Raw genomic sequence first — 137,529 nt, forward strand, 5'->3', positions numbered from 1 at the left:
GAGTACAGTCTTTATAGTCCATATTTTGAACATAATTGTTGTGGTAGGCTGAAAAATGGCCACCAGAAAGATATCTTCATCCTAATCCCTGGAACCTGTGAATGTTTCCTTCTATGGCAAAACAAAAAAGGAAAGGGTTCTTTAGATATAATTAAGGATCTTCAGATGGGGAGATTATCCTCGATTGTGTGGACCCTAAATGCAGTTATGTATCCTGATGAAAGGGAGACAGAGGCAGGTTTTAAAGAGGAGGCAGTGTGACCATCAAGTCAAAAATTGACATCAGGGACTTCCCTGGTGGCACAGTGGTTAAGAATCTGCCTGCCAATGCAGGGGACACGGGTTCGAGCCCTGGTCCAGGAAGATCCCACATGCGGCAGAGCAACTAACCCCGTGCGCCACAACTGCTGAGCCTGCGCTCTAGAGCCCGTGAGCCACAGCTACTGAGCCCACGTGCCACAACTACTGGAGCCCGCATGCCTAGAGCCTGCGCTCCGCAACAAGAGAAGCCACCGCAATGAGAAGCCCACGCACCGCATCAAAGAGTAGCCCCTGCTCACCGCAACTAGAGAAAGCCCGCGTGCAGCCATGAAGACCCAGCGCATCCCAAAAACAAAAAAGAAAGAAATTGACATCATGTGGCCACAAGCAAGAAAATGCTGGCAGCCAGCCACCAGAAGCTAGACAAAGCAAGGAACAGATTCTCCCCTCCTTCCTCTAGAGGAGTGCAGCCCTGCCAACATTTTGAGTTTGGCCTAGTGATATTGATTTTGTTCTTCTTGCCTCCAAAATTGTAGGAGTTATAATTAAATGATGGTGAGAGGGGCTTCCCTGGTGGTGCAGTGGTTAAGAATGCGCCTGCCAGTGCAGGGGACACGGGTTCGAGCCCTGGTCCGGGAAGATCCTACATGCTGCGGAGCATGTAAGCCTGTGCTCCACAACAAGAGAAGCCCTCAGTGAGAAGCCCGCTCACCTCAATGAAGAGTAGCCCCCGCTCGCCGCAACTAGAGAAAGGCCGCACACAGCAACGAAGACCCAATGCAGCCAAAACTAAAGTAGAATTTAAAAAAAGAAAATGATGGTGAGAAAGAACAACTCATCTCCCCTTGAGATGAGTCTTCCTCAGAAGATGAGGTGGTCATATGAGAGTAGGATGAGGAAGGAAATTAAAGAGGTTCTGAATCAATTTTATATGAAGGGGAATTTCTCACCTTGGAAATAGGAGTGCTACAAGTTTCAAAGCAAAAGGAAGGAGGTTTTTGCTTTTTAAAAAAATGTTTGTTCAGGGAGAAGGGCATGATTGGAATAGGGCATAGCTGGCTGCTAAAATGCTTCTTCAAACTGCACTTACTAAGGGGACTAGTAACTGCCTTTTTGCTGAATCAAATGTGCACTTCTTGGTCTTTTTCTTACTCTATTTCTCAGCACCATTCTATGTGATAGAACATGTATATGTTTTGAAACAATTTTTTTCTCCTGCCTGTTGGACACTACACCCATGTGGTTTTCTTTCCAGATTCCAGAGCTGCTCCTTTTTTTTTTTTTTTTCCCCTTGTGGTGGCCTTCTTTCTCCACCCTTAGTCTTCATGTTCTCTAGAGCTTGGTCCCAGGCTCTCCTTTCACTCTGCACTCTTTCTCCACATGGTGTTCCTTGCTCTTAAGGCTTTGAATATCACCTGTATACTACCAACTACTCCCAAATTTATATCTCCAGGCCGTATCACTTTTCTGAACTAAAGTTCAATATCTCTTGATCTTTCCCTGAAACCTGCTGCTCCTCCAGAGTTCCTTTTATCAATAAATGCCGCTAGCATCCATCCAAATGCCAGAGCCAGAAACCTCAAGCTTCCCTCCCCTTCAGCTTCCAGTCCATTGCCAAGTCCTGATTGTCTGCCTCCCAAATATCTCTCAATTCTTTCCACTTCCTCTAGTAGCTCTCTCAACCCACTGAAATCACACGCCTGTACTACTGCAAGAGCCTCCTGATTGGTCTGGCTTCTAATCTTGCCCCCTGCCATCCATTCTCCACTCAGTAGCCAAATATTCTTTTAAGGAACTCAAATCTGATACCATCATTTTTTCATACTCAATGTTTCCCGTTGCAGATCCTTGTTATGGCTCCTGCCTGCCTCTCAGCTTCCTCTCTCCACTCCTCCCCTGGCTCACGACACTCTAGCCACAATTAGACTTTTTTCACTTCTTTTTTCCTACCTCTGGGCTTTTTTTTTTTTTTGCGGTACGCGGGCCTGTCACTGTTGTGGCCTCTACCGTTGCGGAGCACAGGCTCCGGACGCGCAGGCTCAGTGGCCATGGCTCACGGGCCCAGCCGCTCCGCGGCATGTGGGATCTTCCCGGACCGGGGCACGAACCCGTGTCCCCTGCATCGGCAGGCGGACTCTCAACCACTGCACCACCAGGGAAGCCCTCTGGGCTTTTTCCTGTATTGTTCCCTTTGTCTAGAATGCCCCTCCCTTCCCCAGTGCATGTCTAACTCCTACTCCTATCCTTTACTTCTCAGCATGAAAGTAACTGTTTTAGAGAAGTTTTCCTGACCCCCCTCAATCTAAATGCAGTTTCCTATGTTAATCTATCATTTAATCTCTAATAGTCTTACATGACACTTACAAATTTTTTTTGGGGGGGGGTTTTGCGGTACGCAGGCCTCTCACCTCTGTGGCCTCTCCCGTTACGGAGCACAGGCTCCGGACGCGCAAGCTCAGCGGCCATGGCTCACGGGCCCAGCCGCTCCGCAGCATGTGGGATCCTCCCGGACCGGGGCACGAACCCGTGTCCCCTGCATCGGCAGGCGGACTCCCAACCACTGCACCACCAGGGAAGCCCGACACTTACAATTTTTGCTGTATATTTTCTAATGTTTATTTAATGTTTATCTCACCACAAGATCATAGGCTTTTTAAAGTCAGGAGCTATGTTTGTTTTGTTTTTATGATTATAGATCTAGCACTTAACATAATAGGTTCATGGTTGACAATAAATAATCAGTTGACTTAATGATTGTGTAATGGATAAGCAGAGCAGAAGATTAAAGAGCAGAATAGGAAGATATGAAGTTGTTAGAAATAGAGGCCCATGGGGGCTACGGTAAGAGGAAGCCTACACTTCAGAAAAGGAGAGGGATCTAGCTAATAGCATCTAATTTTTAGAAAGATAAAATCATATTTAGATTTTTAGAAGCTGCTTCTGTTAGATTTATCCAATTTCAAGGCTATAAAAAGAACAGATTTTCACTTGAAAATCTCAGATTTTCAAGTGAGATTGAAACCCGTCTAATTAATGATTGTATATTCTTAGCTTTGCATAGTCAGAATAAAGAAACTGAGGCTTAGATTAGGTAATTTATTCAATTTCACACGTAAGTGGGAGAAGCAGGACTCCACTAGGTCTGTTTGATCGAAATCCATGTTCTTAATCACTTTCCCTGAACACATACTGTAGGTGCCCTACTCATAGGCTCTTGGCATTCAACATTCTGGTATATGCCATGGTTGGCAACCTGCAAATATCTGTAACCCCACCTGAGGGTGTTATCATGATCCATGCTGGATGTAGGCTGGAAGTGACAGGAAGTTAACATCCCTGGGAATAGCTGCCAACCAGACAGAAGTAGGAGTCAGTGAATAATACCCCAGCTCCCTTGCCCCTTGGGTGGACAACTCTGAGGTGTGTTCTACACTTTGTCTCTAAGTTCTCCATGGAGGTTGAGCCCTAGGTCTCAGAGCAATAACCTGCTTGAAACTGGCTCTGTTAGCTTTCTTCCCTTCTCTGTCTCACTTCACTCCCCTGCCTGTACTTCTTGGCATCACCTCCCAAATAACCACTTACCCACAGCCTTTACTCCAAGTCTGCTTTAGGAAGAATCCAACATAAGACACTCGCTCCATTTATAAAGTAAAGGAGAAAAATGTGAAATGCCCCAACAATAGCTATAAAATTTTTTTAGTCTTCTCAACTATTATTGAACCTCACAAACCAACATTAATTTCCTCAATATTTATTGTGATAGCCTAAACAATTTTATTTTCAAATTCCTTCCCATTTTAAAGATTATCTTAGTTATCTTGTAGCAATGTTAAATTATGTTTTTACTCTGTTTTTAAGAGGAAAAATCTGGAAGCTTCATGTTTAGGCTATGTAATTTTAGTATGCAAAGGTTGGAATTGAAATCACTATATTTGAGCAATCAACCCTGCCAACATCCGAGCTCTGGCTGAGAGTCAGAGAATAGCACTTAACATGCAGTGAGAGGACTCTTGGAATACTACTACCTTCAGAGCACATGCCAAATCAAAATGATTTAAACGTCCAAAAGATATGGGACTAAAACATTTAATGGATCAAAAAGTGCCAAACATGGGTACCCTGGACATGCAGACATTGTGAGCTATAAGTACCATTGTGAAACTTCAACTGGCTTAAAGATTGACTTGGGGAGAGGGCGGGTGTTGCTCATTGCAATAGATAATGTATTCATGAAATAATTTGGAAACTGATTACGTGTGATGAATCCTAATTATAGCTATTTACTGTGGTGAATATTTAGGAAAATCAGGGTCTTAAAAAAAGACACTAGCATCTGCTTTAATTATTTAGGAAGAAAAATAAGTTACCCCCCAATCTTATGCTCTGTAATTATTTTTTACATTCAGTTTACGTGTTTTATATTTAGGACCACAGCATATGTCCCTTTTCTGTTTCTTCCTTAAATTTTCCTTAAGACTCCTTCCCCAACCCATCAAGGAGAAAATGTAAATTACCACCATCACTCAAATAAATTCCCTGGTTTCTTCTGAACCTTCACCTCACAGCTGTTGCATGAAGTATAATCACTAAAGTACTAGCTAAATGAAATTGTCTATCCAAAATGACAGTTTTCTAATATTCTTATACCAAATAACTTTGCAGGAGAAGAAACAGATAACTAAACACATTTTTTTTCCACCTAAAAATAGCTGATCTGGAAATACAACAAAATGCTAATAGTGGTTAGGAAGGGAGAAGCATGAATGAATTCTTATCTTTCTTAAGTTTCTGTGAAGTGATTATTTTATATTGTCCCGCTACTGTCTTTGGGCAAATAGTTCTCAAAAAAGTTGTTCAAAGTCTGCAGATCTTATCTGTGTGATCAGAAAGGAGGTATTCAACCTTTGGGTACATGCATAATATAAGCATAGCATTATATCACCTTGCTGGCTGCAAACTGTATACCTCTCACCCAGCTATGAAACAGGAGGGAAATGTGAAAGGAGGAAGTAAATTACAAAATACCTGAGCTACAAAGTAACTGAAAAGTTAACAATGAGAAATCCAAGCTAATTGGCCTACATTTTCAATTTATAACGTTCATAATTAAAATGAGATAATGATAGTTAAACTACATTACAAATGACAAGACACAAAATGAAGATGTTATTAGGATATTTTAATTGTCATGAGGGCAGGGACTATGTGTCTTGTCCAATTAATATTTGCTGAATTTATATATTTATGTATGTATCCTAATACCTATAAGGCATTAGGGAGATTTTTTTAAAAAGAATGAGATATGGTCCCTGCCCCCTAAGGAATGTGTAATATGGTAAAATTACATGTTAACACACCCAAATTGCCTCATACCTCACTAAAGGATATGGGTTTGCCTTTACTTTATCATCCATGGCACAGGACAGACTGTAGGCTTCACTGTGCAGTGGAGAAGCAGAGCCTGTGGAGTGAAACATGGGCTGCAATCTTCTTGAAAGATGTTCTCCAAAAAAGAAGTCTTTTGTTACAGTAACATGGCAGAGACATTTACCGCTCAGCAAAATGTCCTTGAGCTCTAAGCAGAAGTGCCATGTGTCACTTCTAAACCAAAGCATTTAATAGCTGGTGGAAATCTCTCTTCCCTCTCCCTCGGCAACCTAGAAGACGGGTATTCCAAATGATATAGCCAAAGAGAGGAAGCAGCCTGGATCCCTGAGTCACTTTTTGGTAGGCGTTGCCCTGGAGAGTCACTAAGAGCTATAAGAAACCTTGATGAATAATGAATAAATCATTATATGTTAAACAGAGGGTATTTGGGTTTGTTACAGCAGCATTGCCTAATCTGTTCTGATAAATAGAGATAATACATTCACTTGATGATTGGTGAGCCCGTGATGGAAGAATCAGTATGAAGGCAAGACTATGAGATCTGCTTTTTAAAAGTAGCCAAGGGATTCCCTGGTGGCGCAGTAGTTAAGAATCCGCCTGCCAGTGCAGGGGACATGGGTTTGAGCCCTGGTCCGGGAAGATCCCATATGCTGCGGAGCAACTAAGCCCATGTGCCACAACTACTGAGCCTGCGCTCTAGAGCCCACGAGCCACAACTACTTTAGCCCGCACGCCTAGAGCCCGTGCTCCGCAACAAGAGAAACCACTGCAATGAGAAGCCCGCGCACTGCAACGAAGAGCAGTCCCCACTCAACTGCAACTAGAGAAAGCCCACAACTAGAGAAAGCCCACACGCAACAACAAAGACCCAACACAGCCAAAAGTAAATATATAAATTTGTTAAAAAAATTAAAAGTAGCCAAAAATTGATGTGTCTTTCTGTGCTGATTCACTTCACAAACAGTGAAAGAGTACTGACCAACCTCCAGACCTAGACAGGCCCCTGCTACCCAATATTTAAACCCAAATAAACTTTTGCCTCCACAACTTTTGGGATTTGATCAAAGCAAACAAAGACCCAACGCAGCCATAAATGATAGGTAGATAGGTAGGTAGATAGATGGATGGATAAAATCATTAGTGTAGTTTTGTTTTTGTTTTTGGTTTTTTTTAGTTATTTATTTGGCTGTACCAGGCCTTAGTTGCAGCATGCGGGATCTTCCTTGCAGCGTGCGGAATCTTTAGTTGTGACATGTGGGATCTAGTTCCCTGACCGGGGATGGAACCTGGCCCCCCTGCATTGGGAGCACGGTGCCTTAGCCACTGGACCACCAGGGAAGTCCCTGCGAAGCTTTTTTTTTTTTTTTTTAGAACACTGGACATATGCGTGTCTTTTTTTTTTTAAACAAATTTATTTTATTTATTTATTTTTGCCTGCGTTGGGTCTTCATTGCTGTGCACAGGCTTTCTCTAATTGCATCAAGCGGGGGCTACTCTTCATTACAGTGCACAGGCTTCTCATTGCAGTGGCTTCTCTTGTTGCAGAACACGGGCTTTAGGCACGCGGGCTTCAGTAGTTGTGGAGCGCGGGCTCAGTAGTTGTGGCTTGCAGGCTCTAGAGAGCAGGTTCAGTAGTTGTGGTGCACGGGCTTAGTTGCTCCATGGCATGTGGGATCTTCCCGGACCAGGACTCGAAACCATGTCCCCTGCATTGCCAGACAGATTCTTAACCACTGCACCACCAGGGAAGCCCTGGGAAGCTCTTTTTTAAAAAAAATTAATACCTGTATCCCACCCTAAAACAAATAATCAGAATCTGTGGAGGTGAGGCTGAGGCAGATGTTTTTTAAAAGCACCACGTGATTCTGTTGTCCAACCAGGGTTGAGAACTATTGCCTTAGGCAATGTGTAGGCAAAATATTTGATTACACATAATTTAAAATAAAGCCTTCATCATCATCATCATCATATTAGAAAAAAAACTTCAAACAATACACAGGATGGCCACTTTTTCACAGACTTGGAGCTTTAAAAAAGGCTTATTTATAAATGACAGACACAGAGTCAATAAGTAGTTACTAGATGCTCTCGGGACTGAAGGACATTCTGATAAGCCCATCGATGTTGCAATGGAAAGAACAGGCTCGAGATACCATTTATGTTGTTTATAGTGATGGCTGTTTTTCTTTTGTTATGGGCTGAATTATCTCTCTCTGAATTCATATGTTGAAGTCCTAACCCTAATACCTCCTAATTTGTATCTGGAGGTAGAGTCTTTGCAGAGGAATTAAATTAAAATGAGGTCATTAGGGTGGGCCCTAATCCTATATGATTGGTGTCCTTATAAGAGGAACTTGAACACAGACACGTACAGATGGAAGATGATATGAAGACACTGGGAGAAGATAGCCACCTGCAGTCAAGGAGAGAGACCTGGGACAAATCCTTCCCTTACAGCCCTCTGAAGGAACCACCCCTAACAACGCCTTGATCTCGGACTTACAGCCTCTGTGCTGGACCAATCAGATTCTCTCTTTAGATTTTGGAATTGCACACTGAGAACCAGACCATTTAGCTCTAATGAACAGAGTTGAACAGTCATATTAGACTCCCTGGCCAAGGCCGCTTGGCTGGGCCATATTCTAGAAAAGTCTTAAAAGGTGAGTCGAGGGAGGAGAGGGTAAAGTAGACATGCAGGGACAAACAGTAGATTTGACTTCTTCTTTTTTTTTTTTTTTTGGTACGCGGGCCTCTCACTGCTGTGGCCTCTCCCGTTGCGGAGCACAGGCTCCGGGCCATGGCTCACGGGCCCAGCCGCTCCGCGGCACGTGGGATCTTCCCGGACCGGGGCACGAACCCGTATCCCCTGCATCGGCAGGCGGACTCTCAACCACTGCGCCACCAGGGAAGCCCCAGATTTGACTTCTTTAGTGGAGCTAGCTTGAATGGATTTCTGTACCACAAACAGAAGAGTGTTAACTGGAACATCATGAAATCAAGAGTGAGAACCTTGAGGCCAAAGCCCTGCCCTGAGGGGCCACCAAAACATCAGCCTAATGTCTCTTCTGTGCAGATACAGAAGACTTTCAGGCTGGAAAACCCTAGAGGACAGCGTCAGCAGCATCATGGCTACTATTTTCTGAGAAATGAAGATACGCCAGGCCCTTTGCATGAACTCTCAGCGTTTGAGCTAGGGCATGGCAACAGATGAGTAAACACAGAGAGGTTAAGAAACCTGCCCTTAGTTGTACAGTTATTGTGGTAAATTGATTACAGATATGGCCACAACTACTTGCCCTTCCTGTGTCCTCCCCCTTTGCAATGTGACTTTATAGCTGCTGTCATCAAGAGGAAGAATCTGGGCTGGCCCTGTGACTTGCTCTGGGCCAGTAGAATGTGGCATAAATGACATTGTCAGTTCTGAGGCTAGGCTTAAGAGGTCTTAATGCTGCTTCTTGATTTCTTAGAACCCTGTACATGTGAAGGAGTCCAGGCTACTCTAATGAAAGATGAGACACATGTGGTCCAGTAACGCCTGTGATCAATAGCCAGCCAACCACTGGAGGTGCGACTGAGGCCATCCTAGATGAGTCAGCCCCTAGACGATCCCCTGACACTCAGCCAACTAACAGATATATGAATGAGGCCAGGCAGCTCTGGGACAACCCACCTGCTGACCATGGATGCATGAGTGAGTCCAGTGAAGATCAGCTGAGCCACCCAGCCAACTTCACAGAGTTATGAGCTAAATAATTACCTTAGGCTTTTAAGCCACTAAGCTTTGGTGGGTTTCTTATGCAGCAACAACTGCTGGTGCTGAGGGTCTGGGACCTGAACAGAAGAGCATCTGACTTCCACACCAGTGTATGCTCTCAAATCCTGTGCACACTGTAGCCTGGCCAATGCATTACCTTCCTTCTGAGAAGCCCTATATGTAGCATCTTCATTACATTGCAGGATTGGTCTGAGTGAGTTCAAAACCCACTTTACTTTGCAGGTTACTGGGCAACTGTCTGGGCAGATTAACTTGTCCAAACCTTGGCTTCCTCATTTTGTTAACTGCAAACAATACCAACTACCTCACAGAGACACAGGTAAGGTAAAATGAGATAGTACATCTAAAGTGTCCAGAGTTTAGCAGGCCATGAGGTGTCCTGGAAGATGGAAGTTTGCAATGGGGGTGGGAGCATCCAAAATTTCTTAATAGCTGAAGTAGAATTTCACTTTCAGTGTTGATGTTCAACCAACTGACAGTTTTAGGAATGGAAATCTCTTCTGAGATACTGACTCTTGCGGGGGGAGCTTTCCTGGCAGTCCAGTGGTTAAGAATCCATGCTTCCACTGGTTTGATCCCTGGTTGGGGAACTAAGATCGCACGTGCCGTGTGGTGAGTCCAAAAAACACAAAAAACAACTGACAGATACTGACTTTGATATAGCTTGTAACCCTTAATTCTAAAAGAATGCAGTAAGTTTTTTCCCCAGTTTTAAGCTTTTTTCTAGCTCAGCATTTCTCAAAGTAAAATCTACAGGTCACTCACGTAAGAGTCACTAGCTGCCTGTCAAATGCAGATTTACAGCCTCATCCCAGACCTACTGAATGAGACACTCCTGGGAGCAGGGTCTGAGAATCTACATTTTAAACAAAGTGCCCCGATAAATTTCATGCACATTGAAGTTCCTCTGCTAAGACTTTAAAAACAGGGACGCAATGCAAACATATATATGGAATCTAAAAAAAAAAAAAAAAAAAAAAAAACCAGTACTGATGAACCTAGTGGCAGGGCAGGAATAAAGACGTAGACATAGAGAATGGACTTGAGGACACGGGGGGGCGGGGTGGGGAAGCTGGGGTGAAGTGAGAGTGGCATCGACATATATACACTACTGAATTAAAATAGATGGCTAGTGGGAAGCAGCCGCATAGCACAGGGAGATCAGCTCGGTGCTTTGTGACCACCTAGAGGGGTGGGATAGGGAGGGTGGGAGGGAGGCTCAAGAGGGAGGGGACATATGTATGCATATGGCTGATTCACTTTGTTGTACAACAGTAACTAACACAGTATTATGAAGCAATTATAATCCAATAAAGATCTATTTTTTTTTAAAAGTTACATTGGAAAAAACAAAAACAAAAACAGACGCATTGCATGTTCTCACTCTAGTATTGCTTTCTAGTTGGGTGTTCCCCTAGTGTTATTTGTGTCCTAAGATTTTAGGTCAAAAACTAATACACTTCACCTTTCTTGCAGTGTTGACATAGCCACTAGCTTTTTGGTGGAAATAGAGTACACACCAATGAATGACCCAACCCAGATGACACCATGATTTTTTTTTTTTTTTTTTTTTCCGGCACGCAGGCCTCTCACCGTTGTGGTCTCTCCCGTTGCGGAGCGCAGGCTCCGGACGCACAGGCTCAGCGGCCATGGCTCACGGGCCCAGCCGCTCCGCGGCACGTGGGATCTTCCCGGACCGGGGCACGAACCCGTGTCCCCTGCATCGGCAGGCGAACTCTCAACCACTGCGCCACCAGAGAAGCCCCGACACCATGATTTTTTTAAGTGTATCAACATATTACTCTCTGAATAAATACTGGGAAATCAGTTTTTCCTGTTTTTCTTGTTTTACATCTATAATCTTTATATATGGACTTATGCTAGTTACAGAAATAGGGGAGGAGAAGAGTGGGGAGGGCATTTACCAAAATACTAACTTGTTAACAAAATTAACTTATTTTTACTGTTCTTATCAATTACATTATTATTTTCACAAAACAAGCAGTAAGAGGAATAAGAAATGACCCTAAATTGACTTTGAAAGTTTGTGCAGTCTGAAGTAGCATTAAGCAGGAATGTTTTTGTTCACCTTCTGAATGTAGCCATTAGAGGAACTTCCCTGGAGGCGCAGCGGGTAAGAATCCACCTGCCAATGCAGGGGACACGGGTTCGACCCCTGAACCGGGAAAATCCCACATGCTGCGGAGCAACTAAGCCCGTGCGCCACAACTACTGAGCCCACGCACCACGTCTACTGAAGCCCGCGTGCTCTAGAGCCCGTGCTCCGCAACAAGAGAAGCCACCACAATGAGAAGCCTGCGCACCACAACGAAGAGTAGCCCCCCAATCGGCACAACTAGAGAAAGCCCGCACGCAGCAACAAAGACCCAAAGCAGCCAAAAAATAAAAATTAAAAAATAAAAATCGTTTGAAAGTAGCCATTAGAGAGAATAGTGGGAGTATTTGACTAGGGCTAAATTTTCTGGTTCACCTAGCTCTAGTTAAAAGTGTCTCAGGGCCTCCCTGGTGGCGCAGTGGTTGAGAGTCCGCCTGCCGATGCAGGGGATACGGGTTTGTGCCCCGGTCCGGGAGGATCCCATATGCCGCGGAGCGGCTGGGCCCGTGAGCCATGGCCGCTGGGCCTGCGCGTCCGGAGCCTGTGCTCCGCAACGGGAGAGGCCACAGCAGTGAGAGGCCCGCATACCGCAAAAAGAAAAAAAAAAAAAAAAAAAAAAAAAGTGTCTCAGTTTGATGTCTTTTTGGCTGATCTGTTTCATGGTATCATGTTTTTTAGAAGACCTTTTCACCAAAAGTAGAAAAAGGAAAAATAATAACAGAAGGAAACAACTTCAAAAAGTAGTGGTGGAAGTCTATTCCTCTTCAGATGACACCAGTGCTTAGAACTTTTGATTCAGAGCTTTTCATTTCCTACAAATATTTTTTTCCACTGTTCCAAAGGTAGAAGTGGCTCTGAATAGCAAAAATTCTGTGCTTTTTAAAACCTGCTGGAACAACTTCTCATCTCTAAGAGTACTGAAGTTTTGCCACACCAGACTGTGTATGACAAGTCACAAAACATATGCATAAAGAAATCTAAACTCTTCTAATTGTGCAGATCCGTGGGTAAAAAACTTACTTCTGGAGCCACACAGCTGTTGAAATCAGTCATATTTACAATTTTTACAAATGAGTTTATTTTAATAAAAACAAGTTACTCTGTGAACATGATCTCTAAACAGATTTATGTGGGCTGGCACAATCTGCTATGCTAAACATATATTCATATCGCTTAGGTCTGCAACCAGTTTTTTGGTTTTGGGGTTTTTGGATTTTTTTGTTTTTTTGCTTTTTTGAGTGGTGATGATAACAGTCTTGCTTTGTACAAGGATACAAATAATTGGCAGCAATTCAGCTAAGGACACTGTTCTCAGCACTGAGCTGTTGAAATTGTTTTCCTGGACAGAACTGCCCTCTGGGCATGGCCCTAAATTGGGAGGACTCTGGGCTGCTGGCACTGGGCAGTGAACCAGGCAGACAGCTTATAGAGAGAAGAAGGTGACTATAAACTGATGCTAAATAAGAGGAGGGGGAGGGGGGAGGGGGAGGAGGAGGATGGGTCGGAGGAAAGGAAGAAAGGAAAAAAGGGAGGGAGAGGGAGAGAGAGGAAGAGAGGTGAGATTTATATTCATTAACCCATACCCTTAAAGGGGTCTCTATGTATTTCTCCTTGATCTTTCTGACTGCCCACCTTGCTTGAGGTTTTTATGCTCATGTTTTTTGCTTGGTTGTTAGACTGTAATCTCCTTGAAGACAGAAATATTGCCTGACTCAGCTTTGCATCTTCCACAGTGCCTGGCATACACGGGTGCTCAAAAAACTAGCTGTTAAATGCATGAACAAAAGAATAAATTTCCATATCTAAAGCCTTTCCTTTCCTTAGAGATAAATCCTAAGCATTTCTCAGTGGGCACAGCAGTGCCCCTAGGGGGCATATTGAAATTTTGTTGGGGCAGTTTTTGTACTGTAGTTCTCGTATTGGTGCCAGTTTTTCCACAGTGAAAAACATGTTATTATTTTTATTGATATTAGTATAGTTTTTTAAATAAATTTATTTATTTTTATTTATTTATTATTTTGGCTGTGTTGGGTCTTCGTTGCTGCTTGCAGGCTTTCACTAGTTGCGGCGAGCGGGGGTTACTCTTGGTTGCGGTGCGAGGGCTTCTCTTGTTGCCAAGCACAGGTTCTAGAGTGCGCAGGCTTCAGTAGATGTGGTGCGTGGGCTCAGTAGTTGTGGCTCGTGGGCTCTAGAGCGCAGGCTCAGTAGTTGTGGTGCACGGACTTAGTTGCTCCACGGCATGTGGGATCTTCCCGGACCAGGGCTCCAACCCGTGTCCCCCTGCATTGGTAGGCAGATTCTTAACCACTATGCCACCAGGGAAGCCCAATATTAATACAGTATTTTAAAAGACATTACTTTCGCTTATTTCACCTTTGTATTATTAGAATATTACAGTGTTTTCTTGCAGATAGTTTACATTCTCAATAAATTTAATTCCAGGAGAGTAAAGTGGTGTTAACTTTTTGTTGTGTTGAGTAATATACAGGGTGTTGAGTATGGCAGGATTGAATACCTACGTTTACAAGATTAAGCTTTGCTTGCTTCTGCTTCCACACGTTCTAGGATTCTAGGACGACACATGCAAGTAAAAGGAAGCTGGTGTACATTGATTTCAACCAACAGGCTTTCACTTTAAGCAACTGCATGTTTTAGGATTCATGTGGCTCAGTGGAGCGCTGTTGTCAAAGCACAGAGGGTCCATGACTGGGATGGGGGCGGGGAATGAACATCAGGGCACCAGAGAGTTCTCACACGTCCTGGCCCGTGAATCTATGCAGAGTAGCTTGAAGGGTGAGACGTTTCTCTTTGCTTTGGTCTGTACTTTTCTCCAGTTTAAAAATGATGGGGGTGGGGGCTGCAGAGGGAAGGAGAGTGGTGGGAAGGGGCCATTTTCCCCAAAGCCTGGGTCCTTCGCTGGCCTCTGCGGGGCTGGTTCACATTGACGCTATCTGGATTTGAGGACCACAGGTTGAAGAGAAAACCCTCCAGAAGAGTGACCCGTAAGGGGGGGGAAGGAGGGTTTTCGGGGAGCAGAGGGCGGCTCCGTCTTGCACCGCGGTTCGAAGTGAGGTTGAACCGAACTTTTGCTGTCAGCGAGTGGAGCGGCTGCTTTTGCTGGAGTAGGAGGCGAGAGGAGGCGGGACGGCAGTTGACAGGAGGTGGGGCTTCGGGGTAGAATCGAGAAGGGTCTCAGGAAGGCGGGGCTTCTGTTGACAGTGGGGGCGGTCTCCCGCCTAAAGGAGCGCGGCTTAAATCGTACTGCCGCCAAATGGGGCTTATGATGACAAGGGGCGTTTCTCACGATCTGGCGGTGACATTAGAAAGGAGGAGCGCCCAGAGGGCAGGGCCACAACTAACAGAGGGCCGGGTGCCTTCTGGATTGACCTGAATGAAGACCAGGCTTCTGCCAGTAGCGGGCGGAGCTATCACCGGCAAGGGGCGGGGCCCCTTCGAGACCTGGAGAAGGCGGGGCTTCTGTTGACAGAAGGCGGAGCTTCCGTAGACCGGGGCGGGGCTTCTGTTGACAGAGGGGCGGGACGGTTCCCTACCTCCCGCCGCGAGGCAGAGGCCCGCAGAGGACCGGGTCGAACCCCAGGGGAGCAGGAGGATCCGGGAGTGGAGAGCCAGGCGCGGAGCGGGGTGGGGGCGCGCGCGCGCACGTGGGAGGGCGCCGCCTGGGCCGGCTCTTCCCCTCCCCCCGCTCCCGCCCCCGGTCGGCTGCTGGGGCGCGCGCCTCGCCTCGCACCCCCACCCCCGACTCCCTAAGCTCCGCGGAGTTCGCAGAGCTTCCGAAGCCGTGAGCCGACCCGCCAAGCGGTTCCGGGTGTAGGGTTCACAGGTCAGAGTTGACTCCCTGAAGAGTGCAGCCGGTTTGAAATGCAAGATGGCGGCGGCGGGGCTCTGAGAGGCACGGCGGCCCCTGCAGGTAGCTGCGCGAGCGGGCTCCGCGACCAGCGGCCCAGGGCGTCCGGGGCTACGGGTGGGAACCGGCGGCGCAGAGCCCGCGGCCGGCGCGGCGGGCCGGACGCGGGAGGGCGGCCCCGGGGCAGAGACCCCGGAGAGCTAAGCGCGCTCGGCGCGGCGGTTGGCCGGGCGGACGGGCGCGGGGCGTCCGAGGGCCAGGGACCCGGCCTGCCTGGGCCGGGATCGCCGCCAGGGGACAGACCCTGAGCCTCCTTTGCGCTCTCGGGGTCTCTCCGGCCGCGGAAGGAGCTGGGGTGGGCTGTGTAAGGGGAAATTTTAGCCCCCCTGCCTACGAGAGGGCTGAGCAACTTGGGATTGTTGAAGGAAGTGAGGACTGGGTCTCCCTAGAAGGGGGGCAGGCGCCGCAGGGATGGAATACCCTAGCAATGTTGAGGGTCCTGGGGGAGGTCGGGAGCCCTGCCCTGCGGGGGTGTGTGGCCTCGTGGGGACTTAGTCTCCCTGAGAGTCAGGAGAGATTCTCTTGCTGGAGCTGAGCGCACTGGTACTGGGGTTGGAGCCCGGAGAGATCCTTCGGGGAAGGCTGGGCACCCATTTCGGGGCAAGACTCAGAGCTGAGTCCTTAAGAACTATATTAGCTTTTGAGGGAGCCCTGGGACTTAGGGAGAAGTTGATTAGAGAGAATGGAAATGTTATCCGTCCCTTTCAGGAGGGAAAGAGGGAGGCTGACCATGGACCGCTCCAAGCCTTAGGGCCTGAAGGGAACAACCTCCCGGTCTTTGCAGGGAATGAAGGGCTAGGAAGGAGCTGTGAGAGGAAGGGGGTCTAATGGCAGCAAAGAAGAGCCCTGGCGGATGCTCTTTCCCTGTGTATTTACACCAAAGTTCTAGGAAACAGGACTTGAAATTCTTTGTTTCAATACGTCCCTCCCCACCTCTCTGTGGGTAACAGTAAAGGGAAAAGCAAAACCCCGGAGAAGAAGAAGGAAAACAAAAAAGATAAATTAAAAAAAATACAAGAAAGAAAGAAAAAAATAAAATAAAGAGAAGAAAAAGGTTCCGTTGGATATCCTTAACTTATGTTAGTGCAGGATCCAGCTCTCTGGCAGGTTTCAGTGAGAGACTCGGGTAGGAGAATTAGGAAGCGGGAGAGGGGATGGATAGAGGAGGCATATGGGGAAGAGATTGAGCAGAGCGGGAATTCCACAGGGCTTTTCTGTCATCTCACCCCAGCTCTAAAGAAAAACATGAGAAGAGGCTAATCTTTGTGGGGAGAAAAAAATGTCAGGAAAACTAACTGATAGAGAATTTGTAATGTGTTTATGTTGGGATTGCATGTAACTTGAAAGGAAGAAGCAGTTCTCTCGGAGAGTGAGAGGATAGCAAAAAAGGGAAAATCACAGGATTGGGAAATAGAGTAGTCCCCAGTTAGGGAGGAAGAAGCAGCTTTATCCCAGGAATAGTGACTACTTGTTGGGTTGGAGTATATGTTTGTGCATAACCTACATGAGTGCACCTTAAGATTTGTCGGTATTGGTCACTGTTTCTCAGTCTTTGTCTGAAAGCTTTAACTTGTGTTATATGGTGCTACGTGAATTATCCTTGCTTCTGAAAAATTATCCTGAAAAAGTCGTTTGTTTTTATGCCAGTGGTGAGGATGAACAGGATTTGGTGTTAACAGAGATACTGACCCTAGCATATCTCATTGATTTTTAAAAAAATTAAGTAGCAATTCTGACTCTTGATTTTAAGCAAAAGAAATGTGAGTGCTGCCAAAAACAATAATGCTGTAACAGGATATAAAAGAAAAAGGGCTTTCATGAATATTTTTTCCTCTTAGTTTTTCCCTTCTTACTCTAAGCATTTTAGGGCTAAGCAGACTAATTTTGTGCAAAATAAGTTGTCAAACCTTGGGTCCTTTCAATATAGAACTGATAGCATTTCATTTATCAAGGACTCTTTTTGTAGAAGAATCTCTTCAAATACTTTATTTAGTGATCAGGATTAAAATGAGAAAAAAAGAATTAAAGTAAGACTTGGGTAACTGATGACAGCTCTGATTCATACAGATTTCTTGAACCATTCTAGTATTTTTTTAAAAGAGCTTTAACGTCTTCAATAGAAATGTTTTTAAAAACACATTTCAAGTATAAACTAGTTTAGAGCTGCACGTTTGGAACATTGTTATTCATGTGTGCTGTTCTTTGGTTTCCCCAAAGTGCACATAGGTCTAGTTTTATATTCAATTCTGACCAGATTAGGCTGGGTGAACCAGAAAGACACTGCTGCCAGATGGTTTGAAAATATGCTAAGGCTGAAAACATAAATGTGCCTGTGCTGGTGAGTGCTCATTAGTAGATGTCTCTCCCTTATAGTGAGCTGATTATTTCACTGGATTGGAGGACAGTTCATGAATGATGCAGCAATTATTTCACCTTTAATGATACTTGTGTTATAAGTTCTTTTTTTCAATAAATGTGAAAAAAAGTTTTACAATTATTTTATTAATGAACTTGATAGCATAGGTGAGGTGGCTCATTTTGGAGATTTTCTCCCTTTTGTTATTATAGTTCACATTGAGACTGAAAGGTGATGTTATGATATGCTATACATTTTCCTTCTTGTAATGCTAAATAGGCACAAAAATGTGATATTTGGGACTTACTTAAATGGAAGTACTCTTTTTTTTTTTTTCTGGTACGCGGGCGGGCCTCTCACTGTTGTGGCCTCTCCCGTTGCGGAGCACAGACTCAGGACGCGCAGGCTCAGCGGCCATGGCTCACGGGCCCAGCCGCTCTGCGGCACGTGGGATCCTCCCGGACCGGGGCACGAACCCGTCTCCCCTGCACTGGCAGGCGGACTCTCAACCACTGCGCCACCAGGGAAGCCCTGGAAGTACTCTTAAAATTACTAAAATGATTACAAGTGTAGCTGAGGAAATAACCTTTTTATGTACGTTGCAGCATTGTGGATTTGGGCTCAAAAGACTCTATTTATTTGAATATTAACAATGTTGAAATTTCAGTGCCTAAGCTAGTTTTGTTTTTGTTTTTTTTGGGTTTTTTTTTGCGGTACGCAGGCCTCTCACCGCTATGGCCTCTCCCGTTGCGGAGCGCAGGCTCCGGATGCGCAGGCTCAGCGGCCATGGCTCACGGGGCCCCCAGCTGCTCCGCGGCACGTGGGACCCTCCCGGACCGGGGCACGAACCCGCGTCCCCTGCATCGGCAGGCGGACTCTCAACCACTGCGCCACCAGGGAAGCCCCCTAAGCTAGTTTTTTATCTAATATCATATTCAGTCAATTCAAGGAGGTGTCCAGAAATATCTATTGCACTGTTTGTGGTAATAGCCAGTATAGCACATTTACTTTTTTTTTTTTTTTTTTTTTTTTCTTGCGGTACGCAGGCCTCTCACCGTTGTGGCCTCTCCCGTTGCGGAGCGCAGGCTCCGGATGCGCAGGCTCAGCGGCCATGGCTCACGGGCCCAGCCGCTCCGCGGCATGTGGGATCTTCCCGGACCAGGGCACGAACCCGCGTCCCCTGCATCGGCAGGCGGACTCTCAACCACTGCGCCACCAGGGAGGCCCGCACATTTACTTTTTTTTTTTTTTTTTTTTTTTTTTTTTTTCTTTTTGCGGTATGCGGGCCTCTCACTGTTGTGGCCTCTCCCGTTGCGGAGCACAGGCTCCGGACGCGCAGGCCCAGCGGCCATGGCTCACGGGCCCAGCCGCTCCGCGGCATATGGGATCCTCCCAGACCGGGGCACGAACCCGTATCCCCTGCATCGGCAGGCGGACTCTCAACCACTGCGCCACCAGGGAGGCCCACATTTACTTTTATGTCTAAATTTTTTCGAACTTAAAATCCTCTTAAATCATCCTATGTAATTTCAAAAGTAATTTAAATTACATTTATTTGAAGGGAAAAAAAACTATGGCACTAGCCTTTGAATAATAGCCAGTGTTTCCCTAATATGATTGTATCCTGTTGCTCTGATATATTAATAGTTGTAGTCCGTGAGTAACCAGATTTGCATGACTCAGCTGCTGAGTAAATTACTAATCAGGATATACATTTGCATTTACATCTTGGAGATCTGTATTTTATACAGTTAATTTTTTTTAATATAGATTTTATTTATTTATTTATTTATTGGCTGCGTTGGGTCTTCCATGGCTGTGTGCGGGCTTTCTCTAGTTGCTGAGGGCTTCTCATTGCGGTGACTTCTCTTGTTGCAGAGCACAGGCTCCAGGCAGACTTCAGTAGTTGTGGCACACGGGCTTCAGTAGTTGTGGCTCGTGGGCTCTAGAGCACAGGCTCAGTAGTTGTGGCACCCGGGCTTAGTTGCTCTGCGGCATGTGGAATCTTCCCGGACCAGAGTTCAAACCCGTGTCTCCTGCATTGGCAGGCGGATTCTTAACCACTGTGCCACCAGTGAAGTCCTATATAGTTAATTTTTATTTTATTTTATTTTTATTTTATTTTATTTTTTGCGGTACGTGGGGCCTCTCACTGTTGTGGCCTCTCCCGTTGCGGAGCACAGGCTCCGGACGCGCAGGCTCAGCGGCCACGGCTCACGGGCCCAGCCGCTACACGGCATGTAGGGATCTTCCCAGACCGGGGCACGAACCCCTGTCCCCTGCATCAGCAGCCGGATTCTCAACCACTGCGCCACCAGGGAAGCCCTATACATTTAAATTTTAAAGTAAATATTTATGTAAATTTTTATGTAGGTTGCCAGGTTTTGGTCTTAAAGGGTACTTAATCTTTTCAGTTTATATAATCAGTATCCCATAATGTATTTGAAAGGTATAAAGATGGTCTTATGTACCTTTGGTCTAAACAAATACGATGATATACTTTGGAAAACAAGTATATATGAGCAGTTTAAGAGTGATGTTTTTTCAAGGGAGTAAAAACTGAGTAAACCACTTTTTATACAGGATTTTTGTTTTCAGTTTTAAATTTAGATTTTTAAAAAATCATATTATCAAAGCTTATCTAAAAAATTAAACCATTAGAGTGGTAGACATATCACATACATATTTATCATTTAAAATAAAATAACTTTGTCATTAAATTTTAGTGATTTAATATTTCCCTTAGGACTTCTGACTCCCTTTTTCCCCTTCCTAAAGGTCTTTCTCTTTTTTTGATTGTTGTGAGGAATGAAAGGACATAGGAATATTCTGATATTTCTAAGCACTTCACTCATAATTATGTTTTTCTTCTTTACTAAGTTTATTCCCTTTTACCTTCCGATATTGTGAAAAAGAAGTTTCTTAAAATTTGTCTGGGGGCTTCTCTGGTGGCACAGTGGTTAAGAATCCGCCTGCCAATTCAGGGGACACCGGTTCGAGCCCTGGTCCGGGAAGATCCCACATGCCGCGGAGCAGCTAAGCCTGTGAGCCACAACTACTGAGCCCGCGAGCCACAACTACTGAAGCCCACGGACCTAGAGCCCGTGCTTCGCAACAAAAGAAGCCACCGCAATGAGAAGCCCTCACACCACAACGAAGAGTAGCCCCCGCTCTCCGCAAGCGGAGAAGAGCCCAGGCGCAGCAACGAAGACCCAACGCAGCCAAAATAAATAAATAAATAAATAAATAAAATAATAATTAAAAAAACTTGGCTGGGCTTGGACTCTACTTGGGAGTGGGGGCTGGGAAAAAGAACACTCACTGTATTACTATGATAAGATTTATATCAGAGGTTTGTGAGTTCTATGAAACACCCCTTAAAACGTGTCATATATTAGTGATTGATTTTGAAGCTAAGGTCAGAGAAACTATGTGCATGTTGGGGTGGGGGGTATAAATTATGATTGATTAATGTCTACCTGCTAAAGCCAGCCTATTCTAGCATTGCTTAATATGCTCAGAGGTATGAAATGGAAAATAAAATGGATTGTTTTGTGGACTTTTAAAATATTTTATAATTTTTCAACATTTAGCAAATTGTATGTGTGTATGATAAGAACTCCTAGGATTTAGTCTTTTGACAACTTTTGTATATAACATAGAACAGTGTTAATTATATTTATCATGCTGTACAGTACATCCTTAGTACTTATTTATCTTATAACTGCAAGTTTGTAACTTTTGACCACCTTCATCCAATCCCCCCTCCCCCAAGTCCTGCATCCTGCCTCAGTAACCACAAATCTCATCTCTTTTTCTATGAGTTTGTTTGTTTTTTGAAGTATAACTGACCCAGAACACTATGCTAGTTCTCAACATTTAGCAAAATTTAAACAAAGACTTTCTTTGTTGTATAACTTAGTTAATACCTTAAATAAGAGTCAGAAAAATCTAATTGCGGACTTACCATGGGCCAGGAAATAGTCCAAGCACTTTACATGTGTTACTTCTTTCAATACTTACAGCAACCCTATTAAATAGGTACTGTCATTATCCCCATTTTACAGATGACGGGGCTATGGCACAGTCAGGCTAAGTGGCTTATCCGGGACCACACAGCTAGTAAGTGACAGAGCTGGGACTTGAACCCATGCACTCTGGTTCCAAAACCCAAATTCTTCATCTTTATTTCCAGTCCGTCCTCTACTGCCAAAATAACTGATCTGTTTTATTACATAATGTATATGGTTGAGATGACTTATTTAATTTTCGAAGTTCACTCTATTCCTAAATTTTAAAAAGATACTTTGAATTTGAGAGGTGTCCTAAAGTACTCCCAGTATCAGGAACTGAACTAACATCAAGCAAGTATGCTTTTCATCTAGAAATACTGAGGAACTCATTCGTTGCTCCTCTAGTTGCCTTGTGCCTTTGCATGTCTTGGCAGCTCTTCTCAGAGACCCTGGTTCGGGAAAACATCTTGCAGTTACTGTGTGATTTAAGAATGGATTCAAATAGGTTACCAATTTCATATAATATTAATAATTCATTTTGGAAAATAACCTCCCCACTTTGGCAGCTGTTTCCTATCCTCTCTTCTAGTCCACATCTTGTAGATGGATGGCTAAGGAGTGTCCAAACAAGGAGATACCAGGAAATGAAATTGTAGAATCCCCGGTTGCAGACAGAACAGGATGCTCCACTGGGTCTACCAAGAAAATGCTCTTTTGCTTTTCATGAAAATAGTGTAATTATTCAGCCTAAGCTTTGACTTACCCTACAAGTATTTTACTAAAGGACTGGTATATTTACATTTCTCAATTTAAGTGGGCTCTTCATAAGCAGTGCTGGAATAGGCTGGCTCTAGAAGGTAGACATTAATCAACATGCACCCCAACACCCATCCCAACATGCACATAGTTTCTCTGACCTTAGCTTCAAGATGAATTACTAATATATGACACGTTTTAAGGGGTGCTTCATAGAACTCACAAACTTCTGATATAAATAATCTTATCATAGTAATACAGTGAGATTGTTCTTTTTTCACCAGCTCCCACTCCCAAGTAGAGTCCAAGCCCAGCCAAGTTTTTTGTTTTTTTAACTTTTGGCTGCGTTGGGTCTTCGTTGCTGTGCGCGGTCTTTCTTTAGTTGGCGGCGAGCCGGGGCTACTCTTTGTTGCGGTGCGCGGGCTTCTCATTGCGGTGGCTTCTCTTGTTGCGGAGCACGGGCTCTAGGCGCGCGGGCTTCGGTAGTTGCAGCACGTGGGCTCAGTAGTTGTGGCTCGCAGGCTCTAGAGCACAGGCTCAGTAGTTTTGGCGCACGGGCTTAGTTGCTCCACGGCATGTGGGATCCTGCCGGACCAGGGATCAAGCCCGTGTCCCCTGCATTGGCAGGCGGATTCTTAACCACTGCGCCACCAGGGAAGTTCCCAGCCAAGTTTTAACAAACTTCTTCCTAAAGTTGTATGTAATAATAGCAGGAATCAAAGGATAAGGTACTGAGGGAAATCATCTTCCTTAATATTCATTCACTATGGTTTTCAGAGTTTCAGTGCTTAAAGAACAATAATAAAAATGCTTCAACCCTTCAAAAGCATTATTTACTTTTATTTAATAAGACAAACAATTATAGTTTTTACTTAATTTTCCTGACTTGTTTAACAACTGTGAGTAATATACCACAACATTTTTAGACACAAATCTGAGTTTTCAGAGAATTTTCAGTTTGCTTGATTTTGTACTATCTAATGCTTCACAATGCACTGATTGAAAAACCATTTAGTAGTAGCTTTCTTGCAAAAATGAAATAACCACCAGTCATTCTATTAGATATACCATATGTTTAGGGGTAGAATACCACTAATTTATTTAAGTAGTATTGGCATGTCCCCAGCATTAATGATCCACTTCGTTCCAATTAATACATAGTAAATTAGGGTACAAATATCACTAGGCTTACATGTAAACATACAAACACACACCTCCTCCCAACTTTTAGTTTAACTAAGTTGTCTGTCGTAACTTTTGTATACTAATTTTTTACAATCCCCAGTTTCTTCATCTCATCTTTCATATTATAGACTGCATATATTCACCTTTTGAAAACTTTTATTGAAAATAGTACAATAATGACTTGGTTGTTTTATAAAATATAAAGATATTTTGAAGTGTAGTTTTCAGTTTTGAATTTCTTACTAAGATTGAGTTTGGCATTTCGATGATTCTTTTAAAAGTTCTGTGAGGAAATGAAATTTTTTAAAAATTACATTTATTTTTAAAAAGCCAAGGCATAAGCTTAAAGTTTCCGAATAAGACTGAATCGTATCTAGAATAATAAAGTGATATTACTTTTTTTGTAGGAGATGGCAGATAGGTACTTTGGACCTGTTGGTAATGATGGCCTGAGCTAAACATCTCCTAATTTGAGGGGACACCCTTCTGTGTCAAAGAACAGAATGCGGAGGAAGCTATGGCAAGTATGTGTTTGATCATTTTGGTAAAAACTCAGATACTGAATGTGCTCACTTAATATAGTGATACTATATTTGGCTAAAGTTTTAAAAGCTTTTCTTAAAAAAGCAGCAGATATATTCTTAACTCTTTTTTTAGAAATGTACTTTCAAACTTGAAAAAATATAGAAGTATTGTCTGCTTTAATTTCAAAGGAAACAGCATCACACTTCATAATAAATCTATGTGGTATACTTAGAATTTATTTTTCAATCTATTCGATACATTTGCTGACATCCACTGTGTATCAGGCACTGTACCAGGTGCTGTGGTAATAGTGGTGAACCAGGCAAATGAAGGTCATGAGGGTAGAGACCTTTTCTGTGGGGAAATTGATCTAGAAATTTTACTCTTCTTTTGCCTATATCCAGAAAAATGCTTCAAGACTTACAAGAACAACTTCTGAAAATATGTTTTCAGTATACAGTCCTCTAATAATAGTTAATTACAATTATAAAATTTAAGATGTTAATAATTAAATACTTTGATTTAGGTTAAGCATACCACTATTTAAATATTTGAATATATTTGTACTTAATTACTTTTATATTTTATTTACCTGATGTAAGTTGGCTTTTATAAGAAGCATTAGATTACATACTATACTGTTGGAAATATTTATTTAGTCCAATTGTTATTGTATATGATTCCAGAAAGTACTAGGAAAGATTCCATAATCATTAATGTGGTGGTTCACTTTCATTTTTTGTGTTCTTACAAGTTGACATTACCAATACTAATTACTATTATCCTTCAAAGCATTTTTTAAATTAATTAATTAATTTTATTTATTTATTTTTGGCTGCTTTGGGTCTCGGTTGCTCCGCGTGGGCTTTCTCTAGTTGCGGCGAGCAGGGGCTACTCTTCATTGCTCTGCGCGGGCTTCTCATTGCAGTGGCTTCTCTTGTTGCAGAGCACAGGCTCTAGGCGCGCGGGCTTCAGTAGTTGTAGCACGCAGGCTCAGTAGTTGTGGCTTGCGGGCTCTAGAGCGCAGGCTCAGTAGTTGTTGTGCACGGGCTTAGTTGCTCCGCGGCATGTGAGATCTTCCTGGACCAGGGCTCGAACCCGTGTCCCCTGCATTGGCAGGCGGATTCTTAACTACTGCGCCACCAGGGAAGCCCCCTTCAAAGTATTTTTAAAAATTGAATGATTATATCCTGAGTGAAATAGGTAACATTTACTTTATTTTATAAATGGGGAAGATAATGGACAGATGAATGGCTTTTCAGCCTTTCAATGATAATCTCACTTAGAATCAAGAATAGCATTCCTGTGTTAGATTGTCTGTGAAAGATTTAATACACTTCCTTGAGAAAAGTAGGGGAAAATTATTTTCAGCCGAAAATTACTTTTGGATCCTATTCACAAACTTGAATAATAAAGACAGGAGATTTCATTATAGGGCTAGTTTGTATATCACTACATACCAACCTACATGCCAGCAGAAGGTAGAACACCAGGATGTTAGTGTCCTAGAGACCATTCAAAAAGACATTTCACTCCTCAAATCTGGGGTCAGAGCTTACCAGGAGAAATCTGTCCAGCTTAGCTTCTTCTTTTAATCTTTAGCAGCGTTAAAGTTGGCTTTCTCCGATAGAAAAAAAACAGGTAGAGAGGATAGAGTTTCTAACCCTTTAAGCCTTAATTAGCATTAGCAAAGGGATCTTCTGAAATTAGACAATCTTTGGCCACAGTTTCTTAGATGCTATTACTTGGATCACATTCACTCCCGTCTGTATTCACCTTGATACTTGAATTTTTATTATCTTGAGACCATTTTGGCAATTTTCTTGAGATTTATCTCTTAGGTACTAATTCTAGGTTACAGTAATTTTTACAAACGTTTGTTGTGGGTACAAATTTGGGTTGACAAATTGCTCATTTAATTTTTTTTTGAGAACTTGACTCTTGTTTCTAAATATTTTTATATTTTAGCTTTGAAAAACGCCTCAAGTGTGTAAAGACCAAAGAAAAATTTTGTAATTAAAAAAGTATCCTCTTGGCCACCTTTTTTTTAAAAACCATGGTGGATGCCTTTGTTTTCATTTGAGTCCATTATTCCTTGTTCCTACTATGATTTCAGGCATTCTGTGATTTTGGTGGATTTGTAACTTTTAGTTTGAATACAAACATGTAAAAATAAGTATTTTCAGCTGGCTAAACAGAACTCTGACTCAGAGAGGGAGAAGTGAAACTAAATAGAATACAGAGTCCTAAGAGTTCTCAGTATAGGTATAAATACACATTTCAAAGGATTCTTAGTTTGTATATTTTAGTTGTCCTAAGAACAGTTTTACTTAGTTGGTACTCGGTCAAAACTAACACAGTACTTAAAAATCATAGTTATCTTCTAAATGTTCTTATTTGACCCAGAATTGGCCTAAAAACAAAGTTTTTTTTTATTCGCATAACATCTTACCAAAATCACATGCCTTTGTGGCTAACTAGGCCAATAAACTGTTAATCATTTAATTTAAAGTACAAGACAGCCAGAAAAATAGAGGCTTGGAAATTCCGTGTAGCTATGGACCTACTTAGTTATAAAACTTTTTAGACTTTTTTTTTAGCGCTAAGCATAGAATTTGAAACAATCCACTAACTCTTTATAGTATATTACATTGAGAACCTGTTTTTAAATCTCTTTAAAAATATAGAATATCATTAAAATATAGTTTTCTCTTATAGAGAAATAATGATTCTAAGTTCAAATTTGTATTTGCTATCTTTATAAGAACTGTGCCTTTTCTTCTGAATTCTACTGCAGGACTAATTCTTTGAATGAATTTATCATCCTTGTTTCATTTTTATATAGTCTACAAATTTAGATATACACTATTCACACATAAAACTGATTTGTTTTGGTAGAATTATAGATATTGGTAAATATTTGTTGAATATCCATTGCTATGTTTTAATAAATAAAGTGTTTTATATTTGAGCATGTTTTCATATTCTAGTGACTAAGGTAATTTTATTAGTAAGGGTTTTACCAGTGAAAGTACTGTAAAGCGAGCACAGGTGTTCTTTACAGCGCCTCTATAAATGAGTGCTTAATGAAGTAGAATGTACGTTATAATACACAATACACATATATTTTAAAGCTTTTTTTTTCCCCAGCAAGTATTATTGGGGCCTTAATAGGCACTGTATTTGGCCCTGGGAATATAGTGGAGAGCTAAACAGACATTCTCTCTGACCATGTAAGAAGAACTACGTTTAGAACTGCTCCAGATTTTTATTCTGTGATGAAATAAATTTTGCTTTCACTAAATGCTTTTCTGCAGAGAAAATTTCATGTAATTATTTTCATGAGCTAAGAATCATGAATTGGTTAAGGAGCACCCTCCCCTCAGGAGAAGAACCAGTGCGCAGATAGAACCATGGAAATTGGCTTGGCCTAGATCTACACCCTGGAGATTATGTGTGGTCTTGCGGGCTCTTAGAACCAGTCTAACTTCTCTACCGTGGAGCAGCAGTCCCCAAAGATGTCTGGAATACCCCTGAATGCTGTACATACTCAGATTCTTCTTCCTCCTGAAAAAACCTTTATGTAGCACATGTTTTTGCTTTAAAAATAGAAAGTAAACTTTGTTTCCAGCTTGAGACAAATGACCATAGGAATATTTTAGTCTATTTGCAGTTTTAAGGCCTTGAAACTATTGTTTGTTGTATTTACAGTAAAGCAATGTCATAACAATATTAAAGAAAACTTGTAAATACCACACATAAAAAAATTTCACCCATAATCTCATGTGAAAATTTCATTTTTTATGTTCTCATCTAGCCTTTGTCCACATGCATACATATTTCCCATAGTTATTTTATAATCAATATACAAATTTTGTTCTGATTTTTAAAAATTTAACAGTAAATGGATACTTTACCATATTCCTTAATGACTTTTTTGAATATCACTTTTAATGGCAGTGTAATGGATTTGATCATTTATTTTTTTAACGTATTTATCTACTGAAAGATTAACTGAAAATAGCATTCAAACATAATTATATTTATAGTGCTGGATGCATTTATAGCATAATGTTTTCTTTTATTGGCAGACTTCACTTTAATTATGTTTTAACTGCAAAGCCACCTAGCTCCTCAGTTGTGCAACTAAACTGTAACCCTCTTTTATAGGTAAATAGTGCAAGCTTCCACAAATTGATTTTAAGCTTCTTTGAGTTGACTTTCAAAGGGAGGATGAGATGCCTGTCAGCTAATAGCAATTTCTATATGGCAGTTTTCCTGTCTCAGCTCCACTGCACTGTAATGACGAAAGGAGATGAATTGAAACCACACCATGGAAATTCTTATTCTGTATTTTTAACCCCTTTTGCTTTTGCGTTCAACTTGTGTGCCTTGTCAGCTGATTATGTTGCTTGAGAGATAGAAAGAAAGAGAATAATAGTAAATAAATGGTATTTATTCATTCCCAAAAGAATTTTTCAGGGACTGGGAAAAAAGCATTAATTAGGCACCTACTGTATATCAGAGTGTGTGAAGCATTTTTATTTGATCAGCCTCTGAGGTAGGATACCAGTATTCTTATTTTCTCCAGGGCAGCCTTCTCTGCTTCTTTTCTAGAAGCCTCCTGTAATGTGCTTATATAGTTCCCGATACTTCCTCTCTCATTACATTGATCATAGTTAGTCTAAGTAATTGTTTACTGCCTGTTTTCCTTGCTCAACTGCTAGAACCTGGCAGACCAGAGATGATTTGTCCTGGTCACTGCTGTAATCCAAGTGCCCAACACAGTGCCTGGCACGTGGTTGACCTTCAACAAATAGTTGTTCAGTGGATTTGTTGAACTGAAGAATTTTGGTTTTATAGGTGAGAAAACTGAGGTTGATATGAGGTTGATATTGGGTAACTTTTCCAGTCACCTAACTACTAAGTGACAGAGGAGACTCTAAAACCTGTGGTTTTACCCTATACCACAAAGCCTCTGTGAACTTATCCCCCTGGGCCTGGGTTTCTTCTTCCATAAAAAATGGGACGATTGTACTGAGGTCCCTGCTTCTCCCCCAGATCATGACTTTATAATAAGGACCACGAGGATGCCCTTGTTTGTGCTTTGATTTATTTTTAGGTTATATCATAATAATAGAATTGAGCCATTGGACCAAATCTTGAGGCTCTTTTGGGAACTCTTAGTCTCCCTTTGGAAATATGTTAAATAATATATTGACTCTGGTTTTGTTAGCAAAATGTGAGCAAACAGTTTTAGAAGTGAAGAGGAAAGAGTATTTCTCAGGTCTATGTAGTTGAGTATAGAAGTAATCCAGGTTGAGGCAACCTAGGCTACTGAAAATAATCAGATTTTTAGTCTTTTGCATTACTGAAGATTTTTTTTAAGCCTTTTTTTTTTTTTTTTTTTTTGCGGTACGCAGGCCTCTCACTGCTGTGGCCTCCCCCGTTGCGGAGCACAGGCTCTGGACACGCAGGCTCAGCAGCCATGGCTCACGGGCCCAGCCGCTCCGTGGTATGTGGGATCTTCCTGGACCGGGGCACGAACCCGTGTCCCCTGCATCGGCAGGCGGACTCCCAACCACTGCGCCACCAGGGAAGCCCTTAAGCCTTTCTTTTAAGTAGCTTATTTAAATTTAATTATAATTTTAAAATTATACATTTAATTTAAAATATTTAATTTAAATAAATTTAATTTATAATTTTAAATTTTCAAATTCCTTTCAAAGACCAGTGCTTTCAAAGGAAAAAGCACAATTGTGTGTATATATCATTAGATAATAATACATGAATTTTTGTAATTTTCATGACTTTAGCAAAAAATATTTAAGCTTTTAAATTTTTATATCTGTTTCAGTTCTTACAAACTGACCATCCTGAGCTAGTGAACTATAAGGAAAAGTAATAATTTCATAGCATATTACTATTTTTATGCTAGATAGGATAAAAAGAAAGAAGTTTAACCCAAGAGCTAGAGAACCAGAATAATAAAGGGATCTGAGCTCCTCAAGTTTCTCTTCCGTATCTTTTTATTAGTATGGGTTACTCTGTTCTACTCTTGGGCGCTCCAGGCCTGCCTTTTAGAGTGAAACAACCTGAAAGTACACATTAAATTCACTTTAGCGTTCACATTTCACTTAGCACTGGCAAGCTGAGGATTTTTGATGAAAGTATTTACGTTTTTAGGACAAAGGCTTCAGACGCATCTCAGAACCCATCAGAGGTGGAAGTAGGGATTGTGGGGGTCCATGGGATGGGGTCAGGAAGTAGTTTAGCTTCTATACTTCTCCGACCAGTGGCTATATTCTTTAATCAGTTTTGCACTTGGGCTTCTCATAGAATTTTGTTTGAAGAAAGGGCTCTCCTGCTTACAACAAAAAGTTTGAAAACCACCATTTTCAGGAAATGTAGTTTCAAGAAAAACCCCTCTATCTTTGACTTCTGGCTGTTAATATACCCTAACTAAATATAATCTAAGATTCTATGAGAATAACAGTCACAAAATAGCTTACTCCCCTGCCTTTCAGCAATTCTCCTTCACTGTCAAAAATGTGGGTGCTGCTCATTGGTTACTCTTCTGCTTAAAGTCTTATTTGAGAAATTCCCTGTTTCTAATGAGGAAAAAATGATCAAAACAGTGGTGTTCCCTATTGAATTGAGTAGGAGAGATGGTATTATCTTAGTTTATAACATTTAGTTAAGAAATCATTTAAAATTTCAGTGATTTCTTTATGTTCCCTTAGAAATCAAAGATTTTTTATAGAAAAAAAACACTGACACTTTTGAGAGTGGGGTTTGGACTGTTGATACCATTATTATTACTAAGCTGATGCTCTTTATTTTGTAATATGGGAAATCAGGACATTTAGTCTGACTTTCGGTCCCACTTCCCACCTGTTGCTTGGATCCATCAAATGGATATGTAGTATATATTTGAATAATCCCAGTGAGGAGGATCTTACCACCTTCAAAGGCAGGACATTCTCCCTTTGGACAGCTCTGTTTCCTAAAAATGTTTCTCCCTCTACTGAGTCGTGGAGACCTAGTTTTGCTATAATCTTTGAAATAAACTTTTTCTCCTCAGTTCAGCTAGGACAAGGATTACGCTGGTAAATAAAAATAGTTCCAATTTGTGGTACAAAATAAGTGATACCACTTATTGTATTCATTTTCATTTGGTTTAGAATTTAGAAGCACACCAACTTTGATTTAGCATCAAAATTGTATTTTAACTATTTTGGGTGCAAAAGTATTAAAATGTATTTGTATGAACATAATTCACTTTTTCTTGATGATTCAAGGTCATTCTTGTGAATTTCAGCTACGTTTTCCATGGTGATGCCCTTAGGGCATTTTGAATTTTACAGGACTCTTTTTTTTTTTTTTTTTGGCGGTACGCGGGCCTCTCACTGTTGTGGTCTCTCCCGTTGCGGAGCACAGGCTCCGGATGCGCAGGCTCAGCGGCCATGGCTCACGGGCCCAGCCGCTCCGCGGCATGTGGGATCTTCCCGGACCGGGGCACGAACTCGTGTCCCCTGCATCGGCAGGCGGACTGTCAACCACTGCGCCACCAGGGAAGCCCCGTTTTTCTTTTTTTTTTTTTAATTAGTTTCTGCTTTATAACAAAGTGAATCAGTCATACATATACATCTGTTCCCACATCCCTTCCCTCATGCATCTCCCTCCCTCCCACCCTCCCCATCCCACCCCTCCAGGTGGTCACAAAGCACCGAGCTGATCTCCCTGTGTTTTTCTATTCATTCTAGTTCGGGTTGGAAGTAGTTTTGTGTGTGTGGTGGGGGGTGGATCTTAGTTCCCCCACCAGGGATTGAACCCCAGGGCACAACAGTGAAAGCGCTGAATCCTAACCACTAGACCACCAGGGAACTCCCTAGTTCAGGTTCATAAGCATTTAGTGAGTCTCTACTTCCAGGCTTCTGTATGCAAAAGGAGATATAGAAATGTGTGAGAAGTCAGCCAAGATAGCTCAGCTGGGAGAGCTTAGATTGAAGACATAAAGGAAATTGCCTCCATCCAGACTTTCAGGAGCTTTGCTATATCTCACAAAAGCTATTACTTTAAAAAAGAAGGAAAAAATGAATAAGGAAACTGGAGGTTTCGGGACAGAAGTGTAACATTCCTCTGGTACAATATGGTAAGTGCTAGACTAGAAATAAACCGGGGAGGAGGTTGGGCCCAGCTAAGGGGAGAAGGTGATCTATCAGGCAGATCTATAGAGAGCTCATCACACCCAGCGCACAAACAAGTGTCCTGGCACAAGGAGTGGCCTGCACTGAGAGTCCCTAGAATAGCAATCGTTTTCGCTCTGTGCCTAAAACATACAGAAATAGGAGTCAGGAGGGAGATGGTAGGAAATTAAGGTTGCAGCCAGGATGTGAAGGGAACTACCTGTGGCTTAAGGAGTTTGAACTTCATTCTTTAAGCACTGGGGACCCATCATAAGCTTTAAGTGAGGAGACTGATATGATTAGATATGTTTTACCAATTTTGATAGCATTGTGGAGAATGATTAAGATAATGTTTCTGAAACTTTGATCATTTATATTCTGCCTTTGTTGCTTTTGCCATACTTGGGCATGCTTTTGGGATAAGACAGACCAGGAGGAAGAAGCAGCCATAACTGATGGATTGAATTTCTTATACACTTAGTGGTCATAGTCTTGAGTATCTGTGGCTGCTTTTATAGTTTTAAAGTTCCTCCCCTGTTAACAGGTGATCATTTCACATTGATATTAGTATGCCTGCCGAAGCAGACTCTTTTTCCCCCTTCCCTTCCAATATATAGCTGGCTAGCTGAAAAATCCAAATAAACAAGCCCGTGGGCTGACCCATGAGGTACAGTACATGACCTTCAGTGAGTTGGCTTGGAGACATCTATTTTGACCCTTAGAGGACTTTTTTCCTGGTCTGGTCTTATTCTACATCTTTATAACTGAGCTCTCCAACAACTTCATGTAAGTGAAATATAACTGTAATTTGCTTAATAGATCTAATCACTCATTTAAAAACATTTTTTAATTTATCTTAATGTAGGTGATTGGAGTTGTGCTTCAAAAATTTCAGCAGTTCAGCAGTATTTTATTTGCCAACCATAAGCTCTTTACTTGATAGCACCATGAAAAAGCTGCTAATGAGACTTGTTGAGCACAAAGACAGACTTGAAGAACCAAAAGCCATTGTTTTCAAATGAAGAATACTGAACAGTTTTAAGCCCCAATGCTTTTTAATCACCACTGAGATTTCCCCCATAACATCAGAATGGCAAGCAGGCGAAAATCCACAACACCCTGCATGGTCCTTGCCAGTGAACAGGATCCAGACCTCGAGTTGATATCAGATTTGGATGAAGGTCCTCCTGTACTTACACCTGTAGAAAACACCAGAGCAGAGAGTATCTCAAGTGATGAAGAAGTTCATGAATCCGTGGACTCTGACAATCAGCAAAATAAAAAAGTTGAAGGTGGCTATGAATGTAAATATTGTACTTTTCAAACTCCAGATCTAAATATGTTTACTTTTCATGTGGATTCAGAACATCCCAATGTAGTGCTAAACTCATCCTATGTTTGTGTCGAATGCAATTTTCTTACCAAAAGGTATGATGCACTTTCTGAGCATAATCTGAAATATCACCCAGGAGAAGAAAATTTCAAGTTGACGATGGTGAAACGAAATAACCAGACAATCTTTGAACAAACAATAAATGATCTGACTTTTGATGGTAGTTTTGTTAAAGAGGAGAATTCAGAGCAAGCTGAATCGACAGAAGTTTCTTCTTTGGGAATATCTATCAGTAAAACTCCTATCATGAAAATGATGAAGAATAAAGTGGAGAACAAACGGATTACAGTTCATCATAATTCAGTTGAGGACGTTCCGGAAGAGAAAGAGAATGAAATCAAACCAGACCGTGAAGGAACTGTGGAAAATCCAAGTTCTTCAGCTTCTGAATCAAATACGAGTACTTCCATTGTAAACAGAATACATCCAAATACTGCCAGCACAGTTGTGACCCCGGCAGCAGTTCTTCCTGGGTTAGCACAGGTTATCACTGCTGTATCAGCTCAGCAGAATTCCAATTTGATCCCCAAAGTCCTCATCCCTGTTAATAGCATTCCTACTTACAATGCTGCATTGGATAACAACCCCCTTTTGCTTAACACCTACAACAAATTCCCTTATCCAACAATGTCAGAAATTACTGTTCTTTCTGCCCAAGCAAAATATACAGAGGAACAGATCAAGATATGGTTTTCAGCCCAACGTCTAAAACATGGTGTCAGCTGGACTCCCGAGGAAGTAGAGGACGCGAGGAGAAAACAATCCAACGGAACAGTGCACACTGTGCCTCAGACCATAACTGTCATCCCCGCCCACATTTCCACAGGGAGTAATGGTTTACCATCCATCTTACAGACATGCCAAATAGTTGGCCAGCCGGGTCTGGTCCTTACCCAAGTGGCTGGCACGAATACCTTGCCAGTAGCAGCACCTATAGCCTTGACAGTGGCAGGGGTTCCAAATCAAACAAACGCACAGAAAAGTCAGCTCCCGGCCGCTCAGCCTACTGCAGAGACCAAGCCAGCAGCAGCAGGAGCCCCATCCTCTCAGCTTGTAAAAAATGAGACTGCAGTGGCGAACCCTGATGCGTTTGGCGTTCGGGCAAAAAAGACTAAAGAGCAACTGGCAGAATTAAAAGTTAGTTACCTAAAGAATCAGTTTCCCCACGATTCCGAAATTATCAGACTTATGAAAATCACAGGGCTGACAAAAGGAGAGATTAAAAAATGGTTTAGTGACACAAGGTACAACCAGAGAAATTCGAAGAGTAATCAGTGCTTACATCTCAACAATGATTCCTCCGCCACTATTATCATAGACTCCAGTGATGAAACCACGGAATCCCCAAGTGTTGTCACTTCACAGCAGAAACAATCCTGGAATCCTTTTCCAGACTTTACTCCCCAAAAGTTTAAAGAGAAGACGGCAGAGCAGCTTCGTGCCCTACAGGCGAGTTTTCTCAACAGCTCCGTACTTACAGAAGAAGAATTAAATAGGTTAAGAGCGCAAACCAAACTTACCAGAAGGGAAATTGATGCTTGGTTTACAGAGAGGAAGAAATCAAAAGCTTTAAAGGAAGAGAAAGGAGAAATAGAGGAAAGCAATGCAGGTAGTTCCAAAGAAGAAACTGGAGAAACTTCTCCTGGAGATGAGTCTAGTGCACCTAAGTCAGGGAGTACGGGCAAAATATGTAAAAAAACACCCGAGCAGTTGCACATGCTTAAAAGCGCGTTTGTCCGAACACAGTGGCCGTCGCCAGAAGAGTATGACAAGTTGGCTGAAGAAAGCGGGCTTGCTAGAACAGACATAGTTAGTTGGTTTGGGGACACCCGTTATGCTTGGAAAAATGGAAACTTAAAATGGTACTACTACTATCAAAGCGCCAATTCAAGCAGTATGAACGGTCTGTCTTCTCTTAGGAAACGGGGGAGAGGGAGACCCAAAGGAAGGGGAAGAGGAAGACCTCGCGGGCGGCCCAGAGGAAGCAAGAGAATGAACAACTGGGACAGGGGGCCGTCCCTCATCAAATTCAAAACTGGAACTGCAATACTGAAGGACTATTACCTGAAGCACAAATTTCTTAACGAGCAGGACCTCGATGAACTTGTTAACAAATCACATATGGGCTACGAGCAGGTCAGAGAATGGTTTGCTGAAAGACAGAGAAGATCAGAGTTAGGTATAGAATTATTTGAGGAGAATGAGGAGGAAGATGAAGTTATTGATGATCAGGAAGAAGATGAAGAAGAAACAGATGACAGTGACACTTGGGAACCCCCACGACATGTGAAGCGGAAGCTTTCTAAATCAGATGACTGAAATGTAAGTTGTTAAGCTGCGTGTGCATTCACCAACCACATACATTTAGCACAGTCACCTCGTATTTGTCATCGTCACTTTTGACGGATTTTTTTCTAAAATAGTTTCTCTTACGCCTCATAAGAGGACTAGGTGCCATGAGTATAGCCAAGAGATACGATTATCATGTGCAGTCTGATTCTTGTGATGGTTATGTTTATTATGTAGAGTTTAATGTTGCCTTAATTATTTTTTATGTGAAATGTTCTTTACTTTGTTTTAAGGGAAAGTTACCCATTCTCTAAGAAGGAAGACTGGTGGGCGGGTTGGGGATTCACACATACTAAAGATAACTAAAATGTATTTCTTGCAACCCTCCTTCACTAAAGCTTCATTTTTTGCCTGTTTAAGGAAAGAATTCAAAAACGAAAATAAAAAGAAGGGGAAAAGTATACCGAAGGAAAGACTTACCACAGGGGTGAAGATTGCTCAGTTTTAGGAAACTAGGTGAAAATGGCTCTCTCTCTTTCTTTATTCATTGTATTGCCCCCCAAACTATTAGATTTTTAACTAGAGTTTAAAATGCTTTAAGTATTAAAATTATTCAAATTTTTTTCTATTAAAAGCCAAAGGTCTGTTTTAAGTGATATATAAATTCATGTTTGCTTAGGTGGCATCTGCCTTTGAAAGCTGTGATATAAATTATTTCTGTTTTAGGGATCAGTGGTAAATAACAGATTTTATATTAAATTAACTCAATTGCCTAAAATGTCTTTTCCTTATTTGATATAAAACAAACCTGCTACCAGCAGAAACACATTATTAAGTTAAAAATCTCTCTCTGTAGGCATTAAACTGCAAGTATATATGCTTTAAATTTGAAAGGTTTGGCATGTTCCTTAACTCTTAATTCTTTTATAGATTGGATTAATTAAAATTTCACTGTAGTTGCAAATCCAGATACCTGATTTGGAGTTAGAACTTGAATTCTTAATACTTTTGGAATTCAGTAGCATAGTTTGCTTCTTTTCTACTCTCTGTTTTGGAGTGTTCTAGGATAAGACTGTACTTTTTTTAAAAACAGTGCAGTTGTCATGAAGTGTTTGTATCTGTCCATCAGTAGTCCAAAAGCACCTTGTTGTCAGAAATCACTGCAGTGTTCTGAAACAGCAGGGGAGGAAAAGAGGCTTAGACCCTCATCATGTGAGCATACTTATTATACTTACTTCCATAGCTTTTTGCATCCCTATCCCATCTGCTACTTTTATGCTCTCTTATTCTGCACAGAATTTCTTTAATTCCCCCATGCCTTCCTCCCTGGTTTTATTTATTTTGTTTTAACAATTATTTATAGAGAGCTTAATATGTACCAGGCACCATTCTTATTGCTTGGCAGTAAGCAAGATATTCTTTTTTTCCAGATATTCTTTTCATTAACAGGTTTTTTATTTTTCAGGCAGAAAAACAGATGAGACTAAAAATACACCTATTTTAGAATGAATCTCACTCCAGGTTATAGAGCATAATGTATCCTTGTGAGTCACAAGAAGTTAAACAGTCTTGTGCGGCTTTATCCTGAAATGCAGCCCTCCATTTCCTTATGTCAGAAATCTTCAGGACAGGCTTTCTTCCGACCCAGATGCAGAAAATATTTTTTACCAGCTTTTTTTGTTGTTGTTACTAAACACAAGAATGTGCACTCGGCCAAGACTGAATCAACAAATTTGTTGCTGCAGTGACTTGTTGTCGTTGTTGTAGTAACCTCTGCAGTGATTTTGGAGAAAGTTGTAATCTCATTCTAAAAATAATGTGAACTTTGTTGTACAGCTTAGTTTGACCTTACTTTAAGTTTGTGTGGGTAATTCGTAAGTTATATATCAATACACTAATGGACACTAGGGTCAGAAGATTCACACAAAGCCATGCATGGTTTTTAAAAAATTGTATCGTATATGTTATACATGTACTTTTGTGGTACCTATATTGGCATGCTCTAATTTTAAAATATGCAAAAGTCTAAAATTGTGATACCCATTAATTAGCAAGTTAACAAAATAATTTTTCATCTTATAAAGGGATTCACCGTGAATTTCCTCTAAACAGTTACTTCTTCATTTAGATATGGTTTAATTTACCAAAAAAAAGTAACCAAAACCTTTCCAAAATAGTTACTGCAAAAAAGTGATAAACACATATGTCTTTTGCACAAGCTAGCCCCGTATATAAATAGAAAAAAATACAAGTCTTTAGATTTCATAGTCTATTATGAATACAATTAAATATATACTTCCTACTAATATTTTTTTATAAATTATTACATGTAGGTAAAAAATGTCTATAAGCAAATCTGGTATATGCAGAACATATACACTGGAGTTGCACACAAAATCTGCATTACACAAGATACATATGGCAAGTGATCTCAGGATTAATAAGAGAATACAGAGGATGTATTTTAATCGTTTTTGTTTCTAAAAGTGGTAAGTGTTAAAATATGGTTATCTTTAAAATTTTAGTTTTTTATTATGTTTTTCTTTTATAGCTGCCTAAAACGTTGGAGGAGAATCAATTCTTCAACTCCAGATGTCTGGTTTACTGTGAATGGGCTCAATCTTTGATGACACTGAAAACGTTTGGGGGCATACACAATCTCAAAAAATAGGATCCAATACCCAAAAACAGTGGGACTCAATGTTGTGTCAATGTTAAACTGCTGCAGATGGCAGAAGTCTTGCAGCGCCCACAGGACACTAATTAAAACAAGTTGTAAGAAGTCACATTTCAATGCAGTGCATTTTTATTCTGATATGATGGAGACATTCTGATTCTTAGACTTTCTGAGGGGGTTTAATGACCACTAGAACTTGTCCTCATATTCTGTTCAGCTTAATACTGTATGTCTCATAAGATGGGCCTTATTGCCTGTATTCTTTGATATATGATTAATTAAGATTATAGCTTTGAGTGACCAAACATTTTACAGAGTAAAACTTGTTTGAAGCAGGAAAAAGAAAAATCTGATTTATTTCTATGTCTCATTTCTCAGGCCCTGCACTAAGATTAAGGAATTGTGCATGGGTTTATGTAATTTCAACGTAAGTGAAAAACAGGCTGTGGACATATTGGAGCAAGAAGGTTTTGTGGTACCGTTGGCGCTTAACGATTGAATCTTTCATTGAACACATTCATGGATACCACTATTATTACTTGTAATACTCTGTTACTTTTTTTCATTAGAAACTGAATTAGCTTTTTCTTAAACCGAACATAATCAGTACTGAAGAAGGGAAAGAAACTGGCATAAGAATTTGGATAGGGTGAAACTCTGAAATAAATATTGTACCAAAAATGTGAAAAGGAACCATGTAGTAAATATTAACTTAGTGTTTTCTTACAATCGTATAGAAATCAGAAATTTTGTACAGGTGTCAGATCAGAATTATCAAGAATTATCTTTTGGTGAAATTCTACTTTGTGTAACAACTTCAATGAATAAAGAAAAAAATTCTGAACTGATCAGAATGAGTTAAAACTTAGCTTTTCACTTATGAACATGGCAGTGTTCACTGTTAACTGTTGCCATTTCAGGAGACTGAAAGTTCCTCCTAACTCAAACTTTGTAAAGACCGGTGCTGTTCATTCGTGTTGAGAAGGACCCTTTCCTTTGTGACTACAGGACCATTTTTCAAAATGTGCTTTCTTCATAGAAGAAATGTTCAGTTTCATTAGCTTTGGATTTTAAAATGTTTTTCTGAATGACCAGATGTAGTGGGCTTGGCCAGTTTATTTTATCTAATTTAATGAATAATAAGTATTAAGCTCTTGTTTTTACCTAAATGTTTGTCATCTAATGAAAATGTTATGAAAAAGCCTTGACTATGCATGCTGCTTTCATTTTTATAAACTTTTCATTTTTTAACTATAGCTTTATTAGTAATTCCAAAATGCTGCAATTTAGCTTATTTCTTCATTCAAACAGCTGGCTTTGTGGGTGGCTTTTTCATACTACTGTTAACTTTTTTTAAGAGAAGCAATGTAAAGACAGTAACGATTTAATGCACTAAACTGTTCTTTCTTTTACACGTTTAAAAACTTCTTAAAGCACTCTGTATTATAATGATTAAATTGCTCCCTTTTTTAAATCATTGCTAATGTGGTCTGAGTTTTGTTTGACAATAATTTTAATGTTTTCAAAATTTGAAATGTCAAGTATTGGAAATGAAACCTTTGAATATATTTATATTATGTTTCCCTTGCAATATGTTAACTTTGTATAGCTGTAAATAACTATTAGTAATTTTCCCCCAGTCTCTTAAGACTTGACACTTAAATCTGCTCTGATGTTTGCTAGCTTTTAAATATATTTATTTGACAGAGCAAAGAACCCTCTTCTCCTGGTTAACTGTGTCCTTGAATACAAAATAAAAGTTAGCAGTGATTCGTAGTTTTCAGTGATTTTTTTTCATTTTATTAACTGAATTTTCAAAAAATCATGGTAAAATATAACAAAATTTGCCATTATATCCATTTTTAAGTGTACAGTTCAATGGCATTAATTATATATACAGTGTTGGGCAACAGTATCCACTATTTCCAAAACTTTTCATCATCCCAAACAGAACTCTGTAACTGTTAAGCAATAACTCTCCATTGCCCCCTCCCTACAACCCCTGGTAACCTTTCATCTACTTTCTGTTTCTATGAATTTGCCTATTCTTGATATTTCAAATAAGTGGAATCATACAATCCTTGTCCTTTTATGTCTGAATTGTTTCATTTAGCATAGTGTTTTCAAAGTTCATTCATACGGTGGCATATATCAGAATTTCATTCTTTTTTTTATAAATTTATTTACTTTTATTTTGGGGGGGCTGTGTTGGGTCTTCGTTGCTGCGTGCGGGCTTTCTCTAGTTGCGGCGAGTGGGGGCTGCTCTTCGTTGCGGTGCGTGGGCTTCTCATTGTGGTGGGTTCTCTTGTTGCAGAGTATGGGCTGTAGGTGTTTGGGCTTCAGTCGTTGCGGCATGTAGGCTGAGTAGTCGTGGCTTGCGGGCTCTAGAGCACAGGCTTAGTAGTTGTGGTGCTCGGGCTTCATTGCTCCACGGCATGTGGGATCTTCCCGGACCGGGGCTCGAACCCGTATCCCCTGCATTGGCAGGCGGATTCTTTTTTTTTTTTTTTTTTTTTTTGCGTTATGTGGGCCTCTCACTGTTGTGGCCTCTCCCATTGCGGAGCACAGGCTCCGGACGCGCAGGCTCAGCGGCCATGGCTCACGGGCCCAGCCGCTCTGCGGCATGTGGGATCTTCCCGGACCGGGACACGAACCCGTGTCCCCTGCATCGGCAGGTGGACTCTCAACCACTGCGCCACCAGGGAATCCCAGCAGGCGGATTCTTAACCACTGAGCTACCAGGGAAGCCCTCATTCTTTTTATGGCTGAATAATATTGCAGTGGGTATGCCCACATGTGTGTGTGTTCATCTGTTTATGGATGGACACTTGGGTTGTTGTCACCTGTTGGCTAGAAAAATGCTGCAGTGAGCATCAGCATACAACTCACAATGTGAGTCCCTACTTTCAGTTCTTTTGGGTATGTATCTAGGAGTGGAATTGCCGAATCTTACGGCAATTCTGTGTTTAACTTTTTGACAAACCATCAAACTGTTTTCCACAATTGTCTGTAGCCATTTTACATTCCACCAGCAATGTACAAGGGTTCTAATTTCTCAGCATCCTCACCAACACCTTTTATTTTCAGTTTTTAAAATTATTGTTATCACCATCCTAGTAGGTGTGAAGTGATATCTCACTGTGGCTTTGATTTGCATTTCTCTAATGGCTAATGATGTTGAGCATCTTTTATGTAGTTAACGACCATTTGTATATCATCTTTGGAAAAGTGTCTGTCCGAGTCCTTTGCTAAGTTTTTAATTGGGTTGCCTTTTTGTTGTTGAGTTTTAGGAGTTTTTCATATATTCTGGATATTACACTCTTATGAGATACACGATTCGCAAATACAGTCAATCCTCATTTACAGACTCTATATATGCAAATTTTACTCATTAAAACTTAACTGTAACCCCCAAATCAATATTCTTGGCACTTTAGTGCTCATTCATGTGCTTGTGCTTAGGGGCAAAAATATTTGAGTTGCCCAGTGTGTACATTCCCAGCTGAGGTCAAAAAAGGTGACGTTTTGCCTCTCATTTCAGCTCTCAGACTGTAAAGAAGCATCCTTTTTGTAATGTTTAGTGCCACTTTTAAAATATTTTTGTGTTTTTTGTTGGTGATTTCACTGTTTAAAATGACCCCCCAAGTGTAGTACCAAAGTGTTGTCTAGCATTCCTAAATGCAAGAAGGCTGTGGGGTGCCTTGTGGAGAAAATGTGTGTTAGATAATCTTCATTCAGACATGAGGAATAGTGCTCTTGGCCGTGAATTCAAAGTTAATGAGTAAACAGTATATATCAATATAAAATAAGGTGTCTTTAAGCAAAAACACATAAAGCAAGGTTATGTATTGACTGATTGATGAAACTTATGACCAGAAGATCCCAGGGTCTTTTTAAATTAATTAATTAGTTAGTTAATTAATTTATTTATTTATTAATTTATGGCTGCGTTGGGTCTTCGTTGCTGCTGGACTTTCTCTAGTTGCGGGGGGCTACTCTTGGTAGTGGTGCGTGGGCTTCTCATTGTGGCGGCTTCTCTTGTTGCGGAGCACAGGCTCTAGGCACATGGGCTTCAGAAGCTGTGGCATGCGGGTTCAGTAGTTGTGGTTCATGGGTTCTAGAGCGCAGGCTCAGTAGTTGTGGCGCACAGGCTTAAGTTGCCCCACGGCATGTGGGATCTTCTCCGACCAGGGCTTGAACCCATATCCCCTGCGTTGGCAGGTGGATTCTTAACCACTGCACTACCAGGGAAGTCCAGATCCCAGGATCCTTAACCCTAGGAGCATCTGTTCAGTATTCGTGGTGACTTTATAGAACATAACTACTGTAAGTAATGAGAATTGACTGTACTTTATCCCCTTCTGTGGGTTGTCTTTTTCACTTTATTGATAGTGCACACAAAAAAATTGATGCACACACAGTTTTAATTTTGGTGAAGTCCAGTTTATTTTTCTTTGTTGTTGCTCATGCTTTTGATGTCATATCTAAGAATCCATTGCCAAATCCAAGGTCATGAAGATTGACCCCTATATTTTCTTCTAAGATTTTATGGTTGTAGCTCTAATATTTAGGTTAATCCAGTTTGAGTAAATTTTTGTATATGCTGTGAGGTAGGGGTCCAACTTCATTCTTTAGTATGTGGCAATCCAGTTATCCCAGCACCATCTGTTGAGGCACCTATCTTTTCCCCTTTGAATGGACCTGGCGCCCTTGTCAAAAACCAATTGGCCATATATGTAAAGGTTTATTTCTGGGCTCTCAGTTCCACTCCATTGGTCCATATGTCTAGCCTTATGCCAGTAGCACACTGTTTTGACTATTTTAGGTTTGTAGTGCATTTTCAAATCAGGAGTACGAGTCCTTCAGCTTTCTTGTTTTTCAAGACTGTTTTGTCTATTTGGGGTCCCTAGCAATTCCATATGAATTTGAGGGTTGGTTTTTACATTTATGCAAAAAAAGTTGTTGGAAGTTTGAATTATGAATTATGGAAGGAATTATGTTGAATCTTTAGATTGCTTTGGGTAGTACTAACATCTTGACAGTATTAAGTATTCCTATATATGAACACAAGATGTTTTTCCATTTATTTAGGTCTTATTTAATTTCTTTCAGCAATGTTTTGTAGTTTTCAGTATACAAGTCTTTCTTTCACCTCCTTGGTTACATTTATTCATAGGTATTTTATTCTTTTAGGATGTTATTGTTAATTGGAGTTGCTTTCTTAATTTCCTTTTCAGATTGTTCATTGCTGGTGTATAGAAACACAACAAATTTTTGTTTGTTGATCTTGTAACCTGCAACTTCTCTGAACTTGTTTATCAGCCTTAGTAGATTTCTTGTGGATTCTTTAGAATTTTCTATATATAGGATCATGTCATCCATAAATAGATGTTGTTTTACTCCTTTCCAATTTGGATGCCTATTATTCTTTTTCTTGTCTAATGGTTCTGGCTAGAACTTCTAGTACTGTGTTGAATAGCAATAGTGAAAGAGGGCATCCTTGTCTTGTTCTTGATCATAAAAGAAAGCTTTCAGTTTCACCATCAAATATGATGTTCTCTGTGGGTTTTTATTAAATGCTGTTTATCATGTTGAGGAAGTTCTACTCCTAGTTTTCTAAGAGGTTTTTTTTTTAATTTATTTATTTTATTTATTTATTTTTTGGCTGTGCTGGGTCTTCGTTGCTGCACGCGGCCTTTCTCTAGTTGCGGCGAGCAGGGGCTACTCTTTGTTGCAGTGCGTGGGCTTCTCATTGTGGTGGCTTCTCTTGTTGCAGAGCACGGGCTCTAGACGCACGGGCTTCAGTAGTTGTGGCTCGTAGGCTCTAGAGCGCAGGCTCAGTAGTTGTGGCGCACAGGCTTAGTAGCTCGGTGGCATGTGGCATCTTCCTGGACCAGGGCTCGAACCCATGTCTCCTGCATTGGCAGGCGGCGCCACCAGGGAAGCCCAGCAGGCAGATTCTTAACCACCGCACCACCAGGGAAGCCCTCTAAGAGGTTTTATCATGAAAGAGTTTTGGCTTTTGTCAAATGCCTTTTCTGCATCGATTGAAATGAGCTTACTTTTTAAAAAAAAATTAAATTTATTCATTTATTTTTGGCTGCATTGGGTCTTAGTTGCTGCACGCGGGCTTTCTCTAGCTGTGATGAGTGGGGGCTACTCTTTGTTGCAGTGCGCGGGCTTCTCACTGCGGTGGCTTCTCTTGTTGTGGAGCACAGGCTCTAGGCATGCAGGCTTAAGTAGTTGTGGCACGTGGGCTCAGTAGTTGTGGCTTGCGGGCTCTAGAGCACAGGCTCAGTAGTTGTGGCACACAGGCTTAGTTGCTCTGCAGCATGTGGGATCTTCCTGGACCAGGGATCGAACCCGTGTCCCCTGCATTGGCAGGTGGATTCTTAACTGCTGCACCACCAGGGAAGCCCTGAGCTTACTTTTTTTCCCCTTCGTTCTGTTAACATGATGTAGTACATTGATTCATTTTCTTTTGCTGAGTCACTCATATTCCTAGGATAAATCCCACTTGGTTATGGTGTGCCATACTTTTGATATGCTGTTGTATTATGTATGCTAGTATTTTGTTGAGGATTTTCACACTTATATTCATAAGGGATATTGGTCTATACGTATCTCTTCTTGTAATGTCTTTATGACATATGGTAGAAGTATGTTTAGTTTTGTAAGAGACTGCCAAACTATCCTCCAAAGTGGTTATACCATTTTGCATTCCCACCAGCAATGAATGAGAGTTCTGTAGCTCCACATTCTCATCAGCATTTGGTGTTGTCAACATCCTGGATTTGGGCCATTCTAATAGGTATGTAGCGGTATCTCACTGTTGTTTTAATTTACATTTCCTTGATGACATATGGTGTTGAGCATCTTTTCATGTGCTTAGTTGCCATCTGTATATCTTCCTAGGTGAGATTTCTGTTAAGGTCTTTGCCCTGCTTTTTAATCAGATTGTTTGTTTTCTTACTGAGTTTTAGGAGTTCTTCCTATATGTTGGATAACTGTCCTTTTTTAAAAAAAATTCTGTTTATTTTTTGGCTGCATTGGGTCTTCCTTGCTGCATGCAGGCTTTCTCTAGTTGCGGCGAGCGGGGGCTACTCTTCAGTGTGGTGCACAGGCTTCTTGTTGCAGTGGCTTCTCTTGTTGCAGAGCACGGGCTCTAGTTTTGTGGGCTCGGTAGTTGTGGCTTGCACGCTCTAGAGCGCAGGCTCAGTAGTTGTGGCACATGGGCTTAGTTGCTCCGCAGCATACGGGATCTTCCCAGACCAGGAATCGAACCCGTGCCCCCCCTGCATTAGCTGGTGGATTCTCAACCACTGTGCCACCGGGGAAGTCCCTGGATAACAGTCCTTTATCAGATTTGCCTTTCGCAAATATTTTCACCCAGGTTATGCCTTGTCTTCTCATCCTTTTGAAACTGTCTTTCACAGAGCAGAAGTTTTTAATTTTAATGGAGTCCAGTTTATCAATTATTTCTTTCATGGATCATGCTTTTGGTGTTGTATCTAAAAAGCCATTGCCATACTGAAGGTCATCTTGGTTTTCCCCATGTTATTTTCTAGGAGTTTAATAGTTTTGCATTTTACATTTAGATCTATGATCCATTTTGTGTTACTTTTTGTGAAGGGTGTAAGATGTATGTCTAGATTCTTTTTTTTTTTTTTTTGCCTGTGGATGTCCAGTTATTCCAGCACCATTTGTTGAAGACTATCTTGAAATACAAAGTACCTTAGTGGAATTAAGCTCTCTTTCTCCTAGACTTCCTTTGCACTTTATATTTCTCTTAAGGGATTCATTACTTTCGATCTTGTATTATATTCAGGCCCTTGTTCATTAACTGTTTTTTACACAGGTACACAGCTGCTTTGACTGAAATAATACATTTATGCTATTCCTTCTGTCTGGCTTGTTCTTCTGACGTCACCACCACAGTTGCTGTCCCCTTGAGGCCTCCCTCATTCCCTTCCTGCTCTAGTCAATACTGACTGCTCCCCCCACATCTACCCAGCAGGTCCTGGTTGACTCTGTATGTACATCTATTTCACTAGCTTATAGCACTTTGAAGGCAGAAACCACATTTAAAAAAATTTTTTTAAGCTAACATTTATTGAACACTGTGTGTCAAGCACTGGATTGAGAGTTACATGATTTACTTCAATCCCCATGGATGATCCATGAGGTAGATATTATTATTACCCCCACGGTATAGATAAGGAAAGCAAGCCTCAGAAAGGTTCAAATTCACATACCTAGTAAGTGTTGGAGGCATCAAACCTGAACTGTCTCCAGAGCTCTCACCCTTAACCACTGCCTCTAGTGCCTAGCCTTGTCTTCACAAAATTGTTGCTCAGTAAATGTTCATCAAATTGCACTGAAGATTGCAAGTTTGGGAGCCAGGAGAGAAAAAAGCAATGCCGGCTGGTTGTGCACATAGCTGGTGTTGGCAGGCAGTGTTTGTCTTTGGGGCAACAGCCTGTGATACTGGAATGAAATGATCTCAGCAAGAGACAGTACACTCCACACAAGTCCTGAGAAAATTTCATTTGGCTCAAGAGTTGCTGACCTGAATAAAAGGGCATGAAATTGAGTTTTGTAGAGGGAAAGAGGAAAGAGGCCAAAATTCAGCTACAGAGTCAGATCATATGACAACCGAGGGAATGATGGGAAAATAATGCGACATCATGGGCACCAGACACGGTAAATACAATAAAATACAGCCAAGAAGCTTACTGGTGCTGGCCACTTGCCAGATTCTTCTCCCCCAGACCACTGTCTCCCGAAAAGGAGTGTCATCTGGGACCTACCAGGCTGCACTGAACCGATCTGGTTGTGCCTTACACACACACACACACACATAATGATTGATTGCTTAGAATGAGTTCCTCTAGGATTACCTTTTTTTCTCTAAATTAGTTTTCTCTTTAAATTTAACCTTCAGTTTTGAGTCACTTAGTTGGCTGCTGCATCAAATGATTCTTCAGTTTTATAGGTTGTCTCCCAGTGATGCCAGATGGGATCAGCACAGCCCCAGGTGCTAGTTGCTAATGCCTATAAAATACCACCCACCCCCAAAAAGGAGAATCATTTAACAGTTCTTTGGACTTCATCTTCAAAAGTAACCAAAGAATTCAAGTGACAGGTTATCCCAGAAAATCTTTTGCAATTAGTGAACTTATGGTATAACTAAGAACATTCAGAATACTACACAGTTTAGATGATCTTGGTATAGTGGTAGGACAGCAGTGATTATAAAATGAAAGTAACATGTACATGCTCTGTTGGGGGAGACTAAAGGGAAAGAGGTGTTCAGCCTAGAAAAACATTTCTCAGTGGATTTCCTATGAAGTCAATGTGTCTTGGGTTTAACTTTGAAACAAATTTAAAAATTTTAAAACTGAAAAAAAAAATACAGCCAAGAAGCTAGTAAGATGCAGTACTTGAAGTCTGGGATCATTAGATCATTCGTTCTTTCAATAAACACGTGTTGTGCACACGATTTGCTCCCTGCCTGGCTACCCACTCTCCTGTCTCAGGCCACACAGCAAGCTCTCCTGCACGCTCACCTGGCCTTGGCACCGTGGCTCACGTCCCACTCCTCATTCTTGCTTTGCGGTTTTTCAGATACTCTTGCTCCAGATGTCCTCTTGGCCAGCTCCTTCTCTTCACTCCAGGCTCAGCTCTTCAGAGGCACCATCCCTGGCCATGCTACATGAAGGAGTCCCTTATACATCGTCCCTCAAATTTCCTTTGTAGCGCTTAACATGGTCTAAAACTACGTTGTTCGTTTACTTCCTTGTTTATTATTTGCCCACTACAACTGAAGTTCCATGAGAGCAAGGATCTCATCTGTCTTATTTATCACTGTATCCTCCACTCTTAAAACAGTCCTTGCTTATAGCAGGTCCTCAATAAATTTTAGTTGACTCAATGAATGTACCTACTATAAAAATTTACAGAATATGGGAAATAAATGAGCAAGCTTAATACGGTAATATAAATTAATAAATACTTGAGAATTAGTGGGCTGGAATTCATAACAGTAATGGAAGGGTATGCTTTGCTCAAAAGAAACCAAAAGAGATGGAAAAGGAGGAAAAGCAATATTTACAAATATCCATAGAAACTGAGAAAGGGAGGTCAGGGGTAAACTGCTTGGGTAAGAAAAGGAGAGGAAGAGATGTGATTTCATCATGGAAGATGTTTTACACCTGCTAAGCCCTGTTATTCTCTATCCTAGCACTTTGCCACAACCTGTGATTAAATAATTTGCTTGCTTACATGTTTATCACCTGTCTTCCCCACTTTAATTTAGGTTCTTTGAGAGCAGGGACCATGGGAGGTATCCTCAGCCCCTGGCACAGAGCAGGCCCTCAACAATATATTGGGTGGCGCACAGAATGCAGAAGTGAATACTGTGGACCAAGTGTTTCCCTAGAGGACGAGGGGACAGTGTACAGGGGAGAGAATTCTGTGCAAACAGCTAATGATTAATCCATTCAACAAACATGGAGTGAGGGCCTACTGGGTGCCAGACACTGCTCGGTGCTACACAGAGAGAGAATGACCCAGTCCCTGCGTAGAACGAGCTCACGGTCTCCTGCAGGTGATGGACAAGTGAGCAAGGGCCAAAAAGCGAGCTTGGACAAGAGGTATCCGGGATGAGAAGTGCCCTGTTAGAGGAAAGCATGTGGCGCTACGTGAACCCAGATAGGGGCCATGTAGCCCAGACTAGGGGATCAGAAAAGGCTTCCAGGGAGTCAGCCAGATGGAGGGCGCTGGGAAGGGCTTTCCTGACAAAGGAAATGGTGAGCCGGAACCTGGTAAGCAGGGAGGGTTGCAGGATGAGGGAAAGACTCAGGGAGAAGAATCTGGGAGGTGGAATCTGGGTAGGACCAGCCTGGGTGTAGAGCAAGGATTCAGTTAAGCGGATGGGGAAGAGGCGGGCGGGGATAAATTTTCAGGGATGATCCACGTGTTCATCACCTTGACTTTGGGAAGGTTTCACAGGTGTATACTTATATAAACTCGTCACTTTCAATGTGTGAAGTTTATTGTTCCTCAATTATACCTCAATAAAGTTGTAAAAACTAAAACACTAAAATAATAATAATGAAACAGTATTGGTTAGGTTGGCAACAGGTTGTAGATGGCTTTGATTGCCTAGCTAAGGGGTGCGTAGTTTGAAAGGTGTCAGGCTTTTTCAAAGCACCTCCAACATCTGCTCTGGGCCAGGGAGGAAAGTGCTAACCTCAGACACCCATCCTTGAAGGCTGGATAAGAACTTCCTCTGGCTCCCTCTTGCCTCACAGAAGGTCTGTATTTCTGGGCAATTCCCGAAATGCTCTGAAGACAACCAGTCTTCCCACCTTTGATTAAAGTCAAAGATGATATTTTGGTGTTCTGCAGGGGAGTGCCTTTGAGAGGCAGAAGTGGAAATTGAGAGGGGCGTGGAGGACTGCAATTGCTAAGTACAGTGAGAACAGTCCTATCCCTGGAAGCACCCCTAAGAGTGATGTGCTCAGGGCCTCCCAGCCAAGGCCAAGGCAAAGACCCCAGTGGTTGTAAAGCCTGTAGACTACGCATCTATGTCTATTTGGCTTCCCTGTCACCTCCCAGCCCCACAGGCTCTTCTGAGCAACCAGCAAAGCACCAGAGCCTTCAGCTCTTTGAATGGAAATAATAACGTCTAATTCAGAGAGAGAGAGAGATTGTGAGGATTAATTAAAATAAAGCTAATAGGTTGCCCATAGCACAACCTAGTTCATCATAGATGCTCAATAAATGTTCTCCCCTCCCCCACTCAGAGAGAGGACATGAACACGTGACTTACAACTGAGAAGTGCTCCTGTCTGCTCCTTCTGCCATTTCTATCCATGCAACAGGCATTGATTGAGCTGCTCTGGGCCAAGCCCTGTCTGGGGGCTGAGTTTACAAGAGTGAAAAAGGCACAGTCTCCAATCTCCAACAGTCCACGGTGTGATTAATGCCACAGTGGATAGAAGCATGGGGAAATTACAGGAAAGAGGAAGGCGGGCTGCCTCGAGGAGGTGATAGCTACCTTGCCTGGGGGAACTCAATCACACCCCTCTACCTAAATTCAGATTTTTATAGATACAAATCTATAGAAATCAACTTTTATCACTTTTATCACCATCCATGCCATTTTAGACGCTTACAGAATTTCCGTTTACTCCCTAACACCTGGCATTTCCTAGGTCTGTAAGATGTATTTAACAGTTACAGAGCGCTCTTCTCTTTTATCAGTTTACTCTTCTCTTTTAAAAAAAAGTATTCCAGGGGGCTTCCCTGGTGGCGCAGTGGTTGAGAGTCCGCCTGCCGATGCAGGGGACGCGGGCTCGTGCCCCGGTCCGGGAAGATCCCACATGCCGCGGAGCGGCTGAGCCCGTGAGCCATGGCCGCTGAGCCTGCGCGTCCGGAGCCTGTGCTCCGCAACGGGAGAGGCCACAACAGTGAGAGGCCCGCGTACCGCAAAAAAAAAAAAAAAAGTATTCCAGAGCCTATCAATTGAAGTGGTGGTTTACAACCTGGGGCCCCAGACCCCGGGTCCTCAATGGTGATAGGGGTCTTTGAGCTGTTTTCATTATTGCCAAAGACCCAATGTCAATCACGTTTAACCTTTCCTCAGGCTTCCCAGGGTCCTTTGGCAGTTACTTCTTTGCTTTCATAGAATCCTAACACACAGCGAGGCAATGCTGATAGGCTCAGGCTGGGCAGAAGCTTGGATTGGCTGTTATACAGGATTTGGATTCAATTATTTTTGTAAAGGAAAATGAAGCAAGCATTGGTTAATAAATGCAGTTTTATTGCATACACAAATCCTCCACTACTCTGGGGGAAAATAACTAAAAGGGTTCTTAGTGGTAAAAAAGCTGGAAACCCCTTAGCTCAGGAAGCCTGAGTTCAAAGGGCAAAGAACTCTCTTTTACCCGTAAACTGCCTTTCCGTGACTTCCTGACCATTTCAGCAAAATATCTACCTCAGTTAGTTGTTGGGCCAGGAGGAGGTCAGACCTGGGGGCACCTCAGAACAAGAGAGGGTGGAAGTTCCAAAACCAAGGAGCCTTCAAAAAGAGAAAGCTGAAAAAAATCTCCCTGCCTGCCTTTGCTTTGCTCTTTGCACTTGGAACAGGAATTTTGAATGAACATGTATTACTCACTCGCTATCTGACAGGCACCTTACATGCATTATTTTAATCAATGCCCACTTCACGGATCAGGCCACACAGTTGGCGAATAACTGAACCAGGACCATGAATCCAGACAAATCTGGTGCTTGAGGCCCTTTGACACTATGCTGTATTGCCTTTTGTTAGGACAAGGGCATATTAGAATTAGGGCAAATAGGTTTGCCTTCTTTAGACATCATTGCTTCTCGGTGACAATATTATGGATACCTTTTCTCCTTCACTTTTCTATAAGTTCTAAATTTTTCCTAAGAACTTTTTCTTAATGGCCTTTCTATGGATGGATTCATCAGTAGTTAATGTCTGGAGGCTGTTCTGGTGGAGCTTTCCACCAAGGATATATGAGATGATTCTAGATTTGGGGAGTCATCAGCAGAGAGACGGATTCTGAAAAATCGGGGAGTGAATTAGGTTCCCCTAGGGTGAATGTGTGGAGTAGAAATTTGGGTTGAGGAAAGAATCCTGGAAGACAGTTGGTGGAAGAGGAGCTGGTGAGAGTGAGGAGAAACAGGAGGAAAACCAGAGAAAACCTCCATGTCTGTTACCTTCTGTGTAATATGGCACAGTAATACTGTGCTGTGGAATACTGGCCGGTATTTTGTCAACAATCTCTACCTTCTTGTCTCAAGGAACGTCTTGAAGGTATAAGAATTCTAGTAAATGTTGGTGTTAGAATTCTGGGATTTAGTGTTTTTCTAGGCGGAATTAATGCTCCCTGATGGAGTCTCCAGAGTAAATCTCCATGTCCTCTGTTTTACAAGTGCGTGAATCACTGTACCCTGGTCTTTATTATTGGTGTGTCTCTTCTATGGAGACATGGGGGTATTATTGACTCAGTTCTTTTTTTCCCAGCTCTTTGCCACGTAATAATTGATCCTGAGCAAGATACGTAACCTCTCTAAGCCCCAGTTTTTAATGAGAATCATCGTGCCGTTCAGAGGTTGTTAGGAAAGGATACAGTAAAATGGAAGAAAAAAAATGTGCTTAACGCAGTGCTAGGAGTATGGTCAATAGTGAAAAACTGGTACCTACCAGTTTTGAACAGCTACCCTGAGGCTAGTGCTTTTTGATGCGTGCACGTAAGGATCGCTCTGTCCATCTCCAGAAACAGAGAAGTTAAGTTCTGTCCTCGCGTCGTGAACCAGATAAAATCTCTGCTCAACGACTCCCAACTTCCCGTGGGCTAAGTCCCGGTCTGGCTCCCGCCCAAAGACTACAAGTCCCAGCATGCCTCTCGCTGGGCCTCGACGGCCCCGCCCCTTCCGCGTTGGTCCGCACGTGGGCGCCGCTCTAGGCACCGCCTTCTCTCGATGCGCCTGTCCTGGGCGCGCAATGGAAACCGGCTGCTGGTTGCTTGGCGGCGAGTTTGAGGACTCCGTGTTCGAGGAGAGGCAGGAGAGGCGGCTTGAACCGCTTGCGTCCTACCGCGCCAAGCTCTGCGAGCCGCAGGTGAGAGAGCGGGGCCTCTCGGCCTCATTCCAGCCCCCAGGCCTCGCGCTTTCGGGTCCCGGCCCGACAGCGCTTCAGGCGCCCCGAGGCCGCGTGGCCTACCCCCGAACCCACACCCTCCCGGCACGAGTCCGGCCTCCCTGCGTCCACGCGGGCTCCCTGCTATCCCTTCCCCTACACGAGCCGCAGCCGGCTGGGCCCGGCCCCCTCTTCCCCCGAGGGAATCCCCGCGCCGTCGGCCATCAACTCGCACCTGGCGTTCGGCCGGTCTCCGGAGGCTCGCTGGCCTCACGCCCCTGCTCTAAAATCTATAGTAGCTCCCGTGGACCTTCACTTCTTCTGCTGCCGGGCAGTCAGGGCCCGCAGAAATCCAGCCACCGCCCACTTTTCAGACCTCAGTGTTGTCTGCTCCCTGAACCGTGACGTCCCACCCACGGGCCTGCCCTTGTTCACTGAGTTCCCCCTGCCCATGTTAACCCCGTTCAGATGGTCACAATCGTTCAGTTATAGACATTTCTCAAGGCGCACCTTAAATGCCGCCTCCTCCAAGAAGTCTTTTCTGATTCCCCCTTCCAACCACATATTTTTGTTTTGACTCCTTTTCCCTCTTTTACCTATTAAAGCAATTGTCAGTATCTCATAAAACTCTTAGACCCAGAATGCTTAATGATCACAGGAGCGTGCGTGCTTAACTTTATGTCCTCCGCAGTGCCTAGCAGTTTTTGTTCGTAGTGGGAACTCCGTGAATATTTTGAATAAGTAGAGTATTAACCTGGTATTCTTTCATGTGTGTAAATCTCATCTCACCAATAATAATTCCTTTTTATCAGATAGTGTTCCAGGCACTGGGCAGGGTTCCTTGACACGTATTGTCTCATTTTTCCTTAAAACCCTTGTACTTACAGGTGTCAGGCACTCAGAAATTACTGAATTGTATGTTTGTTTTATTTCACTTACATTTTCTCCTTGCCACATGCAGTCTTTCAGAGTGACCTTTAGTACTTGATCGTGTAGACTAAAAGCGGGGAATGGGCTTTCAAAGTCATGGGGTACCGCATTAAAAAGCCATGGGTATGAGATAGGACCCTTGCGTTCCAGCATTGGCTTTACCGGTTGCCTTTCAAAGTGTCAGTTCCTTATTTGTCATTTGAGAAAAAATAATGTTTGTTGGCTCACAGGTTTATTGTGAGAGTGGAATGAGATAATACTTTGCCAGGTGTGGTATGCTGTCTACTTATAAAGTAAAATCCAAAAATCACTTGTCTTTAGAATTTATTTGGTAAATGGTAACTGCTCATAAATTCAGGCCTCATTCAAGTCCTCTTGGTTTCCCCAAGTGTAAAACCAGGAGTTTGGGTTAGAAGATCTGTGTTCCCTGCCTATTTGGTGTGGGACCAGGTGTTTGCCTTACCAGCACTTCCCTTCTTAGTCTCACCCTTGTTCACAGCTTTTCCCTCCTACTCTTAATCAGAACGGGGTGTTTAAAGCCATCCCCATCTGCGCCCTTGCGTTTGAAAGCCAATTTTGCTTGATCATTTCCCAGTAGGATGATGAACATTGGATGGAGGTTTGCAGTTATTCATTTATTGTTCCAAAAGTTGGGATTGGCTGATAATCTAATAGAGTATGTGAGTGGAGAGCAATAAAGTGCAAAGGAAAATTATGGGTTCAGTATATAGGCTGTTGTTGGGTTACACAGTACTTCAGGGAGAACAGAAAAACAGCTTTCTCCACAATGATGGATCAGGCTAAGGAGGGAAACGGTATTACTAATTAACAGGGGCGCAATGATACCCAAGCAACTCTTTTAGAAATAGAACCAAGAAATTTTGATGTGATGGTGGAACCATCACAAATGCAGTTACGTTTGAATTTATAATTGTGTGTAACTGACTTCATTCAGCCTCAGTGTGTTTTACTCTGAGTAAAAGGGTGGATGGGGGACTTTACTTGGGGGCACAGTGGTTGAGAATCTGCCTGCCATTGCAGGGGACACGGGTTCAATCCCTCATCTGGGAAGATACCACATGCTGCAGAGCAACTAAGCCCGTGCGCCACAGCTACTGAGCCTGTGCTCTAGAGCCCGTGAGCCACAACTACTGAAGCCTGCGCGCCTAGAGCCTGTGCTCTGCAACGAAGAGTAGCCCCCGCTCGCCGCAACTAGAGAAAGCCCATGCACAACAACAAAGACCCAATGCAGCCAAAAATTTTTTTTTAATTTTTTAAAGGTGTGTGTGGGGGGGATGAGATACTTCTTTGGAGCTGGAAAACTGGCACACAGTGCTTCTCGTCATTCATGTTTTCTCATCTTAACGTTCTTTATGCGGTAATCAAAAAAGATCTTTCTATCCATAGGGTTTAAATCAGTAGAAAAGTGAATAAAATATTCCAGATGGGCATTTCCTGAGACTTTTCTCCTATAGCCCTTTGGCATTTGATTGCACGGAAGCCTCCTTTCAGCCTTCATCTCTGTTTCCTCTTTGCTTCGATTCTACTTTCGGCTTTTACACTTTCATAATGGCACCACAATGACAGTTCTTCTTTTCTATGTCCTCTCCATAAAGAGTTGTCAGTCCCTATTCCATCCACCCTAAAAATGTCTGCAGGAAAACATCTCAGTCTAAAGAACCATCGTGAACTGTGCTAGTTAAATGTAGGTTCCCAAGCATCACAACCCCAAATTGAAAATGCTATAGATAAAACCATATACTTTTGTGTTTTAGTTAAGAGGTATCGTATTATTAGTATGTTTATTACTTGTGATAATTTTCATAAAAACTGGGCCACCATTAAAATTGTCATTCTTCTTTGTCAGATGTTTTCCTGAGTCTTATCCTGAAGAATTATGTCTTTTTTTTTTTTTTTTTTTTTGCGGTACGCGGGCCTCTCACTGTTGTGGCCTCTCCCGTTGCGGAGCACAGGCTCCGGACACGCAGGCCCAGCGGCCATGGCTCACGGGCCCAGCCGCTCCGCGGCATGTGGGATCTTCCCGGACCGGGGCACGAACCTGTGTCCCCTGCATCGGCAGGTGGACTCTCAACCACTGCGCCACCAGGGAAGCCCAAGAATTATGTCTTTTTGGGGGTTTAATCAATTATATATGGGAAATTGCTTCTGAGTAGGGGGTGGAAAAGTGTAGTTTCATTCTCTATAATATGCTGTTTTCACAATTTCTAGTGGTTTTGTGAAGAAACGGGGAGCAGTGATGATGTTGAAGCTCTGACTATCCAGAAATTCAAAGGGGACCTGGCCTACAGACGGCAGGAGTATCAGGTAGAATAATTGAACATACAGAAGATTGCTCTACTTGAGATGGGCTTTTGTTGTGCCCGTTACAGTATATTTCAATAACACTGTACTAAGTTACGAGTGTGTTGTCTGTGAAGATGAATTTAATCTTTTGTGATATGTGTTTGTAATCTTAGAATCCCAAGTTTCGAGCTCTGTATAATTTGTTTTGTTTCCTGTAACTCCAGTATAGAGAGCTTGTTGGGATCCTTGTAGGTCTGTTTCCCCAGGTTCTGTATCTCCTAAGTATGTGGGAGCCTCCGGCACAGATACCTCATGGGGCCACAGGAACAAAGCACCCGAAAACGTGTAAGAAAAGGAAAGGACTAACAACTGGACGTCAGCTTGCTTTATTTAGAGACTTCATGTCATCTTCACAAGAGTCCTGTTGTTATTTTGCTGATGTGAAAAGGTTATACAGCAAGTTAGTTAGTGGCAAACCCAGGATTCAAATTCTGGTCTTTGGGGCTCCAGAATGCTTTATTTGTAGTCTCCAGCCACTTTTTCTCTACCTTTCAGAAAAAGAGTACCGACTAAAATGCTCAAGTCTTCCTTTAGTTCATTGTACGGTCAGTTATAACATTACCTTCTGCCTAGGAAACACATCACCCCCATGACTGAATTCTTTTTTCTACTGCGTTTTCTGCCTTTCTTTTCATCCCTTCATTTTCCTTTATTTAACAAATATTTGCCAGAAAGCACTGCAAGAGTATTCCGGTATCTCAGAAAAACTGCCGTCCACGAATTTTGCCATGAAAAGGGATGTCCAGGAAGGCCAGGCTCGGTGTCTCGTTCACCTGGGAAGGCACGAGGAAGCCCTGGAGATTGCTACACACTTGGTGAGTGGTTTGTGCTTATTTCCATTTGCTTCCCTAGGATGGCTGAATGGTTTATTTTGTAAAAAACAAAACAAAACAACTTCTTGCAGCTAAATCTGTGGGTTTGGATAAGCAGAAGAAAATTGTCAGTGGTGGAAGAACTTTATTATGATGAACAGTTTGGAGGTCTAGACATAATCATTTGCTTGTAATATTTTTCCTGTGTTATGCTCAAAATTTTTCATTGCCTGAAAATCTCACTTGCAAAGGTTTTTTTTGTTTTGTTTTATTTTTGGCTGTGTCGTGTCTTAGTTGCGGCATGCAGGATCTTTCATTGAGGCGTGCGGACTTCTCTTTAGTTGTGGTGTGCGGGTTTTTTTCTCTTTCTAGTTGTATCACACAGGCTTCAGAGCATACGGGCTCTAGTTGAGGAGCGCGGGCTCAGTAGTTGTGGGGTGCGGGCTTAGTTGCCCCGCGGCATGTGGGATCCTGGTTCCCCGACCAGGGATTGAACCCACATTCCCTGCACTGCAAGGCAGACTTTTTAGCACTGGACCACCGTGGAATTCTCACTTGCAAAAGTTTTTACTCTTGTTAGGAGTAAATACTCAGAGTGGAAGGATTATCAGTGATCTGTTTTCTTCTTTAGGGGTTTTGTTGTTGTTTAGATTTTTATTTTCCAAAATTTCTACAATGAACATATATTACTTTTATAAACAGGAAAGAAGTTTACCAAAAAATGACTAAATATCATACTAGGCCAAGCTTAATCCTTTTTATTCTTAAATGGAGTCTGCAGAATTTTTTTAAGGAATTTAATAAAAGCAGGGTTTTTTTGCAATTCTGTATTCTGCTTGTTTTTGTTTTCAGATTAAAGCACCTACGGTTTTTAGTGTAAATTTTATATGGGGACAAGTCTAAGTCGACCAGTCCTAGTTTACAGATGACCAGTTTCCTTCCTCAGAGGGACTTAAGGAGGCACTGAGGCTCTGATCTTGAATCCTGTGCATCTCGTTGACCAGAGGTTAGCCTGAAGGACGCATGCAATTGAGTTGTCCTCCTCCGTCTCATTAACTAAGAGAAATCCTACAGTTTGCTTGCCGGGGTTCATTGCATAGGACCTCAGCCTCTTGCAGTGAGAGGAACCCTTGGTGGTAATTGTCTTCGGAACATGGAAAACAGCTGTGTTTTTTGTTCGTTCTTTTTCTCCCCTCTACTAATTGTGGGTTAATTCTTAAGCTGGAAGATAAGATTACCCTGTTAAGAAAGCACATGGCATGAACACAGTGAACTTGGCGGGGTTTAATAGTGTTCAGTCTCCCTGGTCTGAAAATTAACGGCAACTTCGGTTCTTTCCGTTGCTTTTTCTGGACATCAGTCACGCGTCCTTCCTCACTGTTCTCCTCTCCCATCGCCTCTCTCTTCCTCACATCGCCTGCATATCACTGTTGTGCTTTGTTTTCCCCACCCAGACCACCGAAAGCAGTGACAGGTAGTTTAGTGTCAGGGGCTGGACTGGCTCTCTGGTTCCTTCTAGCTTAGTGAGTCTCTGCTGTTGTGGCTCAGAGAAGGATTTGTTGCCAGCAGATGCCATCCAGAGCTTGGGATGGTTACCAGGCAGGAGGAAGGACCAGTCAGAAGACCTTCAGCTCCTCTGTCAGGACTTTGAGAACTAGTCCTTGGGCTGCTGGGCACCCTGCTGGGCAGGAGTGTTGGGGAAGAAATGGCAGCATAGGCTGATAGGTCTCACCCCTTTCTTTGGGTCTCTTCACATGATCTCAGTGGAGCCTGCCCATTTACATGGTTTTCTCATTTCCTGATGCCCTGTGTTTTGTTTTCTTTTTAAAATTTCTTCCCTACTTGTAGGCCCTCTTCTTTTTTTTTTTTTTTTTTTTTTTTTTGCGGTATGCGGGCCTCTCACTGTTGTGGCCTCCCCCGTTGCGGAGCACAGGCTCCGGACGCGCAGGCCCAGCGGCCATGGCTCACGGGCCCAGCCGCTCCGCGGCATATGGGATCCTCCCAGACCGGGGCACGAACCCGTATCCCCTGCATCGGCAGGCGGACTCTCAACCACTGCGCCACCAGGGAGGCCCGACCCTCTTCTTTTGTTATTCACTCTGGCCTATTTCTGGGTTTTGTCCCAGTGGTTATTGTCCCCTCGTGCTCTGTAGTGGGACAGGTCATTATCCAGCATTGAACAAAACAGACAGGGAGTCTTGGGAGTGCCCAGCAGGATATGAACATTTTATGCTCACAACTTCTATTGAAGTTTATTCACCTCTCTTCTTAATAATTTTTGGATAAAATTTGTTATGGAACTTATTTCTTTCATTTTATTTTATTTTGGCTGCCAACGCAGCCAAAATTTTGTTCTTCATTGCTGCGTGCAGGCTTTCTCTAGCTGCGGCAAGCAGGGGCTACTCTTCGTTGCAGTGCACGGGCTTCTTATTGCAGTGGCTTCTCTTGTTGCAGAGCACGGGCTGTAGGCTAGCGGGCTTCAGTAGTTGTGGCACACGGGCTTAGTTGCTCCACGTGTGGGACCTTCCCTGACCAGGGCTCGAACCCATGTCCCCTGCATTGGCAGGTGGGTTCTTAACCACTGCGCTACCAGGGAAGCCCTGGAACTTCTTAAACAAATAGTTTAAACATCTTACAGTGGCTGATAGGCTCATGTGATAAACTGTGGTAAAGAAACTGCTTTTTGACAGTTACTGACTTTTTTTTTCCATTTATCACTTCACAAACATTTACTTCAGTCTTACCATGTGCGCAGTTGTAGATTCAGTGCTAAGGAGACAGAAAACCATGTCCATACCCTGCCCATACATTGCTGACCTAGTGTCTAGTGGGAGAATCCTAAGCCAGCTAACACACGTCAGCTCTTCTGAAGTACCTTTTTTCCGTGACTTCTAGTGGGACCGATTGTGGCTTTGCTACTTACTAGCTGTGTGATGTCAGGCAGCTTATCTTAACTTCTCTCTTATGACTCAGTTGCCTCAACTATAAAATGGGGATAGTGATAGAGTCTATTTTAAAGGATTGTCATGAGGATTCAATGAGTGTCTGGCGTATGGTAAGCGCTCTGTAAACGTTAACTCTTGTCATCGTCATTGCATTATAGAAGGAGTTGCAGTACTCTGGAAAAACCACACAAACTCGTTTCAATGGAATTTACTTTCCAGAGAGTTCTTTCCTAGCTAGGCCATCAAAACCATGGTCTGCGTGCTCCACCCTACCCCACCACATACTTGCTTCCGCAATCTGAAAATGTTCGTGAACAGCATAGGGCACTATAGAGTGTAGAGGAAAGGTAGCGTTTGCTGTAGGTAGTTTATACGTCCTGCTTTCACTGTTATAAATAAAACACATGAAGATGTATTACTCAGCAGTTATTAGACATCTGCTGTGTCTGAGGAGCTCCGCTCTACTAGGAATTCAGCATTGAACAAAAACTCTTCTGGAACTCAATGGTCTCTGGGGAAGAAGGACAGAATACCGAACAATAGTAATAATAAAACCAGGTCAGATCTGTCATCGGGAAGGTATAGTATGACTGAATAGGTTACATGAGGCTTTATTTCCTGTCTTTTCACTCAATATATGAATATTTAGAATCCTCCTCAAGCCTTCACTCACTGGTCAGCCAGTTTCTTCCAGCTGCGTGCTGGGTAGTTTTTTTTTTGCGGTACGCAGGCCTCTCACTGTTGTGGCCTCTCCCGTTGCGGAGCACAGGCTCCGGACGCGCAGGCTCAGCGGCCATGGCTTACGGGCCCAGCCGCTCCGCGGCATGTGGGATCCTCCCAGACCGGGGCACGAACCCATGTCCCCTGCATCGGCAGGTGGACTCTCAACCACTGCGCCACCAGGGAAGCCCCATGCTGGGTAGTTTTACTCATGTTTCTTGCTCAGTTCTATGCAGGGGCTTGATCTGAATACTAGTAGGCCAGGTTTTCCTTAGACTTAAAATGAACTGAATCTCTACAGACTTTAACTTAGAAAAAGGAGGCTTGTTTCCCTAACCCACAGGGCTTTTGCCATTTGGCAAGTTAGGCAAGAGGTGATGGCTCTGATTAAGGAGACTTGAAAAGGATTTTCTGATCAGAAAGAAACCAAGCAATCCCCTCCAGCCAGAAATAATTGGCTCTGCTAATAGTTACCAGAGAGGGCATTTGGATTCAGTTATGATGCATCACGAAACACTGAGAGCTGCAGGGCCATCCTGTTTAGGACGTCTAGGCCAAGTAAAATTTGGAAATAGAGTCCATTTGAATCCTCAAGGAAATTACGATTTGGATTTTTAGAAAGCCTGGAATATTAAAATGGAACCATTAGCCCAGGGTATAAAAAAGTTGGCTTGGGTCTTTCAGATATCTGGCTGAAGACAATAAAGATTATAATACAGATGGAAAATAAACTGACACAGAGGCTTTTGGTGCTGAACTTTGCCAGGCCACTATCACCTGGATTAGGTGACTGTTGTGACATTAGGGTGTTTGGGAATGACTGGTGATTATTTTGTTAGGTTAGTTTATATTTCTCTTGGTTTATGGTTTCGAACTGAGATCTATTGAAAAATATTTAGTTCACCCTACTTGTGTGACTACTTGTAATTTATAACACGTACAACTTGGATTTTTAGGCATCTTCATTTTTATATGGGACACATTCCATAGTTTAAACTTCCTGATCTTTTTGTTTTTTCTCCTTAGGAAAATAAGGCAACTAACACAGACCATTTAACCACTGTGCTCTACCTCCAGTTTGCTATTTGTTCAAGTTTGCAGAACTTGGAGAAAACAATTTTCTGCCTACAGAAACTGATTTCTTTGCATCCCTTTAATCCTTGGAACTGGGGCAGATTGGGAGAGGCTTACCTGAATCTGGAGCCAGTGCTTGCGTCATCTCACAAACAGAACAGTTTCACCTCGAGTGACAAGGCTATCAAATCCTCTTGTCCCCACTCAGGAAAAGACTGTCTTTTGTGTCTCCCTGAACTGTTGCCCGAGAGCTCTGCCTTATCTGTGGAAACGAGCAGTGGTAATAACCAGAAGAATGAGAAAGCATTTAAAAATATTCAAACCTGTATGGCGGAAGAGAGAGCAGCAGTGTTGCTAGAAACTCAGATGAAAGCCTGTGCCTCTTTTATACGAACCAGGTAAGCTAAGAGTGAATTACACATACATGGTGCTAAGCTCAGAGTAAAGGTTTTATTTTTCTAATTTTAAGCTTCTAAAAATTCTAGGCTACACACTTAGTATATGTTTTTGAGATTTTTCCCATGGTCAAGATAGAATCCTTTGAATGCGTCCTTTTAGTATGTAAGATTTAAAAACAAAACTATGTTTGCTCAAAAATACAACTTGTATCATCACTCAAGATAAAAGGTTAACATTGGCAGCCGTTAAATTTAGGAAAGAAAATTAAATGTATAAAACATTGACAAGGGGGGAACTGATATATATATATATATTTTTAAACATCTTTATTGGAGTATAATTGCTTTATAATGGTGTGTTAGTTTCTGCTTTATAACAAAGTGAATCAGCTATACATATACATATGTCCCCATATCCCTTCCCTCTTGCATCTCCCTCCCTCCCACCCTCCCTATCCCACTTCTCTAGGTGGTCACAAAGCACCGAGCTGATCTCCCTGTGCTATGCGGCTGCTTCCTACTAGCTATCTGTTTTACATTTGGAAGTGTATATATGTCCATGCCACTCTCTCACTTTGTCCCAGCTTACCCTTCCCCCCACCATGTCCTCAGGTCCATTCTCTAGCAGGTCTGTGTCTTTATTCCTGTCTTGCCCCTAGGTTCTTCATGACCTCTTTTTTTTTTTTTTTTTTTAGATTCCATATATATGTGTTAACATACGGTATTTGTTTTTCTCTTTCTGACTTACTTCGCTCTCTATGACAGAGTCTAGGTCCATCAACCTCAATGACTCAATTTTGTTTCTTTTTATGGCTGAGTAATATTCCATTGTATATATGTGCCACATCTTCTTTATCCATTCATCTGTTGATGGGCACTTAGGTTGCTTCCATGTCCTGGCTATTGTAAATAGAGCTGCAATGAACATTTTGGTACATGACTCTTTTTGAATTACGGTTTTCTCAGGGTATATGCCCAGTAGTGGGATTGGTGGGTCATATGGTAGTTCTATTTGTAGTTTTTTTGTTTTTTTTTTCTTCCTTTTTTGCGGTACGCGGGCCTCTCACTGTTGTGGCCTCTCCCCGTTGTGGAGCACAGGCTCCGGATGCGCAGGCTCAGCGGCCATGGCTCACGGGCCCAGCCGCTCCACGGCATGTGGGATCCTCCCGGACCGGGGCACGAACCCGTGTCCCTTGCATCGGCAGGCAGACTCTCAACCACTGCGCCACCAGGGAAGCCCTATTTGTAGTTTTTTAAGGAACGTCCATACTGTTCTCCATAGTGGCTGTATCAATTTGCATTCCCAACAACAGTGCAAGAGGGTTCCCTTTTCTCCACACCCTCTCCAGCATTTATTGTTTGTAGATTTTTTGATGATGGCCATTCTGATCAGTGTGAGATGATACCTCATTGTAGTTTTGATTTGCATTTCTCTAATGATTAATGATGAGCATTCTTTCATGTGTTTGTTGGCAATCTGTATATCTTCTTTGGAGAAATGTCTATTTAGGTCTTCTGCCCATTTTTGGATGGGGTTGTTTGTTTTTTTGATATTGAGCTGCATGAGATGCTTGTAAATTTTGGAGATTAATCCTTTGTCAGTTGCTTCATTTGCAAATATTTTCTCCCATTCTGAGGATTGTCTTTTGGTCTTGTTTATGGTTTCCTTTGCTGTGCAAAAGCTTTTAAGTTTCATTACGTCCCATTTGTTTATTTTTGTTTTTATTTCCATTTCTCTAGGAGGTGGGCCAAAAAGGATCTTGCTGTGATTTATGTCATAGAGTGTTCTGCCTGTGTTTTCCTCTAAGAGTTTGATAGTGTCTGGCCTTACATTTAGGTCTTTAATCCATTTTGAGTTTATTTGTTTGTATGGTGTTAGGGAGTGTTCTAATTTCATTCTTTTACATGTAGCTGTCTAGTTTTCCTAGCATCGCTTATTGAAGAGGCTGTCTTTTCTCCACTGTATATTCTTGCCTCCTTTATCAAAGATAAGGTGACCATATGTGTGTGGGTTTACCTCTGGGCTTTCTATCCTGTTCCACTGATCTGTACATCTGTTTTTGTGCCAGTACCATACTGTCTTGATTACTATAGCTTTGTAGTATAGTCTGAAGTCAGGGAGCCTGATTCCTCCAGCTCCGTTTTTCTTTCTCAAGACTGCTTTGGCTATTCAGGGTCTTTTGTGTTTCCATATAAATTGTGAAATTTTTTGTTCTAGTTCTGTGAAAAATGCCAGTGGTAGTTTGATAGGGATTGCATTGAATCTGTAGATTGCTTTGGGTAGTATAGTCATTTTCACAATGTTGATTCTTCCAATGCAGGAACATGGTGTATCTCTCCATCTATTTGTATCATCTTTAATTTCTTTTTTTTTTTTTTTGTTTGTGGTACGCAGACCTCTCACTGTTGTGGCCTCTCCCGTTGCGGAGCACAGGCTCCGGACACGCAGGCTCAGCGGCCATGGCTCACGGGCCCAGCCGCTCCGCGGTATGTGGGATCCTCCCGGACCAGGGCACGAACCCGTGTCCCCTGCATCGGCAGGCAGACTCTCAACCACTGCGTCACCAGGGAAGCCCTCATCTTTAATTTCTTTCATCAGTGTTTTATAATTTTCTGCATACAGGTCTTTTGTCTCCTTAGGTAGGTTTATTCCTAGATATTTTATTTTTTTGTTATTGCAGTGGTAAATGGGAGTGTTTCCTTAATTTCTCTTTCAGATTTTTCATCATTAGTGTATAGGAATGTAAGAGACTTCTGTGCATTAATTTTGTATCCTGGCACTTTACCAAATTCATTGGTTAGCTCTAGTAGTTTTCTGGTAGCATCTTTTGGATTCTCTATGTGTAGTATCATGTCATCTGCAAACAGTGACAGCTTTACTTCTTCTTTTCCAATTTGGATTCCTTTTATTTATTTTTCTTCTCTGATGCTGTGGCTAAAACTTCCAAAACTATGTTGAATAATAGTGGTGAGAGTGGGCAACCTTGTCTTCTTCCTGATCTTAGTGGAAATGGTTTCAGTTTTTCACCATTGAGGACAATGTTGGCTATGAGTTTGTCATATATGGCCTTTATTATGTTGAGGTAAGTTCCCTCTGTGCCTACATTCTGGAGGGTTTTTATCGTAAATCGATGTTGAATTTTGTCAAAAGCTTTCTCTGCATCTGTTGAGATGATCATATGGTTTTTCTCCTTCAGTTTGTTAATATGATGTATCACATCGATTGATTTGCGTATATTGAAGAATCCTTGCATTCCTGGGATAAACCCCACTTGATCATGGTGTATGATCCTTTTAATGTGCTGTTGGATTCTATTTGCTAGTATTTTGTTGAGGATTTTTGCGTCTATGTTCATCAGTGATTCTGGCCTGTAATTTTCTTTCTTTGTGACATCTTTGTCTGGTTTTGGTATCAGGATGATGGTGGCCTCGTAGAATGAGTTTGGGAGTGTTCCTCCCTCTGCTATATTTTGGAAGAGTTTGAGAAGGATAGGTGTTAGCTCTTCTCTAAATGTTTGATAGAATTCGCCTGTGAAGCCATCTGGTCCTGGGCTTTTGTTTGTTGGAAGATTTTTAATCACAGTTTCAATTTCAGTGCTTGTGATTGGTCTGTTCATATTTTCTATTTCTTCCTGGTTCAGTCTCTGAAGGTTGTGCATTTCTAAGAATTTGTCCATTTCTTCCAGGTTGTCCATTTTATTGGCATATAGTTGCTTGTAGTAATCTCATGATCCTTTGTATTTCTTCAGTGTCAGTTGTTACTTCTCCTTTTTCATTTCTAATTGTATTGATTTGAGTCTTCTCCCTTTTTTTCTTGATGAGTCTGGCTAATGGTTTATCAATTTTGTTTATTTTCTCAAAGAACCAGCTTTTAGTTTTATTGATCTTTGTTATCGTTTCCTTCATTTCTTTTTCATTTATTTCTGATCTGATCTTTATGATTTCTTTCCTTCTGCTAACTTTGGGGTTTTTTTGTTCTTCTTTCTCTAATTGCTTTAGGTGTAAGGTTAGGTTGTTTATTTGAGATGTTTCTTGTTTCTTAAGGTAGGATTGTATTGCTATAAACTTCCCTCTTAGAACTGCTTTTGCTGCATCCCATAGGTTTTGGGTTGTCATGTTTTCATTGTCATTTGTTTCTAGGTATTTTTTGATTTCCTGTTTGGTTTCTTCAGTGATCTCTTGGTTATTTAGTAGTGTATTGTTTAGCCTCCATGTGTTTGTGTTTTTTACACATTTTTTCCTGTAATTGATATCTAGTCTTATAGTGTTGTGGTCAGAAAAGATACTTGAGACAATTTCAGGTTTCTTAAATTTACCAAGGCTTGATTTGTGACCCAAGATATGATCTATCCTGGAGAATGTTCCATGAGCACTTGAGAAAAATGTGTATTCTGTTGTTTTTGGATGGAATGTCCTATAAATATCAATTAAGTCCATCTTGTTTAATGTATCATTTAAAGTTTGTGTTTCCTTATTTTCATTTTGGATGATCTGTCCATTGGTGAAAGTGGGGTGTTAAAGTCCCCTACTATGATTGTGTTACTGTCGATTTCCCCTTTTATGGCTGTTAGTATTTGCCTTATGTATTGAGGTGCTCCTATATGTTGGGTGCATAAAATGTCTATATTGCCTGATATGAGAATTGCTAGTCCAGCTTTCTTAAGATTTCCATTTGCATGGAATATCTTTTTCCATCCCCTCACTTTCAGTCTGTATGTGTCCCTAGGTCTGAAGTGGGTCTCTTTTAGACAGCATATATACGGGTCTCGTTTTTGTGTCCATTCGGCTAGTCTATGTCTTTTGGTTGGCGCATTTAATCCATTTACATTTAAGGTAATTATCGATGTGTATGATCCTATCACCATTTCCTTTTTTTTTTTTTTGTGGTATGCGGGCCTCTCACTGTTGTGGCCTCTCCTGTTGCAGAACACAGGCTCTGGACGCGCAGGCTCAGCGGCCATGGCTCACGGGCCCAGCCGCTCCGCGGCATGTGGGATCTTCCCGGACCGGGGCACGAACCTATGTCCCCTGCATCGGCAAGCGGACTCTCAACCACGGCGCCACCAGGGAAACCCTATCACCATTTTCTTAATTGTTTTGGGTTTGTTATTGTAGGTCTTTTCCTTCTCTTGTGTTTCCTGCCTAAAGAAGTTCCTTTAGCGTTTGTTGTAAAGCTGGTTTGGTGGTGCTGAATTCTCTTAGCTTTTGCTTGTCTGTAAAGGTTTTAATTTCTCCATCAAATCTGAATGAGATCCTTGCTGGGTAGAGTAATCTTGGTTGTAGGTTTTTCTCCTTCATCACTTTAAATATGTCCTGCCACTCCCTTCTGGCTTGCAGAGTTTCTGCTGAAAGATCAGCTGTTAACCTTATGGGGATTCCCTTGTGTGTTATTTTTCCCTTGCTGCTTTTAATATTTTTTCTTTGTATTTAATTTTTGTTAGTTTGATTAATATGTGTTTTGGCGTGTTTCTCCTTGGATTTATCCTGTGTGGGACCTTCTGTGCTTCCTGGACTTGATTAACTATTTCCTTTCCCATATTAGGGAAGTTTTCAACTATAATCTCTTCAAATATTTTCTCAGTCCCTTTCTTTTTCTCTTCTTCTTCTGGGACCCCTATAGTTCGAATGTTGGTGTGTTTAAATGTCATCCCAGAGGTCTCTGAGACTGTCCTCAGTTCTTTTCATTCTTTTTTCTTTATTCTGCTCTGCAGTAGTTATTTCCACTATTTTATCTTCCAGCTCACTTATCCGTTTTTCTGCCTCAGTTATTCTGCTATTGAATCCTTCTAGAGACTGTTTAATTCCAGTTATTGTGTTGTTCATCATTGTTTGTTTGCTCTTTAGTTCTTCTAGGTCCTTGTTAAACGTTTCTTATATTTTCTCCATTCTATTTCCAAGATTTTGGATCATATTTAGTATCATTATTCTGAATTCTTTTTCAGGCAGACTGCCTATTTCCTCTTCATTTGTTAGATCTGGCGGGTTTTTGCCTTTCTCCTTCATCTGCTGTGTGTTTCTCTGACTTATTTTGCTTAACTTACTGTGTTTGGGGTCTCATTTTTGCAGGCTGCAGGTTATTGGTTCCCGTTGTTTTTGGTGTCTGTCCCCAGTGGCTAAGGTTGGTTCAGTGGGTTGTGTAGGCTTCCTGGTGGAGGGGACTAGTGCCTGTTTTCTGGTGGATGAGGCTGGATCTTGTCTTTCTGGTGGGCAGGACCGCGTCCTGCTGGGTGTTTTGGGGTGTCCGTAGCCTTATTATGATTTTAGGCAGCCTCTCTGCTAATGGGTGGGGTTGTGTTCCTGTCTTGCTAGTTGTTTGGCATAGGGTGTCCTGCACTGTAGCTTGCTGGTCGTTGAGTGGAGCTGGGTGCTGGTGTTGAGATGGAGATCTCTGGGAGATGTTCGCTGTTTGATATTATGTGGAGCTGGGAGGTCTCTTGTGGACCAGTGTCCTGAACTTGGCTCTCCCACCTCAGAGGCACAGCCCTGACGCCTGGCTGGAGCACCAAGAGCCTGTCATCCCCACAGCTCAGAATAAAAGGGAGAAAAAAAAAAAAAAAAGAAGACAAAATAAAATAAAGTAAAATAAAATAAAATAAAATAATTCAAATAAAAAGAAATAATTACTAAAAAAATTTTTTTTAATTAAAAAACAAAAGACAGAACCCTAGGACAAATGGTAAAAGCAAAGCTATACAGACAAAATCACACACAGAAGCATACACATACACATTCACAAAGAGAGAAAAAGGGAATAATAAATGTATATCGTTGCTCCCAAAGTCCACCTCCTCAATTTGGGATGATTCGTTGTCTCTTCAGGTATTCCAGAGATGCAGGGTACATCAAGTTGATTGTGGAGCTTTAATCTGCTGCTCCTGAGGCTGCTGGGAGAGATTTCCCTTTCTCTTCTTTATTCTCACAGCTCCTGGGGCTCAGCTTTGGGTTTGGACCCGCCTCTGCGTGTAGGTCGCCTTCAGGCTTCTGTTCTTCGCTCAGACAGGACGGGGTTAAAGGAGCAGCTGCTTCGGGCGCTCTGGCTCACTCAGGCCAGGGAGGGAGGGGCACGGATGCAGGGCGAGCCTGCGGCGGCAGAGGCCGGCGTGACGTTGCACCAGCGTGAGGCGCACTGTGTGTTCTCCCGGGGAAGTTGTCCCTGGATCCTGGGACCCAGGCAGTGGCGGGCTGCACAGGCTCCCTGGAATGGGGGTGTGGAGAGTGACCTGTGCTTGCACACAGGGGAAGCAATATTTTAAACAAGGAATTTTTCACTCACATTCCACAGAAAGCTACCGAAGAAGGAAATCTGCTCGTGTGTTCAAATCACTATTAATAACAGAAATAAACAACGTTCAATTCCTTCTACAGGGAATTCCCATGGTTCAGGGGCTCCCATGGTTTTGGATCCAGTGTATAAGAGTTTAGGGAAAGGGGAGAATACACTGGACCAGTTCTGTAATTTATGAGCGAAACAGACTCTCTTAGGTCTCAGATAATACCAAAAAAACCCCGTAGCATTGGGTTTTGTTTTGTTTATTTTTATTTTTTTTAAACTCTGAAGAATTCAAGAAGTATTGATGTTAACAGTGAGTCTTACTGAAAAGCGGTATCTATTTGGCAGATTTTAAACTTCCTGCAGCGGATGTTTATTTAGTATTGCCTATATCACTTTAATTCAGAAGTGCATTGAACGACAGCTGGGTCCCAGGCTCCTGCTGGGGCCTGGGATCATAAAGATCATCAAAAAAGAGTCCCTTTCCTTACACTGCTCAGCGTATTGAGGAAAACACATGTGCAGTCGGTGACCGGCAGCACAGGTGCTAAACAGTGTGTCAGTGGCAGAGAACCCTTCAGGGACCAGCACCCGGGAGCTGTGCAGAGTGGCAGGAAGAAGGACCTCCACAGAGGGAACGGGGCTCCTGGGAACATTTGTCAGTTGTGTAGATGAATGTGTACTCGATGCTGTGTATACATCATTTCATTTTAACCCTCACCACTCTCTGGGGTAGATGTTGGCATCCCAGCGTACAGACTGGGGAGCTGATTTGGAATCATGCCCAAGGTGGCGCAGCTGTGAAGTGCTGCCAGGATCTGGACCCAGATCTTTGCCTCCAGAGCCTGTGTTCTTGCCAGGATATCTTGTGAGAGAGAAAGCACGGCCCAAGGAGTGGAAGGGCGGGTGTAGCACGGTGGTGTCACGTGGTCCGGTGCAGTGAGAGCAGCTTTGGTGGCAGGAGGCCGAGAGGTGGGCTGTGGACCCCGAGACCAGAACAGCGTCGTGAGCAGGAGGCAGGACCTTGGAGTCAGATCCCATTTTAAGGAACCTAATAACTCGTTGTTATTGAGGGAATGAGCCTGGACTTCCGCGCTTGCTCGCTCACCGTCGGACCTTGCACAAATTACTTCACCTCTCCCATCTCCAGTTTCCTCATCTTGACAGATGGAGAAATGGGGAAATGCCTACTTTGTGGAGCTGTGAGGTTTAAAGCATCTGAAGCACTTACTGTGGTATGCAGTGTGCGTAAACGTTTGGTAAGTGTTGTACGTCTGCTGTTTTGTTTTCATTAGCACAAGGCGGTAGATGTCATCTTAAAGAGTTTGGTCCTTATGCTGAAGATCTGAAGAGTATTTAAATGTTCAAGTGGTGTGACAAGAGCTCTGATTTCGAGGGAGATCTGGTGGCTAGGAGGACATATTGGAGGAGGGAGTTTGGATCCAGGTACACAAGGGAAGGGGCTGTGGACTGATCGGTGGATGGTGCCGAGGCCCTGACCTAGCCCAGTGCGCTGAGCATCAAAAGGGGAAATGGGTGGCACGGAGGATGGAGCAGACGGGACTTGGTGACGGGCTGAATGTGTGGGTTAGGCCGGGGCGGGGAGGGGAGGGCGGAAGAGTCAGGCCGCCCTGAAGAGTCTGCCTTGCGGGTGAGGGTGGGTGGTGGTGCCTCCACTGAGACAGGACAGGGCAGAGCGGATCGAGGGTGGGGATCCAGCCGGAGTTTTCCATTACAAGTGGGAGCCGAGCTCAGAAGAAGGGAGGCGGAGGTTGAGGAGCTCCAGGAAAGACCAGCGATCAGATGGAGTGAGAAGAGGCTTTGAAGGCGAGAGGTCTTGTGAGACCTTTGAGGAGGCCCTTCCAGTAGCGACGCGGTGACAGGGCGGACGGCAGAGGACTGAGGGTGAATGAACATGAAATGGGGGCAGCTGGGCTAAGCTGTATTTTCAAGTAACTTCAGGAGCAAGAGAGAGAAAGCAAGGACCTCAAGAGGCCACGCGTGTAAGTGCCTCCAGAGGCCAGGTGGGTGATGTGAAGAGTCAGAGTGAAGGCCGGTGAGGTCATGTTCTTGGATAAAACCCCAGCGGCTTCCCATTGCACTTCTGTAAACTGCACGTTTCTTTCCGTGGCCTGCAGGGGCTTACGTGAGTTGGCCCGGCCTGTCTTTTTCTCCTCTTTCACTACAGTTTGTTTTCTTCTTGGCTGTGTTCCGGCCACAGAGATCTTCCTGATTTTCAGACGCGTCAAGCTGGTTCTTCTGGCAGGGCCCCCTTCCCCTGGCCAAGCCCTCTTCCCCGACGTGTGCCTGCGGCTGGTTCCTCACCATTTGAGCCTTAGCTTGAGTGGTAGCTCAGAAAGGCCTTCCATCACTGCCCCACTTGAGGTGGACGCTTCGTCCACCCTGTCTTGAGTTTTTGTTTCATGGCCTTCGTCACCGCCTGAAATGATCTTATTTGCTTGTGCTTTTGCTCTCCTTCCGTTCCTTGAGGCAGAAACCTGTCTGTTGTGCTCACCAACATCCCTCAATGCCTAGAGTAGTGTGGGGGGCATTTCTCAAGACAGGAGGTGAGTGAACAGGAGAGCTGAGTGCTTCTGGACGTAGCAGTGAGGCCTGAGGGGAATTGGAAAAATCTGCAGTCAGCATTTTATTTTTTTCTCTGTGGCAAGCGGGCCTCTCACTGTTGTGGCCTCTCCCGTCGCTGAGCACAGGCTCCGGACGCACAGGCCCAGCGGCCACGGCTCACGGGCCCAGCCGCTCCGCGGCATGTGGGATCTTCCCGGACCGGGGCACGAACCCGTGTCCCCTGCATCGGCAGGCGGACTCTCAACCACTGCGCCACCAGGGAAGCCCTGCAGTCAGTATTTTAGAAAAACAGTGAAGAGCAGGAGGTGTGGGAGGAGAGCAAGAGGAGACCAGGCCGTGACCGTGACGGGGAGACCGGGGTGAGAGCCAGTTGCAGAGCGGCCCTCCGAGGGCCGTGGAGGGGTTGGCCCTGCCGTGGGTAACGGAAGCGTGCTAGAGATCCTGTTAGTCCTTGAGGCCCAGGGAGACGGAAGGGTCATAGAGCGCCGACTTCAGAGAGCTACATCCTGACCCTTCTGGGGAGGAGCCTTTGATGGGGAGGTTTGTTCTCTGCACTCTGCATTGTTTGTGCTTTCAATCACTTGACTTCTACAGGAAGCTCTTTTGAGGCTTGCTCTCTAAAGATTCCTTTGAGAAGTTTTGGTCTATGAATTTTAGAAAAGATAACTCTCCAGTGTAAAGTTGGGCAATTTGTTGAGAGTAAGGAGCTTTAGGGATTCAAATGAAGGTGAGGACCTTCCCTTTAGCCGGGTTGGACTCACATCCAGCCCAGTTCCAGTGCTGTGGATGAACATGTCCTCACTGCTGTCCTTTCTGTGAGCCTAATAAACATTGGGACTTTCTGTTTTTCAGGCTTTTGCTTCAGCTCGCCCAATCTCAGCAAACATCGTTTGCTTTGGAGAGGAACTTAAAGACTCAGCAGGAAATTGAAGCTAAAATGAAAGGGTTCAGCTTCAAAGAAGACACTTTGCTGTTGATAGCAGAGGTGAGTGTGTCCTCTAGGGTTTATGTGAAACAAAGTGTCACAGATGTTTTTCCTGGCTCCGAGACCATTTTTTAAAAAACAGGGCCAGGTCGCATCTTCTGAAGGACTTCTGTCTCCCTCCTTTACGTGCCTTTGGATCACTTAACCCCCCGAAAGCGGCCCCTTCATCCTCTGAGCAGTAGCGTGCTGTGAGGCAGGGGCTGTGTTTCGTTTACTTGTCAGTGCTTGTTAGTACCTGCCGGCTTGGACATCAGAAATGCCCCGTAATTGATTTGTGAGTGCTGAATAAATGAATGAATGAGTGACTTGATGTTTGGGCAGCTCTTCTGTCTGTGTTTTCTCCTGTTCATCCTCAGAACAGCCTGTGGGATGGGGGGAGCTGGAGTGAGGCTCGCAGAGGCCGTGACTTGCCTAAGGTCAGGTTTTAAGTGGCAGAACTAGTTTGGAGCCCATCCAGCTCCAAGTCCATTTTCCTTCTGCTCCTCCCTGTTACTACTTTGATGGTTGCAGAGAAATTCAGATGTCACTTTTTTTTTTAACTGGGTCTGTGGCAATTTCTCCCTGAACTCAGATACAGTGGTTGCTGGAATAGAGAGCTCTGTGGGCCCCCCCCCCAAAATTTAAAAATGTCTTATCTTTTCAGCTAGATTTTAAGTTCCTTATAAGTAAGACATCCTTACAAGGTGTCTTAAACATGTTCATATTCTTCCCCATGTGTGACTGGAGTAGTAGTCCTCTGCCTGGACAATGCATGGGAAATACCTGCATTTAAAATAGCTTTTTAAAAAAGAAATGTCTGGGCCCTCTTTGGGATGACAATGCGCATTTCATTTTGTGCTCTGTTACTCCTACTTAACATTGTGACATGAGCATGACCCTGTATCCTTAAATATTTCTTAATTACATACTTTTTTCTTTTTATAGTTTTATTTGAATTAGAGTCCATATAAGGTCCACATACTGTGTTTGATTCTTTTGTCTTTTACATCTCTTTAATGTTATAACAGTTCCCCTCCCCCCCCCCTTTTTTTTGGTGATAAAAAATATATCTAACATAAAATTTGCCATCTTGGGCTTCCCTGGTGGCGCAGTGGTTGAGAGTCCGCCTGCCGATGCAGGGGACACGGGTTCGTGTCCCAGTCCGGGAAGATCCCACATGCCGCGGAGCGGCTGGGCCCGTGAGCCATGGCCACTGAGCCTGCGTGTGCGGAGCCTGTGCTCCGCAACGGGAGAGGCCACAACAGTGAGAGGCCCGTGTACCACACAAAAAAAATTCCATCTTAATTGCTGTTTAGTGTACAATTCAGTGGCATTAGTTACATTCGCAGTGTTGTGCAGCCACCAGCGCTATTTCCAAAACGCTTTCATCACTCCACATAGAAACGCTTTAACCATTAAGCAATAATCCCCATTCCCTGTCCCCACCCCACCCCTACCCCAGCCTCTGGTAACCTCTAATCTGCTTTTCGGTCTATGAGTTTGCCTGTGCTAGATATTTCAAATAGTGGAATCATACAGTATTTGTCCTTTTATGTCTGGCTTATTTCACTTAGCATAATGTTTTCAAGGTTCTTCCATATGTATCAGAACTTCATTCCTTTTTACGGCTGAATAATATTCCATTGTGTGTGTGTGTACACACACACACACACACACACAGACAGACACACCCCACATCCTATTTGTCCATTCATCATCTGTTGATGGGCATTTGCATTGTTTTCTGCCTTTTGGCTTTTGTGAATAATACTGCTGTGGACATTGGCATACAAGTATCTGTTTGAGTTCCTGATTTCAATTCTTTTGGGCATCTACCTGAGAATGGAGTTGCTGTGTCGTCTGGTAATTCTGTGTCTAACTTTCTGAGGAACTGCCAAATTGCATTTTATTTTATAGGCTGATATTTTTACCTAACGTTGTGGTATGATCATGACACTGTATCCTTAAATATTATTTGAGTGCATAATTTTTAATGACTGGATAGTAGTCCAGTTACAGCTTTTGTTGAGCTATCATTTATTTACTTAAGTCCTATATTGGACATTTAACAAATATTCAGTACCGATTTTAATAAGTCTTTGCAAAAATAATCAGTTTTTGTGTTTGTTTTAGAATAGATTACTGGAAATAGAATCACTGGGTTAAAGTATATGAACATTTTAAAGCCTCAAAGCATGTTTCCAAATTGTTATTAAGAAAGATTGGTTCTGGGAATTCCCTGGCAGTCCAGTGGTTAGGACTCTGTGCTTTCACTGCTGAGGGCTCGGGCTTGTCCCTGGTCAGGGAACTAAGATCCTGTAAGTCACGCGGTGTGGCCAATAAAAAAAAGAGAGAGAAGAAAGGTTGGTTCCGTTTATATATCCTCCAGCAGCATATGAGAATACTGATTTTCCTTCTCCAAACCTAGGTATTAGGTTGAACCATGTGAAATTGTCAGTATTCAATCATTTTGACCATAAAACCAGAATTTTATATTGAACAACTTAATATTATTACTTTTTAAAATCTGTACATTCATTGGTAAAAATAGCGCTTTTTAATATTACTGTTTATTTGATTACTAATTAAATGAACAATTTTTTCACACATTCATTGGCCATTTACATTTTGTGAAATACCTAGTCATGCTTTTTCTTCGTTATTTGTATGTTTCTGCTTTTCTTATTAATTTTAAGAGCTCTCTCTACACTAGGCTTACTAACCTTGTATATGTTGCAGTATTTTCTGAAGTTTGATACTTTTGATATATAGAAGTTTAAATGTTTATTTGGCCAAAGACTTCTGCAGATTTTTTGACACCTGTGAATGATATACCTGCCGAGCCCGCTTTTTGGAATATTGCACTGTTTGAGTATTACTGTTATTCAATTCTCTCTCTCTTTTTTTTTTAATTAAAAAAAAACACTTTTGGTGTTATACCCCAGATTTTAAAATACTGTATTTCATTGAGTCCAAGCAGTCATCAGTTGTTGAGACATAATTATTTGATGTGCCACTAAAAGAAAAATAAGATGCTCTTTACACTATGACACACCAGTGGTTATAAGATACATCTTGATTTCAGAAATGTTAAAATACAAAACCAAAAATTGTCTTTGAATTGATGAAAATAACATGCCTTAATAAATCCTGACAGTTGCTTGCTGTTCATCCCGTCAGCTCTCGCTTCAAACAATAAGTAGTCTTTGAAGATTTAAAGCCAGTGGAACCCGTTCTTTGAGTGGGTTTCTAATCCATTATAATTTGAATATTCATGGACACATAGGACCTCAGAGTTTGTAGGAAACCTAGGGACCATCTAGTCCAAATCCAAGTGACAAATTCCCTCTACAACATCCCTGCCAAATGGCCCCCTAACTTTTCATGCTGAACCGTGGGAAATGTTTTGGGACCTAATTTTAGTTCACTGTCCTTACCAAAGGTGGGCTGATCACTTAGCGAGTTCAGATGCAAGCTTCTTACAAACTTAACTTTGTGGGTGTCTTGTCAAAGAGAAACTAACGCAGAACCTGGACCTGGGTCTGACCAGTAGGGAGCAGTATTGTGCCTTTAGAGCGCGGGGCATGCTCTTAAGTCCCTGAGGTTGCTGTGGTAACCTTTCTGGAGGGATGGAGTCTCTCTGGATCAGGGAAGTGGAAGTGTGGACTCAGCTACTTGCTGCTCCACTGTTTGCTGCCTTTGACTTCTCTGGAGAACTTCGAAGAGAAGGGATCTGTGCTCTCTACACAGCAGCAGTTACATTCTGTGCAAGCTCTGCTTTTCTGTCACTTACGAGGAGGGAGGATCACTCGCCGTGCATTCTTGTCAGCTGAAGATGCTCTGTGGTATAAGCAGGTTGACTCTCACTGCCTGGAGCCTGAATGGTACTGCTGCCTTGCTAGTGCTTTGGTGATTTGTTTACTCAGGGGAAGATGAGACTGGAAGTAGGGGATGTTTTCCAAATACGGTCTTGGATCAGTGCTTCTGAATAAACGTCTTTTCGATATATTGAATGGTTAGAGGTGTCCCCTGGCTGCTAAAGAAATCCTTCTGTACGAAATCATTTACACTTGATAAATAGCATGGTCTTCATTCCGTGTCTGCTTCCCCTGTTATTGGGACAGGGTTGTTTTTTTTTTTTTTCCCTCCTACTGCAGGTTATGGGCGAAGATATCGTCCCAGAAAAAATAAGAGATGAGGTTCACACAGAGGTGAAGTGTGTTGGCCCTGCAGCCCTGACTGCCTTGGTGATCGCGTCTTCGAAAGAATTTGAAGACAAGTGGTTCAGAAAGATCAAAGACCACTTCTGTCCCTTTGAAAATCAGTTCCATACAGAGATACAGATGTTGGTTTAGTGGTCCCTTTAAAAACAGAACAAAACATCTTGTATTAATTGTGCTGGTTTACTTCAGACAGAGTCCACTGCTAATCATGGAATATACTGAATTAAAAACAATTATTTATGTCTTATAAAAATGGCTTCTCTCCCAGCTTATTTCTACTGTGTTCAGTTTTTTGGTTTTTTGTTTTCTTTTTAGATTTTTGTCATTCACTTATGTGAGGCCCACTGCCCCTTTAGAAGATAATCTGTTGGGAAAGTGTATAAAAGAGACAGATTTTATTGTCTTTTAAAAACAGTTATTGTATTATAATCAGTGATGTAAGTATCTACGTTGTTTAGGTAAATTCATCAGGCATGACCAAGAATGCTACAGTGTGATAGTAAACCATTTCCAGGAAGGGTGTGTCGAGGTCTGCGAAGGCTCTGAGACTTTACCATACCTGTCAGCCCGCGCATTAACCTGCCAGTGTCACGGATGCTGCAGGAGACTTGATTACGCGTGGCCCAGGGAACAGGATAAGCTTCCGCATATTTGTATCAGTTCCTTTGCCTCCAAGTCCCAAGGCAGGTGACACATATGAGCCCAAACGAAAGAGTGTACGTGCAGTGGGGTGCGTTATAGGAGAGGAACCCTGAGCTTAGGAGATGCAGATCCTTTATAACGAACAAATAAGCAGGCCTGCCCTGTGCTCCGGTGGAGAACACTCTCTCTTTTTTAAGGGTGTTTGCTTTGCAAGCATTGTTGAGAAGACAGTCTGGAATGAAGGGCTGGAAGTGCCTTGCTCACAAGATGTACAGAAACACGAGACCCATGGAGCCCTGTCTCAGGTAATTATCCTCTCCTTTCAGCCACACAGATTATAATCAGTAAAACATCATCTTCAAATGCAAAAGGCTTATTTGAATTATCCGGGGTGGAAGAGCTCCCTTATGAGAAGTGAAATTTAGTAATAGACCAAAAACTTCATCAAGTGTTGTCCCACATAACTTTTTTTCCCCCCATGGCTAATATTTTGTTTATTTTCTTTAAAAATGCTTATGGGCTTCCCTGGTGGCACAGTGGATAAGAATCCGCCTGCCAGTGCAGGGGACACGGGTTCGAGCCCTGGCCTGGGAAGATCCCACATGCTGCTGGGCAACTAAGCCCATGTGCCACAACTACTGAGCCTGCGCTCTGGAGCCTGTGAGCCACAACTACTGAGCCCACGTGCCACAGCTGCTGGGGCCCGCGCGCCTAGAGCCCGTGCTCCACAACAACAGAAGCCACCGCAACGAGAAGGCCGCACACTGCAATGAAGAGTAGCCCCCACTCGCCGCAACTAGAGAAAGCCACACAGCAACGAAGAACCAAAAAGCAGCCAAAAATAAGTTAAATAAATAAATAAATAAATAAATAAATAAATAAATGTATGTTTATGCCTTTGTAAATTATTATAATTACATTTCAATGTTATATTCTTTTTTTAAACATCTTTATTGGAGTATAACTGCTTTACAATGGTGTGTTAGTTTCTGCTTTATAACAAAGTGAATCAGCTATACGTATACATATATCCCCATATCTCCTCCCTCTTGCGTCTCCCTCCCACCCTCCCTATCCCATCCCTCTAGGTGGTCACAAAGCACCGAGCTGATCTCCCTGTGCTATGCAGCTGCTTCCCACTAGCTATCTACCTTACGTTTGATAGTGTATATATGTCCATGCCACTCTCTCACTTGGTCCCAGCTTACCCTTCCCCCTCCCCGTGTCCTCAAGTCCATTCTCTACGTCTGCGTCTTTATTCCTGTCCTGCCCCTACATTCTTCAGAAACATTTTTTTTTTGGATACTGTATATATGTGTTAGCACATGGTATTTATTTTTCTCTTTCTGCCTTCACTCTATGACAGTCTCTAGGTCCATCCACCTCACTACAAATAACTCAATTTCGTTTCTTTTTATGGCTGAGTAATATTCCATTGTGTATATGTGCCACATCTTCTTTATCCACTCATCTGTCGATGGACAGTTAGGTTGCCTCCATGTCCTGGCTATTGTAAATAGAGCTGCAGTGAACATTGTGGTACATGACTCTCTTTGAATTACGGTTTTCTCAGGGTATGTGCCCAGTAGTCCCACACAGCTTTTAATTTTTTTTTCTCAGTAGAGGGAAGAAAATTCCAGCCCTGGGCAAAAAGGTGAAGTAATCAGGATTTATCCTCCACTTCACCAGCTCGTTTCTTCCTTTCCCAGGCCCCTTCCCAAAACAGACGAAGGTCTGGTTTTGTTTATAGTTTGAGACTCTTAGTATGAGTGAGAACATGTCTAGCAATTGCAGGTTTAGTCATTTATCTCTAATGTGAAACAAAAGACTTTGTATATTTAACAGGCATTTCAATTTTTAGGAACCATTAAAAAGTATGGAAACCCTTCACCGCTCCCCACTGCCCCCCATCCCTTCATTGAGTCATTAATAATCACTTACTGGATCCTGTTAGGGGACAGGCATTGTGTGGTTGCCATGGAGACACTGGTTACTGTGGAGTTTATGGTCTAGTTGTGGGTGGCCTGCAGGATAGAGCCCAAAGGGACCATGGTTGCCAAGCCCTTCACGACATAGCCTTTGGCTCCCAGGGGCTTCTCGTCTTTCCCCGCTCCCAACCTTTGAATGTGCCCTATTTGTCACCTTTAAGCTTTCAGGCCGGCAACTCAGCCTGGAACCTCTGCTCACCCACTGCCCTCATGTGGCTAATTCGTATTCGGCTCACAGGTCTCCGCCTGGTTTCAGCTTCCAGAAGTCTTGATCCCCAAGTGGTGGAAGGTTTCGCGCTGTGCTCCTTCCCTGCTCTTTGACCCCTGTATTGGCCCTTGTTATGCTGTCTTGTCATAGCCTGTTTGTTTTCCATGAGATGCTTTAAACTTTGTAAAATCAGGGACTAGGACTGTCTTGCTCATTATTGTATCCCGAGGGCACAACACCTGGCATCTCGCCAAATGTTTGTGGAGAAGAATCACTGAATTAATCGGCCAGCGTCTTTGTTTGCACAAAAGGTTAATACCCCAAAAGTCTGACAGTGCTGAGGCAGTCTGCTCAGAAACGTTGCCCATTTCTCTTTCTGGAGCTGAAAGCCCTTCCTCCCGTTCATCTAGGCCTCCTGGATATGCCCTTTTCCCTCGTAGCTTCTCTAGGTTTCCCGTCTCATCCTAGTCGCCTTCTAACTTTGCCCAGACGTTTAGCTTGCAGCCCCTTGGCTTTCCTCCCAGACCCACTATCAACGCTGTCCTGCACCGCCGAGTGGTCTCCGTGCATCTGCCCACACCCTCCCTCCCGCCCCACCTCACTCTCCTGGCAGCAGCGTGTCCACCCACGTGAGAACCCAGCCTCCTGTACCCCGGTACCCCAGCTGTAACGCAGGGCAGGAAAGGGCAACCCAGGAAACCTGGGCATCTCTGGGTGTCATCACACACAAGTCATCTTGAGCATTTCCAGCACAGATGGTGAAGGTAATTAACTGAGCAATGATTATAGGAAAGCCGTGAGCCTGCCTCCTGACCCCACCCTCTTGTTGATGAATGAGTCACTCAGGAGGTGAGCAAATGTGAAGCACAGAGATGTCTGTCTGCCCGCCAGTGAGTGAGGTGGGACCCAAGGGTAATTCTTGCCTCTCAGCGACTCAAAAGGCCTGTCTTCAGTGTTCTCTCCCAAGGGGGGTGGCCATGCCCAGAATTTGAGCTGGTGAGAGTCCTTTGTCTCTTACATTCTTACACCCCTGCAATCTTATACTATAGCCAAAGAGATCTTATACAAATAAAGATTGCTCTCAGAGTCCTTCAGTGATTTCCCCTGAGGCCTGGCAGGCCCCGTGTGGCCTGGCCCTGGCCCACTTCACCCCAGCTCACTCTGGTTTCTTCTCATGTCTTTGAACTCGGCAAGTGTCCTCCCACCCAAGCCCTATGGCCATCCAGTTACCTTTACTTGGAACACTCCTCCCTGTGGTCCCTCAACCCTGCCATAAACTTGCCCTTCCTACAGATCCCAGCTCAAAGGTCACTCTCAGACAAGATGACTCTTGAGTCCAGACTTGCTCAGGTCCCCCCTTTAAATGTTGTCAGAGCGCCTGCTTTTTTATTCCCCCTGCAAGGTGCTTAATGGAATCGTAATTGAATATTCTTTGTATGAATCCTCCTCGCTAGATCATAAGCTCCAGGACTGTGTCTCTGGTTTGCCCCTTCATGGCGGAGCTCAGCTTGCTGGCCATGCCGTGACTTCTGCCCAGTGCTGCTTTGCTGGAGTCCCAGGCACTTGAGGAGACAGCCTGAAGCCCGGTGCGCCAGCAGCCAGTCCCTACAGAACTCCACTGCCAGCGGCACAGGTGCCCCCACCTGTCTGTCAGGTACCACATTTCAACAAAGATGGGCTTCATTTTAGGAAAACCTAGGGTAGAAATCTCTATGAAACAAATCCAAGGCCGCTGTTTATAAAAAGGATTATTTTAAATAGCCGCTTTCTAGCTTTTGAAATTTCATCTATAAAAGTAGTTTATACATCACTTTCCAAGGTCTTAATCATGAAAACACACAAAACCCTGAGGATTATACAAAAGAATCCAAAGCTCGAGAAACAGTGGTCCTGATGAGGCGCAGCCTAGGGCTGCTCCAATCCTGTCTTCGTGATCGAAGTGTGTCCACCTGGTGACTTTTGCTAATGATGTCAGAGAAATAGGACAGGCATTTGTCTGCTTGGGGCCTACTGTTCCTTATCCTTTCCTCCTTCCTCGGCACAGAATGACTCGGTCACCTAAAACTTTGATGTTGTGTCTGCTCAGCCCCTGAGCTGACGACCACCCTGCCCCCCATCTCTGGGATCTCTGGGAACCTGGCAGCCATACTTGTCTTCACTGACCCTAATGATGGGAGAGAGGAAGCAGGGTTTTACCTGACCTAAGCTGAGCCAATCCGAAGCTCCCCTAGAGATGTAGAAATGAGTCTTCTCGTGTCTGAAACTGGGTCAAAACGGGGGTGGCTGTGTTTGCCAAATGGACGGGGGGATAGAGCAGGTCTGCAGAAAGAGGGTGAAAGAGATGCCCAGAAAGAGAGGGACAGTCTCTGCTGCCTCCTGATTCCAGGCCCTTCCTGTTCTCTAGGCCCAGCTACAGTCTGGCTGAGGCCTCCACGAAACACCTGGAGTGCGGTAGGCGGAACAGTGGCTCCCGAAGATGTCCTGGTCCCCCAGGGTGTCCTAACCTGTGGATCTGTTAGGTTACAATGCAAAGGGGAATTAAAGTTGCTTATCAACTGACCTTAAAACAGAGAGTATTACCCAGGTGAGCCCAGTGTAGTCGCTGAGATCTTAGCAAATGGAAGATGGAGTGTATTAGGACTTGCCAGAGAAACAGACCCAATAGGTCTGATACAGATACATGTGAGAGGAGATTTAGTATAGGAATTAGCTCAAGTGGTTTTGGAGGCCAAGAGGTTCCACCAGCTGTCTTCTGCAAGCTGGAGAATGGGGAGAACCAATGATACCATTCAGTTGAAGTCTGAAGGCCTGAAAATCAGGGGGCTGATGGTATAAGTCTTGATCTGAGTCCAAAAGCCCCAGAACCAGGAGTGCCAATGTCCAAGGGCAGAAGGTAGATGTCCCAGCTCAAGCAGAGAGCGTAAATCCATCCTCCCTCTGCCTTTTTGTTCCATTCAAGCCTTTGACAAATGAATGATTCCCACCTGCACTGGGGAGGGTGATCTTACTTAATTCACCAGCTCAAATGCTAATCTCCTCCAGAAACACTCTCAAGACACACCCAAAATAATGTTTTAGCAGTTATCTGGGAATCCCTCAGCCAGTCAAGTTGACGTAAAATTAACCATCACACGGAGGCAGAAGGAGTGGGTCAGGGTCAGAGAGATGCTGTGCAGCTGGCTTTGAAGATGGAGGAAGAAGCCATGCGCCAAGGAGTGCAGGCGGCCTGTAGAAGTTAGAAAAGGCAAGGAAACAGATTCTCTCCTAGGGTGTCCAGGGGGGAACACAGCCCTGCTGACACCTTGATTTTAGTCCAGTGAAACCAATGTGGGAATTCTGAACTAGAAACTATAAGGTGATACATTTGTGTTATTTTATGCCATGATGTTTATGCTCATTTATTATAGCCGCCATCGGAAACCAATATACAAAGTAACCTACCCATAAATTAAGATTGCTTGAGCTAGTTTCAGTTTCTGCTACTTGCAACCAAAGAATCCTGGTATGGACCACTTGGGTCCTTTCAATCTTGGTTTTAGAATAAGACATTGTGTCTCAGAAGGCTATTTCTTTTTAGAATGACATTCTTTTGTAAAACCTTGATAGAGCATCGTTGTAGGAGATATCAAAGATAAGACACAACACCTATTTTCTTTTCTTTTTTTTAGAATTTATTTTAGGCATCACCTTTCTCCAGAATACTTCCTGTCTCTCTAAGTCTCAGTTTGGATCCCTTTCTGCGTGCCCCCTTAGTACCCTGTGCTTACCTGTGACATTCCACCTGTGACACGTTTAACTTTTCTGTCCTTTTCATTAGGCAGTGAGCTACATGAGGATAGTGACAATGTCTCCTTTATTTCCGAATCATCAAACATAGCCCTTGATACATAATCAACCCAGGGCAAAAGCTGAATGAATTTACTGACAGTAAGGCAGTCTCTATAGAAGCTGGAGGGAAATGAGACTTTGAATGGAATCCCTAGGGAGAAAGACCACAGAATTGCTTTATCCTAAACAAAAGGTGCAAAAGCTTTCCTACTCAGGTGTGATCCACAGGTGAGAGAGAGATTGTAAGTAAAGAGTCTAAGCTTTGCTGTGAACAAAGACTTCTGCGTGTGCTAGAAAACAGTAAAGTTGACAGAGAACCAAGGACTTAAGGTCATTTCTCATGCTTTGCATGGCTAAAGGGGATCAGTTTTCTCCTAGTAACTGAGGTTTTTTGTTTTTGTTTTTTTAAGAAAACAAAGTTTCAGAATATCATTGATCTGTTCTTATAACTGGTGTTAGTCTTCAGAATTGGAATTGACTTGAACCAAATGGTAAGGACTTCATTTCTGATTTCATTAGTAATTACCAGGAATTCATAATTCTGTCTCTGGCAAGTCGTCTAATAGAGCCCAAGTTTGTGGAAGGGCCTTGGCTTGGTATCATGGACTGAAACACTCATTTTTTTTTTAATTTTTAAATTTTATTTATTTTTTTATACAGCAGGTTCTTATTACTTATTCATTTTATACATATTAGACAAGACCTATTTCCAAAGAGCTTCCATCTCTAGTAGACGTAGTAGGACATCCACATAAGTGGCAAATAAGGGTCAGGAGGGAGGACTTGACAGCGCAGGAGTGCAGAGGAAGGGGGTTTTCACGAAGGCGGTAACATCTGCGCTGGACCTGGTGAGGGGGCGGTTTGTAGCAGACTCGGCAGAGAATGGAAGGCAGGCCTGCGAGGTTTCTCAGTCAAGGGATGAGAGCAGCCACGGCCTGGAGGACATGAAGGCTGGTCATCCAGGTTAGCGGGTGTGAAGGGGTGTGGTGGGTAATGAGGCTGGGCGGGTAAACCGGCGTCAAATTATGGATGATCTTGAGTGCCTGGTAGGGAACTTGACTTGGCGTGGGATATACTGAGCTATGAAAAGTCTCTGAGCGCGGAATGGCTGGTTTAGGGTTGTGCTTTAAGCCGGTAAATCTGGTTTCACTTTCTGCATGTTAAACAACCTTTCAGCTTCGTGCAATATGTGTTTTCTGGGTCTAGGAGATAATGAGCACTAACGTGGAGGGTGGAGGTGAACTCAAGTCACTGAGACCTCCCAACGCTTTGGGGAATTCACGCTGTTGCAGAGTTGGTTACCCTGAGGGGCTTCCCCCCTAGAAAAGGCCGAACTCTCGACAGCTTTGCCCACCGCCCCTCCTGCCTTGTGCGCAGGTGAGTCCTCCTCACTTTCAGGGCTCGGCTCCGTCTCTCCTTCTGCCTTCATCCTCTTGTAGACCCAGCAAACCACCGATCAGGGAACTGCAAACGCTGGAGGCAGGGAGGCTCTTGGCACCATCACATAAGCCCTCTGGGAGCTGGGACACCGCTGTTTCCACCCACGTGGGCTGCCCAGCCCCTGGCATACTGGGGGACAGGGTGGGGGTGGGGGGCAAGTGTGTGGTTAAATACATGAATTCAGGCCCTTTGGGAATGGAAGCCAGGGCTGGCCTCCAAGGACCGGGGATAGAATCATTCAGCCAGGGGACTCTGAACTGGATGCTGCTTCATACTGTGCCCACAGGGAGGGCTCCCAGAGCAACAGTGCCGGTGCGCCTCTCACAGGAGCTGCGCTGGGAGGACAGCACAACTGTGGGCATTGGGGGGAAAAATCGGGGAGCCGCCACTTTAGGGCCACTGTTCTCGAAGCGTGGCCGGCCACCAGAAGCAAGCACTGGCTCTGCTGGTAGAGAGGAGCAGTTTGTATCGAGAAGGGTCATCTCCGGAGGCCCAGCTGAGGTGACGCAGGTGCCCGCTGTCCTGCAGCGGGGCTGGGGAGTGTGCGGGGGCGGAGGGTGAGCAGCTGCAGGTGGGTGTACAGAGCCGGGGCTCCTCTGGCCACGTGGGCCGACATGGGAGGCCTGCCTCCTATGCCTGCATCGTGTCCCCCTAAAAGGCATACGTTGAAGCCCTAACCCAGTACCTCAGAATATGACCGTATTAGGAGATAAGACCTTTAAGCTCCTGGCACCAAAGTCTGTATTAGTCAGGATTCTCTAGAGAAACAGAACCAATAGGATGTGTGTATCTATAGCTGTATCTGTATCTGCATCTCTGTGTCTATATTATCTGTCTATATCTATAGCTACTTATGTACAGAGAGATTTATTATGAGGAATTGGCTCACACAGTTATGGAAGCTGACAAGTTCCAAGACCTACAGGTTGAGTCGGCAAGTTGGAGACCCAGGAGAGCCAGTGGTCTAGTTCCAAAGACCAGCAGGTTCAAACCCCAGGAAGAGCCAGTGTTTCAGTTTGAGTCTGATGGCAGGAAAAACCTATGTCCCAGTTCGAAGGCAGTCAGGCAGGAGGAATTCTCTCTTACCTGGAGGCAAGTCAGGCTTTTTGTTGTATTCAGGTCTTCAGCTGACTGGGGAGGCCTACCCACGTTCGCAAGGGCAATCTGCTTTACGTACACTACCATTTTAAATGTTTATCTCATCCAAAAACACCCGCACAGAAACACCCAGAATAATGTTCGGCCAAATACATGGGCGCCCCATGGTCCAGTCAAGTTGACACATAAAATAAACCATCAAAAGTCCATACTTTGTCAACTTCATCTCCTTAAATTCGTAATCCAATTTGACTGGTGTCCTTATAAGGAAAAGAAATTTGGACACACAAAAAAAGACACTAGGGATGCATATGGACAGAGGAAAGACTACGTAAGCACACAGCAAGAGGATGACCATCTGCAAGCCAAGGAGAGAGGCCTCAGGAGAAACCAATCCTGCTGACACCTTGATCTTGGACTTCAGCCTCCAGAACTGTGAGAATATAAATGTCTGCTGTTTAAGTCACCAAGTCCATGGTATATTGTTACGGCAGCCCTGGCAGATAAATACACTCTCTTCCAAACAAGGGATGTTCCCATCCCTTGAGAGGACTTCTTACTCATTTCTTTTTCTCTCAGATACCTTCTATGCTTATGACCTTTTGCTATAGATTGCATGCTTGTGTCCTCCCAAAATTCACATGTTGAAACCTAAACCCCAAGGTGATGGTGTTAGGAGGCAGGGCCTTTGAGAGGCGATTAAGTCATGAGCATGGAGCCCTCGTTATTAGGATTTGTTCTCGTAGAAAAGAGGCCCCAGAGAGCTAGGTTGTCCCTTCCACCACGTGAGGGCACAGTGAGAGGTGACCACCTGCAAACCAGGAAGAAGGCCTTCCCCAGAACCCAACCATGCCAGCACCCTGATCTTGGAGTCCCATCCTCCAGAACTGTGAGAAATGTCTGTGGTTTATAAGCCACCCGGTCTTCGGTATTTTGTTATAGCAGCCCAAAGGGACAGGTCCTCACCATTCCTGAAAAGTCAGGGGAGGGGCCTGGCTTGTGCTCTTCAGGATCACAGGGAAAATGAGGCTCAGAGAGCTTGGGGGTTCCTCATTAGCAGCCATTTCAGTGGGTGGGTCTAGAAACTCTGTTCTCAGAGCCCAGCCCACCGGCCTAGAAGGTGCCTGTGTGAACTTGCCTGGCGCGGTGAGCAGGCAGTGGAGGAAGGCGGCCTTGGCAAGCACACTTCTGAGAGCTGCATTCCAGCCTCCTCTCACGTTCGGCCTTGTGCGCACACTGCATCCTGACGCTGCGGCCACCTCCTCTGGGCCTCTGTGTCCACTCAGCCTGCCGCATCATCGTGTGTTCACCCTTACTCACCACACCCTGCAGAGGAGTGGAGTATGGAGCCCCTGGGAGGCAGCATGTCTATCTCAGTGGATACGCAGTGAGCAACCAGGAAAAAAGGTCGTTTATACTCGTACATGTGTCTGCAATATTGACATTCTCTGATGACAGTTTTTCTGACACAAATACGCTCTTCAGGAGGAGCTGAGAAAATGAGTGACAGTTTCTGTGTCCAACAGCTTTTTGGACCGAGTCCAGAAAATGAAGCACGTGAAGATGCGGCTCTGGCACTTCTAGGCCAGGCCAGCAGGGCCAGCAGAGTAGAGGCAGGGAGCCCAGGTCAAGGTGAGGGGGAGTACAGGTCATCCTGGGGTGTCTGAATGTTTGACCCCCTCAGGAGCAAAGCTCCTTGACCAGTTAGCATCCATTGTGTGCGGGACCATCCACTGGGGGCCTGCAAAGATGCCCTCGGCCTCTTACAATACAGATAGGGAGACCTGGTGAGGACCAAGTGAATGCCACAGGTCATTTCTAGGAGAGGGAGGCCTGGGGGGAAGGGATGATCATTCCAATCAATAGCCCAGTCCTGGCTGATAACCCTACAGGTGGGTAATAGGATCCCTGATCCCTGGTTGGGGACTGTGTTTCCACCGTGTCCCCCACTGAACATGACCATCATACAATTTCTTTCATTCTCTCATGTTCTTTTTTTTTTTTGGCAGCGCCTCGCGCAGCTTGTGAGATCTTAGTTCCCCAACCAGGGATCGAACCTGGGCCCTCGGCAGTGAGAGCGCGGAGTCCTCACCACCGGACCACCAGGGAATTCCCATTCTCTCATGTTTTTCACGGTGGTAGTTCTCGTGGGTGCCACCCCCAGCAGACTCTGGCATTCTCCAGGACAGATGCGAGGCTGGGTCTCTTTGCCTGTTGCTGAAATCTGTTTGGCACACGGTGGGCACGCCACTGCTGTCATTGCATTTCACACTGTAGGAGAGACTCTGTACGTCTCAGGATGGCCCCCAGCAAGCAGGCCTGCCAAGGCAGTTGCAGGTGTGAGTCCCGCCTGGAGCAGAATTAAAGCTGGGGCAAAACTGGGTTTGGGAGGATTGGGAACTTGGATAAGGACTTGCTTTGGCTTTCAAGCACTGCCTTGCCAGGTGTGTAAAAGCCACATAGTCCCCTGGTGGGAATGGTGTTTTGGGACAAGAGCCCAAGGCTGGGGGCCCTGGAGAGTCCAGTCCCACAAAGGAACGGCCCAGCCTCACATCAGTGGGTCCCGAGATTTTCTCAGGCTAGGCTGGATCATGGTGCAGTAAGAAAGAGCCCCAACTCTCAGTGGCTTAAACAGCAAAAGTTTATTTCTTGCTCATACCACTTAGCCACTGCAGGTCAGTGCGGTAGGCATGTCCTGTTCTTTGTAGTCTCTTAGGAACCTGGGCTGGCGAAAGGGGCTCCATCTTGAGGTAAGGCCATCTGCACCCAAGTGCTTAAAAGCCTGGAAGCAGTCCTCAACACTTCAGCTCGCATTCCACTGGCCAAAGCAAACCACACCTAACTTCCCAGCTGGCTGGGATCACGAGGAAGTGACAAGGTGCTCAGAGGAGGAAAAACGATACTCGCAAACCCCTAAGACGACTGCAGAGGGGAAACTGGCCGGTGGAAGAGGAGGGCTTGTTCTGGCTGCAGACCCCCTCTGCACCCAGACTGAGCAGGACGCAGGGGCAGAGCCCACCTGTGGAGCTCTTGTCACCCCAGCAAGCTTTGCCTTCCCAAAGCTTTCTCGTCAGGCTGTGAAATCAAGCTTAGGACACTCCACAGCCCTGGTCATTCTAACCTCGTGACGGTGGTCATCAGGACCAGGGTTTAAAAAACCTTCAAGAGGGGCTTCCCTGGTGGCGCAGTGGTTAAAAATCCGACTGCCAATGCAGGGGACACGGGTTCGAGCCCTGGTCCGGGAAGATCCCACATGCCGCGGAGCAACGAAGCCCGCGCGCCACAACTGCTGAGCCTGTGCTCTGAAGCCCGGGAGCCACCACTGCTGAAGCCAACGTGCCACAACTACTGAAGCCCACGCACCTAGCGCCCGTGCTCCGCCACGAGAGAAGCCACCGCCATGAGAAGCCTGCGCACCGCAACGAAGAGTAGCCCCCGCTCGCTGCAACTAGAGAAAGCCCACGTGCGGCAACGAAGACCCAACGCAGCCATAAATAAATAAATAAATAGATTTATTTAAAAAAAAAAAAAAACCTTCAGCAACCAAAGGGCTTTTGTTGTTGTTGGATTTTCAGGAACTAAGGAAGAAGAAGGTGACGTGAGGACAGAAACAGTTTAAAACAAAAAGATGCCTCTGCCTCCGCCTCTGCCAGGAGTGCTGGTCAAATACAAACGGGGCTGGGCTGCAGGGAGATGCCCTCTGCAGAGCGCGACTCGGGATGCCATGTGCATCAGGATTCAGAGGCCACCAGGAGGAAGGATTGTCCCTCCAGCCTCCGCAGCAAAGGCAGAGCTTCTGAGCCGGAGAAGGGCAACAGGAAGACATTTGCTGAGACGACTTGGTGGCGGGGGAGGACACGGAAACTGAAAGACGTGTGTGGGGCTTGTGCCCCTGCTTCTCTTGGACTGAAACAGCCCGGGTCGCATCCCTCCCCCCAGCCATACAGCCTCGTTCCTTAGGTCTTGGGTTACCTGTCACTCCTCTGGGAAGTGTCCCCTGGCCTCCCCAAGCTGGGCTGGCCGGCCCTCCTTTGTGCTCCCTCAGCATCCTGTGTTCTTCTTTCTACCCCAGCAAGGCTGTGGCCTTAGGATCTGTTACCACCCCAGGAACAAGCAGGACGTGCTGTGACTCTGAGAAGGAAAGAATGACGGGACTGGTGAGGGCCCAGCCTTCCTGCTGCAGGACGTCCACACGCCAGGTAGAGGGGCCTGGATCTGGAGGTAGCTGATGACGCCTGGGAGCTGCAAGGTCAATGCGGGGTCCTCACTGGTTGCTCAAGGCTTCCTGAAGCACCGCTGCAGGGCCACTCCCAGATCTGACGACTCAAACCCCTGGGATCCAGCCCAGACTCCAGGGACCTCCAGGCCAGCCCAAGGCTCTTCATAGCAAAAACCTGAGCTGCCAAACTGCCTTGTCCATCTCCATCCCCTGGATGCCTTGGTTTGCTTCACCCTTGGTGGCCACACTTTCAACCAGCCACACACAACTTACAGTGGCAGGTTCTGGGGCCTCATCCCTAATTCATCGGGCCAGGGATACTCTAGTATTATGCTCTTCCAAGGAGGAGGTTTCCCTCCCCTCCCAGAAACATCTAGAATGTCCCCATACTTTCTCCTGAATCTGTCTCTCCAGAATCTCTGGGGAGCAGACCACCCCTGGGCACTGGGACACAGGAGTACCTGGGTCACACCCACCCCCTGCCTCTCAGTGCCTCAGTTTACCCATATGTAAAACTTGGGCTGCATCAGCCCCGTCTCACATTACAGAGATTGGGAAAATGTTAATACGAAAGCACTGGCTGCTCTTTGGAGAAAGGGGCTCTATTTTCATGATTTTGTCCTCTAGCTCCCTGCCCCTCACCTCCCTGGAAACTTCTGGAATGTGCTGCATAGGCCGTACTAGAGAGGGGAGCCCAGGGAAGTGTAGGGGTCAGCAAGCGAACGTCTGAGGCCTGGGAACATTCAAACACAGGCAACGGTTTCGTCTAAGTGCCTTTAGTTCAAAGGGCCACTGGTTAAAGTGGGGTCCTTGAGCCAGAAAATCCAAGAATGCCCAGCTTTGGCCCTGGGGAGGTCAGCTGGAGGAAGGGACCCTTCAGAAATTCGGGGAGGCCTGTAGAAAGGGCCTCCGGGTGTGGGCCACCCTGGGCACCAGGCCAAGCTGCTCGACCTGCAGCTGCATAGGCCTGTAGCCGTTGAGGTTGCTGTAGAGAGCAGACAGGCCATCGTGGGGCCTCGGGGAGAAGCGGGCCTGTAAGGTCAGGGCCCCCCAAGGGCCATGATAGGGCTGGAACCTGGGGGCCAGAGGTGGGTTTGGGGCCAGGGGGCTGCCGGGCCCCGAGGACGTGGACAGACTCCGGTTCTGGGGGTTGCTGCCTGTCGACTGGCTGCTGAAGGGGTTGGAGGACGCGTGGTCGCTGGTGGAGCAGCTACTGCCGCTGCGGCGGCCGGGTCGGGGGCCGGGGGCTGCTCTGGGCTGGAGGGGTGCGGCCGGCCTGGGCGACCTGAGGCCCATCACGGGCTTGGAGGAGGCGTAGAGGTGGCGGAACTCCTCGTCGAACAGCTCCACCGCCTGGCCCGTGAACTTGGAGAGGATGTTCCTGTGCACATGCCCACAGAGCCAGGTGAAGCTGGAGGCGAGAGGAGAGAGAGTGAGGGTCGGGGATGGGGAGGCCTCGGGCACCCTGCTCCTGGAGGGTCACTGACGCGTGCCCACCGCTTCTTCCACCCAGGCCCAAACCCTGGTTATCCCCTCCCACAGACGGGAGGACTGAAGCTCAGAGACCAGCAAATGTTCGCAGGGGAGTAGTTAAGATGCAGAGTGAATCCGGGCCTCCGGTCAGTGTTCCCTCCTGGTGCTCAGGTTATGGCCCCTTAGAAGATCCCTGTGGAGGCACAAAGGGGCTGAGTGCCAGTGTCCCCAGTTCTGTGCTGATGTGAGTCACCAGCTGCTGGGGCCTTAGCGGCTCCACCTGTGACAGGTGTGACACCTGCCTCTTCTAACCAGATAGGTTAGCAGTCTGGGGCTGCTCCTTGGAAGGAAGCGCTCTATTTCCATGAAAAGCTGAAGGGTGTAGCCCAGTTTTCAGGCAAATGGGCCGGAAGGGGTGCGAGTGGGAGGGAGAATCCTGTGCTCTTTGGGGGATGGAAAGGAGAGCACAGGGGTGAGCCCACAGGATGGGAAAGAAGCCGCATCAGTGCGCTTGCCCAGACACCCACGGGAGGCCGCCCTTAAGCAGAGGCCTTGGCCTTCCCTCCATTTACACATTTTAAATGGAAACCAAATGTTCAAGGCATTTGTGTGTTACCTTTTTTGATTCCCTAATTTAAACAGATTCCTTTCTATCTCTGATGGGAAACTCCCCTCATCACCCCACTCCCTGCAAAAAAGCCTGGTGGCAGCACAGAAGACCCACCAAGAACATCATTTGAGAGATTCCTGGGTCCCTAATACTGTGGACCTAGGCGTGGGGAGCAATGGGGACAGCATGGTCAGAGGGGGACAGGGTCACTGGGGGGGACAGAAAGGACCCAACCAAGAGTCTCAGCCCCCAGCCCCCAGCCCACGTGTCTTGCCACCAAAAGGCGGGCCCAGCTTCTGGAGTCCCCTGCTCTGTGAGGCCGGGCGGGGCCCACACGGGGCCGGAGCAATCCTGGGAAGAACAGCGAGGCTTTGTTTAAACCTCACCGCCTGCCCAGGAGCCACCCACGCACCCAGAGAGGTGAGCAGCTGATGCCGTGCCTCTGGCCAACCAGGTGACGGGGAAGGCAGCAAACTCTGGGACAGCCAGACTCTTGGCTACACGAAGAAATCAATCACCCTGTGTTCTTTGGAATCAGGCTAGATTAGAACAAGCAACTGCATGCTTTCTTAACAAAGCAGGTCTAGGGGACTTCCCTGGCGGTCCAGTGGTTGAGACGCTCCGCACTTCCACTCCAAGGGTCACGGGTTCGATCCTTGGTCGGAGAACTAGGATCCCTCCCGCCACATGGCCCCACCCCCCCAAAAAAGGCAGGTCCAAAGGTGCCCTGGCAGTGTTTCAGGCCCCCATGCACCCTCTGTGCCCCTGTGCCCCTTGTGTATCCCTGCACCACCTGAGTGCCATCCCCTGACCCTGCTCACTGCTCATGGGTTTCCCTCCTCTACACCCCACATGACCATTCATCCTGTGCTCTAGCTTTTACACTTTCTTTTATCACCACCCATGGTAAGAATTACATTTTATTTTTATTGTTTTTTTGGCCCTTAAGTAGATAGTTGATTTAATCATGATTTTTGGCTCAAGAACCACTCTCATCATTGATCTATTAATGGCCCATTTACATTTCTGCAGCTTTATTTTATTTTTGGGCCACGCCAAGCGGCTTGTGGGATCTTAGTTCCCCGGCCAGGGATTGAACCCGGGCTCTTGGCAGTGAAAGTGCAGAGTCCTAACCACTGGACCGCCAGGGAAATCCCTTTACTTAGTTATTTTAAATAATCTAATAAGCACCTATGAACCCATCACCTAAAATAAAAAGCATTTTGACAATAACCAGCATCTAATCACATGGTCCCTCCTAGGAACCCATCCAGTTTCCCCCAAATAGAGGAAATCATCACCCAGAATCCTGTGTCATGGTTCCCATACTTTCCTTTTTCCATAGTAAAAGTTTTCTATACTCTTGAAAGTACCGTCAGCCTTCCATGTACTCGAGTTCTGCATCTGACGATTCAACCAACCACAGACGGAAAATACTCAGAAAAAATTTTTCCAGAAAGTTTCAAAAGGCAAGACTTGAATTTGCCCCATTGGCAACTATTTACATAGTATTTACATCGTATTAGGTATTATAAGTAATCTAGAGATGATTTAAAGTATTCAGGAGGATATGGCTAAGTTATATGCAAATACTACACCATTCTATATAAGGCACTTGAGCATCCTCAGATTTTGGTATCTGTGGGGATACTAGAACCAATCCCCCACAGATGCGGAGGAACAACTGTAAATATTTCTGTTTTAGTTGTTTTTAACATATATCTTTGGGGATTTTTTTTCACTTAAACATTGCAGTTTATCTATGTTATCTCTTGTCGCTGCACTTCTCTTGTCTTTGACTGTTGTATGATATTCCACTGGGGGCTATATCATGGTTTATTCATACATTCTCTCATTGATAGGCCTTTGGGTTGTTTCCATGGTTCTTCTCTTGTGACCAGTGCTGCTGTGCACACTCTTATACCTGTCTTCTACTGTCCTGTGGACCCGTTTCTCTTGGACATACACCTAGGAGTGGAACTGCTGGATAAAGCTAGGTGAATGTTGTTTTAGAGAAAACGCCACGCTCTTCCCAAAGCCACTGTACGGATTTGCAACCCCATCAGCAGTGTAGAAATTTGTAAATGCATTGTTTGTACTGTCAGGCTTCTCACTGGCTGGCCAAAGAGTTTGTTCAGGTTTTTCTGTAAGATGCTATGGAAAAACCTAAGTGAACTTTTTGGCCAACCCAATTTTGTTTTGCTGAATAGGTATAAAACGTTTACCTCATTCTAGCCTTGATTTGCATTTTCCTGATCACTGAGGATGCTGAACATCTTTTCGTGTGTTTCCTCCCCGTGAAAAGCCTGCTCTCACACCACCCCCACCCCCGCGGCCCACACTTCCATTGTGCTGTTTCTCTTGTGGTTTGTGGGAGTTCATTGTGATTCTTGACTCTAATCTTGTCAGGGCATCATGCAAACCTGCTCCCGGTTTGTAGTCTGACTTTTCACATCCTTTGAGCTGTCCTTGAGGGAACCAGGGTTCTTAACTGTAATACAGTCAGATTTAGCAATCTTTTATAGTGAATGCTTTTTTGTGTCCTGTTTAACACAGAGGGGGGGCTCTGTTAAGACACCGAATCCTTATCCTAAGGTCTCAAAGACATTCGTCTATATTTCCTACTAAGAGTCTTAAAATTTGTTTGTGACATTTAAGTTCTTTTAATCTATTAGGAGGTGATTTTGTGTGTGTGCACCGCATGTGTGCGTGTGTATGTGTGAAGTAGAATCCAACTTTTCACATGGAGAATTTTTTTTTCCGGTTTCACCTTTCCCCACTGCTCTGACATGCCCTGTCGTGTGGGAGTCTGTGTCTGGGCTTTCTGTTCTGTTCCATTTGTCACTGTGTGTGTGTCCTTCGCCCAGTGCCACATTGTCTTGGTTACTACAGCTCCATCTGGAAGGGCAAGTCCGCGCTGCCTGTTCTTCTTCAGACTCATCTTGGCTATTCTTGGAGAAATACATTTTACTGATACACTGTAACCTACTCACATACACAGAGACGTACATAACCTCACAACAATCTCCAGAACATCCTTTACCTCAGTGTGCTCTGATTATTTTTGTTCTATTTCATTTTTGAAGAATTCTGGGGATCATCCACTAAATCAGTTTCATAGACAGGGATGCACAGTTTCAAAAGCTGTATTCCTCTAGCCATACTGGATGGCCAGGACCTAACATGAACATCCATTCATTCAACAAATATTTATGGTCATGTATAAACATACCGGCACTGTATTAACTGAACTTCCTGCCAGGAAGCAATAGAAAAGAAAACAGACCCAGCCCAGGCCCCAACATCATCTTTCTTAAATCTTGGCTAAACAAGTTCGCAGAAAAGGTCTCTAGGGAATGATCTGGAAGCTGCCTCCGGCAAGATGAGTTAGCAAGGTAAAGACAACAGGATTGAGCTGTCCAGCAAAGGGAATAAACGGGAGCGTACAGACCCTGAGGCATGAAAGACCTGGGAGGAGGCCAGTATGGCTACTGCACAGAGCAGGGGAAGAAGATTCCTGCTAAGACAGAGGCCGCCGTAAGAAGGTGGATTTTTTTTCCCCCCTAGGAGCAATGACATGCATGGAAGGATGGTAAGGATGGAAGTGATTTGATCTTGTTTGTGTTTAAAAATCTTTCTGTTCCTGGTAAAGCCCAGGGTGGCCGCAGGGGTCGGGGCAGGAGTGGACTCAGGAGCCGGTTGGCAGGCCATGCTGATACCATGCTGTCACTCATGCTCTTGCAGCTGCCTGATTCTGCACCTCACCCCCGCCCCAATCTCTTCCTCCTCCAAGCCTCAATCCAACCTCCTGGACCTGCCAGCAGAAGTGGGAGCTCCCTCCTGGCTGACCCCAGAGCACTTTCTCAGCTCATGCTGATCTTAGAGCACGCACCATACCACGCCCTGTGGTCATTCATCTACATTCTTGACGAGGGAGAGAGGAGTTCTGTGTCCCCAGCATGTGGCACAGCACCTGTGCTGGGCGAGACCCTCAACAAGAGCTGAAATGTTGAAACGCACACCCTCCCCACTCCCACCCCCACGGCTCAGCCAGAGAAGCGGACAGAGCCCTTCAGTTTGGGAGAACTGTGTGCAACCAGAGAGGGGGGCCCAAATATCTGCAGCCCAGGGACAGGTGGACTGAAAGGATGGGGGTGAAGGCTTTTCTGATTGATTTTTTGTTTTTACTGGAAACAGCTCTAAGGGTCCCAGGGAAAAGGATCCTCTGAAAGGCTGGCAAACAGATCACCTTTGAATGTTGAGAGCAAAAACATTATAGTTGTCCTGCCCTCCCTCCAGAAGCTGGATTCTCCACAGTTCCCAGGAATGGCCCGGCATGTCTTCAAGCCCACTGCCACCTTCCTCCTGGCACCTCCCATATCAAGCCCGACCTGGCCTCAGCAGGCGCTAACGAGCTGGAGATCCTAGTCAAGGAAGCTGTGACCCTGACCCAGTCACCTACCCTCTCTGTGCCTCAATTCCCATCTGTCAGTTAGAAGAACAATGCCTCCCTCCAAATGTCACGAGGATTAAGGGATTTCCCTGGCGGTCCAGTGGTTAGGACTCCTCACTTCCACTGCAGGGGCCACGGGCTTGCTCCCTGGTTGGGGAGCTAAGATCCCGCATGCCGTGCGGCAAGGCAAAAACAAAACAAACAAACAAAAAGTCACGAAGATTAAATCCTTACTACAGGTCTGATGGCACCTGGCCCAGGGCCTGGCACAAAGCTCAGCAGGTGGTTATGCTTCTTTCTGCCCCTTCCAAGGGCAAGGCCACCCCTGCATGGTGAGCTCAAAGGGCAAATACAGATGAAAACTGAGAGAGTTCATTCTCCTTATTGAAAATAAGAGGAGAGGCTTCTCCCCCCGCTTCACCTCTGTTCAGAATTTCTTTCTCTGTCCCTTTCAAATGTATGGAAATCGTTTTAATGGCTAAATAAGCCACTTGCCAGTCACACAACTGGCTGCTCAAAGATGGGGAAGGGGAAGTGACCGCTTCGTGGTGGAGGGGCTGTGGATATGTCATCCCCACGTCTGTGTATGCCGCTCTGACAAAAGACGTTCTTTTGAGCTGAAGGAATTTGAGAAGCAGGTGCAGGAAGGCCTCTCTGACCTCCCTCTTCTCTCTGAAGCCAGTCACAAGGCCCTCATGTGAGAGATGCCCTCCCTGTACCCAGAGGAAAGGAGCATCCTTATCTCCAAGGGCAGGGGGACTCAGAGGGATCCGAATGGACCGGCCTCGCTCTGTTTCCCCCAGTAACTACCCTTACCTCTTCCCTTTCGTCCTATCACGTTTTTCCGTGACTGCCCGTTCTTCATCCAACCTCATATAAAAACACTCAGGTTTGGGCTTCCCTGGTGGCGCAGTGGTTGAGAGTCCGCCTGCCGATGCAGGGGACACGGATTCGTGCCCCGGTCCGGGAAGATCCCACATGCCGCGGAGCGGCTGGGCCCGTGAGCCATGGCCGCTGAGCCTGTGCGTCCAGAGCCTGTGCTCCGCAACTGGAGGGGCCAACAACAGTGAGAGGCCCGCGTACCGCCAAAAAAAAAAAAAAAAAAAAAAAAACCACTCAGGTTTAACCATTTCTTTGGGTCTTCATTTCCTTTTGAAGGCTCCTGTGTCACGTAAAACTTGTATTAAATAGATTTGTCTGCTTTTCTCCTGTTAATCTGTCTCTCACCTGTCCATTTTACAGGGCCCCAGCCAGAGAACCGAGAAGGGTATTAGAAAAAAGTGTTTCCTGGGACTTCCTGGTGGTCCAGTGGTGGCACGGGACCACTGCGCTTCCACTGCAGGGAGCACGGGTTCGACCCCTGGTCAGGGAACTCAGGTCCCACAGGCTGTGTAGCCGAAAAAGAAAAGAGTTCTTCCTCCCGTACAGTGGGTGCGTGGTTTCTTTGGGGGGCAATGAAAGTGTTTTGGACTAGACAGTGGCGACGGTTGCACACACCGTGAATGTACTACATGCCTCCGAATTGTGCAGTTTAAATGGTTAATTTGTGTTAGCGTGAATGTCACCTAACAAAGAAGAGTGCGAGAATTCCTCTGCTTTGATTGACCCCCTCCCTCCAGGCTTGGCTCCTGGGTCTGGGACAACTGCCCAGGCCCAGACCTCACCCTTCCCCTCCAGGTGGTGAACTCGGTCTAGTGGTGCTTGGTCAAGGTCAGAGGTCAAGGTCGGAGGCCTGATGTGGGGTTTTAGGCTGAGCTCCCACCCTGAGCTGTATTTGCTTGCTGCCCAGAGGCCTTTGTCCCTCTCTAGGGACAGAACCAAAGGCTGATAAGGTGGCTTTGGCCACTTGGGGAGGGGAGCTCAGCCCCACCTCAGCCTCTTACAAACAACCGAGGGCTGGAGACAGGGCCTGAGAATCAGAAGCAGGGGGGCTCCGTTGTCCACAGGTGCCCCCGGATAGAGCAGAGGATGAGGGGAGAGGCTGTGGGTGGAAACAGACGTGGACTCAGTGACCCCAGGACACTGGAGGTGTCCCCTCCGGGCTGCCTCGTCCCCGAGCCCCCTCCCTGCACACTAGCTGTAAAACGTCAGCTCTTCCCCTCGCAGAGGGACAGTGCCTCCCAGCTTCCTCTACTGCAGCCCGTGAGGTGGAGGCCACAGGCCCTTCGCACAGCTGAGGAGGACAGGCTCAGGAAGAGGTGGAGATGGGGAGCCAGAGAGGGGCACCCTGGCGCCGTCCCAGGCCCCCTTCCCTCCCCTGGGTTTGTTATCGGTTACCCACCTAGTTTGAGCGGAGCTGCAGGAGGGAGCCCCATCCTGTTCCATGCCTGCAGCAGGCCTGGTCTGTATCTACTAGGTCTCTACATAGCTGGTAAGTGAATGAAGGAACAGAGAGGTGCAGTGACTTGCCTGAGGTCACACAGCCGGGAAGCTGCAGAGCTGGGAACTGAACTGAGCTTATCTGGCTTCTAGGCTGGGTTGCTGCCACTTCCGGCCCCTAGCGCCAGCCTGAGGTCCCATGAAATTTGGAGACACTTCTGACAGGGAAGTGGAGGAGGGGCCGGGAAGCTGGTGGTCAGGGGCCACAGAGGGGGACGCTTGTCATCTTACCTAGGACATGGTGACAGCTCAGCAAGCCCTGGCAATTCTGAAGGGAGAGGAGGGCTGTCTCGGTGCTCTCCAGTCTTCTCGGGGCCCACACACCCTCTCCCCCAGCCAATGTGGCGTCGCCCAGCCCTGCTCTGCTGGGCAGCCCTTCTCGACCAGTGTCTTCTCAGCCCACACCCTTTCAAGTCTTGCCTATTCCATGTCCCTTCCCTTGGGGCTTTGGCCGGCTGATAGCAACCACTTATTGAGCACCTACTGTGTGCTGGGAGCTACACTACACTTTGCAAATTTTATCTCATTGAGTCTTAACAATAGTCTGCAAGGGGAAGTATTGTTATCCCCATTTTACGGATGAGAAAAGTGATGCTAAAAAGAATTGCACACTTTAAATGGGTGAAGTATCTGACACGTGAATTACATCTCAATACATTCACTATATTAAAATAACCAAACATTTTAAAAATAAAGTGGGGCCCCCATACACAACCAAACAAATCGCATGGCTTTAGAATCACACCTGAGAGATCTGAGGAGGGAGACAGGATTTTATGTCCTATTGCCACGTAAAGGGAAACCAAGGCACTTGGAAGTGTCTCCCTACCCCGAAGTCCTCCCAGGAAGGGCCCAGATTTTCCCCTTTCGCCCAGGCTGGTCCTGCCTCCAGCCTCGTGTATATGATGAGTCCCCAGCTCCCCCAGGGGGTTGCTGGTGGGCGTGTGGGCCTCGGCCTCCGCAAAGCCCCGACAGAAGGTGAAGCGCAGCGCTCACCTGTACGATCCGCACAGGACGTATCTCCAGTCGGAGATGATGAACTTGTCCTGGATTTGGCCGGCGAACTTCCTGCCTGATTTGGCGCAGTACACCTCTCCTTCCACGCTCTGGATGGCAACGTTCTGTGGCAAGGGAAGTCAAGGTGTCCGCGCTAATTGCGTACCCAGAGATACGCACTTGCCTAAGAAAACATCTGGAAGGATGCTCGCCAAGAGTAAACAGGTTATTGCTAGTTGCTGAGATTGTGGGCCATTGTTATGTTTTCCTTGGCTGAATTTTCTAAATTTTCTTCAATGTCCTGACATTATTTGAGTAATGGGGGGGAAAAAAAGAAGAAGAAAAGAAAAGAAAGGGGAGGTGGTAGAACTCAAACAAAGCAGAAAATAGAAGGGAGATGAGGGCCTGGTGTCCACAGAGCCCTCAGTCCAGGCTCCCGTCGCCCACAGAGGTCTGGCAAGCCCAGCCTCACCCTGTAAGTGGCTTTAGTGACATGAGTCCCTGACTCCAGGCTGGTCAGAGGGAAGGCCCAGTGCAATCAGAGGGGCGGCTTTGTGGAGACCTCAATGGACCCTAGATTGCTGTAAGAAAAGGTGTGGCCACAGCCCAAATTGTGGCCCTGTTTGTCCCTTTCCTCCCCAGTGGCACCCGCTGCTCCAGCCCTCAAGCCGGCACCCCTGGAAGCTGAAGAAATGCAAGGCAGGTGAGGCGGGGGCTGTCAGAGGCCGGCGGGACGCTCCTGTTGCCGGGAATGCCCGCTGGTAGCTGGGTGGGCTCTGGGAAGGGGATGCCCAGCGCCTCCAACCACTCCTTCCAGCCTCTCCACAAGCTCTGGGGGTGGCGGGAGCAGGGCCATGTCCCACTGTCCCTTGGTGCAGTGGGTGTGGGCCATGAGGACAAGGCCTGCACTGACTCTCTGGACCTGTTTCGATGGCCTCATGCTGAGGCCGTGTGATCCACGTTACGTCAAGCAGACCCAGCAGTCGGGGGACCTGAGGCCTGTGGCGACCGGAGGTGCCTGGACTCAGCTGCATCCCGGTCAGTGTGGAGGGGAAGGGAAGGAGGAAGGCGGGCAGGTTGGGGTCTCCTGAGGCTGACCTGCCTGAGCTGGGGGGCAGTCACCAAGGAAACCACCTGTCAGCTGTTGAGCTGGGTCTGCTTGTGAAAGCTGTGGGCGGTTTCATGTTAGCGCTTGAATTAGCTGCCCCAAATTTGCCATGACTAAATGAACCCTCATCTCTGGGTTTCCCTTCTCCTTGCGGGAAGAAGGAAGTGAGGAGTTTGGTTAAGTCCAAGAGGGTCAGCATCCTGTTGGGGCCATGGAGTCCTAAAGATGCATCACACGGGTCCTGGATGTCTCCCTGCCCCGGAAGTGCATCCACTGGGTCTCCTCAGCTGAGAGGAGAAAAGGCAGAGGTCGGGCCCCTTTATCCTTCCCAGGCCCCAGTGGAGCTGTGTGAGGTCAAAGGGCTATGAGTGGGAATGATGGAAATCTCTTCCAGGCCAGGTCCTAAAAACATCCCTCGGAATCCTCCCTCCCTCTCTCTCCCTGTCACCATGTCTCGGGGGCCGTGTATTCCTTATGGTGCAGCTACAAGGTGAGGGAGGGCCGTCTGGACTGGACCTTGAGCAAGAAAGGAACGTGTGTTATGTTAAGCCATTGAGATGGGGGCATGCGTAGCCTATTCTATCCCAACACAAAATACCTTTTATACTGTCACGGGACCCTACCTTGAGGTGACTGTCAGAGATCTGGGCTTTGTCACACATCTCCCGGAAGAGCTTCACGCCTCCCTGGTCCAGGAGCACACAGACGAACACCCCGCGCTTGTTGGCCGCCTCTAGGATGTCACAGAAGATCTCCACGTCCGTGAACACATCCATCAGGATGGCCAGGACCTGGGCCAGGGCAGAGGGATCGGACCCCAGAGAGTCAGGGCCAGGTGCTGACTTCTTGCAGCCAAACCCCCTCAGTCCCAGCCGGCCTGGGAGAGCTGTTCCCTTTGCTGCTGCGCTGGAGCGGGGAGGGTCTGACAGGGCAGGACTCAAGGAGGGGCGCAGAGCTGCCGTGCTGGGCCTGCCTCTGTCCTGACGTCACCTCTCCAGCCCCACCACAGGTCCTCTGGCCTCTCCACCCACTGCTGGCATGGAGAGTGCAGAGGACGAGGGGGAGATGAGCAAAAAGAGGAGGCGGGGTGGGGGGAGATGAGGCCAAGGGGAGGCGGCCTGGCAGGGTCACAGGAGAGGGACAGATTTAAAGTCACAGGTTCTCAGCCATTTGGAGCTTTAAGGCACTCTAGGGCCACTGGCTTTCAAATGTTTTTAAGCCGTGGAATCCTCGCCTCAAACAAAATCCCTGTGGAGACCCCAGGGGATATAAACTAGACTAGAGTGAGCTGCCCCAGTGGGATGGAGAAGGGAGTCCTGCTCAGCCAGCAGGTACTGCATCCTCCATCTTAGCAGAAACTTGGGGGGTTGGGGGCCCTAGATAGCCAACAATGGGGAGAGACGTATGTGTTCCTGCCTACCAGGCACCCCTCCTTCCTGCCAACAGCACCCCGAGCTCACTTTATTTTATTTTTGGCCACACCGTGCGACTTGTGGGATCTTAGTTCCCCAGCCAGGGATAGACCCCAGGCCCCCTGCAGCGGAAGCACCCAGTTCTAACCACTGGACCGCCAGGGAACTCCCCCAAGCTCACTTGAAGGAATTACCTCTGCTCCACCATCCATGTGCTTTGGGTGGGGTTACTGCCGTGCCCTGGATTGGGTGCGGGGGAGGCACACTGAAGCCAGACCACTGGCCACAGGAATTGGCCCAAAGGTGGTCACATGACATGTTATCCTCATGGGAGTCAGCCCAGGACTTTTGCTGGGACTCCTGGGGAAAGGAGGCATTCCTTCTACTGGGATTGCTTAGCTAGTAGATTATAAACTACAGCTGCTGGCAGCCATCTTGCCCCATGTGGGGACAGCCTGCCTGAAAGCAAAGCCAGATCTGGAGAAACCAGGGCTAAGAGGTGGAGACAGATGCCCAGCAGCATCCTTTCAACATCTGATTTCAGGTACCCCTGAAGCCAATCCTATGCTTGACTTGTCCACTGAGGATGTCAATGCATGGTCCTCCTCTTAAGCTTTTGGGGTTACTGTCTGTGATGTTGTGACTTATAATAAGAAATGTATATTTGGTCTTCATATCAGTTTCTGGCACAGAGCTCCTAATACCCTGGGAATTTCCAACGTGATGAGAGCTGAGAGCAATAAAGGGGTCTTTTGTTATGTTAATGAGGCGACTTTCAGACCTAAGGGCATTGGCACTTAAGGATGCAGGAGCTCTTTGCCAGGAGGACCAACCTTGTGATCAGTGGGTTGGAACTTTTAGTCTAACCCCACAGCCCCTGGTGGAGAAGGGAGGAGCTGGAGGTTGATCAGTCACCAATGGCCAATGATTTGATCAATCATGCCTATGTAATGAAGCTCCATAAACACCCAAAAGGAGAGGGTTCAGAAAGCATCTCGTTGTTGGACACGTGAGGGTTTAGGGAGATTGGTGCACTGAGAGATGCACTATGCATCTCTTCCCTCTGGCTGTTCCTGAGTTATATCCTTTTATAATAAGCCGGTACTCTATTAAGGAAAATGTTTCTCTGCTCTCAGCCACTCTAGCAAGTTGATCAAACCCAAGGAGGGGTCGTTGGAATCTCTAATCTGTCGCTAGTTGGTCAGAAGCACAGGTGACAATCTCGGCTTGCGATTGGTGTGAATTGAGTTGTAGGACACCCAGCTGATGTCCAAGAATTGCTTGGTGCTGTGGGAAAGGCTCCCACACAGTGGAATGGAACAGACCTAGAACTCTTTGTCACTCAGTCAAAAGTCCTTCCTAGTACCTAAATTGTGGTGTGTTGAGAAGTGGATTATTAGGCAGCCAGTAAAAATGATTATTATAATGGTTACATAGAAACTATAGGACTTCCCTGGTGGCGCAGTGGTTGAGAGTCCACCTGCTGATGCAGGGGACACGGGTTCATGCCCCGGTCTGGGAAGATCCCACATGCTGCAGAGCGGCTGGGCCCATGAGCCATGGCTGCTGGGCCTGCACGTCCGGAGCCTGTGCTCCGCAACGGGAGAGGCCACAACAGTGAGAGGCCTGCGTACTGCAAAAAAAAAAAAACCAAAAAACACTGCACGATAGAAGAGCATTAACTGTCATGTAAGTTGGGTCTAACTGTAAGCCCAGGGAGTATAAACGGAAGCATATGCAAAAGTAAAGTGTGTCGTTAAAATATGATTGTGATTTTTATATGCATTATTCTTGAGCAAGTGTGGATAATGTTAGAATAACACCATGAGAGAATGTTGTTTTAAGTCAGGTTACGGGAGAGGGTTAAAATTAGTGCCCACACCACTATGGGCATAAAAAAGAAACAGAGTAGGGTTCTTGTTAGGGCCAATCAGACGGCCCAGCCCCGAGGTGTGGGGTTGGCTGAGAACGGGAAGGAGGTACTTCCCGTGCTAAGGAAGGAAGTTGGCCTGGGAGCGCTGCCTGGCCGGCGGACTCTGAGAATCTGGAGTTTCAGTGAGATGGCGGGGCCCAGCCATGGGGCTGCTGGTCCACTAGGGTGATACCCACAGACAGGGGTCATCCTGCGGAGACCTCAAATCCTGGCTGAGAATCCCTCACTACCTGCCCGGTAGACGTGAGTTCCTTATGGGCTGGAAATCCTGCTGCTTTGGGAAGGGCAGGGGGCAGGAGGGGAAAGAGGATTTGGGTCCCGGTGGGACCACCAAGCATGTTGGGGCCAGTTGTTGGGGGGACTTAGCACCCCATGGCCCAGTTTGTGCTTCGATTGCTACTCTTCCCTCTTTCTCTCCTATGTGCTGATGCTCCCTTTTTTTTTTTTTTTGCGGTACGCGGGCCTCTCACTGTTGTGGCCTCTCCCGTTGCAGAGCACAGGCTCCAGACGCGCAGGCTCAGCGGCCATGGCTCACGGGCCCAGCCGCTCCGCGGCATGTGGGATCTTCCCGGACCGGGGCACGAACCCGTGTCCCCTGCATCGGCAGGCGGACTCCCAACCACTGCGCCACCAAGGAAGCCCTGATGCTCCCTTTTTGAGCTTGCTTTTGGTGGATGAGTAATAACAGCAGCAACTCTTTCTTGAGCACCTACTCTCAGCCGTTCGTCCGTCCCCTGTAACCTTCACAACACCGTTAGCCTGGCTTCCCGGGTGAAGAGCCAGGAGTGCAGAGATGTTAAGTCACTTTCCAAAAGCTGGAATGCGAGGAGATGCCCCAGACCCCAACCCAGAGCCATGCTCCCAACTGCAGCCTACTGCAGGCCTAAGAGAAGGGCTGTGATCTCTGCTTACATCAGATACAGCCTGTCCCTCCTTTGCTCGTGGGTTAGGATGGGCCAAGGAGGGAGAGTCGAGCCCTGGGAGGGTTGGGGGACCCCAGAGCAGAACTCAAAGAGAATGTGGACAGAAGAAGAGAAGGGGGCCCAGGTGGACCCTCCCCCATCACCTATCTGCTGACCCCAGTGCGAGGGGGCCAACAGCCCTCAAAAAGGCAGCAGTGAGAGGACCATCCCCCTGCAACCACATGTTCCCACCTGTTTGTGTCGCCTCTGGGTGTGCCTGGTGGTCCCCTCCCTCACCGCCAATCTGGAGCAGTGACAATATGCCAGCGCTGAGCCGCGGCTCCCAGAGGGGGAGAGGGGCTTCCTCTAGGGAACTCCCGTGGGAAGGGAGACACGCCAATCACAGATCCCAGGAGGATGCTGGGGTGGGCGGGGGGGGGGCGGGCAGGGAGCACCTCTGCTGGCCCTTGGGGGCCGTCCCATCCTACTCTGGCGGGACCTAGACGGGACCTGGGCTGGGTAGAGGCACCCCATTGCCCAGAGACCCCACGGGCCTGGCAGGCTGGACCCCTCTCTCCCAGGTCTGCCCGTCCCTCGGCGGCCCTTGTTGGGGGAACAGCCGGAGACCTCGCCCTGGGGACCCTGGTGGTGTTCGAGGCCCTGGAATCCCAGTTGTCAGGCATGGGGCAGACCTACTCATCAGCTCTCTGGGGGCGCAGTAGGGGTGGGGGCAGGATTGTGCAGTTCCTGCTCAAATTTCTTGCTGTGTCGCGTCCCTCCACCCTTGTCCCTTGTTCAGCTGCTCCCAGGGCAGGGGCTCGGCCTGAAAAGGTGGTCCTTGACACCTAGGGGTGGGGGGAGCTTCTTTGGGGCCTTCTCACAGCGGCCCCCTTGGTCCTCTACATGCTCGCCCCACTCTCCCCCCACCTCCCCAGAGAACTGAATAGATTCTTCTCTCTGCAGTGAAAGGGAGAGGGAGAGGGGATCCAGCAGGGACAGGGGACAGCTCAAGTTCTCCAACTTTTTGGTCCTGGGACCCCTTTACACTCTTAAAACTTACTGAGGATTCCAAAGAGCTTTGGTTTATGTGGATTATAACTACTGAGACTTGTCAAATTAGAAACAAACTGAGAAAATTCTTAATGTTTATTAGTTATTTTAAAATAACTAATATTCCTTACTTAAAACAATATTAAGCCCATTCCATGTTAACATAAATAACAATTTTAAAGCAAAAATAACTATACTTTCCAAAACAACAGCAAAACGGAGTGAGCAGAATGGCATTATTTTACAGTTTTGCAACTCTCTGTGGTATCTGGCTTACCAGGAGACAGCTGGTTCTCACATCGGCTTCTGTAGCAGTGTGTTGTGATGTGTTGTTGGGAAGGAGATGTATAAAGATAATCCGGCCTCACACAGATAAGTGCTTAGAAAGGGCAGGACCTCCCAGACCCATTGGAAGGGTTTTGGAACTCTCAGGGATCCTGGACCAGACTTGGAGGATGGATAATTCATGTTTTTTGTTTTCTGTATTTTATGACACTTTGACATCCCAGCGCCAACTGATTACTAGAGAAAACAAGCACTTCGACTAGGCGCAGCCTCTGATATGCTAACCGAGCAATCCAGAGCCATGTCCCAAGCCTCCTTTATCGGACTCTCCAGCATCCAGACAGTATTTCCCTGCCCATCCTAAATCACCCCAGTGCCAGCTATGGGACAACCAGGGACCATATGTGGCCCAGAGCCTGCTAGAATTATTCAAACTAGCCAATCCTAAACTGTTCACCTGGCCCTGCCTTGCCTTTCCTTCAAAACCACAGTAAAGGCTTGTGCCTGTGTGTTCCCCTGGCTCCTGCCTCCTGATGGACCCTGGTGCTCCCCGTGTGGCCCTGCACGGTGTGTGGTGCCTCCTGCTTCTAGGACACTGTGAGTGAAAACCTCTTCCTCACTGACAGTCCTTTCCACGTCTCTCTACCTCCAGGTCATCCAGACCTCTCGCTCCTCTTGACGTCTGCATCTGACACACCCTAGACCTGGAATTCCTTTACGTGCCCTCTCTGCCCAGCAAACTCTTACTCAGCTGTTGAGACTCACTTCAGAGGCCACCGCTTCTGTGATGCCTGCCTTAGTCACCCTCCCCTCTGCTTCCCGGCACGAAGCGTTGCTCAAGCCCAGCACTGCCATCCACCAGTGTCCCCTCTCTTCCCACCTCTCCCCCAAGGGCAGGTGGCTGGAGGGAGGGAGGCCTCTTGTTCTGCTCTGCCATCCTGGGCCTGACCAACGACTTCGGCTTTGTGGAGTCAAGGAAGGAGAGCGTGCAGGGAAAGAGGGAGAACGCCTGCTCCTCAGGGAACAGAAGCTGCTTCGGGAAACACCCAGCAGGCTGGCTCCGTTTGTGCCCCTCTCTTCTCTTCTCGAGGGGGCTGAAGCCACAGGAGAGGGAGAAACAAACCCCCTGTCCTCCTCCCTCTGTGTGGACACAGCCTACTTCCATCTACAGCCTGTGGCTGGGGACCCAGCCCCCTCTGGCATCTCTGTGGGAACAGGTCACTGGTCACTCCTGAGCCCTGTGTGTGTGTGTGTGTGTGTGTGTGTGTGTGTTGTGTATGGGAGCGGTATTGCGAACTGCCTACAGGAGTCTGACAGGTAACAAGATGGGTGAAGTTCATCATGGCCTGGGACAAGAGGGAGTGGTGGGGACTGTGGCAAAGGTGACCCACCCAAAGAGGTGACCTCAACTCAGCGCCAACAGAGCCAGGTCTTCCGACTTGCTAAGAGGAGCTGGAAATTCTTACTTTCAGGTGAAATCTTCTGATCTTTAAGTGTTGTCCTAAATTTGTAACATACTGTGTTGATAAAGCAAAGGACAGCAGCAGGCCTCAAGGCCACAGAGGTGAACAGAGAGAAGCCTCTCTAGGTGGGGTAGGGGGAAGGGGAAGCACTCAGCCAGGGGATGATGTTTCACAAGCCTCAACCTGGCTTCTCTCCAGGGAGTCTCACTCACCCTTTGAGCCGCAGCTGTGGTTGAGAATTTCGCCAACTCCATTGGTCACCCCCCTCAGGCAAGCACTGAACTCCAGCAGAGACCAGAGGTAGCACACTTAGGAACAAGCCCTGGGAGCTGGAAGGGACCTCTTAGTCCAGTGTGGGATCTGGGGCCTGGGGAGGTCAAGGGACTTGCCCTGCGTTGTGCAGCCTGCCCCAGGCAGTGTGGGCGCTCCTGGCTGCCTGCCTGAGCCCACCTGTCAGTTCCTGAGGCTGCCTTGCCAAGGAAGCATGAAATGCTGCTCTAAAGTAGCCCAGCAGCCTGAAAAGCCAATACTCCACCCCTTGTCACCTTTTATTTTATTCTCCAGAGCTCCACTCCCTCCGTCCCCGTTTGAGCACAGCTTCGCCCCTCCTGGTGGCTTCTTCTGGAGCCATGAGATTACACACACTATTAGACATGGGAGGGGATTCTTTCATGAGCGTGGGATCTCAGCAGAAAATGAGCTTAAATATCAGTTTGTTCATGTTTGAATTATTAATATTATTATTATTATTATTTTTTTTTTGCGGTACACGGGCCTCTCACTGCTGTGGCCTCTCCCGTGGCGGAGCACAGGCTCCGGACGCGCAGGCTCAGTGGCCATGGCTCACAGGCCCAGCCGCTCTGCGGCATGTGGGATCTTCCCAGACCGGGGCGCGAACCTGCGTCCCCTGCATCGGCAGGAGGACTCTCAACCACCGCGCCACCAGGGAAGCCCCTGAATTCTTTTAAATGTAACAAAATAAATAATTTTAGTGATGAGAGAGACTCTTTACAGATGACAAAGTCCTTTTCTTGGAGTCCACTCTCACCCCTGCCCCTGCAGCTTCAGGAGAGTGGAGGGGCACCCATACCCCTGTGCTGAATAGTCATTTTGTGCACCTGGGTAGAATGATCTGGAGTTTCCCCCCCCCATTCCCCAGGGGAGCAGGCAGCCCCTGTGGGCCTGCAGTTCCAGGAGCATTGGGAGAACTCCCGGCCAAATGCCGGTCCTGGTGCCTGAAATTCTGCCAGCTAAGCTCTGGCCTTGAAGGATTTTTCTTCTAAAGTCACTTATTAAAATGTAAACACTCTGGGGAGGGAGAAACTTCTGCTGTCTCCTCTGTCCTCCGCCTGACCACAGGTTGGATTCAAGTGCTGCACTGAATTTGTGGGCAGACAGGTCTAAGCCGAGCCTGAGAGGAAACGGGGCGAGTTTGTGTCCCAGTGGAGTGGCCCCTTGATTCAGAAACACAGAAGTGAGGCACCTCGCCTAGCCTGGGGAACTCAGGAAAGGCTTCCTGAGAACGGGGCTTCAGTGCTGGGTCCTAAGAAGGAGTAGGTGTTAAGGGAAAAGCAGGGAAGGTGAGGGGGCTCCAGGCAGAGGGAACAGCATGTTCAGAGGCCTCAAGACAGAACCTGATGTGTCTGAGAATCTGCAGGTCACTCAGGATTGAGGGGCAGGAGGTGGAAGGGGAGCTGGAGAGGCCGTGAGCCATGCTACGGAGTCGGCTGGTCCCACTGGGGGCAACGGGGAGCCACTGAAGGCTCTAAGCAGCGAAGGGACCAAGTTAAATTTGAAGTATAGAAAAAGTGTCTACAGCAGCTTGGAGACCACGTGGTCGGGATCAAGATGGAACAGGAGGGTCAGATGGGAAGCTACTGCCAGAGTTCCAGTGATGGGTGTTGGTGGCCGGGACCCAGACTGTGACAAATGGGATCAGGAAGTCTGTGATCTAGGGCAAGGCAGAGAGTAACACCTCTGGTTCCATCCTAAGCTCCAGTCGCCTGGACTCCATCCCTTAGAGCAGAACGCACCCCCCTCTCCTCTCCTCCCCCAGTCCCCCCACCCCACGGCCAAGGAGACGCAGACTCCGCCATCGCTACCTGGCTGGTCCGGGCGATGCAGCGGCGGATGAGGCCCCTGATGTTGTTGTGCTTGTCCGTCTGGAAGTACACGGTGACGCTGGACTTTTCCTTCAGGTAGGGCTTCTCGGCTGAGGCCCAGGTGTGCAGCAAGGCCGGCTCGCTGCCCTCTGAGGCCACAGGGAAGTAGGTACTTGAGGCCACGGAGCAGGAATCGAGTCCCTTGGAACCTGCCGCGGCCCCTCCTGGGGGCTCCGGGGCAGAGTGGGGCTCCTTGGCCTGGGCCTGGATGTACTGGGCCTCCACCGAGGACAAGAAGTCCACCTCGCCTTCCTGGCTGAGCACCCGCCGGTAGGCCTCGGGACCCCCATCTAAGAGGGCATCTGTGGCCAGCCGGGCACTCTCATTGTCACTGAAGTCAGCCCTGGCTGGCCGGACCCACTGGCTCTTGACATCTTCCAGGCGTTTCTGGATCTTGCCCATCTGCCTTGCCCAGCTCATGCTGCCCTGTCCCTCGGTCGTTGGGGAGGCAGCTGGCACCTGAGCTCTTCCTGATGTCAGGGGCAAGCGGGCCACACCACCCAGGAGGAGCGGGGCTCACAGCACGTCTGGAAAGCACCCACTCCTAGCGCTGTTGTGCGGCCAGCATCCAGGATTACCTGCTCCAAGGTAATCCTGCACTCCTGAGCAATGCTTCACAACGATCATCACCCACTGCCAGGGGTTGGTTTATCTCTGAGTGACACCCGCCCTGCCCGCGGGCCAGGAGGGCTGGCTCTATCACGCCTGGGCACACTCAGCCCTGGGAGACTTCTTCTCCTCCCAGCAGCCGAGGTGAGCCGGCTTTCCAGCTTGTTGTGCAATCCTCCCGAGACCCTCAGGCCCCATTTACAAAGCAAACAGCCTCTCCTAGCACCGTCACCGCTGTGCCTCAGGTCCCGTCCTGTGCTCCTCATTTCAGATGCCAATTGGTTCAAAGACAGTTTCCCTGATGGGCCCCTGAGATCTGCCATCCGTCCTGTCCCCATGTGAGGAGGGAAGCTGGATGCCCGCCAGGCAGAGCTGTCCACCGGGCACTGCTCCTTTCCCTTGGTAACACGCCAAGTTTCCAGCCCTCCCCATTCTCTGGAAAAGCCTTCTTTCCCATCTCTCTTCCCTTACTGTGTTTGCAGTGGTCAAGCTTGAACAGAACCCCCAGAGAGGTTCCATTTCTGGGGCCAGCGCTGATCTGTTGGAAGCGGCGGCTGCTTGGAATACTATCTGGGGAAGAATCTTTGGCTGTGTCTGGGCCCACGGACCGACGGGATCAGTCTGTCTCGGTGCTGGTGGGGCAGGTGGCCGCAGGCGTGTTTGAAGTAGATGAACTGCTAAGGGAGAAGCCACATTTTCTTTCCAGATCAGGGCATGGTCAATTCCATGTTAATGGAATGCAAAACCGAGAGTCCTAATGTTACTGAATCAGGTCTGACTGCTTGACGCTCAAAAAACAATATTCCAGAGAGAGACAAAAGTTGGTGAAAAGGAAAGCTGCCTTTAATCAGAATGCTGGCAATCTGGGGAAATGGTGGACCCAGTGTTCCCCAAAATCCACCTCCCAAAATTCTGCTCAGCCATGAAGTTTGTAAAGGGAAAAAGGGAAGTAATCTCAGTTAATCATTGAGATAGGGGGTCAGAGTCGCCACCATCCCTCACTGTGTGCAGGCTTGTGTGCAGGCTTGTCGGCTTCTAGTGATTCTTCTTTAGGTGCTATCTTGTTCACACAGTTCGTTCGTGAGATTGCTGAAAGAAAAGCTAGGGAAGAGATCTGGTCATCTGCTGATTACTTATTCTTCATTTCTAATTTGATCTATGGAAAGAACCAACAGATTAGACAAGGTGTTGTGTGATCAAAAGATTTGAAAGGTGTGCTAGGGCCGGAGGTGAGTGGAGCATGGGGCGCCTGGTTTGAGGTTAGTGACAAGACAAAGGGGCCTCCTGCAGAGAGCTCTTTCCTGCCAAAAGCTGCTTACACTGACTGCCTTTGATTGGGTTCTTCCAGAAACAGACTCTGAGACTAGGATTCGAGTACAAGTAGCTAACTGGGAGGTGATCTCAAGGTGCTCTGGTAGGGGAGCGGAGGAGTGAGACAGGAAGGGGAGGAAGCTGCTCGGGGCAGGGTATGTTCAGGAGCGTGTCACCATTGTGGGCGTCTGGGATTTATGAACCTCTGTGGGAACGTCTGGGCTCCGGTCCTGCCGGGGACCTCCAGGAGATGGTATAGAATACATCTCAGTTTTTTCCTACCCCAAGGCTGAGAAAACCGCAGAATCTATCTACCAGCCCCCACTGATCGTTGGTCCAGGGCTGCTTCTGGGGCTGCATTAGTTCCCCAGCCCTACTGACCGGTTCTGTGGGCTCACCAAGCACAGCCCGGGAGCCCGAGAAAGCCTGCAGGCAGAGGTCACAGGCGCATAGGACAAGCTAACGAGGTAAGCGCGGGGCCCTGACCATATCCGCTATGAGAATTATGGCAGGAGACTAGGATTGAGTGGTCTTCAAACAGCTGGCACGTGGTAAGAGCCAGATGCCTCTCTGCGGCACATCTATCTACGCTTTGGAGGACAGTGCTATATATAAGCATCTGTAACCCCACGAAGGCAGTGGAGGGAGGCTGTCTGGAAGTAGAGCGGTGTTTTTAAACGCACAGTCCAAGAAAGAGAAGGGATTTAAAAGGGATTTCTTCTCTTTTGAAGGATATAGAAGGAATCTAATTCAAGACCTCGGGTACCCCTCCCCTTATTCCACTTTATCTCCTTCCACAGGGCCTGGAACCTTGATGGGGACAAAGCTAATACCCTCTTTGTCTTCGGTGCCCCTGGCTCCGCGCCCCATCCCTTCTGCCAGCTCCCTGCTTGTGCAGATTGACTTCACTTCTTGCCCACGTTCTCCTTGGACCTTCCCTCCTCTCCAGCTCCTCTGGGTCCTCAGCCCACTCTCCAATCTGTGTCATCAAATCCAGTCCCCAGTCTGGTGAGGGGATAATAATCCATGGATTTGTGCTGGTTCACTCCAAGGCTCAGAAGCTGTCGATGGCCCTCAGTTGCCTGGCACGTTGAGTACCAAGTCTTGAGCCTAGCCTTTGGGGCCCTGCCTGTCTGTGATCTGTGTGAACATTGCAGCCTGACCTCTCCTTCACTTGGCCGTCATTGAGTCCTCCCTGCACGCTGGCTCTCTGAGCTAAGGGACACGTGGAGGATCAGGCTTCATTTCACAGATGAGGTAAGCAAGTTTCAGAGAAGTTGAGTAACTTGCCCAGCTAGTAAGTGGCAGAGCCCGACACAGTCCCTCCAAAGCCACTGCACTTTCCACTGTGCCAGGCTTCACTCTCCCTTCCTTCCCCCTGTCCCTTTCCACTCTCAGAACAATCCAAATCCTCTTATCGGTTCCAGAAAGTGTATGGGAGAAGGACAGAAGTGGGTAGATGTTCTGGGGTTCATCTTTCACCTGGGCCTGATTCTCTTTGGTAGATGACTAAATGATGGGAGGTCCCTCTGAGAGAGAGGCAGGTCTCCGTGGCCTGTGGGGGCCATTTTCACTCGTCTACTTGCACAGTAGCTATCTTTTTTTTTTTTTTAAAGACTTTGAGTGGAACTTTCCCCTCAAGCTGCTGGAGGAAGAAGAGCCCTGCTTCTCCTGTCCCCAGCTCCCTGCCCTTACACAGACCCCAGGGACTCCATCAAATCCTTTAGAACAGACAGCAAATGCGCTCTATGTGTGCTGTCCCATCTTTGTCCCCGTCCCTGCACTCCTGGCAGGCGTTACCAGTTGATCATAGAACTTCTTCCCTGTGAGCTGGGAACCATCCCCTCACTGCTCTCTATGGGGCTCAAAGAGAAGTTCTCACGAAGGAATCTTGGATGTACTGATGAGAAAACCGTACATCCAAGATGTACTGATGAGAAAACTGTTGCCCAGAAAGGGAAAGTGACTGTTCTCAAAGTCACATAGCTGGCCGGTGATTGTCATCAGCGTTGGCCCTCCCCTCCTCTGCAGCCCCAGCCACGTGAAATGTCATCATTCCTGCTGGGTCTGCTGGCTGAAATAACAAATTTCTCCCCTGGGATTGCGCTTCTGGACCAGGAAGTCTGGCCAGCTGTTGAGTCACATTGTCATACGCTGAGAAATCCTTATCAAAGCGCCTTTGATTCCAGGCACTGTGGATTATGGACAACTTACTTCCCTTCCTCCATCCTGTGACCTGAAGTGTAGAGTCTCTCTAACTCATGAGGACACTGACAATGAGGTAAGGAATGAGAAGCCAGTCTCCTGTTAGCAAATGAGTGGTGTTTGGGGCTTCCTGAGAATTCCATTTATCTAGGGCCATGGTTCTCAACAGGGGGCGATTTTGCCCATCTAGGGGGGGATGGCAGTGTCTGGAGACATTGTTGGTTGTCACAGCTTGGAGGGGTGATGAAGCCACTGGCATCAAGTGGGCATAAGCCAGAGATGCTGCTACACCCTGCAATGCACAGGACAGCCCCCACCATAAAGAACTATCTGGCCCCAAATGTCAATAGTGCTAAGACTGAGGAACCCTGGCCTAGGGCCCAGGGCATGACTAGTGGAATGACTGGGCCTCGCCCATGTAGGAGGTCCCGTCCCCTGCCTTTGCTCAGCCCGCCCCCTCAGCTGGAAGTCCTTGCTTCCCCCAACACAATTTATTCAAATCCTTCTCTGCATTCAAGGTCTCTCCCGATTCCCATCTATGGGAGGGAGCCTTTCCTGACTATTCCTAAGCAGGCTTAACTGCTTCTCCTCTGAGCCTCCAAGGTGCTTCTAGAACTTGTCTCAGTCAGTCTTGTACTAGTGATGGGTGCACTTCCCCACCTCCCACTGCATTTAATTCCTTGAGTGGAGCAAAGTCAAAAAGGTTCCATGTCTTTGGAATCAGGCACAACTGTGTTCAGATGGTGCCTGTGATAATACGTGACCTTGGGCAGGTAACTTAGAGGACCCCCCTGAACTTCACTTTTCTGTCCATATAACCACAGAGCACTTTCGGAACACGTCCTAAGTACCAGGTGCTATTCTACGTGCTCTACGTGTGTAAACTCATTCAATCCTCACAGCAGCCCTGTGAGTAAGTGCTATTATGACCAGTTCTGTTTCATGGATGAAGGAAACTGAAACACAGAGGTTACCTGACTACCAAGTTCACTGGCCGGGAAGTGGCTGCTCCAGGAGCCGCAGACGGTGGTCTGGTTCCTCTGGTAACCACGGTGGCTTCTGCCTCCTTCACGGGATGAGCCTCGAAGGGTGTGAGATCTAAGGGAGAAGGCCTGCGTGATGAGTGGTCCGAGCTTGCCCAGTTTCTGCCCTGCTCTTCAGCCTAATACAGCACCAATATATCTTCCAGAATATTGTCGATATTATGTGATACACTGCACCTGTCACAGCCCTGCAATGTTTTTGTAAAACCCAGGCACAGGGAGGTTAAGTAAATTCCTCAAGGGCCCAACTGCAGAGCCTGGATTGGGTTTGTCTCCAAAGACCTGGCTCCTGTCTGCACCCAAATTCTGTAATTGCTGGTGTAAGTGAAAATCTCCTCCTTTAGACTGTGAGCGATTTGAGGCGGGGGATGGGACAGGTTAGGCACGACTTAGCTTCCCCAGGGCCTCTCCCACTTTGGGGCTGCACGTGGTAGGCATTCAATCAATGTTTGTTAGGTGAATAAACGGCTCAGAGCTCCTGGGGCAGAGGCCTGCTTACACAGGCAGAAGGTACTCAAATAGGATTCCAGAGCTTGTCTGTGGGGCAGCCGGAGGCTGAAAGCTTGGGCTGTGGGCCCAGGAACCTGGAGGAACAGGGTGCCTGTTTGACCTCACGGAGCACCTGCCAGCCTCTCCCTGCCACATCCCCATCAAGGCCTGCAGCAGCAGGAAAATTGTATACTTTCATTACCCAGCGACCCAAGAAGTGCAATTAAGTTGAGAATTAGTTGGCATAATTAATTAGATGGGTAAATAGCTCCCTGTCAACACCAATCAATCCATTCTGCATATAATCAGCTCAGTGCAGGCAGGCCAGAGCTCAAGCAGCTGCTGCTTCTGCTGGCAGGCCAGGGCCTAGGGTGGGAGCAGAAATGGGACAGGGTGTCCAGCCAGGTACCCTAAACCCAACCCACCCCCAGGTCCTTCTACAACTGCTTTTCATGGGAGCAGCCTCCTGGCAAGTCCATCTTCGGCACCCAGCAAAGCCACAGCTTAACTCCCAGGAAGCCACAGCTGCAAAGTCCCTTTGCCCCCTCAAGTTTCCTACTTTTGAGTTCCCGGTCCATTGCTCAAGGTTTCTGACATGCATAAAAACCACAAGAGCTCCCTTTTTTTGGCTAATAAATTTGCAGATGCTTTTAAAAAAAATTAAAGTATAACTTAGATGCAGTAAAATTTACCCTTGTTACTGTACAGCTTTATGAGTTTTGAGGAATGTGTACAGTTGTATAACTGTAACCGAGCAGGACCCTACAGGGTCTTCCTGGGATAGACCTCCCCATGTCCTCAACCTGCCTCTTGTTTGTAGAAAAACTTTAGCTTCCTAGGCCTTCCCTGAGTTCCACAGAATAAATTTAATCAGAGAAGTGGTAAAAGGCAAAAGCAAAGGAAAACAGTCAAACAAGACAAAATAATAGTTTCGCCATTGTTTAATGGCTAAAGTCAAGGACATCTAACTCCTCCTCAAGGACTATAGATAATATTCTGAGCCATGTCCTTTGAGCCATTTAGCAGATACTGAAACCCCCATCAGGTGGAAGGGTTAAATGTATGCTGCCCACAAGCACATAGACCCCAGACCAGTTGGAACCAGAAGGTTGACTCCTGATTACCTCACCACCAACCAATCAGAAAAATGTCCACGAGCTGACCACACACCCTGCAACCCCTCTCCCTCATCCTATCTATTTATTTATTTTATTATTATTATTATTATTTTTGCAGTATGCGGGCCTCTCACTGTTGTGGCCTCTCCCGCTGCGGAGCACAGCCTCCGGACGTGCAGGCTCAGCGTCCATGGCTCACGGGCCCAGCCGCTCCATGGCATGTGGGATCTTCCCAGACCGGGGCACAAACCCATGTCCCCTGCACCGGCAGGCGGACTCCCAACCACTGCGCCACCAGGGAAGCCCCCTCATCCTATCTTTAAAAGCCTTTCCCTGAAAGCCATTGGGGAGATCAGGTCTTATAAGCAAGCATTAGCTGCCTGGACTCCTTGCTTGGCGCCCTGCAATAAACACTGCCCTTTCCTTCACCACAACCCAGTGTCACTGGATTGGCTTTACTGGGTGTGGGTGAGTGGACCCAAGTATGGTTCAGTAACATAACCACCAGCATGATTAAGATCTAGAATCCTTCCATCACCACACAAAAAAATCCCCATTCCCTTCTTTAGTCAACTGCTTCCTCCACCCCCAGCCCCTGGCAACTACTGATCAGTTATCTCTCCCAAAAGTTTTACCTAGGGACTTCCCTGGTGGTCCAGTGGTTAAGACTCTGCCCTTCCACTGCAGGGGGCATGGGTTCAATCCCTGGTTGGGGAACTAAAGATCTCATGTGGTGTGGCCCAAAATAATAAAAATAATAATAAAATAGAGAAGTTTAAAAAACAAACAACAACAAAAACTCCAATATTAAAAAAAAAAGTTTTGCCTATTCCAGAATGTCCTATAAATGGAATCATATAGCGTGAGCCTTTTGAATCTGGCTTCTTTGTCTTAGCATAATGCACTTGGGATACATTCATATTGTGGTGTGTGTCCCTGCTTAGCTACTTTTTATGGCTGAGTCATGTTTCATTGCATGCATGTACCACGTTTTGTTTATCCCTTTCCCAGTTGAAGGACATTTGGTTGTTTCTAGTTTGGGGCATTTATGAATAAAGCCACTGTAAATGCTCATATAGAGGTTTTCGTATGAACGTAAGTCTTCATTTCACTTAGAGAAATACCTAGGAGCAAGATTGCTGGGTCTACGATAGGTGTATAGATAACTTTATAAGAAACTGCCAAACTGTTTTCTAAGATCCTGTACCAGTTTACGTGCCCACCATCCATGCAGGAGACTTCTGGTAGCTCCATATCTTTGTTCCTGCACAGACTTTACAAAATGATGACATCCAGTGCTGGCGACAGCAGAGCCAGCTTACGTGGCCCAAAATGAAACTGTGAGGCCCCTTGTTTCAAACAAAAGGAAAAAGTGCCATTGATGGTATTACAATAGAAAGGTTTTTCCTTTCTTCTGTAGTCTTTCTCTCATCTTCTCATGGTATTTTTTTAAATTTGCTATTTAATGTTTTAAGTAAAGAAAAACTAAAATTAAAAATTAGTAGCATGAACTTTGCCATTTACCATTCATTTTTATATTGTGCAATGCCATTTTTTTAAAAGACGTTTTTTCTTTCTTTTTTTTTTTGGCCGCAGCTTGTAGGATCTTAGTTCCCTGACCAGGGCTCAAACCCAGGCCTATGGCAGTGAAAGCACTGACTCATAACCCCTGGACCACCAGAGAATTCCCATTTGCAAAGCCATTATAAATGCAAATATGAGAGCTTTTAACTTGTATGTAGAATCACTGAAATTACGTGGTCTGTATTTCATTTATACATGCATGTGTATTTTGTTCTTATCGGAAAGTGGAAATGCTGCAGGTGGCCAAATGGTCAGAACCTGCCCAAGGTGGCCGTTGGGCTGCCGGGGGAATCAGGGCTCTCCCTCCGAGCTGGGCTGGGAAACTCTTCCTCTGTTTTTTTTCTTCTGAAAATAAATCTATTGGCTTTTGCTTTTGTTTTGTGAATATTATGGGTTCATTATAAAAATTGGGGGAAAACAAGCAAAAATAAATAAAATGCATTAAAATGAAAGAAAAAAATCAAACATCTTCCATAGCCACACCATTAGACATTGTAATATTTTTAATATAAATTTATTTATTTATTTAATTTTGGCTTCGTTGGGTCTTCGTTGCTGCGTGCGTGGGCTTTCTCTAGTTGCAGTGAGCAGGGGCTACTCTTTGTTGTGCGCGGGCTCCTCATTGCAGTGGCTTCTCTTGTTGCGGAGCATGGGCTCTAGGTACACAGGCTTCAGTAGTTGTGGCACGTGGGCTCAGTAGTTGTGGCTCACGGGCTCTGGAGCACAGGCTCAGTAGTTGTGGTGCACGGGCTTAGTTGCTCCGCAGCATGTGGGATATTCCCAGACCAGGGCTTGAACCCGTGACCCCTGCATTGGCAGGTGGATTCTTAGCCACTGCATTGTAATTTTTAACATTTTCTTGTGTGTTGTGGCAACAATGTAGATTAGATCCTGCAGAACCCACTGCAGTCTCCCTCTCATGTGCTTTCCCGTGGCATCTGGGAAGCTCAAAACTCTTTTTCCCAGGCCTCCCCAAAGCAGAGCTCTGCATGGAACCCAAGCCAAGCTCTGACAGGCAGCAGCATCCTCACATGACTTGGAAGGTTTTTCTGTGGCAGCAGGTTAAGCAGACAGGAACACTGCTGCTAGTCCAAGGCGTCAGAGGTGGAGAGTGGTGGCGGCAGAAGGCTTCCACCGGAACAGTCCATGGTGGGGCTGGGCATCTTCCTGGCTGGGTTGTTTTCTGTAGCATCCAAGTGTGGTTCCCTAGGCCTCCTGGGAACCTTGTAGTGAACTAAGACTGCAACAAACCCCTTTCTACTTACCCAGTTAGAGTGGATTCTGTTGTCTGCAATGAAGAACTCAACCTTTGGGTCTCAGCTTAACTTTTATTGTCTCCTTCATAGCACTTACCAAAATATGGAATTGCCTTGTCTATATATTTGTTTACCTACGTAGTGTCTTTTAATGAGGAGGAACCAATTCTGTTTTGTTCACCACTTTGATCCCAGTGGCTATCCCACAGCAGCACTTGGTAGATATCTGTTGGGTGAAATAATTGGTCACCTTCCAGCACCCCCTACCCCAAGAGAGAGCAGAAACTCTAGCCTCACCACTTCTGTGGACCAAGTGGGCTGTATTCCCTCTATGTGTACAACTGCTCCCCACTGCCACCAACACTTGCTGATTGCCTCTTTTTGCAGAGAAAAGCAATGCTGTAGAAGATTCCCGCTTGCCCCCCTCTTTGTCGCTAGTGACTTAAAAAGGCTATAAGGATGAATCCGCTCACTGTGGCCAGCTCCCTGGTTCCCTTCAGTGAGCAAAGCCCTGCTCTGTGGTGAGTATACGTGTCTGTGTGTGATAGCTGGGGACAGATTTCTGAATAGAATAAGACCCCCAGACTCAGGAGGGCAAACATTATACCATTCATTCATTCCACAAACACGTACCAAGCGCCTCCTAGGCATGTATGTGCAAGGTGCTGGAAGGGACCCAGACCTCCCAATAAATGCCCCTTTGTAATCAGACTTCCTCCTTTTGGCCATCAGACTGTCACCTAAATTAGTTGAAGTCTCTAAGCTTTAAATTATGAGCCTGATAATGCAACTTTCCCATGGGGTTGTGCAATTTCAGGCACAAACCCTACGTTTGAAATACAGGTGCAGGAATAGATGTTAGTGACAGGATTTGAAAGGATTACTGTGCAAGCAGCCCAGCCCCTGGATGCCTGCCGACCTCAGGCCGGAGCCGTGACACCCATGAACTCTGGGATGAAGGTGGCCTCATGGCTCTGCATCCCAGCACTGCCAGGACATATACCGTGACCTCTGCCATTGCCATTACATCTGCTGGAACTGTGGGCAAAACCACTGCCCTGTTCCAGGTCTGAACCTGGAAGGGGCAGGCGCAGTTCCTTGTGGCCCCAGGGCTGCTGGGACCACACCTACCACCACCTGTCTCACCTGTCAGAGGGGGTGGAGTGGAAGGGCCCTGAGAGGTGAGTGCTGTAACCCTTTCCTCTCCTCTGGCGAGGGGACCTCGCTGTATGTGGAGCATGGGAGATGGACCTGAATGTGTTTCTGGCCAGTTCATGGAAAGGCCTGCTTGGTTATTGAAATCAGAGCCTGCCCATCTTTGGAACTAGGCACGAGGTCTTTGATCAGGCTCAAGTTTGGGGATCTAGAAATGAACCCACTGCAGCGTCTGTCCTCAAGGAAAGACAAGCAAATACAGTAGAATGAGAGAAGCCTTTTCTGTCATCATCAAATGCTCAAGGACCCACCATGGGCTCTGCACAGCCTATAGCATGACCCCCGCTGTGGCCGTGCGTGCCTACAGTCCAGTGGGAAAGACGGCAAATGAAAAGTCATGACATTGAACTGGGATGAGTGTTAAGGTCAGAGAAGCCAGAGCCTGGAGTGTACAGAGTGGGAGGCTGACCGAGCCTGGGGTCAGGAGGCCTGTCTGAGGTCCCGACAGGTTGGACGCATTAGCTGGGGGAGGTGGGAGGGAATGGGTGCCCCAGGGGTGCAGGGGTTGGGTGTGTGCTGGGGGGACACAGGAGTGGGAAGAGGTGAGCCCCTGAGGTCAGACCCTGGTGGGAGGGGGCACGGCAAGAGGACTTGGGTCTTTGTCTCATGGATGTGGGAGCTACAGAATCTGTCACGCGGACGGAGAGGAGGCCAGACAAGCGTTTTCTGTGACGGCTGCCTCTGGCCTCAGTGTGGCAAGAACACAGCCCCTCAGGGAACATCCTGGCAGTCAGGGGCGAGGCCCTCTTCCTCCTGGGTGCGCTGTCAGCACGGCTCAGAGCAGTGACTCTCAGAAGCTTCCAGCAACAGGCTGACTCACGCGGTGGCAGCCGCTCGCCCAGTCAAAGACGGAGCTGGAAGGGTCATGGCCTGGCACTGCCCGGGACAGATGGCAGAGACATGCCGGCTGCTCCCTGCAGGGCGTGTCTGAGGAAAACCCCCTCCCGCCCCACGCGCGGCCTCCGCAGCCTCCCTGGACTCGCCCAGCTGGCTGCGCCCTGGCTTCTGGCTTGTCACAGCCAGAATAACCAGATGGGACCTGTGGGCCTGCGGCCAAGCCCTGCCACGTTACCAAGTCCTGGCTGGGAAGGGGTCAGGTCTGGGAAACCTCTGGCCCCTCCCAAAGCACCATGGGAGAATCCACGCCCCAAACCGGTCCCTTCTCTCCAGCCTCCTTCCTTCCCCAGTAAGCTTTCTCCTCACTTAGCCTCTTGACTCCCTCTATATTTTCCATTTTTATTTATTGACTTTTGTAAGCAGAGGGAACTGGAAAGGAGCTGAGAGTCACAGTGAGCCTGATTCTGAAGCCCACTCACCCCGACTTCCCTCCCGCTGGACCAGTGACTGCAGGGGACTGTGCAAAGACCGTGGGCTGTGGTCAGGTCGGGTGCCACCCACAATCTGGCTGTGACCCCTGCCAAGCAGATGGAGACCATGACCCGTGGGGGAGGATGGAAGTGCAGGGAGAGGTCGGGGTGAAAAGAAAAGCTCTTAACAGCGGCAACTGCCCCAGCACAGGCAAACGCCCAGAACCTCTGGTCTTCACCCTCGGATAAATGGAAAATTCCTCGTGTGCTCCCTGCGGGGTGAAACAGCAAACCCACCTGAATCCAGGACAGAACAGATTTTTCAGCTGCCCACAAGCTCCTCAGACGTCCATTGTTGAAGGTGTACAAGAATGTTCGCTACAGTAATTTTTACTAATTGGGAAGAATTCGATGTTCTAGAATTAGAAGACCTTAGAGCGGCTTGGGCTGCGAGGACAAAGTACCACAGGCCGGGGGTGGAGGGGTCAGGGGTGGGGTGGGGCTTAAACCACGGTAATTTGTTCTCTCGAAGTTCTGAAGGCAGGAAGGCCGAGATCAAGGCGTTGGAAGGGTTCGTTTCTTCTAAGGCCTCCCTCCTTGGCTGGCAGACGGCCACCTTCCTTCTGAGTCTTCATCTGATTTTCCCCCGGGCAGGTCTGCATCCTAATCTCCTGTTCTCAGAGAAAGTTTCACTGCAGTTACAAAGAACAAGGAAGATCTATGTGTATTGACAGGGAAAGAGTTCACAGCTTATTGTTAAGTGGAAAAAGTAAGTCACTGGACAATATGATACTGATATCAGTGGTTCCCTCCGGAGAGGTAACAGGATTGGGGTAAGGGTGGGGTGAGGGAGACATTTATATGTGTAAGTCTGTGCAGAGATTGGATTATTGTTCTCAGTTCTTCACTCCCCACCTTGCCCTGGCTTTGCAGCTTCTCCCCTGTGGGCTGGGTATATTTCCCTGGTCCATGGATGTTGAACTTGGCTAGATGACTTGGTTTGGCCAATAGAATTTGGATGGAGGTGCCCAGAGCAGAGGCCTTAAATGTGCTTGCTTGGTATAGTTTGGTCTCTCAGGCTTCTGTGACCCTCAGTGAGAAGAAGGCACCCCAGGAAATGGCTGACTATGAAGACCACAGTCTTTAAGACTGACCAGTGGAGACCATGAAGACATGACAAGCAGCGCTGAACCCAACCACAGCCTGGCGCTAGCCCAGCGGACAACACCCCTGTGAGCAAGAAAAATACATGCTTACCTGGAAAACATTATGCTGAGTCAAGTAAGCCAGACACAAAAGGACAGATATCGTATGATCCCACGTATATGAAATATCTAGAAAAGGCAAATTCACAGAAAGTAGATTAGAAGCTACCAGGGGAGGAGAATGAGGGGAGAGAGGGGAAAGAGGGGTTATTACTTAATGGGCACAGAGTTTCTGCTTGGGGGGATGAAAAGGTTTTGAAAACAGATGTTATGATAGTTGCACAACTTCGCAAATGTACTTAATGCCACTGAATTGGACACTTAAAATGGTTAAAGTGGTAAATTTTGTGTTATGTATATCTCATACCACAATTTTAAAAAATAATAATGTAATATACCAAAAATACATTGAATTGTACACCTTTTTAAGATATTCATTTATTTTATTTACTTATTTTCCTTACACTGTGTTGGGTCTTAGTTGTGACACACAGAGTGTTTGCTGAGGCATGCAGGATTCTCTTTAGTTGTGGTGTGGTGGCCTCGCAGCATGTGGGATCGTAGTTCCCTCCCCAGGGATTGAACCCATGTCCCCTGAGTTAGAAGGCAGATGCTTTACCACTGGACCACCAGGGAAGTCCCTGAGTTATATACACTTTAAACAAGTAAATTGTATGGCAGGAGAATTATATTTCCATAAAGCTATTCAAAAAGAAACCCACGTTGTTTAAGCCATTAAGTTTTGGGTGATTTGTTAACCAACGCTTGTGCAGCACTAGCTGACTGATACAGTATGCATGCGTGTGTTTTATAATGAGCACATACTATTTGTGTAATAAAAACATGCAAAATCAGAACTTATCGGGTTCCCTCCGAACAGGCCCCCCTTTTCTGTTTTCCTGCCCGGTGGTGGCACCAGGGCATTTATGGACATTGCTCCCCTAAATTTGGAGTGACACTTTGCTTCTCTCTTTATTCTTGGCAGTAACCCAGACCCAAGTCCTGGCCGTTCCTGCAGACTGTGTCTCCACTGGGCTCTGCAGCATCTCCCAGAACATGTTTTCATCTCCCTAGGCCTGGATTGTTTCCTGGCTTCCCAGGTGGTCTCCCTGCCAGGGTCTGTCCAGGCCATGGGGGAAGAATAATTTGCAACCTGTTTCCAGTACGTTATGCTGCTCAGCCAGCCCTGAGCCTGCCTCTCAACACACACACACACATGCACACACACACACACACACACACACACACACGCTTTTCATCTGTAAAGAAGGCTTACGACAGCCTCTGCTGCCCATCAGAACAAATCTAAGCCCCTCAAATGTCACCTGGACATGCACCTCGGGGTACGACGTAATGATGTCCCAAAATTGATCAGCTGGAGAAAAAGCTGCTATAGGCGGTCGGGTCTCTGCTTCCTTCCTGTCTCTCCTTCACATCTGTTCTTCCTCCACCTTCAGGATTTTATGGAAGATGAGAAAACCTCCAGTGCTGCCAATAAAGGGAATATTCAGTTCAAAACATTGGTTTAGAAGTTGAGAACGTGAAAGACGCTAATGACTAATTGTTGTGGCTTCTAATTCAAAACTGAAAGAGGACATACATAACCAAGGCGATGGGTAAGAGATGATTGTTTAGAATATAGCTCAAAATTGTTCAAGGAATTGAGTTTTAGTGTTGACACAAAGCTCTCTCCATCCTTTTTTATGTCTTCATGTGAACAGAGTGTCTCAACATTTACATCTATAAATATGGAAAATAGGAACAAAATTAATGCTGAATCCCATCTCATTCTAGAAAAAGGGAATAGCTAGCCATGCAGACATGAATTAAGTGGGATTAAAAAGTTGCATCCATCTCATGGATATTTGTTTCAGATTTTCCATTTAATAATTATTCTTCAAAATCATAAATATATTTATGATTTTTGATTGTGCACTAACAAAAATAGTGATATGTCAACTTAGAAGAAAAATATGACATAAAACCTTATGGTCACAGGAAACGAAATTTTCAATTTATGTACATATTCTTGCTGCTGAGAGGCAAGTTAGGGTGCTCAATAACAGACATTCAAACATAAACTAGTATATGAAGATAAAATTCTGGGGGTGGGAGTATAATGGAAATATGAGTTCTGGGGTGAAAATAAATGTAAACTTAACAAATGTTAGAGAAGCTTATTCGTGTGTATTTAAAATAGATTATGGTTTGTATGGAATCCATACGGTATTTCGATTTCATTGGATGCCTGGTTAAAAATAAAATCATACGTGCCGTTTTGTTTTTAGAAAATCAGCATATACAATCTACTGGAAATTACATCCTTTGGATTTACAACGAGAACGTTTAGATACAAATTTAGCATTCATCGAGGAGGTGTGTAGACGCTTCTCAAGATTATTGTAGGAGGTGCACGTGAGGAAACACTTGCGGAAACTGCTGCTGGGGGTGAGGGATGAGCTGGTGAGAGCCCGGCGCCGTGGTCCGGCTCGGGACGGAGCCCCGCCTCGCGTAGCTACGAGCCGCTCGAACTTGGGCAGGTCGCCCAGCGTCTGTGAGTTTGCGTTTGCGCATCCGTATGTGTAGTGCAGCGGTAACACCGACGCCCTCCGGGTGGTTTACCCGGCAGTAAATGAGCCGCCGCCGTGTAAGCGTTTAGCCAAGCGAGTGGGGGGCGGTGGGGAAGGGAGAAGCAATCCTGGAAGGTAAAGGGGATCCGATTGCTCAGAGCAGGTGACCTTTGACCTGGCTGAAGAAGGGCAAGGAGGAGATCCCGGCACAGAAAAGGGGCCTGAGACGGGAAAAACCGTGTCAGGCGGAGGGAACAGCCCTCGCGAAGACCTGGAGGTGGGAACTGCTTGCTCCAAGAGCCCCTGCCCCCAGTCCCCGGCGGGAAGGGACAACCTGCCTCCACCCCGCCACGGTCACCCATCACTAGACGAGCCTGGGGGTCGCCGCCTGCAGGAGCCTCTGCGCACGTAACACCGACCACTGAGCCCTTTATTTAGGACTCAGGGCGCGGCCAGCCGTCGGGTCCCTCCAGCGCATCCAGGAGGTGCGCAGTGGGGCTTCTGTATGTGCCCAGATTCTGCCGCAGCTTGGGCTCCCTTGAGGCAGTAAGGAAGTCAGTCAACGCTCCCCGGGCCTGGAGACCTGGGTGAAACTGCCGCGACACTCCCGGGTTGCCGTTCTCGGGGTCCCCGGATCCCTCCGTGTGTGTGTGTGCTGGGGGCGGGATCCCTCTGCCTGGGCCTCTGTTCTCCCGCACCTGCGGGGCGGTCCTGGGGCCCCAGCGACCTTAGCCCGGAGCACACTCCCTCGGCCGGGTTCCTGCAGCGGAGCGTGGGAGGGAGAGCTCCCCCAGGGTTGGGTAAGTTCCATCCAGTCTGCGAGGCCCGGGGTCCAGGCAACCTACGCCGTCCGCGACCCCTCCTGACGAGACGGGAGGACGCCGTAAGGCGCCCACCCCTTGTCTGCACCGACCTCACTCCCAGGGGTCTCTCTCCAAATGATCCGCGCTCCCCCGCCCAATGTTCTCTACACCAACAACCAGGAATTCTGGTGCCTGCTCTTAAGATACATTATTTTTCACCTTCTTACGCTGATGTTGCGAGTTTCCCCCTTAACATCCCCCAATTCTGGATGATTTAAAAAACACTCCCCAACACTTCATAATGAAACATTTTCAGATAAACAGAAACGTTGAAACAACTGTACAGTACAGTGAATATTCGTACACCCACCTCCTAGACCTACGTTAACGTCTCGCTACTCTCGCAGTCTCCCGAATCTCTCTCCACCTCTCTGTCCTTAGGTCCGTCAGGCTATCAAACCGTCTTACCCTTTGAAACACTTCAAACTTGCAATCGTCCAAAGCCCTTCTGTTAGCCTGTCGTTGGTTGGAGTTCAGTCTTAGTTTACATTTTTTAAGGTAAAATTTACACACAGCGAAATATACAGATTTTAAGTGTGCCTTCCTCTGGTCGATTTTAGATGGTACATGGAAGAGTGCTTTTTATTTTAATATTTATTTTAACGTGTATTAGGAGAAAAGTAAACACCTGTTTTCCACTTATAATAGTGACAAAGTTTCCTTTAACAATGAATGTATTTAAATGAGCTGATATAAAGGGCTGGGGGTAAGGGAGGGGAGAGGATTTCCAAGATGCTGAGGCTGCGACCCGAGGTGTCGTTTCCAGAGCTGCGGACGCTTCTAAGAAGAGTGGGCTCAGCCGCCGAGCTCCGGGCAGGGGTGGAAACTTGGGGCGTCATAAGGGGCTGGGCACCCGACTGGGTCTGGGGATCTGCGGTGGGGCCGGAGTAGTGTGCATTGTGTGCGCGCGTGTGTGTTTTCAAATCATTATGCATGTGCGCCCCGACTCCAGTTGTTTGAGGCTGAGAGTGTCTCTGTGAACGCAGCACCCAGCACAAGGCCGGGGACACGGTAGGTGCACAAGAAGTGTTTCACGAGATCACGCATGTGCAAACGCTTTGTAAACAGTCTACAAAAATAAGAGTTTACAACAGCAGGAAGAATCCCACGGCCCCGGATCCCCAGTACTCGGCACATGGGGTCCGACAAGCCGCAGTGCTTGTTGATTGATAAATAGACCGGCAGGCGGAGGAAGACCGGAGCGGCGTGGCCGGTTCAGCCAGGGCCGGCACTGGGGTCGGCAACTCCTGTGTCGGGGTCAGGGACTCAGAGGAGAAAATGAAAGCATGGTTTTCTGAGCATGCGTACTGGGCCGCCGCATCCGCCTCATTATCCTACTCCGGGAAATGCTGTGTAGGTGCCTCGTTAGCGCAGTAGGTAGCGCGTCAGTCTCATAATCTGAAGGTCGTGAGTTCGATCCTCACACGGGGCACAATACTTTTGTTCCTTCCAGCTCCTTTACTCGTCCTAAAAGGATAGCTTTTAGTTGCTTTTGAGAGGATCTGTAGACCCTGGGCGTCCGCGCTTTACCGCCCTGGGGTCACCAGCGTGTTGGATAGCCAACCCGAAGTACCGAGGCGGGGCAGTTTCGCTGATGGAAGATACTACTTTTCTGCTCCGCCGCCCTGCCGGCTCCGGCGTTCTGGGCCCGGGTGGGAGTACTGGAAGGGAGACCGGCGCCTGAAGACGGGGCGGCAGGGGTTGGGGGATGGGGTGTGGGCACGTGAGGAAGACTAGCGCGCGGCGGGCTGGGGCCCGGGTGAGCCCCTCGGGAAGATCCCCACTCTCACCACCAGGGTTGCGGCCCGGGTACCCAGGAGGTGCACTCACGCTGCCGTCCCACCCTCCACCAGGTGTCCTGCCCTGGCCCTTGAGCCCTGTTGGTGGCGGGAACGTGCACAGCCCTGGGTGAGGGGAGCCCGGGGTGCTCGAGGTCCAGGAGGACGCTGAGGGCGCCACTGGCTGCAAAGCCACCTAATGGAGGCCCCAGGGCAGTGCCTGGAACCCAGAGTCTCCTGGGGAGGGTCCTGATTATCAACACCTGGCCCCAGGGAAGGGTGGGTCTAGGCAACTGTGGGGAAGTGGGCGGCACCGTGATGAGAGGCCGGACAGTGCACCGCGCTGAACACCTTGGGGAGGAGTTCGGGCTGCAGAGCTTTGAAGTGGCGGGAGAAGATCGGTCTCGGGGATGGGGGTGTTAGGGAGGTCATGCAGGCAGCAGGCCGGCCTAACGTGACAGGGGCTGTGCTGACGCTGCATCTGAAACAGCTGCTGCATTGCAATGATCACCCGTGAAATTTCTGATAATTCAGTCAGTCTGAACAGGTCAAATAGCAAATTAAATTGAGATGTGATGTAAAAGGGAAGAACCTTCGTATTCTGTTACAAGTTAATCACTAAACGGATGTTGCCTATAAGCTTAAATTATACATAATGGCCCATCTCTGGGAACCCTGCTTCCCAGGTAATGAGCATTAAGCTGAAATACCTTTGTTTAGCTCACAGGAAACATCCTGACCAGGTCCACCTGTGCACGACTGCGGCGAGGAAGAAATGAACACATCCCCTCCGGAGGCTGATGGGAACCAGGAAGTGTTTGACTTTACTTCCCACCCCAAACACACACTTTTAGTATAAAAGAAGCCTGAATTCTAGCTCAGATAAGGTGGTTCTTTGCGATACGAGTCCACCGTCTTCTTGGTCTGCTGGCTTTCTGAATACAGGAGCTCGTCCTTGCCCCAGCAAGTCCTCTCTCCATTTATTGGCCTGTCCTGCCTTGCTGCTCCCGGCTAGCTGGCAGTTGGGGAATTTGGGGGTAAGGCCCAGCAGCTGCTGCAACCGCTTGTCCTGAGGATCTTCCCTTCAGAACTGCCCGAAGCTGCACTGACTGCCCCAGCGCTTGGCCGTTGGAGCAAGGAATCAACATTTGGGAGAGGACAGGCTCCATACAGGGGGGTAAGTCCCTCCGGCTGTGTACAGCCAGGAGCTTTATTTCCTCTCCATTTGGGGTTTGGGGAGTTTTCTCCGGAATAAGCCAATTTGTATTTCGGTGGGGTACCCTGTTGGAGAGAGGAAAGAGTTGTTGGACTTTTACCTGATTTGTGAACTTGTTCATTTGTTTCTTTGGATGCTAACGTTTGTGTTTGCGGTTTGTGTTTTGCTCGTCTTGAAATTCTGTCTTTAAAATTGGGACGTGTGAGTTTCCCTGGTGGCACAGTGGTTGAGAGTTCGCCCGCCGATGCAGGGGACAGGGGTTCATGCCCCGGTCTGAAAAGATCCCACATGCCGCGGAGCGGTGGGCCCGTGAGCCATGGCCGCTGAGCCTGCGCGTCCGGAGCCTGTGCTCCGCAGCGGGAGAGGCCACAGTGGTGAGAGCACGTGTACCGCAAAAAAAAATAAAAATAAAAAGGGTAATGTTTCAACTATTCCTAAAGAAAGTCCTCCGAGGAGCATTTTGGATAAGTGATCTGATTACAGCTATGAACCCATGGGTGAGGGGAAGATGACATTTTATTGTAACAACGTGTGGCCACAGTACCTGTTAGGATCTCCGCAAGGGGTTTAGGCAGGGTTATCTTGGGACCCTGTGCACCATGTACGCTACCCTTGCTGTGTTAATTACTTCAGTTATGATCCCCTTACGGTCTCCGGTGTCGTTGGTATATGTAAAACCTCAAGACCAAACTTGAGGCTTTACTTAGGATTTTCTGTTTGTCCTTTTGCGTTTTCCGTTTCATTTGTTTGGTACTATTTCTCCATTTACAGCCAAATCAGTTCTGTGATACTTAAAACTTTTGCTGATGTCAAATGGAGGAAAGGAACAGAAAAAGACAAAACCAAAACCTGTCTGTTCTTGTCCAAGAGAGGGACGTTCACAGGAAGAAGAGAAAGGTTCTACTTGGTTCCTAACATCACCAAGAGCTACAAATAGAAGTGTCTTTTCCATTACTATTAGTAAAAAGGGTTTCGCCATCTAGACAGATGACCTTGATTTGTCCCATTTGCCAGAAACCCAATCTGAATCTAACATCTTCTGTAACTGTTGGGTTTTACACTGTTGGACCTGATTCATGGCTGAAATTTCAGAATGGTAACCATGAGGTCCCTGTGTTTGTGTACTTGTACATGTGTTATAGATGTGTAGCATTGCCAAAATTAATTTTTAAAAGAGCTCTATTTAATTGGCTTAAAGGAAATTCAGCACTTTTATAAATACTCAAAAATAAAAGAAACTGGCCAGAATGAATTTCGGGTTCACATGATCTAGGAAATATTCAGTATTGAATTAATATCTGGTATTAATTAGCTTGATCTTGTTGGTTTGATTAATACATACCTGTCTTTAGAGTCATCAACATTAAGTATAATACTTTTATTGTACTTAGGTTTAGTAGAAATAAAGTAAGACCTTATTATTGCTGTTACAAAGTTTGTCAGCAAGAAAAAAAATAATATGACAAAGATTTTAAGTAAATAAAATTGAGGTAAATGAGGTAAGACTTTAAGGTAGACTCTATAGGAATAATTATGTTTTGGGAATGTCTATCTAAAATAGTCGCTACAGATTTTCAAAACTTGAAACTAAACTAAGTTAAATGAAGAGAATTCATTGACTGGGTTGTTTCAAATAGGATAAAACATTAGAACATTAATTTCTGGGCAGGTCTAAATGTACCTACTTTCACCCTCTTAGGAGAGGAAGACTAAAGCAAAAGTTTGTCAATCAGGAAATTCTGGTATGACAAAGAGTTTACAATTACTTGCTTTTTGGTTTTCACTAAAGATTAAGGTTTTAAGGTTAAGAATTGTGAAGGAAACGCTTCAGTATGCAAAGATATGGGATGTGTGTTTTCAGCAAAGAAGGTATGAGGAATGAAAATGCATTTTGTTAAAGGGAAAAGGGTGGTTTTGTCCTAGAGCTGGTTGTTTCTGAATGGAAAAGAAAATGAGGAACAGATTAAAATGGATACAGAAAGTTGTGGAAGGTTTGTGGAGGAGGAACACTGAAAGAATTTTGTGCATAGTCAGGACTGGCTAACATAAGATTGAACCTAATTAAGAAAATGAATCTTAAAGGTAAGGTGGTACAAAACCTGAATTTGGTTCTCTAAGAAGACAAAGTTTTCTTAAAATATTGAACTGCTTTTTTTTTTTAATTTTTGAATTTAATTTAATTTATTTTTTATACAGCAAGTTCTTATTAGTTATCCATTTTATACACATCAATGTATACATGTCAATCCCAGTCTCCCAATTCATCCCACCCCAACCCACTTTCCCCCCTTGGTGTCCATATGTTTGTTCTCTACATCTGTGTCTCAACTTCTGCCCTGCAAACCAGTTCAACTGTACCATTTTTCTAGGTTCCACATACATGTGTTAACATACGATATTTGTTTTTCTCTTTCTGACTTAACTTCACTCTGTATGACAGTTTCTAGATCCATCCACATCTCAACAAATGATGCAATTTCGTTCCTTTTTATGACTGAGTAATATTCCATTATATGTATGTACCACATCTTCTTTATCCATTCATCTGTCAGTGGGCATGTAGGTTGCTTCCATGACCTAGCTATTGTAAATAGTGCTGCAATGAACATTGGGGTGCATGTGTCTTTTTGAATTATGGTTTTCTCTGGGTATGTGCCCAGTAGTGGGATTGCTGGGTCATATGGTAATTCTATTTTTAGTTTTTTAAGGAACCTCCATACTGTTCTCCATAGTGGCTGTATCAATTTACCTTCCCACCAACAGTGCAAGAGGGTTCCCTTTTCTCCACACCCTCTTCAGCATTTGTTGTTTGTAGATTTTCTGATGATGCCCATTCTAACTGGTGTGAGGTGATACCTCATTGAAGTTTTGATTTGCATTTCTCTAATAATTAGTGATGTTGAGCATTCTTTCATGTGCTTCTTGGCCGTCTGTATGTCTTCTTTGGAGAAATGTCTATTTAGGTCTTCTGCCCATTTTTGGATTGGGTTGTTTGTTTCTTTAATATTGAGCTTCATGAGCTGTTTATATATTTTGGAGATTAATCCTTTGTCCGTTGATTCTTTTGCAAATATTTTCTCCCATTCTGAGGGTTGTCTTTTCGTCTTGTTTATGGAGAACCAGCTTTTAGTTTTATTGATCTTTGCTATTGTTTTCTTTGTTTCTATTTCATTTATTTCTACTCTGATCTTTATGAGTTCTTTCCTTCTGCTAACTTTGGGTTTTGTTTGTTCTTCTTTCTCTAGTTCCTTTAGGTGTAAGTTTAGATTGTTTATTTGAGATTTTTCTTGTTTCTTGAGGTAGGCTTGTATAGCTATAAACTTCCCTCTTAGAACTGATTTTGCTGCATCCCATAGGTTTTGGATCGTCGTGTTTTCATTGTCATTTGTCTCTAGGTATTTTTTGATTTCCTCTTTGATTTCTTCAGAGATCTCTTGGTTATTTAGTAAAGTATTGTTTAGCCTCCATGTGTTTGTGTTTTTTACGTTTTTTTCCCTCCTGGGTCATCTTCACTATCATTATTCTGAATTCTTTTTCTGGAAGGTTGCCTATCTCCACTTCATCTAGTTGTTTTTCTGGGGTTTTATCTTGTTCCTTCATCTGGTACATAGCCCTCTGCCTTTTCATCTTGTCTCTCTTTTTGTGAATGTGGTTTTTGTTCCACAGGCTGCAGGATTGTAGTTCATCTTGCTTCTGCTGTCTGCCCCCTTGAACTGCTTTTTGTAATAGATTGTGAGTTTCTTTAAATGATCTGTATTTGCCATTGAGATCTTTTATTATCACTGGTTAAGTGAATGAGTATTGTTTCACAGTGACCTGTGATTCTGTTTGACCAAGTGTTTTAAAGCTTTTTGACAGACTTCCCAAAGATCAAATTCTAAATGAAGTTTATTTGACCTCTAGCTAACTTTGAGGTTTTCCATGGGGTCCCTGGAACACCTCAAATTATTTGTTTCTCTCCATTTCAGAGGAATATTAAACTAACTAAGCTTATTTGGTATGTTAAATTACATGGGAAGCATTGTCAAATAAGTGGTGATACAATCTAAGAAGTCTTATCTTATGGGTAAACATTATTAATACACACATTCTAGAAACTATATGGAACTCCTACAATTCTGGGATATCCTAGTAAATGATATTGGTCATAATTTTAGTAATTATCTTAAATTGTTGTGTGTCACAGCAGTAACCAAGTTTCTTTTCAATTGCACTGCAATCCCAGTTTGCCTTTTGCCAAAGCAAAAAGGCATCCTTCCAATGGTTAGAGATGATCAATTGCTACCTATGGTTTTACAGTGGCTTTTGAATACCTCTATAGCTATTTTGCGAGGAAGCAGGGAAGAATGATGAAGTCCTTTATGTACAAGCATTTGTGTTATTACATCATGGAAAATAAGAAGGGAAGGGAATAAGAGTGAGGATATGTTGCTTCAGACCTTAGCTCCTCCGGCTCAGCTCGCCGTCCCATCTACTCTGGCCATTATGCCAGTATATCCACCCTTTCCACCACCTTCCATGCCTGTCTAGCCCCAATTCCTGAGACTGGGGCTCAGGACTGCCCCTCCTTCTAGGGATCAATTACAAAATCCTGTGTTAGCTTCTGGGGTGCAAGGACTTGGTCCGATGATCACCATCTAAGACCCAGCAGTGTATCCAATTTGGGCCAGAAGCCACTCCCAGGGCGGGGAGCTTTCCATTGCTGTTATCTCATGTAGGGGGCTAAAGGCAAACAACCAGCCAGCTGGGTTTCTCATCCTTCTTTAACTGGAAGGACCACAACCCTCCTTTATAGGGAGGATCCTCTACACCTGAAGCCCACTTGGCAGGATCCACAGCTGAACCAAATTAGGACCACAGTGAGGGAGGAATGCCCTTATTAGAGCAGTACTAATTAGCATATCTTGGCAGGGCTTTGAAAAGGGGAACCAGAGCAAAAGAGTTTGAATAAAATTAAAGATATCCAGCAAAACAAGTGAAGACCTCTCTGAATTTTTGGAAAGGATTTATTAAGCCTGTAGACGTCATCCTAATGCAGATCCCAAGGCCCCTGAAAATATTAGAATGATAAATTTGACCTTTTTTGGAGGGGAAGGAGGGAGCAAAGTGCTTCAGATATCAGGAGAAAGTTGCAAAAACTAGGTGGTGCATTTGGAATGAACCCTTCTCAATTGGTAGATGCTGCTTTTAAAGTGTTCAACAGGGAACAACAGAGGAAAGAAGATGCAAAATGAAACGCCATTTTTTGACAGCAGTGTTGGATTCCCAGAAGGCGAGTAACCCGAAGAGATAAGCCATCACTATGGGGGAGAAACAATGCACTTACTGTAAGGAGGAACGACTGCCCAAGGCTAAAACATAAGAAAAACAAAAGATGAGAGTCTCTAACAGGGTAGAAAGACAGGAACACTGATGAATGAAGAGGCCCAGGGGTTCCCTTGGGCTTGAGGCACCTAATTCCCCACAGGAGCTCCGGATAAATTTGACAGTGGGGAATGAGCCGATTAACTTTCTGATAGATTTTACTCTGAAGTCTTTCACCAGAACAGCTTGACCTCAGAGTCCCACCAGGACACACTTAAGCCTACAGATGGGGTTCCTGAGAACCCCGGAAAAAGCGACAGAGCTCTCCCCAACCCACCACAGGTCTACGAAAAGGTAAGACCAGAAGTGTGTGCTAATGGCACCCCAGGGAAGGCCAAAAGCACATGACCAATATGAATCCTGTTAAAGAGGGACGCTGGGACACCTAATCTATCCTCTGAGGCAAGAGGATCACGTCTCTCACAGATGGACCAGTCAAAATACCAGCCAGTGTATTCAGAAAAGGCCAAAGAGAGGGCCAAAGAGCAGGGTTTGTTTCACTTGGGTCACACCTGGCTGGACATGGAGTGCACAGCTTTTTGTTTCCTGAGGCACTCTTATGCTGCAGCACATTCATAATAGTGCCCATTATAGGAAAGATGCCACCTTACAAAGGGTTCAAATATATATATAATGGGGCCTAACAAAAGACCATCCAGCAAGTCACACAGAATTGCATGATTTGTGCTAAAAATAATCCAAATACTGCTGTCAGACCTCCCCAGACGGGGACTCAACATAGAGGAATCTGCCCCACCGAGGACTGGAAAATGGACTTTACTCAAATGCCTTGAGCTGCAGGAAGTTTCAGATAACATACTAGTGTGTGTGGACACTTTTTCAGGATGGGTGGAAGCATACCACCTGGGACAGAAAGGCTCTGAAGTGGTTAAAGCCCTCCTTAGGGAAATTATCCCCTGATTTGGATTACAGCAT

General features: G+C 45.9%; 3 protein-coding genes across 9 annotated transcripts; 2 read left to right on the top strand and 1 right to left on the bottom strand.

The window, feature by feature from the left end:
- Window positions 1-24,183: 24,183 nt before the first annotated feature.
- On the top strand, window positions 24,184-40,624 carry ZHX1 (zinc fingers and homeoboxes 1). 5 transcript variants are annotated; one of them, XR_014291562.1, is made up of 4 exons: window positions 24,184-24,299; window positions 33,355-36,204; window positions 36,592-36,687; window positions 38,723-40,624. XR_014291562.1 is itself a non-coding variant. In XM_082600813.1 (3 exons), exon 2 carries the CDS (start codon window positions 33,580-33,582, stop codon window positions 36,199-36,201), a length of 2,622 nt encoding a protein of 873 aa, XP_082456939.1. In that variant the 5' UTR covers window positions 24,184-24,299; window positions 33,355-33,579; the 3' UTR covers window positions 36,202-36,204; window positions 38,723-40,624. The 5 variants fall into 5 exon arrangements, 3 of the variants coding, with proteins under 3 accessions (XP_082456939.1, XP_082456941.1, XP_082456940.1); XR_014291563.1 differs by having other exon boundaries at window positions 36,597-36,687; XM_082600813.1 differs by lacking the exon at window positions 36,592-36,687.
- A 12,718-nt stretch (window positions 40,625-53,342) lies between these two features.
- LOC309791751 (uncharacterized protein C8orf76) lies at window positions 53,343-79,307 on the top strand. 3 transcript variants are annotated; one of them, XM_082600818.1, is made up of 7 exons: window positions 53,343-53,507; window positions 56,685-56,780; window positions 57,491-57,634; window positions 62,323-62,768; window positions 73,477-73,609; window positions 78,651-78,758; window positions 78,991-79,307. In XM_082600818.1, the coding sequence occupies exons 1-7, from the start codon at window positions 53,391-53,393 to the stop codon at window positions 79,093-79,095; spliced, it is 1,149 nt and encodes a 382-aa protein (XP_082456944.1). In that variant the 5' UTR covers window positions 53,343-53,390; the 3' UTR covers window positions 79,096-79,307. The 3 variants fall into 3 exon arrangements, with proteins under 3 accessions (XP_082456944.1, XP_082456943.1, XP_082456945.1); XM_082600817.1 differs by lacking the exons at window positions 78,651-78,758; window positions 78,991-79,307 and adding an exon at window positions 77,713-78,624; XM_082600819.1 differs by lacking the exons at window positions 78,651-78,758; window positions 78,991-79,307 and adding an exon at window positions 77,746-78,623.
- Window positions 79,308-92,110: 12,803 nt separating this feature from the next.
- On the bottom strand, window positions 92,111-111,880 carry FAM83A (family with sequence similarity 83 member A; the record flags this gene model as incomplete). Its single annotated transcript, XM_082601271.1, has 4 exons — window positions 92,111-92,645; window positions 101,146-101,270; window positions 102,877-103,044; window positions 111,401-111,880. 4 exons carry the CDS (start codon window positions 111,878-111,880, stop codon window positions 92,111-92,113), a joined length of 1,308 nt encoding a protein of 435 aa, XP_082457397.1.
- Between the last annotated feature and the right edge of the window lie 25,649 nt (window positions 111,881-137,529).

Source organism: Mesoplodon mirus (assembly GCF_964341445.2).
Source record: "Mesoplodon mirus genome assembly, chromosome: 16".
NCBI lineage: Eukaryota > Metazoa > Chordata > Mammalia > Artiodactyla > Ziphiidae > Mesoplodon > Mesoplodon mirus.

Coding starts and splice junctions, on each gene's coding strand:
- ZHX1 (XM_082600813.1), top strand. CDS start 33,580: ATGGCAAGCAGGCGAAAATCCACAACACCCTGCATGGTCCTTGCCAGT.
- LOC309791751 (XM_082600817.1), top strand. CDS start 53,391: ATGGAAACCGGCTGCTGGTTGCTTGGCGGCGAGTTTGAGGACTCCGTG. Junction 62,769..73,476: donor GCCTCTTTTATACGAACCAG/GTAAGCTAAGAG, acceptor TCTGTTTTTCAG/GCTTTTGCTTCAGCTCGCCC. Junction 73,610..77,712: donor CTTTGCTGTTGATAGCAGAG/GTGAGTGTGTCC, acceptor TTATTGGGACAG/GGTTGTTTTTTTTTTTTTTC.